Source organism: Acomys russatus, chromosome 19 (assembly GCF_903995435.1).
Source record: "Acomys russatus chromosome 19, mAcoRus1.1, whole genome shotgun sequence".
NCBI classification, from domain to species: Eukaryota; Metazoa; Chordata; class Mammalia; order Rodentia; family Muridae; genus Acomys; species Acomys russatus.
Genome location: NC_067155.1, coordinates 28,818,810 through 28,933,807, shown reverse-complemented (window position 1 = coordinate 28,933,807; position 114,998 = coordinate 28,818,810). Strand labels below are relative to the sequence as shown.

Genomic DNA, 114,998 nt, shown 5'->3' with positions numbered 1-114,998 from the left:
TCCCAACACCAAATTAACAAACAAATATGGAGTAGCCTAGTGTTGAGCTATCTCTTCATCCACTGCACAGGCAATTTTATGTTTGTCTTTTTGAAGCAGGGTCTCATGAATCCCAGGCTGGCCTGGAACTCACTATGTAAGCAAGGATGACTTTGAACAACCGATCCTCTGGCTTACACGTCCAGAGTGCTAGGATTACAAGTGTGTTTGACTATACCTGGCTTACGTGGTGCTGAGGATGGAATCCAGGGCCCTGTGCCTGCCAGCTGACCAGCTGACACTCTTCCACCTGGGCCTCCACCACAGGCCCTGCGCAGTGGTTTACTCTCCACTGGGGCCCAGTTAGCAGAGGTCTCAGAGGATGTCAAGATAGTTGCAAAGAAAGTGGCCCTTTTGAAGACTCCAAGAGAGAGCTGAAGTAGCAGCCCGAGTGCTGGCCTGGAGACCCCGCTGTGCTCAGCCCTTGACGTTTGGAGCTTCTCTGTAAACACATGGACTTGAATTTGCAAAGGTAGGTACTGACTGTATGCAAGATCTCAGTAGAGCTGGCTACAGTTCTGCTATACTTGAGGGCTGACACAGCTCAGAGGGGAGTGAATAAGCGGAACCCCAGCAGTAACCACTGGGCATGCTCCCCGCTGGGCAAGGCTTGGGACCTTCCTGCCTCAGCTCCTGAGTGCTGGGGTTACCGGTGCTCATCATACCGGGATCCAGACTTTCGTAAGGAACACTCTCAATTGCCAATGCAATGTTCTGTCTTGAGACGGTGGATGTGCCTGCCACTGAGTGCCCTTGGGAACTGGGTTGAGATGCCATGGGCTGAGGCTGCTGGCGGACATCCCCCACCCCACCCCCACCTCCCGGCTTTGACCACTTTACACAGCAAGGCGGGAAGTTTCCCTTCTGTCCTTCTAACAAGCTGTTAGGCTGTGGTCGCTTGGTGTCAGGTCCTTCTGGCCCTTGCGACAAAAGGGAGCTGCTAGAGAAGCTCTCCCACTCCCTCCAGTCCAGTCAGCCATGCCCAGGACACAGCAAACCTGATGCAGGGTGAGGAGGGACCTGAGAACCAGCAGGTGCTAATGGAAGATGCTCTCCTGGCCCCACCCAATTCTATCTTCCTAAGTGGTCTATATGAGGCAGCATTTCTTGGAAACCAGAGATGCAGCAAAGCCCAAGGCACTGTGTGCACATTCCTGGAAGAGACAGCTGTCCAAATGGAGTTCCCTGGGCTCCTCTAAAGCCTTGCTTCACCTGAGGTCAAAGCTCCCCCTCTGCACCCAAGTCAGTGCGACCCAAGCAACCAGGGAGCCTGAGGCAGGAGGATTTTGAGTTCTGGGACAGCCTGGGCTGTGTAGACTGTGAGGTGGAGGATGGACTGAGGGTGGAGTGGGTCTCCTACTATTTTAGAGTCTAAGGTTTCCTTTCCGAGTCATTTTATATTGTGTTTTTATTTATTTCTTTTGTATTTGGGGGGTGCATGCACATAGAGGCCACAGGACAGCTGGCAGAAGGCACTGCCGTCTGAACCATCTGTTTTTAATGGCTATGACAAATAACTACAAGAAAAGGGGCTGAAGAGACAGCTCAGCAGTTAAGAGCACTGACTGCTCTTCCAGAGGATCGCAACTACATGTGGCTCACAACTGTCTGTAGCTCCAAGATCCAACACCCTCCCACAGACATATATGCAGGCAAAACACCAATGCACATAAAATAAAAGTAAGTTTAAAAAAAGAAAAAGGAGTTGCCAGCCTCATCTGCATAATGAGTTCCCGGAACACACCCCCCACCTCCCACTTGCATGCACACAGTTGCTTACAACAGTGACTTCAGTTCCAGGGGATCTGATGCCCTCTTCCAACCCTTGTGGTTACTGCATACACTTGCTGCACATACATGCAAGCAAAAGTAAATATACCTTAGAAAGGAAGGAAGGAAGGAAGGAAGGAAGAAAGAAAGAAAAAGAAAAAAGAAAAGAAAAAGCCATTTGGTCATGGTGGCAAACACTTTTAATCCTAGCACTTAGGAGGCAGGGGCAGGCAAATCACTGTGAGTCCAGGCTAGCCAGGGTTGCATTATGAAAACCTGTCTCAAAAATGAACAAACAAGGGGCTGGAGAGATGGCTTAGAGGTTAAGAGCACTGGCTGTTCTTCCAGAGGTCCTGAGTTCAATTCCCAGCAACCACATGGTGGCTCACAACCATCTATAAGGAGATCTGGTGCCCTCTTCTGGCCTGCAGGTGTATATGCAGGCAAAGCACTATATACATAATTTTTAAAAAGTTTTTAATGAACAAAAGCAGGCATAGTGACATGTACTTGTGATCCCAGTACTGGGAGGTAAAAACAGGAGTATCCCTGAGGTGCAGAGACCTGCCAACCTACCATTTTCAGTGAATTCCAGGCCAGTGAGGAACTTTGAAAATACAAGCTGCCTGAAGAAGGCTGACCTCTGGTGAACACACGTGCATGTGTGCACATGCGCGCGCATGCACACACACACACACACACACACACACACACAATCTGCTTTGCCCCCACATTGAGAGTTTTCAGGCAATGGTCACTTGGCTCCAGGCAGAGTGTGGCAGCCCAGAAGAGTGTGATAAAGCCCAGCTGCTCACCTCACAGCAGCCAGGACGCAGAGTGAGCCAGCAGAGTAAGACCCCACCCTTCAAGGCACTGCCCCCAGGGGCTTTCTTCTCAAGAGGTTCAAGCTCCTAGCATGGCATTGGGCTAAGAACTCAGTGGACTCACCATTGGGGCCAACACTGTCCTGATCCAATCATACCAGCAGGAGACCCTTTAATTGAAGGCTTCAGGAGATGTGTAGCCTACTGTTGCCCTCCATGAGGCAGGGGTGGGAAGCAGTGCTTGACAGTCTCACTTCACAGATGTGGTAACTGAGGCAGAGCAAGGGTAATTTGCCTGATGTTATGCCACAGGTTAAGTGGCAGGACCAGAATTCTATTCTGTTTTTCTAGCACTGTTTGGTTTGGGTGTTTTGGTTTTTTGAGACAGAGTTTCTCTGTGTAGCACTGGCTGTCCTGGACTCCCTTTGTAGACCAGGCTGGCCTCGAACTCACAGCAATCCGCCTGCCTGAGCCTCCCAAGTGCTGGGATTACAGGCGGCACCACCACACCCGGAGCTGCTCCATGAATCTTAACCCTGTTGAAGTCAGCTTGCGCGCGAGCTGCTCTGGTGTTGTCTGGGTGGCTGTCTTGTTCTGTGCTCTGCTTTGAGGGCTGCTGCGCTTCCCTCATCCAGCTCGCCCAGAAGGGCTTCTCGTCAGTGGCTCACTACCTAGAGACCTGGGCTTGGTTCTGCTCTGTCCATTCTCTGAAGACACTGGGTCATTTTAGGTCACTAGTCCAGGACAGAGGACGCCACAAGCTTATGGAGTCCGATCACTCCAGGCCTCCTGGGGCCTTTCCCTGGGCTTTTAGAGAGCTGAGCAGGCACAGAACACAAGCCAGGGGAGCACGTGACCCACAGGAAGGAGGCTGCTGGTGCAGGGTTTTCCTAGCTAAACCAAAGAGATCTGGCTTTGTCAAGGCTACAGAAACAACCTACAGGAACAGCAGGGTGGGGACCCAGGACCAGAGCGCCTCTGTCTTGGTGGCAAGAGGACTAACCCATAAAAATCTGAGCTAAATCTTACTGAGCTGTGTCTGGGGGCACAGGATGAACAGAAGCAAAGGAATCACAGGTTCGAGGCTTGCCTGAGTCCAAGTCCAGCCCCAGAGATTTAAAGAGACAGCGTAACCGGTGAAGGCTGGGGATGTTGTAGCTCAGTGCTAGAGTGCTTGCCAAATATATAGAGCCCTGACTTTGAATCCCAACAGCACAAGAAGAAAAAATTCGCTGGTCAATGTGGGGACCACTCCAAACTTACAAGTTGCACTGGGAGTGGTGGAACCCTTCCTCCTCATCTTCCTCCTCCGCCTCTTCTTCTTTCTTCCTTTCTTTTTGGTTTTTTGAGACAGGATTTCTCTGTGTGATAGCCCTGGCTGTCCTGGGCTCACTTTGTAGACCAGGCTGGCTTTAAACTCACAGAGCTCAGCCTGCCTCTGCCTCCCAAGTGTTGGGGTTAAAGGCGTGCGCCACCACACCAGGCAGGTGGCACCCTTCTTTAATCCAAGAACTCAGAACTTGGAAGTAGAAACAGGTGGATCTCTCAGATAGGGGCCGGTCTGGTCTACAGGGCGAATTCCGAGGCTCCCAGGGCTGCACTGAGAAACCCTGCCTCAAAAAACAAAAACAAAAAAAGTATTACATGTATTTATTTACCGTGTATGTGTGTGTGTGTGTGTGTGTGTGTGTGTGTGTGTGTGTGTGTTTACACACTCTATCGCACCATGGTATTTGTGTGGAAGTCACAAGATAACCTGAAAGTGTCTATTCTCTCCTACTATGTGGGTTTTGGGGATTCAATTCAGGTCTTTAGGCTTGGTAGAAGCACCTTTGCTGGTCCATCTGCTTTTTGTTTGCTTTTGTTTTCTTGAGGCAGGGTCACATGTAATCCAGGCTAGCCTCAACTGACTATAAAGCTAAGGTTGAACTTGAACCTGATCTTCCTGCCTCCACCTCCCCAGGGCTGGGATGACTGGTGTGGGTTATCACAGGCACCTCTAAGCATGTTAGCCACCCCTAGAGGAAGTGCTCAGGGTCTCCATGTAAATGAAGCCAGCGGTATAGGGAAGATCTCCCTTTGAGCGAAGCATCAGAAGCAACCAGCCTAGATGAACCTGGAGCACCACCTGGCTCAGGTGGCTGCAAGGCGGCTCCGGCTGCTTGAAGGAGGGAAATGCGCAGAATACAGAAGCAAGAAGACACCTGGTGTGGCAGAGCTCTTCTGCCTGGACACCAGCTACTCTGCCACCATTGGGACACTGAGGGAAGGGGACACCTAAATCGCCAGGGACTGCAATTGGGCGCCTGGGATGAATGAGTGCTAGGGGCAGCGGCCCGCAGGGGCCACTAATTTGCGGGGTGCCTGCTTGTAGCGCTAGCGCGAGGTCGGACTCCCGCCCTCTAGCTGCTCCCTCTCTTCCAGCCTCAGTTTCCCTACTCAGAAGGTAGGTATAGACAACGGCGTACGATCTCGGGACTTAATCTCGGGAATCTTAAACTGAGCTGGACTTTACGGAGGTCACGTCCGCTCGGTACCCCGGGGGATGGGCGGGCCTTGGGATCCGGCTACAGCCGCCCGGGTCCCGCCCCCGGTCCCTGCGGGGCTGTGCCCGAAGGCCCCGCCCCCCGCCCACGAGGAAGTGGCTGCGGAGCTGCGCGGGTCTCAGAGCTGGTTCGGCCCGTCGACTGTCCAGAGTCCGCGGCCGGGGCGCCCAGAGGTGAGAGGTGTGGGGTGGTCGCGCGGTGTGTGTGTGGGGTCTGAGGCTACCGAGAAGGCAGGGGACTTGAGGCAAAGTTCGACGGGGATGGTGATGAGAGAGGAGTGGAGAGCCGTGTGCATGGGAGCCTTATGGGGCTCCGGGACAGGGTGGGGCTGGCGAGAACTTAGCGGGGCTGGAGGGGGTGGGGAGATGGAGGGGACCGGGAGTGGAGTAGGGAAGTGGAGGGGATGGGGAGGGGGGAGGATAAGTGGAGGGGATGGGTGGTGGGAGCGGCGTTCTGGGGATGCGGGGCGCGGAGGGAGGAATCTCAGAGATCTCCGCGCACTGGACGCCACCGAGGCAGCACAGGCCCCTGCCCTGGTGCTTCCTCTCCGCTTTCAGATCCCCGCGCACCGTGTCGCCCCGTTACTTCGGGCGCAGGGCCCCACGCCCAGTCACTTCCCCCTCGGTCCGCAGCCTTCCGGGTTGTTAGGACCGGGAAATGAGCTGGCGCCCACGCCCCGTCTTATCCCCCAATAGCCGCGCCCACCCGGTGGGGGTCTAGGTTCTCGGGTCTCACCCGGTGCCGAGCGAGAGGAGTCCAGCCAGGCCCCCCGGAACTGGGCTGGTCTGTCCGAGCCCGCAAGCGGGCAGGAATCCTGACCTGGGAGCCAGACCAGGTGTTGACTATTAGAGCTTGTTGCCCAAGGCAGCTCCAGCCTGGGGCGGTGTGGCCAGTGACGCAGGCGAGCCACCTAGGCGGTGTGGAGCTCAACTTGCCTTGCCTGGAAAATGGGATCTTCCGGGTCCGGAGACTTAGCAACCATATGTGGCCGACACACTGTGCAGTGTGCATGCTGCTCCCGCGTGAACCTGGCCTTGTCCACACAAGGGGTGGGTCCCGAGTTGCAGCCCTGCCGGGGGACTTTGAGGGAAGTTCAATTTCTTCCGTGCAAAATGAAAAATAAGACTTACCAGGTTGGCTTCGGTTGTAGGAAAATGTATGGGGGCTGGGAGAGGGCACAGTGTATAAAAGCACTGGCCGTGGGAACATAAGGACCTGAATTCGAATCCCCAGCATCTGCATGGATCCGGGAGTAATAGCTGAGGTTGTCCCCCGACATCCATAGGCACTCACAAATACACCACACCCCAAAGAGTGTAAAGCAAAGTTCTGTGTGAACAGAGATTTCTGGTGATCCTTTTTAGCTTTGCCTTGGTTTGTTTTTTTGTTGTTGTTGTTTTTGTTTTGTTTTGTTTTTTTAGACGTAGACCAGGCTGGCCTCAAACTCATAGAATTCTGCTTCCCCAGTGCAGAGATTAAAGGTGAACACACATTGGGATTTCTTTAAATAACAAATATCTCAATGCAGGTCTGCTCATCAGTGAGCACCTTCCAGTGCTATGTGGGTTTTTCCACTCTGTCACTGGTATAAAAGGGGGTTTTCTGCAGTGTAGGTAGTCCCAGGAAAGGGAGCTTTAAGGAAAGTTTGCTTTTTTCAAGATACTAAATTCATCGGTGTTACTCTACTCTCTTTTTAGATTTTTTTAATGGGTATGGTGTGTGTGTGTGCATGCACATGTGCACTCGAGCCCTGGGGGCACAGAAAATGATGGCTTCCCCTGGAGCTGACCCAGGTCTTCCTCAGGAGCAGCCAGTGCTCAAACCACTGGGCCATCTCTCCAGCCCCATGTTCTGTCTGTTCTCAGACAAGTTGTTGGGATTGGGAGTTAGTGAGCGCAGTGCCCTTCAGAGACACTAACAAATGAACAACTGAGGGTCTCTGCACAGCCCTGCCAGAAATGAGTTTTATGTGTTTTGGAGTTTTGTTTTGATTATTTGAACTGGTGTTTTACAGTATTTTAGAATTATTTTATACTTTGCCGAATTCGTTAAGATTTCAAGTGGAGCCTAGAGGAGGAAGCGGGAGTTTCGGGGCAGCTCACACCACTTAGGCTTCTACCCACAACAGGAAGTTGAGTAAGGCTTAGCACCATGAAAAACCGCTGCTGGCTGCTCTGAGCCCAGTGCCTGAGCAGGGCGGGAACTTCCTGGATTGCCTGTGGAGCCAATATCCTTGCTGCAGGCAACTTCTGCTTGGTTTAAGTCTCAAATCCAGCCAAACTGTGGATTCAAGAAAACAGAGCCAAGAAAAGCCAACTGAGCAAGGAAGGCCCGTTTGGGCTGGAGTGGAGGGTACCCAGCCATGATGGAGAGAGAGAGAGAGAGAGAGAGAGAGAGAGAGAGAGAGAGAGAGAGAGAGAGAGAGAGAGAGAGAGAGAGAATTAATTAATTACTTTATTTATAAATAATTATATGTGGTGTGTGTGTGTGTAGGTCAGAGGACAGGTTACAAGAGTTGGTTCCCTTGTTCCACCAGCAACTCAGGTCATCAGGCTGGGCAGCAAGCAGTTTACCTGGTGAGCCATCTAGCCAGCCCCTGGCATCTCTGATGTGGAGAGTGTAACCCAGCACTCTTGGGAGAAGAGTGTCCTTGGCAGCAGAGGGGCCTAAGGCTCTGCCTGGATGGCTTAGGAGGGAGCAGCATAGGTTCTCCCCAGCCAGGGGTCTCCTAAGGTGGAAGCTCCTGGCTTTTCTGACCACTTGTTTCATTAGGAACACAGAGGGCCTCTCCCAGATGTTGATGCATTGCTGTGACTCAACTAGGCATGTTCCTTGACACACCATCCTTCAATACTGACAGCAAAAGGAGAGTGGAAGGAATTCAGCAATTGTCACAAAGTATTCCTGGAGGGCTGGGGTGTGGCTCAGTGGTAGAGCACCTGCCTAGGATATCCCAGTGAGGGGCTGGAGTGTGGCTCAGAGATAGAGCACCTGCCTAAAATGCACCTGGTTTTGGGTTCTATCCTCCAATACTGTGAAAGGGGGAAAGAAAAACCCCGTTTCTCTTTGACCTGAAGCTGGTCTCACATTCACAATCCTGCTGCCTCAGTCTCTGGAGTGCATGAGGTTACTGGTGTGTGCCGCCAGGTACAGCTTTAAAATTCATGTCTAAAAAGAATTTCGGATCAAGCCAAAGAGCCTAGTTCATGTTCTTGGGCATTCTTAGGATAGAAACTTCATCTCAACACCCAGTGCCCCTGCTAGGAATTCAGAGGGAAACAGCCGGCATGGTGGCACACGCCTTTAATCCCAGCACTCAGGAGGCAGAGGCAAGCAATCTCTGTGAGTTTGAGGCCAGCCTGGTCTACAGAGTGAGTTCATGACAGTCAGGGCTACACAGAGAAACCCTGTCTCAAAAAACAAACAAAAGAAAAAAGAAAGAAAGAAAAGAAAAAGAAGACAGAGGGAAACAGACCCTTCCTTGGAGTGACACCCCCATACCACAGCCCTTCCCTTGCACGACCCAGCCCTGGGTCTGCTGGCAGGGAGTAACCCTGTGTGGGCAGTGCTCCTGGGAGAACAGAGACCCAGCTCTGCTGGCAGGAGATGGCTTGGAGCCAGACAGGAAGTTTGGTCACACTCCCCCCAGGCTCCCCTGTTTCCAGGACAGCACTAGAGCCGGAGCAGCCTCATGGTCCTGCCCTCCCCCTCTCTGACAGGTGGATGAGAGAGTTCAGTGTCGAGCTCAGCAAAGGTGCACAAGGCCCTGGGACTGACCCCAGCAGCATCAGAAAGTCCTCAGCCTCCCGATTGCTGGGATTACAGGTCTGTGCTACCGCACCCCAATCCTGGTTGCATTTCTCTGTGCACTTTTTTTTTTTTTTTTTTTTTTTTGAGGCAGGGGCTCACTGTGTGTCCCTGGCTGTCCTGCAATTCTCTGTGTAGGTCAGGCTGGCCTTGCATCCATAGAGACGCCTCTCTGCCCCTGCCCCTGAGTGCTTAGCTTTAAAGGTGTGCGTCACCATGTGGAGCAGCTGTGTACTTTACATCCAGGTGGATGACAGGCAGTGAGTCACATCCCTACCCCTCCCCTTTGGTAGCTCTGGGGTCCTCCTACTTTGCCTTGCAGAAGCTATGAGAGGAAGGAAATGAGTCTTCCCCTCCTGTCTGTTTCTGACACTCCTGTGCTGCCAGAGCTCATGGTAAAGTTCGACTGGGTGGTCCATGTGTCTGACTCGCACTTACTCGGCCACCCTAAGGCTCTGGTTAGGGTTGCCAGCTTTTACTGCTCCCACACACACCTTTAGATTCCAGGAGACTAGGGCCAAGGCTCCCCCAGTTGTCTTAAGTTACCCACTAAGACACATGGAGCCTGGTGCGGAGGGCAGCAAAGTAGGTTCTGCCTCGAGGCTACAGCCCTGGACTTCTGACTGCCACGGGAAAGATGGACATGAGCTGTGTACAGGGACCAAGCACATCTCAGCTGGGCTTTGGCATGGCTTCTGGCCTAGCCTGCCATGCGGACCTGCTCTATGGATTAGGCTAACTTCCAGCTTCCTCTGCTGACCTTTTTGTTTGGTTTTTCTAGACAGAGTCTCTGTAGCCCTAGCTCTCCTGGAACTCACTCTGTAGACCAGGCTGGCCTCAAACTCACAGAGAGCCACCTGCCTCTGTCTCCCGAGTGCTGGGATTAAAGGCGTGCGCCACCACCAGCCGGCTGGTGCGTGTCCTTAGTGAAGCCCTATGAGGCTGACAAAGTCATCAGTGATAGTGCTATGGTCTAAACTGGAGTCTCTTCTACTTCTGTGTCTGTGGGTGGATATGTTCATGTGACTGCAGTGCCTGCAGAGGCCAGGAGGGGGCACTGCGTCCTTGTAGTGGGTGTTTGCTACTTTAAGTACCTTTCTCTCTTCCATCCTTCTCTACCTGGCTACTTCTTCCCTTTCACCCCCCAACACCATACAGGAGAGAAGAAAGGACAGAGGAAAAAGCTGATTAGGGGATCAAGTTCCTTGGGGCAAGTTTGACCTTTGCCATCATTTGTTTGTTTGTTTGCTTGTTTTTCAAGACAGGGTCTCTCTGTGTAGCCTTGGCTGTCCTGGACTTTCTTTGTAGACCAGGCTGGCCCTGAACTCACAGCGATCCACCTGCCTCAGCCTCCCGAGTGCTGGGATTAAAGGTGTGCGTGACCACGCCTGGCCACGATATCTACCTTTTTGTCTTTTCTTTGGCACAACTACTTGACAAACCGCATCCAACAGCATCTAATCACAAACCAGCCAACAACTGTAACCACGCCAGTCTAGACCCTAGCATTTGTATGGCCTCTGAAAGTTCCCAGAATTCCAAAGGTCACACACTTGCAGAAACCATCTGTAGCTGGCAAAACCACGCCCCTGCTAGAGCATGGGACAAATCATATTCAGCTGCTGTGAAGTAGTCTCTTATCTTCACACCTGGGATTAAAATGATAACATATTCCCATAATATTTCTGGTTTGGTTTTTTTTTTTTTTTTTTTTTTTTTTGGTTTTTGTTTTTCGAGACAGGGTTTCTCTGTGTAGCCTTGGCTGTCCTGGACTTGTTTTGTAGACCAGACTGGCCTTGAACTCACAGTGATCCACCTGAGTGCTGGGATTAAAAGCGTGTGCCACCACACCCGGCTTCTTCTTCTTTTTTTTTTAAAGACGTATTTATTATTGTGTATAGTGTTCTGCCTGCATGTATACCTACACATCAGAAGAGGGCACCATATTTCATTACGGATGATCGTGAGCCACTGTGTGGTGAGCCACTGTGTGGTTGCTGGGAATTGAACTCAGGACCTTTGGAAGAGCAGGCAGTGCTCTTAACCTCTGAGCCATCTCTCTAGCCCAGCCCATATTCCTGGCTTGCTTGGTTGGTTGGTTGGTTTTTCGAGACAGGGTTTCTCTGTGTAGCCTTGTCTGTCCTGGACCAGCCTGGCCTCAAACTCCCAGAGATCCAATTGCCTCTGCCTCCTGAGTGCTGGGATTAAAGGTGTGTGCCACCATGCCCAGCTATATTTCTGGTTTTTTGTTTTTTTTTTTTAAGATTTATTTATTTACTATGTATAGAGTGCTCTGCTTGCACACACACCTGCACACCAGAAGAGGGCACCAGATCTCACTGTAGATGGCTGTGAGCCACCATGTGGTTGCTGGGAATTGAACTCAGGACCTTTGGAAGAGCAGCCAGTGCTCTTAACCTCTGAGCCATCTCTCCAGCCCTATATTTCTGTTTTTTAAAGGAACCCAAAATCACACAATTCTCTCTATAGGTCCCTCACAGCAGGATTTACAGCTGGTTGTGATACCTGATGTGCGCCCTGCGAGCCAAATTCTGGTCCTGTACTAGAGTAGTAGATGAACTGCTGAGCCATCTTTCATCCCTTTTGTACTTTTTTGATAGTTGACAGAGGTGGGAAAAGATAGGCTCTTTTTAAAATCTGTTTATGCCTCTTTAAATGTGATGAGAATCTAGATCTCCCCTGTGGTAGCTCTACCCTCTATTATGCTGGCCATGGTGGTGCTTACCTTTGAGCACAGCGCTGAAGGGTAGGAGTGTAGGCGGGTGGATTGCCAGGAGATCTCTGCATTTAAAACCAGCCTGGTCTATATAGCAAGTTCTAAGCCAGCTTGAGCTACATAGTAAGACCTTGTCTTTTAAAAACCAAATTCAATCCCTGTAGATGTATTTCTGATTCTACACCCTATACCCCTCTGTGCTGCTGAGTCTTGTCATGTGTTTGATGTGGTGGCCCTGGCTGTGAGCTCCACCCAGAACTGCTCAGGGCAATCCCCAACCAGCGGGAGGGCTAAGCTGAGGGATCCAAGGTCACTCACCTTATCTGAGTGCCTCAGAGAAGGGGAGGTTGGGGAAGAGTGCTGTGGCAGGGCCCATCTGTAAAAGGAAGGACGCGTAGGCTAAGTGTGCCTGTGGACCTAGGATATACGCATACAGGGCTGGGACTGCCTTGCAAGCCTGAGGGCCTGAGTTTGATCCGCAGAATCCTTGGGAGAAAGCCAGGTGTGGTTTGGGAGAAATGGCGCGGCAGTGATAAGGCAGGTAGGGCCGCTCACAGCTGCCTGCAACTCCAGTTCCAATTTGTCAGATGTCTTCTTCTGGTCATTTTGGGGCCCCCCACTTGTGTGCTTCCCCACCTCCACATAATTAAAAACAAAATCTGAAGAAAAAAAAATAGCAGTCCAGTGTGGTGGTGGCCTTTAATCCCAGCACTCAGGAAACAGAGGCAGGAAGTTCTTGTCTCAAAAAAGAGCAAGGTGGATGGCATCTGTGGAATGGCACCTGAGATTGTCCTCTAGCCCCTGCACACACACACACACACATACATACACACACATACACCATGCCTGTGTGCAAGGCTTGAATATATTCATCTAGCCTGAGCCATGTTCGCGCATAACCACTCGATGAACAAAGGTGAACTGAGAGCCTACTGGGTCCCCATTCTTGGCGTGGGGAGACTGATACAGTCCTGGTCTCTACTGGCATATGTGTCTGTCCTATGCCACTCCAGGAACTTTCTAGTATGTCCCTGTTATACTTGAAGCAAGAAGTTTGCACCAGGTCATCAGGGTGTGGGCAGGCCAGGGGCAGGGCTCATGGAGGAACGCACTGTGGATGGTTCTTGATGCAACTGAGTGCGGACTGAAATAGCCAAAGGAGTGGGCCAGAGCCGTGTGTGTCTGTGTGTGTGTGTGTGTGTGTAGCATTGGAGTGAGAAGTGTGACAGGCTGAAGGAACAGGCTGTGTGGAGGCCTGAGGCAGGAGTATGCCCATATGACTTGGAGTTAGCTGGTGGGACCAGGGAGGGCATGTCTCCATGAATAAATTGAGGCTGGGCGTCATGCATATCATGGGCCAGAAGCATGGTGCTAACTGGCTTCTTATGTGTTAGTCTATTTACTTGCATGTGTGTTCGTGCTTGTTGTGAGCATGCCTGCGGAGGTTACAGAACCACCTGAGGAGGTCAGTTCTCTCCTCCCACCATGTGGGTCCCAGGGATTGAACTCAGGTCATCAGGAGTGGTGACAAGTGCCTTTACCCACTGAATACATCTAGCCTGCTGGGCTACTTGCTGGGTTTTGTTTTTGTTTTTGTTTTTTTTAATAAGACAGCATTTCCTGTAGCCCAGACTGGCCTGGAATCGACTGTGTGCTGAGGAAGACTTCGCGCTTGATCACTCTCCGGCTCCTGCCTCTTAGGCTTGTGTCCCCACACCTTGTTTATGTGGAGCTAAGGAGGGAGCCCTTCTCCAGAAGGCTGGGAAAGCACTCTGCCAACCAGGCTGCATCCCCAGCCCTGTTTGATTTTTTTTTTTTTTTTTTTTTTTTTTTTTGAGACAAGCTCTGAGCGTGCCATCCAGCCCCCAGTGCAGGTATAGCGTCCCACTCCACGCCGCGCACACCTGGAGGCAGGGGTGTGATGCGCTTGGTTACACAGCTGGCATACAGTGCCATGATGCCTCTCCACTCTCAAAACTTCATGACTGTGGAGCCAAGGGAAAGGCAGAACAGGGGTTTGGGGGAAGTGGCTTTTGGGTATTTTTGGATAGGTATCTTAGGCATGAAAATGTGGAGAGGAGTGGCCATGAAGGCGCATCGGGGGACGTATGGTGAATGCCCTGGGGGAAGGGCCAAGGGCTGCAGAGGCAGCTCCTCAGCCAGATAGGGCTGATGGGGAGTCTGAAGGCCGCAGAGACTTCTGAACCTATGTGTGTGGGGGAAGGAAGCCGTGGGAGCCCAGCCATGGCTCTAATGAGCCTAGCCCCATAATGTGAACTTAAGCCACAGGGCCTGGGAGGGGAGGAGGACCAGCATACTGACTAGCCTAACTGTGCCCTGAGCTGGGCTCTGCTTTAAATGTGTTAGGGGACTGTTCAAGTTTCAAAGTTTCAAGTTGATTTGATGTGCTGGGGGGGGGGGGGGGAGGAGGGTGTCTACACCATGAAGAAACTGAGGCTCAGATGATGAATGGCAGGCCTGTGTGTCTCAGGGTCCCAGCCTCCCTCACATAGTGTCACTGCCTTCGCTCTTTTGCACCTTTTGTTGGGTGGAGCCCAGGACATCTTGTGACACCTCCTTTCTTGGGATGAAGGACATTGGAGCTCAAGGAGAGGTTATTGTATTGAGAATTCTGGAATTTTGGGTTCTTAGAAAAACATAAACATAAGACTTGCTTTCATTTTAATCCCAAGTATAGGGATGTGATTTTGCCAGATGCAGATTGTGTGACGTCTGGAATTCTGGGAACTTTTCAGAGGGTATATAATGCTAGAGCCCCAGGAGGGTTGTTAATGGGGGAGGGGGGCGCGCGTTGGTTTTGTGTTTTGTTTTGTATTGTTTTGAGACAAGGTTTCTCTCTAACAGCCCTGGCTTTCCTGAACTTGCTTTGTAGCCCAGGCTAGCCTCGAATTCACAGAGCTCTGCCTGCCTCTGCCTCCCCAAGTGCTGAGATCACAGGCCTGTCTCACCATGCCCGACAGTTGCAATTTGTTAATAATCATGTTTAAAGAAAAATATTATATTCAGGGATCTCTGTCCCTCTCTCCTCCTTTCTCTCCTATCTAGTGGTAGGGGGTGTAATTGGAGGGTGGGTATAAAAGGTGAGGAAAAGAACCTGCAGAGTAACAAAGGCAAGGTTCTGACGTGCCTGGCCATCAGGAGGTGAGGGAGACCCAGGCTGTTCGTCCCTGCCAGGACCAGTGCACAGCTGACCTGCATCCTCCCAAGGTCCAGAAGACTCGTGACTATGGCCTACCACAGCTTCCTGGTGGAGCCCATCAGCTGCCATGCCTGGAACAAGGACCGTACACGTGAGTGTGCTCACTTCTGCAAGGTGGCCGGTCAATTGGGATTGGTTGGGACCGGCTGGGCACAGTGGGGTGACAGGGCCGTGAGACAGCTTTGAGGGGTCTCTGCTTAAAGCAAGTGGTTGCTCCTGAGAGAGGAGCAAAGAGCAAGCAGGGGTGGCCAGGCAGACAGACAGGAAGATGCTGGCATGCTGCGTGGATGGCGGTTTAACAGCCTGGGTCTCCTGGGTCAGCTCTGGTGGGTGGTGGAGAGAATTATGATGAAAAACACAGGGACTTGGGAGGCTGAGGCAGGGGGATTATAAGTTTGAGGCCAGCCTGAGCTACATAGTGAGACCCTATCTCCAAAAACAATAAAATGAGCCAGTGAGATGGCTCACCACCTGGTGAGTTTGATTTCCAGGACCCACATGGTGGAAGGCAAGAACTGCAAGTCACCCTCCGAGTTCTACTCATATGCTGTGGCACACACACACACACACACACACACAGGGACCAAATAGACATGAAAACGGGGAAGAGGAAGGTCACGGAGACAGGGCAGTCACAGGGCTTCTGCTAGATAGAGCTGTGGGATGAGAGCTCTAGGACCCTAAGACTGCTGTGGGGGACCGAGGGTGATCGGTACAGGCATGGAGTGGGCATCGGGGCTTGAGACCAGGTGGGAAGGGTAGGCACCCACGCTGCTGCCTCCTGAAACTCATGCCTGTCTGTGTCCCTGTAGAGATCGCCATCTGCCCCAACAACCATGAGGTGCACATCTATGAGAAGAGTGGTGCCAAGTGGAGCAAGGTGCACGAGCTTAAAGAGCACAACGGGCAGGTGACAGGTGGGTCAGGGCCACTCTCTTGAGAGGAGCCAAGGGGACAGTGCAGGGCCAGGTGGGGCTGTTTACCCACTCACTGTATCAGTTGGAATAAAATGAAAACAACCCTGACTCAAACTGGCTTAGGGACCATGAAGATGGCTCAGCTGATATAGGGGCTTACTGCCACACTTGACACCCCGAGTCTCATCCCCATGAACCACACGGTAGAGTGCCAGTTTCTGCAAGTTGTTCTCTGACCTCCACAAACCAGCGGCACACATAGATACTAAATAAATAAGTTGGCTTCGGTGGTAAAGACATTATGTTGGTGGCATTACTGAGCAGTTAGATACTCAGGAGAGGCCAGAGCCAACAGGTCAGTACTAGGCAAAATTCTTACCTATGTATTGGCATTACCTCCAAAATCTTTGGTGTTAGCTTGTGGAGATTGCTAGGCTCCCTAATAAGCTTGAGTAGTCACCCCTAGAATGTTAGGGGCAGATGCCAATGAGTGGCTGGAGATGTGGCTCGGCAGTACAGCACCTCTGTAGAGTTCCTCAGTGAGGTGGCTGGACATGGGTCTCAGCAGTAAAGTATTTGTATAGAATCCCCCAGTCAGTAGAGCATCTGCCTAAAATTACCTCCTGAGGGGCTGGAGGCATGGTCGGTGGTAGAGTGTTTGATTAGCATGAGCAAGGCCCTGGGCACCAAGGTAAAACATCTAGGCATGGCCACTGTAGCTTGGTTGGCGGTAGCTTCATGTCCTTTGACCTGACCCTGCAGGTATCGACTGGGCCCCTGAGAGTAACCGCATTGTGACCTGTGGCACAGACCGCAATGCCTATGTGTGGACGCTGAAGGGCCGCACGTGGAAGCCCACGCTGGTCATCCTTCGGATCAACCGAGCTGCCCGCTGCGTGCGCTGGGCCCCCAATGAGAACAAGTTCGCCGTGGGCAGTGGCTCCCGTGTCATCTCCATCTGTTACTTTGAGCAGGAGAATGACTGGTGGGTGCTTACTGGGGATGGAGAAGACTTGGGGTGGAGGAGTGTAGGGTGGGAGTAGGGGTGCTGGTGGAGTCCAGGACAACAGGTGAGGCCCTTTTTACTGTGATCCCACAGCTCTGACCTGAAGGAGAGAACACACTACTGCTACCTCTAGGGACAGTATGCCCAGCCCCATGCACATACTGCCAGCACCTTGCTGGCAGCACTGGCCTGTCACCCAGTTGTCTCAGATGTGTCACATCTCAGAGACCACTCACAAACACCCAGCCACATTAAACAAACATAAAACCAGGATCTGAACACAGCCCCCGAGGGCCTCAAGCTCAGTGTATAGCCAAGGATGACCTTGAACTTATGATCCCCCTGCATCTGCCCTGGTGCTGGGATGATAGGTGTGCACTATTCCTGTGCTACGCAGGGCCAGGGATGGAATCTAAGGCTTCACGCATGCTAGGCAAGCACTTAACAATTGAGCCACAGATCTAGCCCTCGGGAATCGAACCCAAGGTCTTGGGTATGCTAGGTAAGAGCTCTGCCACTGAATCCTACTCCCGAACTTAGTTTTGTTTTGTTTTTAAAGATTTATTATTATGTATACAGCGCTCTGCCTGCATGTACACCTGCAGGCCAGAAGAGGACACCAGATCTCAGTATAGATGGTTGTGAACCACCATGTGGTTGCTGGGAACCGAACCCAGGACCCCTGCAAGAGCAGTCAATGCTCTTAACCTCTGAGCCATCTCTCCAGTCCCTGGTTTTGTTTTGAGACAGGATCTTGCTACGAAGCTCCGGCTACCTGGAGTTAAGTTCTCTGTTGTTCATGTGTAGCAGATGGCGATTCCTCCCATGCCTTACTCTCTCCTGGGTTGGAGGGCAGGGACAGCTTTGAGACTGGGAGACCAGAATTCACATTCTACCCTAGCCATTTGTAGCTGCATGGTCGTCTGTGGTCTGTGTTGACAAGGCACAGAGGTCTCCCCTCAGAAGGAACCCAGTATGTACTGCCTGGAGTGGGTGCTCTGTCTCATCTCAGGTGCTTGTTGACACTACTGTCCCAGGGATACTGCAGTCCATGTTACCCACCTGCCAGCCTTTCTCACCCCTGTGTCTAGGTGGGTGTGCAAGCACATCAAAAAGCCCATCCGCTCCACTGTCCTCAGCCTAGACTGGCATCCCAACAATGTTCTCCTGGCTGCAGGCTCCTGTGATTTCAAGTGTAGGTAAGTTGGCCATCCACCCAGGAGGGGGAACCCTAGCCAACAAACAGCAGGGACTGGAGGGTGGAGAAACCCCAGCTCCTCCTTCCAGACCAGCTCCTGATATGCTACCAGCAAGGTGACCTGGGGTCCCTGTGGCATCAGACAAGGTTTGCTGTTTTTCACTTTTAGACCTAGAACCTGATCTCTTGGCCAGTGAGCCAGAATTCCTCCCAGCTCCAGGCAGACTATGCTCAAGGCTTTGAGTTCTTACTTGGGAGGCACCAGAGACCCCTTTCCTGATCCTGAGCCGAGGATGTGGCATCCTTGCTTTCACTTTGAGACAGTGTCTTGCTGTGTAGTCCAGGCTATCCTACCCTCTGTGATCCTCCATTTATAGATATGCAACAGGTGGGCCAAGGAGTTTAGTGTGTGGGAATGGCACTGTTGTGGGGCCAAGAGGAGAGGCAGGGCTGGAGCACAAGAGCTGTCTGCAGGGACTGGGACACTCCCTGGGGCCATACCAGCTGTGGATGGTCAGCTTTCAGGCTAGGGTCCCAAGGAAGCTGAGCTAGGAGGCTTCCCATCCCAGCCCTATCTTAGTAGGGAGGCTCAGACTCTGGCAAGCCCAAATCCGCCAGTTCCATGGTCAGGACTGGGACCCACAGGCTCAGGGCATTTGGCTGACTTGGAGGAGGACCCCTCACTCAGGCCCCTCCCAGCTGCCTTCCCCTTTCCTTTCCCCTGCAGGATCTTCTCTGCCTACATTAAGGAGGTGGAGGAACGGCCAGCCCCTACACCGTGGGGCTCCAAGATGCCCTTTGGGGAGCTGATGTTTGAGTCCAGCAGCAGCTGTGGCTGGGTGCATGGTGTCTGCTTCTCTGCCAGTGGGAGCAGGGTTGCTTGGGTCAGCCACGACAGCACTGTGTGCCTGGTAGATGCTGACAAGAAGATGGCGTGAGTATGAGGCGGAGGTGTGGGGAGGGCAACTGCAACCCAAGCACAGAGCAGGAGGGGAGGGGACAGTGTGGCTGACCCAGTTTCTCTTTCAGCGTGGCAACTCTGGCCTCTGAAACCTTGCCACTCCTGGCCATCACCTTCATCACAGACAATAGTCTAGTGGCAGCGGTAAGTGGCACTTGGGGAGGCCACAGTAAGTTAGTCATCTCCCTCATCCCTTCCTTGCTCTCCTGCTTTATGCATATATTATATAGACTAATTTGGGTTATGCTGTAGTAACAAAATTCCTCAGCTGTGCACGACAGAGGGTGATTTGGCGGTCTGTGTGTAGCCTAGGCTTATCTTCTCTCTTCCCTTTAAGTTCTCCAGGCTGGCCTTCAGTGTCTCCTGCAGCCCTCAGAGTTTGCCAGATGCCCTCACTGCCATGTCTCACCTCTAGCCTCAGTTTCTTTTTTAGAGTCTCCTCCTCAAATAATGCTTCAATGGCACTCTTGTTCCTCCTCTCAGGGCCACGACTGCTTCCCGGTGCTGTTTACCTATGACAATGCTGCAGGGACGTTGAGCTTTGGTGGCCGACTGGATGTGCCCAAGCAGAGCTCCCAGCGTGGCCTGACAGCCCGCGAGCGCTTCCAGAACCTTGACAAGAAGGCCAGTTCTGAGGGCGGTGCGGCCACGGGTGCTGGCCTGGACTCACTGCACAAGAACAGCGTCAGGTGCTTCTAGAGACCCAAGGACCACTTCACAGGGCTGGGGCGGGGACTTCCTTGTGGCACTCAATAGGCACTTAGCAGTCAGCCTGGATCTACATATCTCGCTGTCTGGGGCTACCTAGGCATGGTGGGGCCTCTAGGATGCAGGACTGACTGGCGGTGAGCTTCTTGGGGGTAGGTATCTTGCTAGATTCCAAGTATGGGGGGCCCTCCAAAAACCCAAAAGCTACCAGCCACAGGCTGGGGTCCACCCTGTAGCTTATTAGGAAGCAGGGACACTGCTGGTCCTTGGCTAGTATGCCTTATGAGCCAGGGTCTAAACAGCCTAGCTCCTGAGATTGTTCAGTGCCAGGCACTGTCGTCCTATACCCATTTCTAACCCCCACCCCACACTAGAGCACTCACATTCCCAACACATTTAGGACTGTCCTTGCCTAGGCCTCAAGTGTCCTGTCTGTGAGCAGGACAGCTTCCCTCACCGGACACACTGTTGCTCCAAGCCTTGTTCCCTCGGGAATCACCTTGTCTTGAGTGTGGGTCTGGGAGCTTGTGGCCGAGAAGCTTGACTCTAAACCCAACCTTCTTACAGCCAAATATCGGTGCTCAGCGGGGGCAAGGCCAAGTGCTTGCAGTTCTGCACTACCGGCATGGATGGTGGCATGAGCATCTGGGATGTGAAGGTGAAGCCAACTCCTGCCCCTACCCCACGCTCTGCTTGGCAGCTGCCCTGGGGCTGAGGTGGGTATGATCCATCTGCAGGGCAGGTGAGAACCAGCCTCTCCATTCTCTCCTTACAGAGCTTGGAGTCAGCCTTGAAGGACCTGAAGATCAAATGAGCTGCCCTCATCCCAGCTGCTGAGACAGAGGGCACAGGGGACTGGGGAGGCTAAGGGTTGCTTTGCCAAATGCTTCTAGGGTACAGTAAGGTCCGCACAGAGGTGCTCCCCAAGTGGGGGAGGAAACAGGTGGGGAATTTTCCTACCTATTTAAGGAAAACATGCCTTTTAAAGCAATGCTTTTTTTTAATTGCAAAACGAAACAAAAGCACAATGCTGGTCATGAACTGCTTCAAAATATTGGGTAATAAACATGCCATCTGTAAAGAGACCTGTGTCTGGAAGCAGCTAGTTGATGCCTGGACCCATGCCTGACAAGTGCAGGGCACCTTCTCTCCGTGAACTCAGAGATCCATTTGTTTCAGGTGTGGTTCAGACACAAACGAGGCATACATAACTCTGATTTCTCCATTTTGATATAGACACCTGATTTTTGGCAAATGTTCATTGGTTTTTATACAACCCCCTATTTCTACTTGAGTCTAAGGCCTTTTGTCACACACTTTGTTTGCTACACAGACCCTGTCTTAAAAAAACAAAACCATCTGGGTACCACTTTAATCCCAGCATTTGGGAGGCAGAGGCAGGCCTGGTTGACAAATTGAGTCTAGGACAGCCAAGGCTACACAGAGAAACTGTCTTGAAAAACAAAAACCAAAACCAACACCAAAAAATCACAAACAACTCCCAAAACAGCTAGAAGATGAATGGCCAAACAAGGAATACGATAATGTTGTTTAATCTGCCAAATATACAAGTTGGATTTGAGGAGCATATCTTGTCTGGGTAATGCAGAGTAACCAGAGGTTTCTTGAAATGACCAATGGGTAGGGTTAAAAATGGGCACTAGCCCTGACCAGGTGGGTGGGAAAAGGGCAGAGAAGGTCAGAGAGGAAAGCCCTCATCAGACGGAACTGGCCAGGCACAAACCCTGGACCCTTAGTGGCACAGACTCCCGGATGGCCTCTCTGAGTGAGCCCCAGACAACAATCTGGGCTGGTTGTCATCCACCCCCACAGCAGCTGCCTGCTCACACTACCTGGCTCCCCACTAACGTGCAATCTACTGGATAATGGAATCTCCCACTTCCCAGGCTCCCCCCCACCCCAACCAGGGTTCCAAATTCTAAAAACAGCAAAAACATTCAAATGGTTACGTATGAAATGCTGTCCTGCATCTTTCTGTCTCAAAGATAGCAGCTGTCCCTCCCCCCAGCCCCCCCACATCCCCTGAACGATTTCTGTGCCAAGATGAAGAGGAGGCCCCAGGCAATAGGGGCTCCCGGCCATAAGGGGCTGCTGCAGCGGCGCCAGGGCACAGGGTGGGTGAGACACGGCAGAGGTCCTGGCGGCACGGTTCAGTTCCCCAGCATCTCCTCCCACAGGCCAGCTTACTTATTCAGGGAGAGCGACTGCAATCGTTTTCCTGACAAAGTTGCGTCATCTTTTGCTGAGGGGTGGGAAGGGAAGGGTGGGGGTTAGAATACAGCAAAAACACCTCCCACACCCCTCTCAATCACAGGGCTTCAGCACCAAGGCCTCAGAGAGAAAACATTTTGTGTGAACAGACTTGGCTAATAGGAAGTGAGCCAAGAATGACCTAGGCTGCCACCTAAGGGAAAGGGTTTCTGCTGAAAGCGCGTGGCCCAGGCATCCAGATGTTCCTGCTGTGCTGTAGTGGCTATCCACTCAGGCCCAGCAGCAGCGGTGTGGTGGCATTCCTGGCAGAACCCTGTGATCCCGACCCCTCTCCATGCACTTTCAAGTCAGCAACAGCACCAAGCATGCCTGGGGTTTGGGAAGCCAAATGAGTTCGGATAACTAAGCTCAGGGTGAGGGGTGCAGCAGTGAGTCCTCAGTGAGTGGAGGGAAGCAGGCTAAGGGCTCTCTCAGCCACCCCTGCCTGCCTCTTTCCCATGGAGGACTTCAAGTAAAATGCTTCCCTACACCTGACACGCCCAGGCCTGTGGCACCCTGGACAACCTTTCTGTGCCCAGGAGGGAGGGCGAGGAGGTGCCATGTGCTGCTAGGGTTCTTTTACACATAGCTCCACCTCAAGCGCATGGGTGGACTCTAGGCACATCTGAGCCTCACAAGCCCACTGTGCTGAGGCCTCCTGCTGTGGAGTCAGTGACTGCTAGGCAGTGCTCTGCTGCTCCCAATGCTCATGACTCTACGGTGGGCAGGAGAATCTCTCTAGAGCCTGCACGGCTTTACTGGCTGACATGAGTGAACAGGCACCTGTCATTCCTCAGCCTCTCCCACCTCACAGACAGGGTTGAGGGTCCTGCCAAGAACCAGTCAGGTAACTGTCCCCGAGGACAACACACTGGGACCTACCTTTCCTCTCTTCTTCTTTCTTTCTTGCTGCCTCCTCCCGCTGTTTCCGGATGATTGCCAGCCGGGCAAGATCAGCCTTGGCCTGCTCTGTCTTCCCAGCCAAATGCATTTTCATGTAGCGCTCTTTTGCTTTCTGTTTCTCTATTTCTTCTCTGTTTGGATAAAATGGTGTCACAGGGGTAAGTTACCTTCCTAGCCAGTGTTAGCTGGGCCAGACATGGGAAATGAGGTGCAAAGAGGGCACTCCAGTGGAGGGTGAGGCTCTGGCTCCATACGTTTCTCTTAATGGACACCCTTCAAACAAGAGGGAACTGGCCCCAGTGGCAAACTCCCATGAGAACCTTGGCACAAGAGGGGACAGTGCCTTGTTGTAGGGACAAGTTTGTGCCTGAAAACTTCCAAGTTTAGTGGCCACAATGAGAACATGGAACCAAGTGTAGCGTTCCAGAGATGTCCATAAGGAAGCCACTGATGATAGAACAGCCACTCCCTGACTTCAGGGTGCCAGGACACAGCACATTCTCAGAGTAGCTAAAGTGACCTCCCAGGCAGGGGAGGTACTCATGTGGGGCAAGAATAAAAGCAGGGTTCCATGGAGTAGCAGGGCCCTGAGAATCTGTGCTATTCTCACAAGGAGGGCTGTTTAGGATGTGAGATCAGAAAGCTCCATTTGCACTGAGATCTTGGAGGAGCCAACTGGCCAGGAGGAAAGAGACTTGCCTGGCAGGAGCAGCAGAGGGGCTTTCTGGAGGCCTTCCTAATCTACAAAGCGGGGCAATGGTAGGAAGTAAAGCATGGGCCTGCTTCAAGAGGGCGGATAAGAGGCTGAGTGGAGAAATACTACAAGCAGGAGACTAGACAAGACACCTACTGTGGCCAGTAGATCTACCCTGACAAGGATGTGGCAGGCTGAGGTGTCTTTTGGTTATTCAGGTTAACCAAGGCTGCTTCAAGGTTCTGCAGGGCCCCCTCTGTGAAGACCAAGCACTGGCAGGGTGCTGGCTTTCATGGTCGTCATTTCTGCTAGGCACAGTAATAAGGCCTTTTGGTATTGGTGAGAATAGGCCCAAAGAGGACAGCAACTTATCCATGACTGCCCAGTAAAGTGGCAGAACCATGGAGGACATCAAAACCCTTTTTGCTCTGGGAAAGACAGCCCAGCCTGCTGGGTCTCTGGGGAATCAATCATAAAAAGGAAACTAATGGAGGGGTATAGAAACAAGAGTGTCCTCCACAGACAGCCCCAGTGACACCCAAACCCTTCTCTGTAGGATGGAATCCTAGCAGTTTTTTGTCTTTTAAGAGGCCAAAAGGTGTGGGTCCCCTAGTAAGGGGAGCGGGGCCTGTCTCTGACATGGACTCTTGTTGCCTGTGTTTTCATCACTTCCCCAACAAAACTTGATGAGCTCGGGTGGGTTGGGGGAATGCCCCCTTTCTGAGGAATAGCGGGGGACTGGGGGGGAGGGGAAGAAGGGCAAGACCAGGAAAAGAGGGAGGGGGCTATGATCGGGATGTAAAGTGAATAAATAAATTAGTTTTAAAAAAGAAGGGAAAAAAAAGAGGCCAAGAGGTTGTCTTGTCCCAAAAGTCAGTGAGGCTACAGGCGTAGCTCGCAGGTTAGAACGCCTGTTTTGGGCCCTCGCCTTGTGCTGAGGTGCAGGAGGGTGCAGGCCCGCCAAGAAGACTTTACCGTTCTCTCCTTGAGAGTTCCTTTGGCCCATCCAGATCCAGTTGTGTGACCTTCTTGGTTGTCTGTGCCACCCGGTTGGGGTTCTCAATGTCAATGAGCCCTTCTACCCCTTTCCGCTTTTGCTAGGATAGAGCAGGACTGTTAGAGAGGGCAGCGCACCACCCCCACAGCCCGTCAGGATGGCGTCAGCACCTGGAGCATCTCCCCAGTGGGAGAGGGGTAAGGAAAATGAGTGTGCACAGTAAGATCCCAGCAGGACTGGCAGCTCAGGCTCTGGTAACTTGGCCAAGGTCAACAGAGAGCAGCACTGCCCCTTTCAGTCTCTAGAAGCAGCGTCCCATGGACTCCTAAGCCTCATTTTCCTTATAATAACCACATGCTGGCCCCCAGGGCAACATGATCCATGGTGCTGCAATTCCCTCCCACCTCAGCCTTGAGTAGGAAATAGAGGTTTAAGGAGCTAAACTGTCCTATCTGGGGAGGCCCATGAGAAGTGAAAACAGTTCTAAAGTAGGTTTCCTTAAAGTGACCAGATAGGAGCTTCCAGATGCTGACTCATCTGCCCACTCCAGAGTTCCACGTGCCTATGTAAACTTGACCACTTGTTTCTACAACACGCAAACAACCATCCGCGACAGCTTGACTTGAGACCAACTTGACTCAGAACTTGACCTCTCCTTCCCCGAGCAGGGCCAAAACATGGCTGAAGTCTACCCACTCCTGCTACTGCCAATCACTTAAGAGCAAGCCATGAGATGCCTCCTCCTCAATTCTACCACAATACCTTAGCATCTGTTCCCCAGAAAGGCAAAACCCTTGGGCTGAGGGGCTGAATGGGGTAAAGGCACTACCTGTGTTTGACCCTGCAACTTGGCAGACCACACATGCACCATGGTATGCTGTACACCCTCCCGCCCCCCATAAATAAGTTTGTTTGTTTGGTTGGTTGGTTGGTTTTTCGAGACAGGGTCTCTCAGTGTAGCCTTGGCTGTCCTGGACTAGCTTTGTAGACCAGGCTGCAAACTCACACAGATCTGCCTGCCTCATCAAGTGCTGGGATTAAAAGTACGTGTCACCACACCTGGCCCATAAATAAACTTTAAAACAAAAGAAAAAGCAAACCCGGTTGTCTTTCTCCTACCTTCAAGGTATCCATAGTTGGCCCTGCTGTAGTGAAGCCAACACCCTTCTGTGACTGTCGGTGTGCCGCTGCCTCTCTTCCTTCACCCAGAACCACTCGCCCACTAAGTCACAGCCCCAGCAGCCCCACTTTCTGGGCTTCAAACACACAGAGCCTGTTTCCACCCCAGGGCCTTTGCTGGTCTGGCTGCCTCAACTGCTCTCTGCCTAACATTTGTTGCTTGTTTTTGCTTTTTTTTAAGCATGGCTGTCTCCCTCTGGCTTAAGGCACTCATCAGTGCAGTGTAGTCGGGAGTTTTCCTACGTCTGGCTCACGGGGCTTCTCAGTTTGAATCTGCACTGCTCATTTGCGTCATTTTCACTGCACCTCCCCATCGGATCATGAGCCCTTAAGAGCTTTCGATGATCAATGAGTCCTCAAACACTGCAGTCATGTGACGTCACCTCAGCCCAGGCGGAGGCAGGGAGACCAGTTCAAGATTAGGGTGCACTATATAGCAAATTTGAGGCCAAGTTAGGATACATGAGACCCTGTCTCAAAAAACAAAACAAACAAACAAACAAACAAACATATAAAACCAGGGCTATTGATAGCTAGGTGGATAAAGCCTGACAACCTGAGTCTGACCCTTGGAATCACATATAAGTGTAGAGACGTCCTCCACAAAGCTGGTCTCCGACTTCGTATGCCACCATGGTATGCAAAAAACAAAACAAGCCGGGCAAGGTGGTACATGCTCAACCCAGCACTTAGGGGTGTGGAGTCAAGAGCTGTCAGGAGTTCATAGCCAGACTCTTAAAAACCAATCCTGAGCCAGGCGTCGTGGTACTCGGGAGGCAGAGGCAGGTGGAACACTTTGAGTTCGAGGCCAGCCTGGTCTACAAGAGTCCAGAGAAACCCTGTCTCTGGAGAAGGAAAAAACAAAAACAAACAAACCTGAAAGCACCTGCTCAGCAAGTGGGTGTGGCCTGCAGTCTCCAGACTCACCTGGTAGTCTTCATCTTCATCATCACTCTCATCTGAATCTAGAGACTTCTTCTCCTTTTTGGGGTCACCTGAAGCCCCATCTCCACCTTCTTCTTGTTCATCTTCTTCCTGTTTCAGAAATGGACAACCTGCAGAATCAAAAATGCAAAACAGACCCCCAAGAGTGCATTACCCATGGCCACCCTCCAACTGTGGACCCCCACGTGACGCCCCTGGGAGGCTCTAGCCAAGCAGCTAACTCTATGACCCTAGCCACTCAGCATCATGGACCAGAGCCCAGTGCTGATACAGCCTCAAAACGCCCTCAAGTCACCTTAGTCACCTCAGGGAGGAGCTCATCTCACAAGGTCACAAAGACCCCACGTGCAGAGCTGAAAACTAACTGCTCAGGTGGTACCTGCTATATGTGCAGCTGCCAAGTGACTTTCTGGGTCTTGCCTTCTTGGTTTTATGCTCCCGTGGTCAGGCCTGCCTACATACTGCCTTTTAGTACCAGATGCCCAAGACCATACCTTGACACGCTACCAGCCTTTACTTTTTTTTTTAATGTCTCACAAAACAAAAACAAAAACAAACAAACAAAAAAACACCTGGAAGAGCTGACACCGTGTCTTATACCTGTAATCTCGGCATGAAGGAGGCTGAGGTAGGAGGACTGCCAAGAGTGCAAAGTCATCCTACGCTTCATAGTGAGATTATGTTCCAAAACCCAAAATTTTAAAAGCCGCCCCCTCCCAAAAACCAAAAAACCTTATGTCCAGCTGGGCAAGGTTTCTCTGGTAGCTTTGGCTGCCCTAGACTCGCTTTGTAGACCAGGCTGGCCTCGAACTCACAGCGATCCGCCTGCCTCTGCCTCCCGAGTGCGGGGATTAAAGGCGTGTGCCACCACGCCCGGGTGATGTCCATCTCTCTTAACACCTACTCAAACATTCTCCAAGGTTCCATGCAAATGCCAGGAACTCCACAAAGCAGTCCCAGAACCCAAACTAGAGAAGGCTCCTCCCCTTCTCAGGGATCCTGGGATGAGGCTCCTGCTCCCTTAGGCCTTACTTAGCCCAGGATGTGGGCATTTTAGTGTTGTAAGAGTGGACTGGACAGGTTATCCCAGGCCCAGAGGAAACTACTAGGTCAGCTGGAACTGGAGGAGGACAGGCAGCACCAGTGAGAGCGAAAGAAAAGGCAATGCTGAACCAGCCCACAGCGATAAACAGACGCTGGAGGTGAGAGAAGGCAGGTGGTGTGCTGTACAGAGCCTGGCAGGCAGCCCTATCCGGCTCCGGGAGCCAAGTGGGGAGCTGCAGGGAACTGGATGAGTAGATGGACAGCAGCTGGTACAGAGCCTCTGGAAGGCAGGCAAGCAGGACACCACCAAGGCAGGTGCTGCCCAGTGGGCAAATTCCCCTCTTGTAGGTCCACTCATAGGACAACCCCTCTGTGACTGTGACTCCAGGCTCACACCTGCCACCTGCTTCCTTACCACCCCACGTGGTGACTTCTCTTGGACAACAGTAAGTAGTCCTTTCCTGTTCCTCTGAGGAGCCAGAAGCAAGGCAGCATGCTGGACAGACATGTACTCACGTTGGCCTTCTGCTTCTCGGCCTGCAGCTGAGCATCGATCTCCTCGGGGCTTGTGTACTGCCTCACCCGGCCTTTGTGGCCTCCCTTCCTACCTGCACAAAGACCAGTATTTAGAAAGGTCAGAGAAAACGCAGCCTCCATTGCACTGACTCCCAGAAGGCTGTTGTGCTTAGGGCCAAGGGGACTTTACCTAGTTCCACCCACACCTACAGTGTTCCTAAAGGACAAAACGCTTATGACACCTGATGCACGAACTGTCAGGTTCCTAAGAATAAGCCTGGAGGTGAAGAGAATATAACAATCTGACTGAATCTTTTTTTTTTTTTTTTTAATTTGGTTTTTTGAGACAGTGTTTCTCTGTGTAGCCTTGGCTATTCTGGACTCGATTTGTAGATCAGGCTGGTCCTGAACACCCGGAGATCCATGTGCTTCCTGAAGTGCTGGTGCTATAGGAGCACGCTATCACACCCAGCTGAATCTAGTTTTCTCAAAAGTCAAATACAGCTGGGTGTCGTGGTCCCAGCACTCCAGACTGCAGAGCTCCAGGCCAGCCTGGTCTGTGGATAGAGCTGCACTCCAGCAAGGGCACATAGTGAGACCTTGTCCCAAACAACCCAACTCCAAATGGTGCTCTCAGGTGCAAGCAGGGAGCAGGAAGCCCGTGTGCATCTTCCGGCACTACAAAGCTGTTCACCATTCTGGCACAGCCTCATTTGACCCCTAGAACAAAGGCACAGCACAAGAGCCACCGTTGGTCTTGTACCACAGACAAGGAAACGTGGTGTCAAGCAGAGTGCAAAAGAGGAGGAATTCTGAAGTCTAAAGCTCTGGGTTCCAATCTCAGCTTTACCACTTCCTACATCTGTGGCTCTGGGCAGGTGTGCACCTTCCCAGAGGCCCAGTTTCCCTTTTCCCCACAAGGCTGTCATGGAAGTAAGCTGGTTATCATTTGAAAAGCAGCTGGAATTGGGCATGGCACTGAATAAGCAACATGTCATGTCTGTTAAATCTTCTAATACACTGGGTGGTAGGAAAACATAACCAACCACTGGCCCCATAAGAAAACTACCATCAATGCCAACAGAAAGAATAAAATACGCCATGTTTATCTTGCTGATATGGAATAGAATACTTAAGAAGCTAAAAGCCCAAAATCTACCAACAAACATTTGTATTCAGAATTAAACTAGCAAATGGGGCTGAGAGATAGCTCAGCAGTTAGGGGCACCTGCTGCTGCTCTTTCAGATAGCCCTAGTTGGTTCACTACAGCAGCTCAAAAACCATCTGTAACTCCATACCAGGGTGATCTAATGCCCTTTCCTGCCCTCTGCAGGCACTGCATGCACATGGTGTACCTTTATACATGCAGAAAAACAAAAACAAAATACCACCTTGCATATGAAAAATTAAGCTAGGCCTTTAATCTCTGGGAGGCAGAGGCAGGTGGATCTCTGTGAGTCAAGGCCAGCCTGGTCTACAGATCAAGTTCCAGGACAGGCAAGGCTACACAAAGAAACCCTGTCTCAAATGAATAAATGAACAAACTAACTAGCAAAATTAAAGTTGAATACAGAGCCAACAGCAGTGTAACATGGGTCAGGATTATCACTGACAATTCACCAAGAGGATCAGTTCCACACCCTGATGCTCTAGCCAGAACACTAGACCAATTCCAGCTAAGGTCAGTCTTATAGCTAGCTGGGTGGCAATCCTCTGCATCCTGATGCAGCTGTGGCTGTGGCCTCTACTGCCAAACAGGGCCTTTCTTGAGATCTGCAGGTCCCTTGCTGTGAGTAGAGATTCTGTAATTAGACAAGCAGAACTGCTCCAAGCTCTGGAGACCACTACAGAGACACTGATTTCCTAGACAGCAGCTGTAGAGCTGTAATTGGGCTGCCACAGCCCACACCACCCACTTTTAATGACTACCTGAGTTCCCAGGGGTATCTAGGTATGCTCATGAAAAGTCTATTGTGAGATACCAAACTTTGCCATTAAAAAAACAAAAACAAAGCCGGGCGTGGTGGTGCACGCCTTTAATCCCAGCACTCGGGAGGCAGAGGCAGGCGGATCGCTGTGAGTTCGAGGCCAGCCTGGTCTACAAAGTGAGTCCAGGATGACCAAGGCTACACAGAGAAACCCTGTCTCGAAAAACCAAAAAAAAAAAAAAAAAAAAAAAAAACAAAAACAAACAAAACTAAACACACCCTTTCCAGGCAGTGGTAACTAGTCAAAACTGGTATTCACATTCCCTAAATTTAGGCGGGGCATGGTGCCACATGCCTTTAATCCCAGCACTCAGGGGGCAGAGGCAGACGGATCACTGTGAGTTCTAAGCTAGCCTGGTCTACAAAGAGAGTCTAGGACAGTCAAGGCTACACAGAGACCCTGTCTCGAAAAACAAGCAAACAAAACAAAAACATTCCCTAAACTTGTCTATGGGATACTGACCTTAGTTTGGTTTACAGAGGTTCCTTTAAGATTCTTAAAAACATAGCGGGTGCTGTGGCGCAAGCCTCCTTTAATCCCAGCACTCGGGAGGCAGAGGCAGGTGGATCGCTGTGAGTTCGAGGCCAGCCTGGTCTACAAAGCCTGGACAGTCAAGGCTACACAGAGAAACCCTGTCCCCCCTAAAGACTCTTAAAAACAATTTACAGTATAATGAAATTAGAATTGGTCCCTTATTCCTGGGGAATTTTTAAAAAGTTTTTTCTATAATTTTTAATCACAGTTTTCTCATTTAACTCAAGCAAGGAAATATGCCTTTTCTGCCTGCAAAACTTTTCACAAATCAATAGATTAAGTCAATTAGCCATGACTTCATATTTAAGACTGATGAAAAAGTTTCTTTGCGTTTTACAGAAGAGACTGAGGCACAATAGACAGTGCTTTCCCACACACAGGACTAATTAGCAGAAAACTGGGTTTAGACACCCTTGGCCCTGTACAGCTCAACCTCTGCATAGTGACAGGAAGCAATTCAGGCTTGAAAAAGCTCCCAGCAGATGTTCCTATAGGCTGGCTGAATTAACTGGCTTAACACATGAGTTACCGATATTTACTGAGCATCTGTTCTGTGCCAGGAGCTAGCCAGGCCCTTAGTGTGATCTATCCTGTCATCGTATAACTCCTGTAGTTCAGATGAAGAAAACGACCTAGAAGAAGAGGTTCAAGTCTTGTTTGGGGCCACAGAATTAAGGTGGTATGTCTGGTATTCAAAGGGAAAGATAGGAAACGCTGTCTCCTCGGTTCCTTCATACAGTAATAACTAGTACTTGACAGGGCATCTAGGGGCTGGGACAGCGGACTGAGGACGTGGATTATCTAGCTTACGTCTGGCCTCAGAAGAAATAACCAAGCCACCCCCAATCTGGAAACGACAAAACCGAGACACAAAGACGCTAGGCGACTGGCTCAGAGGCGCATCTTAATGGCTACAGTGCAAGAAGAGAGCCAGCCAGGTGGGCCAGGTGGTCCCAGATCTCATTATGAGGCAGGCGTGACCGAGTCTGGAGCCCGACAGAACCCCACATTTTATGCTGGAGGCAGCCAGGCCCCGCACTAGCGCGGGGACGCGGTGACTCAGTCTCCATCCAGCCAAGTCGGGGGGGGGGGACCACTTCAGATGCTCCCCGACATGGAGCAGCGACTCCTGCGTCCCGTTTTCCTCGGGGACAAGGACTCAGCGCCCATGAGTCTCCCCAAAATCCCCGATGGAGGGACTCTCGGCCGCTGTGGTGCTCTGCTTCCCAGTCGGGACAATTGAGCGTCGAGGCCCACGCATGGCTGTGAGGCGGCGCGGATGGCCTCCTTCGGCGCGAATCTCCCAGAGGCGCGGAATGAGGGGAACGGCGGTAGCCGGCCTACGGCCGCCCTCAGCGAAGCCACGCGGACCTCGCTCGCCCACCTCCTCACCTCCTTTAGGCATCTCGGATCCGGCAGCTGCAGCGGCGGTGGCGCCTCGAGCTGACACCGGAACCGGAACTGCCTTGGGATCGACTTCTTCCGCCCGGTCTAGTCCCTCTCCGTGCGGGGCCGCCGCCGCCGCCGCTACTACTGAGAGGAACAGGGACCTCACCGAGAACGGGCTGTCTTATGAGTTGCCTGAAATCCTGGCCCTAACGCATGCTGCCAGGCAACAGCCCTCCCCGGTGTCCCCGTCCGGGGAGACGCGTAGCCGTGCTGGCCACCCTCACAGGAAGTGCAAGGAAAGGGGCCGTAGGGTTTCCGGAATTCTACAAAGGCAGCGCCAGGGACACCTAAGATGACGCAATCCCCGCGTAGGTGGGCGGGTCCCCGCCAGGGCCTTATTTTGAAGAGTTTCTCACGAGAGCGGAAGCCGTCATTAAAGAAGCGGCGGCCCTAGGAGTGTAAGTTTCCGGTGAGTGTTTTCTCCCCTCATTTCTCGAGCACTGTATCTTTGGCGACGGTTACGGCCAGGAAGGCGATCTGAGCTGCTTAAGCGGCAGCGGCTGGAGTCCCCGATGACTCGGCGCCTTTATCGTTCTGCGCACGGGATGGTAGAATTGGGTCTCCCCCTCCACCCCCGTCCCCACGTCTTTTTCTCTTCCGGGACCGTTTTCTGTTTAAATAGGGTTTGTTTTCTCGGATGCTGGCCTGAGTTTCCCCCCGCTGTCCCGTCTGTAACTTCCCGCGCGTTCACTCCTTTCCCGAACTCCTCTGTGTCTGTAAACCGTCCAGCATCTCTTTGCTCCTGATATGGTCACCTCCTCTTTCACCTCTCCCCAGACCCGAGAGTCTCCCAGGGGAGAATGCGCACCCTGATTCTATCTTACTCTTCACTTCAGCGCTGGGAAACCCGGTGCAAAGAGTACTTACTGATGGGGAAGTCAGGAGCCTCGAATCAGTCACACTTGCCATTTCTGATCTGTGTGAGCCTGAGTACACCTCAGAGTTTATCCGTCATTTGTAAAATTGTTAAGGAAAGATGTTGGGGAGGTGGTGGGAGGGGAAGTTGAATACATTCGGAAGAGACGAGTCTTTTTTTCTTTTCTTTCCTTCCCTCCCGGAGACAGGGTTTCTCTGTGTAGACTTAACTGTCGTGGACTCCCTTTGTAGACCAGGCTGGCCTCGAACTCACAGCGACCCCTTGCCTCTGCCCAAGTGCTGAAATTAAAGGCTTGCTCCACCACACCCTACTGAGTTAGGTACTCTGTTTTTCTTTCTTTCTTTCTTTCTTTTTTTTTTTTTTTTTTTTTTTTTTTTTTTTTTTTGGTTTTTTGTTTTTGGAGACAGGGTTTCTCTGTGTATCCTTGGCTGTCCTGGACTTGCTTTATAGACCAGGCTGGCCTCGAACTCACAGCGATCCACCTGCCTGTGCCTCCCGAGTGCTGGGATTAAAGGCATGCACCAACACGCCTGGCTTGAATTGATAAATAAAATAAATTGGTAAATAAATTAAAGATAATAAATGGGCATGTTCTCTTTGCCAGCTAGACAGCTATATGCAATTGGGGGTTGGGGGATGCTTTTCTATTTAGATTTTTGACTGGCCTGTTTTGTAGGTCCAAAAGACATTTTTGGCAGTTGTTGTAATGTAATCTACTGTTCTCGTTTTGCAGATGAGACAGGACCAAAGAGGGAAAGTGATCTCCCCAAAGTCACAGAACAGTTGATAAATCTGGACAGGACCACAGGCTTGTAACTGCAAGGACCAGGGATTTTTATATTAATCTCGTAGGAAAGAGATCCAAAGGTATTGTGGTTTTGTGGTGGTTTTATTATTGTATGTTAGCTTTGTTTGTTTTAATGGATATGAGTGCTCTATCTTAATATACACCTGCATGCCAGATCCCAGTATAGATAGTTGTGAGTCACTGTGTGGTTGCTGGGAATTGAACTCAGAACAACGGACTCTGAACCGGCGACCCATGTCTCCGGCCATGTTGTTGTTGTAAAGGCAGCATCCCATGCAATCTGGATTAGCCCTACACTCAGCGTGTGTCGGAAGCTGGCTTTAACCACGGGCCCTCATGCTTCCCTCACACGTGCTCGGTGTAAGTGTGTTTCACCATTCCCATCTCGGGGGCGGGGGGCTGTGGGGCTCTTGCCGCGGGTGTGCTTCTGGTTTTGAACAAGTGATAACAAGCCAAAGTAACAGACTAGGTAGCAGGAGAGGAGGAGGAGGCAGGAGAGGTAGCAGAGCATCCAGCTGGAGTGCCCAATACACGTCTGGCTACTGTGTCCATTCAGACGAGACTGCCAAACAGAAGAACAAGTGTCAGCAAGTAGAGGTGACGTCATCAGATTTTCTGCTCACAGCATCCAGCAGAAACTGCCTGAGAAACTGAAGCAGTCGGGTGGAGTTACTGATGGACGCTGCTCTCCCTTCCCGAAGTTCTGCTTCTCTTTTCTACTGTAGACATTGTTTAGCAGATAGCAAGCCAGGCCACGGGATTTTTACTCTTGAGCAGTTTTGCTGTTTCCATTGGGGAGGGCAAGTCCATGCGCTGATAAGAGACTGGGGAGGACAGTGAGACACGTGTGTTTGGATCTGAAATAGGGGCGCAGACAACAGGTGGTGGCTTAGCAACATAACATACATTACACTTTCTAAGCTTGACTGTGAGGTGATGAGGAATGGCTACCAAAGGCCTTTGACAATCCGTGACTCAGAAAGCAGTTGACTTTCTCCTAGATCTTTGTAAGCTATCTTGCTGGGAAATGCCCAAAGTCAAAAGAAGCCGGAAAGCACCTCCAGATGGCTGGGAGTTGATCGAACCAACGCTGGATGAATTAGATCAAAAGATGAGAGAAGGTGAGTGGGGATGCTCCTGCCTGGGTAGGCTGGACCACGTGTCAAGGATAGACCAAAAAAAAAAAAAAAACCTCACACATACACACCAAAAAACACTATGAGAAGAGGGTTTATTGTTTTTTGTTTTTCAAGATAGGGTTTCTCAACAGGGTTTAGCCTTGGCTTTTCTAGACTCACTTTGTAGACCAGGCTACCTCAAACTCACAGTGATCCTCCTGCCTTTGCCTCCTGAGTGCTGGGGCTAATGCCTGTGCACCACCACACCTGGCAAGAAGTGTTTTTCTTGTTGCAATCTGGTCGTATTTTGTTTGCTTATCAACTCAGAATGCTTGAAAGTTCTGAAAAGTAAGATAATATTACTGTGTTTGTGAGAGAAAGATCAGGTGTCTCCTTTTCACTTTTAGTGTTTTGTTGGAGACAGGAACTCACTGTAAATTTTGTTGTTATTTTTCAGACATGGTCTCTCTATAGCTCTAGCTGTCCTGGAACTAATTGTATAGACCAGGCTGGCCTCGAACTCACGGAGAGCTGCTTGCTTGTCTCCCTAGCAGTGGGATTAAAGGTGTGCAACACAACACCCAGCTCACTATGTGATTGTTTTCCATGATGGTGGGCTGTAGCTCTATGCTTGTGAGTACAGGTTCCTGGGAAAGACAGAAGAGGGGTTACATCTCCTAGAACTGGAGCTGCGGGCAGCTGCAGGCCACCCTGACATAGGTGCTGAGAAGAGCCCCATCATGAAGCATTTGTATTCATGCCCTTTTTTGTTTTTGAAACTTTCTGTAGCTTTGGCTGGCCTGGAACTCCACTATTCATTCACATTCTTTTTGTGGGTCTTTGAAAGCCTTCCTTATCCCTTGGCCTGGGCAGCATAACACCATGACAGCCTTGTACTGTGGGAACCTTTGCAGTCTGCTTATCTAGGATGTGCTGGCCTTTGAAGAGTACAGTGTGAGCTCGTTTGCTGTTACTTTGATAAAACACCCAGACCAAGAGCAACACCAGGAAGGAAAGGCTTACAATTGCAGGTTACAGCCGATGACTGAGAGGATGTCAAGGCATGAACTAAGCACATGACCTCCAGGCAAGAGCAGAGAATGGGCCTGGAGAGACTGCCTCAGTGCTTAGAACACTGGCTGCTCTTGCTAAGGACTCCCACATGGCTGCTCACAACTGCTACAACTGCAGTTTCAGGAGTCCCAGTATCCCTTTTCACAGCCACGAGCACCTGGTTCACGTGTAATCCACATACATATATGCAAGCAAAACACTCATAAACAAAATCCAGGAAACTGAATCAAAAATAAGAGTGGAGGGATACACTTGCTGCTTGCTCAGTACACAGCTTTCTTCACTCCTAATGTCTCCATGCGGAGAATGACGACCATATTTAGAGTAGGTCTTTCTACCTCAATTAGGCCAACTTGATTTGCTCATTCCTCAAATCAGGCTCCATAGAGATTCTGGGTCCTGTAAGATTATATGTAAAAGCCGTCTTACTGTACGACTGCTTAAATTGACATTTTTGCGTGTGGAACTAGCAGCACAGGTGGAGGTTTGAGGACAACGTAGAGGAGTCAGCTCTCTCCACCATGTGGTTCTGGGGATCAGGCTATCTGTCCCCTTACCCACTGAGCTATCCCATTGGCCCCCTGGGTTCTTTTGTTGTTGTTTTTCGTTATGTACACCTTGTTTGTGCCTGGTATTTGCAAAGGCCAAAAGAGGGACACTGGACCCTGGAACTGGAGTTAGTTATGAGTCGCCACCTAAGTGCTGGGAATAGAACCTGGGTTCTCTGTAACAGCAGTCAGTGTTCTAACCACTGAGCCTTCTCTCCAACTCCCCTTGAATTGCTATTCAAAACAACCTTTGAAGTACCCTATTTACAGCTAATCTGATAATCGCTGTTATGAGGTAATACCTACAGCAGTAATACGAAGCCGCTGTCACCTTTGCTTTCTCTCTTCACACTGATTGTGCCAGACAGTTTCTGTTAAATATCCAGTTCCTGAGGACCAGGAGATTTGACACAATGCTGAAAACAAGGGAAATTAGAGTGTAAAGAGTCTATTTTCAGCTCTCTTGGATGTATTCTATTGGCAACTGTTTAACACCTTGGGGAATTGCCAGGCATTTTCTGCACCGTTGTGCATTCTTAGAAGGGCTGGATGGTTCCATTGTCTTGACCCTGGTGATTGTGCACATTTTCATTACTGTTCCCATGAGTGTGAAATAGTGAGGTAGTTAAGGGAGCAAGCATGCTGCACATCTGAAGGACTATCCCACAAACACATACGTGCTTTTCCTCCCCAGCTGAAACTGAACCCCATGAGGGAAAGAGGAAAGTAGAATCTCTGTGGCCCATCTTCAGGATCCATCACCAGAAAACTCGCTATATCTTCGACCTCTTTTACAAAAGGAAAGCCATAAGCAGAGGTAAATATGACTGCCTGAATTTTTTGGCCTTTACCAAGCTGTCATTACTATGTGCGCACACCATGCAAGCACATGCTGCGGCTCCCATGTGCAGGCTGCAGGGCCACCTGCAAGTTTTGGTTCCCTCCTGCTGCCATGTGAGTCTGGGGTTTCACATTCAGGTCCTTAGGCCTGCAGGGAAGTCATTCTTGGGCCCTGAGCTGTCTTCTGGACCTTTTTGACCTTGAGTAGTTTCAACATTTAAACAGTGATTCATAAAAAGCTGGGCCTGGTGACAGATAACTTTAATTCAGCACTCAAGATGGTTCTGAGTTCAAGGCTAGCTAAATCTACAGCGTAAGTTTCAGATGTGTGTGTGCGCGCACACAGACACAGACACAAAACTTTAAAATCTGGTATCGTTGTTTAGATAGTGTCAGCACTTGGGAAGCAGAGGCAGGAAGTTTCAGGCAAGCCTTGACTGTAGTATGTGATCCTAAATCCGAAAAAGAAAATTAAATGTTATTTTTGAAACAAGGCATTTATTATATAGACTATTCTGGCCTTGAACTCACAATGCTCTACCTGCCTCTGCCAAAAACGGGCATTGTTGTTTTTTGTTATTGTTTCTTTCTTTTTAGTTTCTTGTTTTTTGAGACAGGATCTATGTAGTCTTAGCTCTCCTGGAACTCAATTTGTAGACCAGGCTGGCCTGAAACTCACAGTGATCCTCCTGTCTGTCTCCCAAGTGCTGGAATCAAAGGCTTGTGCCACCCTGCTTAATTTTTCTTTTTTCTTTTCCTTTTTTTGTTTTTGTTTTTGTGAGAGAGGGTTTCCTGGCTGTCCTGGAATCACTCTGTTGTAGACCAGGCTGGCCTCGAACTTGCAGAGGTCCGCCTGCCTCTGCCTTGTAAGTGCTGGGATTAAAGGCGTGCGCCACCATCGCCCAGCTCCTTAATTTTTCTTCTTACTCCAAAGTGAAAGCAGGTTTGTTGTGCCCTGTTCTGATGCCTTGTCCTCAACTTCTGACAGAACTCTATGAATACTGCATTAAAGAAGGCTATGCAGACAAAAACCTGATTGCAAAGTGGAAAAAGCAGGGCTACGAGAATCTCTGCTGCCTACGCTGCATTCAGACTCGGGACACCAACTTTGGGACGAACTGCATTTGCCGGGTTCCCAAAAGCAAGCTGGAAGTGGTAATGCCGGATGGATGGATGGATGGATGGATGGATGGATGGGGAGTTTTCTGTTTAAAACTCTGCTGAAGTTGGGAAGTAGTTTGGTCACTGGCAGCCTGCTAGCCACCCCTGCCTAGAGTGAGTCCTCATCAGGGACCCTTGTTAGGTGGGATGTGGCTGGTCTGTAACTGAACCAAGCCTCATTCCTTAGGGAGAAGTGAGGGCAGCAGCTCTGAGGTGATGGGAGGGCTACTCTGTAGTGCCTGACTCTTACGCAGCCTATCCCTCTAGTCTCAAGCTGACATTAATCTCAGCATGTCTTCTGCCAAAACCAGGACTGATGGCTCGTGCCTTTAATCCCAACACTTAGAAGGTGAGATCCTGTTTCAAAAAAAAAAAAAAATGCTATCAAGGGTAGGCCAGGCGCCGGGCAGTAGTGCTGGGGTACAGTAGCTGAGCTCCAGTCTCTAGCCCCTTAAAGTAGTAGTCAGAGAAGCCACTGCTCATGCAAGAGTTCTGTTTCGTTCAGTATGCTTTGTCCTTTATGCCAAGAGTGGGGCTCTGGTGAGCGATGGCTGCTCCCCAAGAGGCTCTTGGTGTCCCAGCCTGTGACTAAGCGTTAACTGAGCTTCAGGGCCACTTGGTTGCCTGTTTGGTAGAGAGCTGCCAAGTAGGCATGCAGGCCTAGAAACCTCCAGTTCCACCTCCAGTGCCCCAAAGAGCCAGATTTGCTAGTGCACATCTATAATCCCAACACTCAGCAGCTGTTGGCAGGACCATCCTTCATGACACCCTGCCTCAATTAAAAAGGATGTAGCAGAGCTTCTCCAGAGAACTTTATTTGCTTAGAATGGACTCATGGTCTCTAGAAAAGGAGGTGAGGACAGCACTGCTGCGGTCCCACAGCCAACCACTATGCCCTTAGGACAAGACTGGTCTGGCCATAGAAACTTAAGTCACATCTTTTGCCCCAGTAGCTTCAAGAATTCTGGCTCTTAGCCCCCTAGGCAGTGGCAGGCCCACCATTCTTTGTGGTGTCTTGTTATAGTAAGTGAGCCACAGAGAAATGTAACTCCCGGACTGGTAGTAGCTGTTTCCATTTCACAATGGAGCTGAAACACCCTAATGGAACTGTCCAGTAAAGATGCTCTGGAAGGGAATGTTCCACCAGCACCCTGTTCAGCAGGTTCTGTAGGTATGCACACGCTGTAGCAGTGTATGCACATGTCCTCTTGTTAACAGGGTCGCATCATCGAGTGCACGCACTGTGGCTGCCGGGGCTGCTCTGGCTGACACCCTTGACTCCTCTGCATTCTGGACTTTGGACCTTGTGGGTGGGCCACTACCTCCTGGAGCAACCCTTCTCACAGCAGTGCCCAGAGAAGAGACCTACCCAGAGGGAGTGTGAACTTTCCAGGTGAAGGCTTCAGTGTTCACCAGCTGAGATCTGTACAAATAAAACCTTTAGACCTCTTGGCTGCATTCATTCTTCCAGAGCAGCTGGCTGTGGATGCAGGATGGGCTCAGTCCTGGTTCAGTCCTGGATGCTGGTGACCAGGAGCACACACCTTTCTCACCAGTTAGCGGGGTTGTTTGTCGAGATGTCTTGGCCTGCTTTGGGACCTGCTCTGAACTTGGGCACCCTGGGCCCAGCGTTTGTCCTCCAACCTATATTTATAAAATGCTATTAGTGCCTTTGCAAGGGGGATGCCAGCATACTCTATGCTTTTAAAGTTGAAGTGACGCTGCACACTGTGAAGGCTGGGTGCTTGTCATAGCAGTGTGCTCCATCACATGTCCCTAAGGTCTCCACAGACACGAGCATCCCCAGTGGTGTCTTGGTCCCTCTTAGACTTGGTCTGGAACTCCTGCCAGGGGTGATGGGCTTCCTCTGCTGGCATCACTTTTAGCCAGTGTTTATAATAAGCTCGAAAACCATCGATCTTCTCCAAGTAGGTGTTTTTCCCTTTGTACTGTAATAGAAATACATAGGACTGTCAAAGTGAGTGATACACAGGGATAAAAGCTAAAACCCATCACTTTGTACAATGAACACAGAATACACTAAGAAATATTCTCAGCCAGTGCAAATCACTGTGCAACACCAAGTTAGAGCAGCTGACCTCTCTTCAAGACTACAGTGGTCAGGGTAGATAAACAGACTTTAGTCGCTGCTGTGAAGAACCAAGTTCCAGGTTATTTCTGGGCAGACCAAACCACCCGCTGTCTAACAGCTGTCTAGCCTAAAGAGCACTAGAGTGCTCCTAAGCTCCTAAACCCATGCAAGTCACTTCAGCCCCACAGCTAGAATTGAGGTGTTTCCCTCAACTCTCCCTCTGACCTATCACCTTGGACCATTGCATCACCTCCTTGCAGGGAGAAGAGGTATGAAGAATGAAACAGCTGGCAGGGGCTGCATAGGAAAAACAGGTGAAACAAACTTAAAAACACAAGAGTAAAAGTTCTGTGAAGATTTAAGTGTGAGCCGGGCATGGTGGTACATGCCTTTGATCCCAGGCAGGCAGATCTCAAGTTTGAGGTGCATGATGCCGGTTTGGGGACAGCTAAGGCTACACAGAAACCTTTCTAGAAAATAAATAATAGAAGGGTTAAGTACACTGAGGGAATGGCTCAGTGGTAATGGGCTTACTATGTAAGCATGGTAAGACTCCAGCACCCAGACCTTGTGCTCTAATCCCTGCGCTAGGGAGAGGAGACAGGAGACAGGCCTAGCTCCAGGTCCAGTGAGAGGCCCTGTCTCAGAATGTAAGGTGGAGAGTAATGGAACACATTAAGTAGTCTGAGGTTGCACCCTCTAGGTACTAAAGTGATGACAGCGCCTACTAAGGTTTGTTTGTTTTTTCCCAAGACAGGGTTTCTCTGGGTAGCCTTGGCTGTCCTGGACTCACTTTGTCGACCACGCTGGCCTCGAACTCACAGCAGTCTGCCTGCCTCTGCCCCTGGGATTAAAGGCGTGCGCCACCACACCTGGCATCTACTAAGATATTTACAACATGAAAGGTGGCTTGGCAGTTAAGAGCACTGGCTACTCTTTCAAGGACCTGGATTCCATTCCATATACCCATAAGATGGCAGAAAAATATCCATGACTCCAGTTCCAAGGGATCAGGCCTCCGTGGGCAGTGCACACACGTGGTGCACAGACACGTAAGCAAAACACCCATACCCACTGAGGGGATGGTGTACACCCTTTAATCCTAGCACTTGGGAAGGAGAGGCAGGCAGATCTCTGAATTTGTGGCCAGTGTGGTCTACAAAGCGAGTTCCAGGACAACCAAGGCTACACAGTGAAACCCTGTCTTAACAAACCAACCAAATCCACCCATACACATTAAAAAAAAAAAAAAAAAAATGAGGTGGCCCACAGATGCTCAGTGCCTGCTGGTTGGCATCTGAGCTCCATGTTGACCACACGGGAGCCATCCCTGAGCTGTCACCCGTTCACCGTCTTCCCTCCCCGCCTGGCTTGTGTTCTAGGCCATGGTTGCCATTAATGCTCTAGAGCCCCAAACCAAAGGCCAGAGCCTGATGTCCTCGAAGGGGCAACATATCAGACTGTCGCTTTCAGCTGCCTACCCACTGAATAGGTGAAGACTGGGCACCAATCAATATGCAAGCATTGGGGAACTGGGTGAGCAAGGACAGTCTCCACCGCTCTTAAGCCTAGGTGGTTCTGTGAAGACAACCACATGTGAACACAGTGAACCATGGCATCACAAGGCTATGTGGGGGGAAGGGAAGGCAGGGCTGAGGAGGGCTACTTAAAGAGGGCATGATGGTGCATACCTGTAATCCCAGCACTTGAGAGATGGAGACAGGAGAACCATCGCTCATGGCCAGCCTGACTTCCTAAGACTACCGCAAAAACAAAAGGTGGGCTGACGAGATGGCTTACTGATAAAAGACTATACTGCTCTTCCAGAGGCCCTGAATTCAGTTCCCAGCACCCACACAAGGCAGCTTACAGCCACCTGTAACAAAGGGACTCAATGTGGCTCAGGGCCTGTTACCTGTTAAGTTGCTGGACAACATTCAGCAAGGAAGTGAATGTCAAGCCCCAAAGGCCAAACCCAGAGACAGCAGCAGCTAAGGCGACAGCACTGTAGAGCTTGGTACACATACCCGGTCAAAGGTGGGAGGGTACTCAGCAGCAAACTCCAGCTGGCGGATGACCACCTCGTTTACTGGGACTCTGCTCTGCCGCATGTCCTTGAGGATATCGATGAGATAGGTGTAGTCCAGCTTCTTGAGGGCCGCGTTGATGAGGGTGCTGTAAATGTGGATATTGGGGGCCATCTGGGATTTCTAGAACACAGACATCACATGGTCAGCGGGGTCATGGTAGCTGGTGGACAAAGAAGCCTGCTGTGTGAGATCCACAGTCATGTCTTCTCCCCAACCTAGGTACCAGGAACAAGAAGAGTGGGACCATACAGCAACAAGTGGTTTCCATACCCCACAAAAGCAAAGCAAGTATGCCCTATTCCCTCAGCCCTGAAGAATTTGTGGAGAAAAGTCTGCTGCTCAGGGCTCAGTAGACCGCAGGGAATAAGGTTACTAGCCATAGTTTACTGGTTGACCATGTCATCACCAGGTGGTGGTCAGCCTATAACAGCCAGCATGGGTTGGGTTACAGAATGTGTGGACCTGACTTGGTCCTTAGGAAGTGGCCATTGCTGGGGCTGGATGAAACCCACTTAGCAAGCACTCATGAGAGGGCCAGAAAGAGCCAGGGCTGTGAAAACCACCGCTTGCCCCAAGGGCTTCTGCTCCATCCCTCCTCTGAACATAACTCCCATCTCTTCGGGGTGTTCTGGTTCAGCCCTATTCACACTACTTTCCACTCTGTTGAAAACACTGTTCTCTGGGCCAGTTTCTACAGTAGCTCAGAGGCTGGTGGTTCCCAGAGAGGACAATGGCTATGCTACACTAAAGGGATGCTGTCCCACTCTCCTGCTGGGCCCCATTTTTTCCCCAACTTTCTTCCTGACAATTCCCAGGGTTCTCCCAAAATGGTGGGTTGCCTATGTAGGCTTGGGCCTGGGCCCCTCACCTTCATGTCTGAAAGTAGCTGCATACCATCCTTGGGCTTGTGGCACCCAATGGCCAGGTTGCAGAAAGTCCGCAGATTGGGGACAATACCCCTCTTTGCCAGGATCGGCAACAGCGCCTGTAGGACAGACGTGCAACTGTTACCTGTGACTCACAAGCCCCGGCCAATGTCCTGGTGAATCCCTTTGCTGGATGCTAGGGACCTAGGGACACAACTCTGCTCAGCAGCCTCTTCCTCTGCTGAGGGTGGGGCACTCCTAGTCTCAGCTCAGCACTCAAGATCTCATGCCCTCTGCCATAAGTGCCCTTCCTTCCTTCTGTCTTCTGCTCCTTGGCTGCCTGTCCCCGCACTGGGCCAAGGAAGCTGAAGCTCCTGATGCAAGGCAGGAAGCGGCACTGATCAGCATGTGGAACCCCTGGCCTGGTATGAGAAAGAGAGTATCTTTCAGCCTGGGGAGGGCCCTGGGGAAGGACTCGGTCAGCTTAGCTTGTCCAGAGGAATGTGTGCTCTGCACTGTGGCCATTTCTCTGTCACCTTTGACCCTCACAGATGCAGAGGGCAATGCTTCTGTGAAAGCAAGCACCACATTAAAAGTAATTGTGAAGGCAGGGCGTGATGGCACACACCTTTAATCTCAGCTCTCAGAGGCAGAAGCAGGCAGATCTCTGTTAGTTCAAGGCCAGCCTGGTCTATAGGCCCAGTTCCAGGACAGGCAAGGCTATATAGTGAGATCCTGGCTGAAAAATACCAAATAACAGAACGAAACAAAACCCACCTCATTGTGTAGGTGGACAAAACTGTGTCTGGAGCCTGGCTCTTGTCTCTGCGAGATGGGTAAAGCCACATAACCAGGCAGGACCTCCTGGTCTGACCAGGAAGGCAGCAAAGAGACCTGAAGCTGATGATGGCACTGAGTGAAGTGCAGGACCAGGAACACAGATGGCAAGACCAAAACGTTCCGGAGACATATTTGGGTACCTCGAGGGAAGTCTTTCTTTTGTGGGGGTTGAGTGTCGGGGTGCAGAGCTAGGGTCTTACTACACAGCCTTGGCTGGTGTGGCGTTCACTATGTAAACAGGCTGGCCTAAAACTTGGAGATCTGCCTACTTCTACCTCTCTCAAGTACACTATGTTATCCAGCACCCCCCTTTTTTCCCCCATCATCTCCCCCCCCCCTTTTTTAAAGGTCTCAGGCTGGCACTGAATTCTCAATTTGGCTATGCTGGATGTTTGATGTCAACTGGACACAAGGTAAAGTTATTTGAAAGGGGGGAATCTCAGTTGAGAAAATTCCTCCTAAGATGGGGTTGTGGGACATTCTCCTAATTAGTGACTCATGGGGGAGGGCCCAGTCCATTGTGGGCGGGGCCATCCCTGGGCTGGTGCTCCTGGGTTCTATAACAAAGTGGGCTGAGCAAGTCATGAGTACGCAGCACCCTCCATGGCCTCTGCATCAGCTCCTGCCTCGAGGTTCCTGCCCTGCTTGAGTTCCTGTCCTGACTTCCATACTATGAATGTGGAAGTGTAAGCCAAATAAAACCTCCTCAGGTTGCTTTTGGTCATGGTGTTTCATCACAGCAACAGTCACCCAAACTAAGGCAGTGTGCCCCAGGATGACCTTAAATTCTCCAGCCTCCATCCAGCCTCTGATCCTCAACTCCTGGGACTATAGGTGGGCATCACCATGCCCAGTATATGCAGTGCTAGGAGAGGATCTCAGAACCACACAGGAAGTAGACAAGCACGCCGCCCACCAAGCTACCCTCAGCCCCACATATGACTTTTTTTGTTTAATGTGTACAGATGTTCTGCCTGCATGTATGTCTACATAGCACTTGAATACTTAGCACCCATGGAGGCGAGAAGAGGGTATGAGACCCACTGAACTTGGAGTTGAAGATGGCTGTGAGCTGCCATGTAGGTGCTAAGACAGCCAGTGTTCTTAACCACGGAGGCAGCTCTCCAGCCCCCATTCCTGGTGGCTCTAAGATACTGAATAACTCTACAGCCCTATTTCTCAGACACCTGCCCCTCTTATATATCCCTCCTCGGCATAGAGACAGGGTCGGCGTCTTGGAACCCAATATCCTTGCTTGTGAGCACAGTCATCCTCCATGAACGCCCTACGTGCCCTTTCTATGGGTGGCAGTGCTGGCTGGTATGTGGCTCAGTTCCTAGCTTCATGCACAGCCAGGCCTAGAGCAGGACTGCAGATGTGTCTGCTGACTAGTAAACTACATTCCAGAATCTGAGGGTCACAGATGGAAGAGACAGGGAGGCCCCAGTCAACAGCCCCTTACCTTCGCTCCCTCCAGGTCTCCCAGTTTGCTCTTCTTCCTTATCAGCGTGTTGAAGAAGGTCACGTCGGCCTCCACCTCATGCCTGTCCAGGATGGACAGCAGCGAGGACTCTGTGGGGCTCCCAGGCTCCACCAGCTCAGCCAGCAGAGTCAGGGTTTTGATGTCTGGCTGGAGCCCATGCTCTGTCAGCTTGCCCAAGAAGCCCTCCAGGCCCCCCATCAAGGCCAGCCTGTCAGCAGGGGTGGCCACTGTCCCAAAGCAGACTACAGTGGGGGGCAGAGTCCCAAGACTTAGGAGATTGACTTCCAGTTCCAAGTGGGGAGGCCTCAGGGCCAGTGGGGTGAGGACAGCTATGCGGCCAGGTTCTGCCTTGGTTTCTACCTCAGATTGGGTCCTGCTTGTTACTGCAGCCTCAGGGAAGGCTGGAGGTCCCGCAGGTTTCTGAGAAGGTTCTAGAAGCAGCTGCCTCTCCAGTGCCTCCACATGCCCAAGTGACACACTCAGGCCTGCCTTGGCCTGGACTTTCCTTCCTGTCTGATACCTGCCTGCTGGGGGCTGGAGGAGGACGGTTTCTTCCTGGGGCCTCAGGAGCAGCCTGGAGGCAACCTCTGGGTCCCCCAGACCACAGTCTCGAGCTGCCCCCAACAGGAGGTTGTAGCCATGAATACTTGGTTTGATGCCCAGGCTCAGCATCTGCCGCCACACCTGCAGGAAAAACAAATGTTTAGTTACATGTTCCTAGTCACATTCTGTCACATGTATGTCTCTTCAACCGCTGTGAAGCTGGCCTACAGTCCCAGGCGGGAGGATCAAGATTAGCCTGAGCAGCCGGGCGTGGTGGTGCACGCCTTTAATCCCAGCACTCGGGAGGCAGAGGCAAGCAGATCGCTGTGAGTTCGAGGCCAGCCTGGTCTACAAAGTGAGTCCAGGATGGCCAAGGCTACACAGAGAAACCCTGTCTCGAAAAACCAAAAAAAAAAAAACAAAAACCAAAACCAAAACAAAAAAAAGATTAGCCTGAGCAACACAATGAGACATCTAACAGGGGTTGGGGGCTGGGCACTGGCAAGGTCCCAGTCACCAAACCTGATGACTGAGTTCAACCCCTAGAATCTACATGGTGAAAGGGGAGAAGCACCTGGCAAGTTGTCTTCTGCCCTCTACGTGTGTACTTTGGAATGTAGGCGCCACCGCCTGCGCCCCCCCCAAAAAAATATATCTATAAAACTAGAAAGTGTCCAGCCTAAGGCCAGGCCTGGCAGCACACCCCTTTAAATGGTTGTGAGACAGCACGGGGGGTGCACTGGGGACTGGACCCAGGTCTTCTACAAGAGCAGCCAGGGCTCTTAACTGCTGAGCAATCTCTCCAGGCCCCTTCGGTTTGGTTTGGTTTTCTGAGACAGGTTCCCAGCAGCTCCACCAAGTGCCTCACAACAGGCTCTAACTCCAGCTCTGGGAGACCTTCTCTGCACACATACGAATAATTTAGCAAAACAAAAACCAAACAGAACTAACCCCGGCACCAGGCAGGGCACAAAGGCAAGACTGACCTGCATGGCTTGCCGGAACCCTGCCTTCTTGTCCTGGATACAGCCCATGAGCAGGAAGCAGAAGGTCTCCTCTGTGACTGCATGCCCCTTGTGGATGATTTCCTGCGTGAGAGAAGAAAGCAGACCCTATGTAATGCCCAGTCTAACCTGGTTCAGTACCAGGTCCAAGCATCTCCAGGGAATAGGTGCCTGGGTGCAGTCTACGACCAGTTAGAACCACTTCCCAAGTGAAGCACCTGACTGCACTTACTTACCCCACACGCTACCTCCTGGCCTGTCTTCTCAGCTCTGCAAAGCTAAGCCTAGCACCCACTCTACTTGACGCTCTGGAATCATGGGACTGGCTTCGTGACCCACAAGCAGCAGCAGCAGCCAGCTGTGGGCATGGGTGAGGACAAGGCCCTGAGCTTTTCAGCCTCAGTTTTTGTTGTTTTAATTTAATACTTTACAGGCAGATACCAGCCCCCTCCCTCCCATACCCTTCTCAGAGAAGCGGAGGCCCCCAAGAGATAACCCACCCTGGCACCTCAAGTCACTGCAGGATTAAGCGCATCCTCTCCCACTGGGGCCTAACAAGGCAGCCTGGCTAGGGAAAGGGATCAGTGGCAGACCCTACTCAGCCTCAGTTTCTTCATCTGTGCAAGAATGACTGAACAATCTTTAAATCACGTAGAGGGCAAGCACAGTCCTACCAGCCTCTTCAGTGTCAAGCTGGGAAAGACACTCCTACCTCTCAGACCCTCCCGCCCTTCTCCTCAGCCCAAGGTCTCCCTCAGCACCACCACCCTCCACCCTCTTGCTCTCCTGCCTACAGCCTCGCACTGTCTGACTGAGGCCACAGGAAGGCCCTATCGGATTTGTGTGCAAACCCCAGCAAAAAAGCATGGGTTGTCTCATCTTTCCTGAACACCGCAGGTAAGCAGAGACAGGCATTTTCCCTCACACGCATTTGTCCCACGGGACTGGAGCTGCCTTGGAAGAGCAGGAAAAAAAGGGAGTCCCCACCTTGAAGACATCAAGGCACATCCTGAGGTCCGCACACTTGGCAGCCACCTTCAGCAGGGCGTGGTATGTTTTCAGGTTGAGCTGGAAGTTTTTGGCCTGGAGCTGCTGTCGGAGCTTCAGCGCACTCTGCAGGGCTGAGTCCTTCCAGGGAGACTCTGCACAGACGTTGAACAGAGCTGTGTATGTGGCATCCGAGGGATCCAGGTCTCTCTTCTTCATCTGTTGAGATGGAAGAAAACCAAAGGTAGTTCTAGGAAGATCTAGATAAAGACCAGCAGCCTCTTTGAAGGACACAAGAGAGGTCTGCTACCACATTAAATTAGTGAGGAGCGAAGCTTTACCCAAGGGGCACCTCATAAACAGTATCCAAACTCTTGGCTCCACCAGAGGGCTATGAAAAATAGAGCCACACTCCCAGAAATGCCAATGGAAAACCATTCTCCTGGGGGCACTCGAAAGAATATTCTAGAGCTGGCATACATGTATCAGGTGCTGCCAATGGCCCTATCCTGCAGCCTGACTAGCTCACCCTGACTGTCCAAGGGGTGCAAAGAATGGGTCTGTTCTGGGAAAAGGGACCAGTGCTTACAAAACAGAAGCGCAGGTTCGCCCTTTGCTCTGGCAATAGACTGTGAGAAATGCGGTAGTGTACCGAGTATGAAGTCCACAGTTAGCAAGAGGCTGTGCTGCGGTAAGGGCTCTTTAAGTTCCTGTCCCAGGAAAAAATGGGTCATCTCTTATTTAGGTTCACAGGTGTCCCAGGTAAGGCTCTTTATTGACTCGTGAAGGGAAAAGAAGCAGGATGTGTGTGTGAGCAACTGTGGGGGGTTTGTGGTGAGGAACACAGACGAACTGAGCATGGCAGCAGAGACAGAAGGAGACAGGCCAAGCACATGAAGCAAGCATGTCTCCCGTCACCTCTCTTAATGCAGCACTTGGACTCAGTGTCATCGGCCCGTTATGTGACGGTATGCTCAGGACCTGCACTCAGCGTGAGCTTCAGAGCCTTGGCCACACTCACATCATTGAAGAGCCGGAAGGCCTTCTTCAGGTAGCCCGCGCGCCCGCAGCCCCCGATCAGCACCGTGTAGTTGCACTCCAGAGGCTGCAAGCGCTCTTCCTTCAGCATCTGCCTCTCAAACAGATCCAGGGCCTCAGCCAGCTAGGGAGACAGGAAACAGGAGACGGGGCTCAGCATGGCTCCTGAGACTTTCAGCAAGCCAGGAGAGTGGGGCGCACCTCGGCTACACAGCATGTTTCAGAACAGCCCGGGACTCATAAAACACTGTCCTCAAAACCAACAACCATCCCCCCCCCCCAAAAAAAAGGTGCACAGACGAGGGACCCTTCTGTGACATGCTACAAGGCAACAGATTCCTCCCTCCCTCCTCAATTATGCCCAAGGCAGGCTTTGGCCACCTCTGTAGCATCCCTGTCCCCTCTGGACCTGCTCTCACTCCTTCTGCTTCGGCTTTGGTCGTGTTGTCCTGCACCTGACCGCACCCAACGCCTGCACATGCTTAGTTAGGAAACAGCTCACCACCAAGCTGAATTCCTAGCCCCAATTTCCTTTAATTTATACAGTGCTCTGCCTGCATGCACACCTGCAGGCCAGAAGAGGGCACCAGATCTCATCATAGATGGTTGTGAGCCACCATGTGGTTGCTGGGAATCAAACTCAGGACCTTTGGAAGGGCAGACTGTTCCGTGAGCCATCTCTCCAGCCCCAATTTTCATTCATTCTTTTTTTTTTTTTTTTTCTCTTCTTTTTTTGAGACAGGGTATCACTGTGTAGACCACGCTGGCCTGAGATTCAGAGATCTGCCTGCCTCGATGCTGGATTAAAGGTGCATGCCACCATGCCCAGCTCTCACTCCTTTTTTTTTTTTAATTTGGCTTTTCAAGACAAGATTTCTCTGTGTAGCCCTGGCTGTCCTGGACTTGCTTTGTAGACCAGGCTGGCCTCGAACTCACAGTGAATCACCTGCCTCTGTCTTCCAAGTGCTGAGGTTAAAGGCGAGTGCCACCACACCTGGCTCACTCCTTTTTCTTATCTGTTCATTCAAACAATAGCTACTAAGTCCTCCCATGAGCGCCAGGCAAGGTCTGTTCACTTGGGGAGCGAGACTACAGAAGGAACCTTGCTCACGAAGGCACTATTCTGACTGGAAAAGACACAGAAAAAGCGCCAGGCGTGGTAGTGCACACCTTTAATCCTAGCGCTCGGGAGGCAGAGGCAGGTGGATCTCTGTGATTTCGAGGCCAGCCTGGTCTACAAAGTGAGTCTAGAACAGCCAGGGTTATACAAAGAAGCTCTGTCTCAAAAAACAAAAACGAGGGGCGGGGGGAGGGAAACTAGACATGACAATTTGTGCCTGCAATCCCAGCACATGGAAAGATGAGGCAGGAGGACCTGAAATTTGGGTCCAACCTGGGCTACATAGCAAGCTTGAGACTAACCTAGGCTACGGAATAAACCAGTCTCAGAAGAGCCAAAATAAAATGGTGGTGGTGGGACAAGATGGCTCAGTGAATAACGGTCCTTGCCAACAAGCCTAACAACTGGAAGGGGTCTCTGGAGTTCCCACGGCAGGAGAGAAAGGATCCCCCAAGACTGTCCTTTGTCTTTCTTGTGCGCACACAAACACTGACAGTCACACGCGAAAATAAATGCAATTAAAAGGGGCAGGGCTTGGACGTAGCATACTTGATAAAGGATTCATCTAGCATGCATGAAACTCAACCCCCAGTACCACATAAGCCAGGTGTGGCAGCAAACACCTGCACTCCCAGCACTTGAGAGATGACAGTAGGAGGGGTCAAAAGTTCAGGGGTATCCTTCACAGGCAGCCTAGGGTACGTGAGACTCTATCCAAAAAACAAAATAAGGGTTGAAGGGATGGCACCAATTAAGAGCACAGAAACTCGCAGGGGTCTCCAGTTCTATTCCCGGCACCCTGGTCAGGCTGCTCAGAACCACCGGTAACTCAGCTTTAGGGACTCCACTGCTGTGACAGTGATGGGTGCACATAGATACATATGCATGCATTCACACACACAAGGCAAATTAAAGTTTATAGCACACACCTTTAATCCCAGCACTCAGGAGGCAAAGACAGGAGGATCTCAGATTTTGAGGCTAATGTAGTCTACAGAGTGAGTTTCAGGACAGCCAGGGATATATACAGAGAAACCTTGTCTCAAAAAAGAAAAAAAAAGAAAGAAAGAAAAAAAGATTTTAAAAAAATGGTTAAGAGCACTGTCTGCTCTTCCAAAGGATCCAGATTCAATTCCCAGCACCGCATAATAGCTCACAACTGTCTGTAACTCCAGTTCCAGGCGATCTGACACACTCACACCAATGCACATAAACTAAAAATAAATAAATAAATAAATACAAAAAAATTAAGAAAAAGAAAAAAAACACAAACAAAAAAGTTTATAAAGTACTTTAAAAATAACAAATAAATCCGGTATGGTGGCTCAGGGTATGCCTTTAACCCAGCAGAGGCAGGTGGATCTCTCAGTTGAAGGCCAGCCTGGCCTGTAGAGCGAGTTCTAGGACAGCCACAAATACAAAGAAACAAAGAGAGACATTGGGCCAGGTGTGGTGGCACATGCCTTTAATCCATGCACTCCGGAGGCAGAGGCAGGCAGATTGACATGAGTTCAAGGCCAGCCTGGTCTACAAAGTGAGTCCAGGACAGCCAAGGCTACACAGAGAAACCCTGTCTCAAAACAAAAACAAAAAACAGATACAAAACAGAGACTCTATATCAAAATAAACCAAACAAATAAAATAAGCCAGATATGCTACCAGATGTCTATAAATCCCAGTACTTGTGAGGCAGAGTCCTCTCTGAGCTCCAGGCCAGCCTTGTCTACATACTGAGTACCAGTCAAGCAGGCCTATACAGCAAAACTGCCTTGAAAGGATGGTGGGACCTTGAAAATTAGTTAGTGCTGGCTAGAGCCTCCAGGTCAAGTTGTTAAGAGAATAAATCATGACCCAAGGAAACATGATATGGACGAAACGACTAATGGGACTGCCGTATATTGAGTAAAAGATAGCTAAGCGGATGCCGGGCATGGTGGTGCACGCACTTGGAAGGCAGAGGCAGGTGGATCACTGTGAGTTCGAGGCCAGTCTGGTCTACAAAGTGAGTCCAGGACAGCCAAGAATACATAGAGAAACCTCGTCTCAAAAAACAAAACAAAGCTGGGCGTGGTGGTGCATGCCCTTAATCCCAGCACTCGGGAGGCAGAGGCAGGCAGATCGCTGTGAGTTCGAGGCCAGCCTGGTCTACAAAGTGAGTGCAGGACAGCCAAGGCTACACAGAGAAACCCTGTCTCAAAAAACCAAACCAAACCAAACCAAACAAAAAAACCAAACCAACCAACCAACCAAACAAACAAAAAGGAATAGCTAGGGGGCTAGCAATATGGTTGGGCAGATAAAGGTTCTTGCAGGGCAAGCAAGCTTAGTCACCAGAGTTTGATCCCTGGGCCACACACAAACATGCAAAGGAAGAGGAAGCTCTGTAAGTTGTCCTCTGGCTTCTACAGGTAGGTCCACAGCACACACAGTCACACGTGCACGGAAACAGCAATAACAGAGCCAAGGACTGAGCAGCAAAGGCCCGCGGCTTCAAAAACTGGAAAGGCTGCACTGCCCCGCATAGGGTGCCAACCCGGCAGAAAGGGAGCCCCTAAGGTTCTCAGACCTTCCTTTCCTTGATCAGTCGTTTGCACTGAAAGAAGTACCAGTATGGCGTGTTCCTCCTGCCCTGCCACACTTTGGGCTCCAACTCTTCCTCCTCATCAGCTTGCTCCTTGACCTTCAAGTTGTACAGCTGGGGTGTTGACTTGTGGAAGAGTCTCCGGGAAGAGTACTTGTCAGAGAGGGTCCCAAAGCTCTCTTCTTCCTCATCTTCCTGAGGGGTCACAGTGCCGGGCTGACTGGAATCGGAGCAGACGGTGCTCATTTTCTTCTGGCCCACGGGCAGGTAGGAGAAAGAACTGCCCAAGGCCACTGACGCCTGCCAACTTGGCCACGCCTCCCTCAGCCACGCCAATCCCTCCCTGCGTCCTATCCATCTGGTGGATCCATGAAGGACAGACAGTCCTATGGGGTGGAGGCCAGCAAAGAGCCGGGAAAGTCTTATGAGATCCATCACGGGCCTTCCTGTGCCACCACCACCTGAAATAGAGAAAAATAAGGAAATCGCCATCACCCTCCTGTGTGAAAGTCAGAAGAGAGAAGCGTGGTTACGAGGGCGGGGCTGTGGGGGAGGGGCCATACTTAAAATCTCAGCATCATGGTTAGAATAGAAAAGCCAAGGTCCTCCTCAGCTGCCGACCAACTCCAAGATCAGCCTGGATTCATGAGATGGTCTCAAAAAGAAAGAAAATAAAGAAAAAAGCAACACTGGTGGAGCACGCCTTTAATCCCAGCACTAGGGAGACAGAGGCTGGGGGCCTTCTATGAGTTCAAGGTCAGCATGGTCTATGAAGTGAATGCCAAGCTAGTCAGGGCTCCCGATAGAGATCGCCTGATCTCAACAACAACTGCATTCATAAAAGGGGCTGAGAGTGTCTCAGGAGACAAAGCTGCCAAGCTTGAGGACCTGAGTTTGAGCCCTAAATCTACTCGATAGAACTTGCGGTGCGGGGCTGGAGAGATAGCACAGTAGTTGAAGAGCACTGACTGTTCTTCCAGAGGTCATGAGTTCAATTCCCAGCAACCACATGGTGGCTCACAGCCATTTATAATGTGATCTGTTGTGCACTATATACATAATAAATAAATAAAATAAATCTTTAAAAAAAAAAAAAAAAAAAAGAACTTGTGGTGCATGCAAGCTGTTCCCGGGCCTGCACGTCCTGGGTGCTGGGGAACACGCACACGCACACATAAATCAACGTGTTCCCATGGAAGTCAACTGGGAGCCTGTGCTACAAATAAGACCCAAGCTATATGAGACGATGTCTCATACCAGAACAAAACCAAAGCAGAAAGCCTTAGTCAGGCCTAAAATTCCTGATACTCAGCAGCCTGTAAGTACACCGAGAGGGAGGTGGGTAGGGATCAGGGCATGTTGGCTTTGTGACAGAACACTTATCTAGCAAGGCAGAAGTTCCCAGGTTGGATTCTCACTCCTTTAGTCCCAGGCAGATCTAAGTTGGAAACCAGCCTGGTCCACACAGTGTGAGTTCCAGACCAGCCAGGGCTACACAACAGAGACACTGTCTCAAACAAACCGAAACCCAGAAAACTGTACACATGCTTACCTGTATTGTTTCTTTTTTAGTACTGGAGGTTGAATTTAGAATTCCACCACAGAGCTGTATCTCCAGCTCCTTACCCTTTTTGAAACAGGCAGCCATTAGGTAGCCTTGGTTAGCCTCAAACTCACTCTCCTGCCTCAGCCTCTCCTGTGCTAGGATTACAAGCAAGCTCCATTATGTCTGTTTGTTTGTTTGTTTGTTTGTTTGTTTAAGCAGATGGTAGTGGTGTTCAAATCCAGGGACTTTGTAAATTCTCTGTCACTGAGCTACATCCTCCCGTCCTAGCATTCCATTTTTATTAGGCTCTGCTGAGCTAGAGAGTTCACTCTTATTTTGAACCCTTTAATTAAAAAAAATAAAAAATACCAGGTCAAATGGGTAGGAAGACACTTTAAAGCCTAGCTCTATTATTAGTTTGACTCAGTCGGGCCATGGTGGCGCACACCTTTAATCCCAGCACTTGGGAGGCAGAGGCAGGTGGATTGCTGTGAGTTCGAGGCCAGCCTGGTCTACAAAGTGAACACAAGACAACAACCAAGGCTACACAGAGAAACATCGTCTCGCAAAAACAAAAAAGAAGAAGAGGTTTAACTCGCTCTCCAGGGTCTCATGCAAATGCAGGTTGGCCTTGAATTTCTGACCCTCCTGCCTCCACTTGCCACTTAGTGGGATTACAACCATGCACCAACACTCTCGGTTTATGCGGTGCTGGGGTTCGAACCCAGGGCTTGGTTCATGCTAGGTAAGCCCTTCACCAACTCCGCCACACTTCCACTCCCCTTAGGCGAGTTTTAAACCTCTGAATTTGAGATACTTACAGGCTGTCCGCCCTGAGACTCTCGGGCCGCCTCTTCCCTGCTCTCACCAGGACTTCAGTTTTCTCACGTGGTGCCTCGGGAATGGACAAGGTCCTTCAGGTCCAATTTCAGCCCGGCTCCCGGGATTCCAACGAGGGTTGAGCCTTAAACTCACTCCGAGTGTCCCACGCAGCGAGACCCTAGTGAGGCGCGCTCAGAGTCAACAGACTACAGCTCCCAGTGGCCCATCTTGCCTTCACTACGCGAGGCAAGGGTCTCGCGCAGGCGCACTTGCGTCGCCTTGCCGAGTACCGACCCAAAAAGACACGCGTTCGGCCAGCGGCTAGCCAGGCCTGAAGGAGTCCGCACTCGATTGGCTGAGTCTGGATAGGGGGAGGGAAAAAAGGACCGGCGCGGGCTCCAGTGCTCCCGGCATCCCTCGCGGGGCAGTGGCGGCGGCGGCGGCGGCGGCAGGCGAGCTAGAAAGAGGGGACAGCGAGAGAGTGAGGCGGGGAGGGCGGCTGAGAGACTTGAGAGGAGCTGGGCCGGAGGCCGTCGCTGCCACCATGCAGGAAATCATCGCCAGCGTGGACCACATCAAGTTCGACTTGGAGATCGCCGTGGAGCAGCAGCTCGGGGCGCAGCCGCTGCCCTTCCCCGGCATGGACAGTGAGCGCGGGGCCCAGGGGCGGGACGACGCTGGTTCCGACCGGGGGCTCCCCCAGCCTGCTCCCCGGGACCCCCTACACACACACTCTCGCCTACTTCCTCCTCTTCCGTCCTGGGACGTCCTCGTTGTCCCTTGAAGTCGGGAGCCTTTTCCTTGGCTCCTTGATCCCCCACGGACTGTTCCGTGGCTATCCTCGGGATCGCAGGACCGTGTCGGTTGTTCGCGTGATTCTCCCGTGAACGCGTGTTACCTTGAAGTGGAACTCCCCTTTCCCGACCTGCTGCAACTACGGCAAAGTCTTAGAATGTCGTCCTCCCCGCCCCCCATTGAACTGGGCGGTTAGGAGAGTAGGAGGGGGGGTGTCTCTCACTGCCGAGGACTTCACCAAGCTAACCCTCATGCTCCAGGCTTGCTTGAGTCTAACTCCTGGGGAGTCCTATTTTTCCCCGCCAAGTCACCCCCGAGTTGTTAGGAAACACCCCCCCCAACAGTGGGCGTTCCGGATTAGGCACAAAGCACACCCAAACACCTGTTTTCACAGAGTGATCCTTTACTAAAGTGGGAAGAAAAGTTAAAGTGGCTGAGGCAGAAAAACCGTGCAGCTTTTTACGAAGAGAAAAAGGGGAGGGTTTTGTTAGAATGGGCCATGATGCCGCGGTATATTTTGAATGGGCGTGTTAATTCGGTGAGCCAAAGGGGGCTTTTGATTGCTGGATTTCAGTACCTTGGTAGTCAGCCTCAGGAAGAAGAAGTGGCCCAATAAGGGAATAGACCTTGGTGGCTTGCTTTGGGAATGTTTTTGTTTTGTTGTTGTTGCTTTAATTTAATGGGTTTGTGGGTTTTGTTTGTTTGTTTAGCAAGGCTGAGGGAATGGGGATTGCGGCAAGTTTTGCCAGAACCTTGCTGGCCACGTTGAAGCTGGCCAGAGTCCCTTCACAGGCCCATGGGGAACCTTTACCCAAGCTCCCTTTGCGGTCTTCTTCCCGTTATGGTTTTCCTATTATGGTGGAATATCTTACGTTTTGCCTTCAATTCAGACATACTTGTCTTCTTTGGCCAGGTCATTCATTCTTGCATGCACACGTCCACTCTTTGGTTTTTTGAGACCGAGTTTCTGTGTGTAGCCTTCGCTGTCCTAGACTCATTTTGTTGACCAGGCAGGCCTCTAACTCACAGTGATCCCCCTGCCTCTGCCCCCGGAGTGCTGGGATTAAAGGCGTGCGCCACTATGCTTGGCTTGTTATGTTCTTTGAGATATATAAATTCTGCCCTGAAGATGTGGTCTTATCCATGCTCCCAACCCCATGACTGGATTTTTGACTTAAAGAAGCAAGTGTATCTTCTAAATAGATCACACATATTCTTAGATTGTATTTTTTTTTTTTGCTTTTGAGACTTTCCTTTTGGTTTTTTTGTTTGTTTGTTTGTTTGGTTGGTTGGGTTTGGTTTTTGGTTTTTGAAGACAGGATTTCTCTGTGTTTTTGGCTCTCCTGGACTCGCTTTGTAGACTAGGCTGGCCTCGAACTCACAGTGATCCACCTGCCTCTTTTGAGACAGTTTCATATGGTCCACTGTGGCCTGGAATTCCTTATGTAGCCAAGGATGACCTTGAATTTGCCCTGCACTAAGGTCACCTACAGCTCCACTCTGGTTTGTGTGGTGCTGGGGATGAGCCCAGAGCTTTGAGCATGCTTATCAAGCGCTCTACCAGCTGAGCTGTGTCTCCAGCCTTTGCGTTTTCTTACTTTACTTGTGCTTGGTATTGTGTTTTGAGACAGTCTGGCTGAATAGCCAAGGCTGGCCTAGAGTGTACTTTGTAGCCTATGCTTTTCTTGAATTAAAAGTATTCCTGCCTCAGTCTCCTCCCAGGTACTGGGGATCCCCAGTTTTGCGCCATCATGCCCAGCAACATCTCTTCCACCCTAACTCTGGCCTAGCGAACCTGCCTGCTTCAGTGACGCTGCTGAGTCTCCAGGAAGTTAGCAGGAGGGAGTAATTGAGTGGGCTTAACAAAGGCCAGTCCGGGGCAGCCAAGGCTATGCAGCAAAGCACTGTCTTGAAAACTAAAAGAAAGGAATGCATCTGTGCTTTTTGTTTTTTCAGTTTGTGATTTTCGAAAAAGTGTGCTGATGAACCAGTGAGAACTAGTTATGTTTGTTCGGCAGTCGTGGCTGGTGACCACCGGCTGCCACCACATTCTGGCTGTAGACTGCCTGCTCCTTTGTAGTTCCACCTGGACATTGCACATTGAGGCCTGCTTGGTCTTGGCTTGCATTCTTCCACTAGGCTAGTGTCTAGAGGCGCCTGCCTGCTCTAGACTCTCCCTCCTCTTTCCCTCCGTCTCATACTAATGCACCTGTAAATTACCCCCCTGGGAGGTCTGAGCTAGGGGTAATTAACTTCTATGATCTTGTGTTCCTTCTTGCCTGCTCCACCCATTCTTAAATGTCTCGGGAGCTACTGGCTTCCAAGAGGTTCTCTTCTAGAATGTTCGACCATTTAGGTCACATTTCACAGGTTTGACTGAAATAAATGACTTTTGCTTTGAGAGAGGGTCTCACTGTGTAGCCCTAGCTGGCCCAGAGCTCAATATATAGACCAGGGTACCCTAAAACTCAGAGATGCACCTGCTTCTGCCTCTTCAATGCTGGGCTATGCCACCATGCCAGGCATGGGCTTTGTAGTTTTGTTTTGTTTTGTTTTGCCATCTTTCTGCTCCCCAAGTTAATGGTCATAAGTGCCTCCATTGGTACCTAGCTTTGGTTGGTAAACGGTTCTTTCCTTTTACAGAGTCGGGGGCTGCTGTCTGTGAATTCTTTCTGAAAGCTGCGTGTGGCAAAGGTAAGAAACCCTTGACTTCCTTATGTCCTTCCTGCAGTACCCTGTCCCTACTTTGCCCCTAGCAGATTTACAGGAATCAGCTTGTATTGCTGTCTGTAGAATAGGTGTCCATAAATGAAGCTGGGGCCTGCACAGTCTAGGAGGGCTGTAGACACAGCCTGAGGCTGCCTTCTTGTGTCACTTTTCCTCCTCAGATATGGACAAATGGGGCATAGAGGCTTCTGGGAACTTCTCGTGGTCCCAGGATTACATGTGGTCATACTCAGTATCTAAATAGAGACCTTTTTAAAATTTCTGTGTATGCGAGCTCACTGTGCCTCGGTGGCTTCTTTATCAAAGACTGCATCGGTGCTTTCTTCTGGGTCCTTGCTGACACTAAGCAGGCCTCAACTGAGGCAATGTGTGCCTAGCTATCTAGCCATGGGTTCATAGGTGTTAGTGGGCAGGCCCTTGCTTGTCCTGCATACATCTAGGGAGCACAAACCCAGAGCAAAGGGATGGTTTGGATGGATGGGCTGGTCCGGTGACTCTGGCTCCACAGTGCTGAAGACCTTGGAGGTGGATCAGCTTGACTTGATGGTTTCTGGTCAGAACATCACTGGGTCCTGGGCTCACTCCCACGCTTGCTCAGCTATTCTGCCCTCTGACTGTTAGGTGGCCTGGGCTTCCTTTTGAGTCCATTTTAAAAATGTTTTATTAGCAAGACTAAGAATTCCAAAAGGAACCCCAGTCTCCCAGATAACATGTGTCATGCACTCCCAAAATTCCCCCAGGAACATGACCACCCACCTCTTGCCACAAAGCCACCCCTTAATTCACGGCACTGTAGCTGTCCCTTAGCTGCTAGCCACACACATGTGCCGACCAATTAAGAGCTTTTAAAGTACAGTTCCTCAGTCATACGGCTGCTAATTCAAGTGCTTCCAAGCCACATGAGGCTGGTGGCTGTTACACTGCATAGCAAAGATACAGAGTGCCTCTTTGCACTGTGCCCAAAAGTTCTTCTGGGCAGGGTGTCTCATCTGGCTTATTCCAGCCTTATTCCCAGCAGACCTTCCAGCAGTCCTGGCAAAGCTATCGGTTAGATGTGAGCCATCCCCCGAGGGTGGCCCTGTCTGCTGCAGAAGGACACTGCTCCTGTTTGTGTTTGTCTCATCTGTCCCGTCATAAAGCTGATTGTAATCTTGAGGCTGTGGGGCACTTTTAATAGGACGCGGCCTGCTTGGAGTCTAGGGCTCAGCTAATGGCCTTTATTAGCCTATGCGGCTTACTCTTTTACTACCCTCCAATTTTTTATTTCTAGTACCTGTGCTTGTTTGTTTAAGAAAACAATTCACGGGGGGGGGGGGGGCTGGAGAGATGGCTTAGTGGTTAAGAGCACTGACTGCTCTTCCAGAGGTCCTGAGTTCAATTCCCAGCAACCACATGGTGGCTCACAACCATCTGTAATGTGATCTGATCATACTGTATATGTAATAAAGAAATCTTTAAAAAAAAAGAAAGAAAGAAAGAAAACAATTCACAAACATGGACATACCCCAACTCAAGGCTTATATGTATCTATTTTATACAAGAGTTTGTGCTTTGTTTTGAGACAGGTCCTCGATGTGTACTCTTGGCTGTCCTGTAACTCACTGTACAGACTAGGGTGGCCTTAAACTCACAGAGATCCGCTGCCTTTGTCTCTGGGCCTTGCTGTGTACTGCCCTGGCTGTGCTGTAACTCACCGTGTAGACCAGGTGGCCTTAAACTCAGAGATCTGCTGCCTTCGTCCCTTGAGTACTGGGATTAAAAGTGTATGCCACCATACCCAGCAATATTCCAGTTGTGTTTTTCCAAAATACTTTAAACTCAATTATGTCGCTGTCAAGTTTTAAAGTGGGTCTGGAGAGATGGAGCAGTTGTGCTCTTCGAGACGACCGGGGTTCAGTTCCCAACACCCACGTGGCAATTTACGATGCTCTGTAACTTCAGCTTGAGGGGATCTGAACCACCCCACCCCCTTCTGGCCTTTGTAGACACCATGGACACACATGGCACACAGGCAAAGCGTCTGCTTGCTGCTGTTCTGCTTAAATCCACACTGCCTTAGCCACAGGCACCTCTTCTGGTTTCGCGTAGTTCAGGGTGACAGCTCCAGCTCCGCCTAGGTCCATATCACCTGAGCCCGCGTCTTTCTTCCCTCTCCTGGCAGGGGGCATGTGCCCGTTCCGTCACATCAGCGGCGAGAAGACAGTGGTGTGCAAGCACTGGCTGAGAGGGCTGTGCAAGAAAGGGGACCAGTGCGAGTTCTTGCACGAGTACGACATGACCAAGATGCCTGAGTGCTACTTTTACTCCAAGTTCGGTACGGCGCATGCAGCCTTGGGAGGCATTGCGGAGAGCCAGCCCCAGGGCCCCCGCATCTCTGTTTCTCTCATCGCTCCAGCACTTGGGCAGAGCCTGGCAGTCTGAGCTGCTCTGCAGTCCAGGGTGTTACCACTCTCTGTAATAACATCGTGTCCTTGTGGTGTTTCAAGGTTTAGAGCACGGCAGGGTGTTGAGACTAGTAAGGGTCCTAGTGAGCAATGTCTCTGCTGGAGGCAGCCTTGCCCTTGAAATACACCTCTGGCATGATTACTGATCACTGAGTTTCTTCTCTCTGGGAGTGTGATCTTGGATAGTAGCATGGCTGTCCCAGCAGGCCTCAGAACAGTAAGTCTGGGGCTGTCTCCTGGTGAAAGTGAGCCTACACTTCCCACTGAACTAAGACAGTTTTGGGCTCTGGCTAGAGATCATGAGGGCTGCGGGGGTGGGAAGGCTGGTGCAGAATGTAGTCCCCGGGGGAAGTTCTGATAGTCGGCCCACTGTGAAACAGAAGGTTAGACTGCTTTCAGAGGCTGTGTGGTGAGCTTTCAGAAAGCACTGTTACTAGAGATGTTGGCTTTGTCAGCATCCTGACAGGCTCGGCTTGGTTTTGAGACTGGATCTTGCTCTATGGCCTATATTGGCCTCTCAGTTACTATGTAGCTCTGGCTTGTCTTGCTGCTCCACTCAGATTCCCAAGAGCTGGGCTAACAGGTGGGAGCCACAGTGCTTCTTAGTTTCTCTTTATGACATTTATTATTATTGGTGAGAACTGTTGCTTGTCTTTTATTTTGTTTGTTTGATAGTTTTTGAAATAGTATAAGCTGAGAGGTCAAAACAGGGGACAGAAATAGGATGTAGAGCCGGGCTTGGTGGCGCAAACCTTTAAGCCCAGCACTCAGAGGCAGGCGGATCGCTGTGAGTTAGAGGCTACCCTGGTCTACAAAGTGAGTCCAGGATAGTCAGGGCTACACAGAGAAACGCTGCCTCGAAAAAAAAAAAAAGAAAGAAAGAAAAAGAAAAAAATGGTATGCAGGCTTCCTAGCTCCTGGCTTTCTCAAGCTTGTCCTATCTGCCACATCCACACACTACCATCTCTCACCCTGTCAACATGGCAGCATGGGATGGGCTGTCTTGAAGTGACCCTCTTTTCTGCGGACATCCATAGAGCAAGCGTGCTCCCATGTCTCTGTGGCCCCTTTGCTTGCCTGCCCCTGGTAGAGCAATCTGCTTCTTGTGGATGCTAACAGGGAGGCCACGCGCTTGTGTTGAGGAGCCTCTTGCTCTAGGTATTAAAGGGACAGACCTTTCCTTGCCTGCTAGAGTTTTCCGGTCATGTAGTTGACACAACTAGGGAGATAATAGAGGGGTGGTTATGAAAACACTGTGAGAGAAATGCATGGAAGTTAAGATGCACCCCAGAATATGCTTGAGCAGTAATCTGGGAAGGTCCCAGAGGGAAGCTCTGGGCTGGAGGCTAAGAAGGGGCCAGTAGTGGTTGAGGATTCACCTTGGGCCACAGGGAAGCCATTGTGGCTAGGTGAGAGGCACTGGGTCTATAAGCAAACAAGATGGCTGGGCATTGCTCTGCCCTGTAGGTCGCACGTGTTAGCACTGGTTGCAGAGGTGCAGCCTTATGCTGGGGGTCCTGCCAACCTGCTGTCCTGAGCTACTGGTCCACACATGTTATCATCAGGAGGGCTTACCTGTGTCACCACAGACACCCAGCTTGAACTCCCAAATGTTTCTCCTAAAAGGTAGTCTTCAGACATTGTGTATCCCAGCTCGTAGATGTGAAGAATCGGCAGAATAGTGATGTCCTGGTCTCAGTGGATGTACTCTTAGACATCTGGTCCTCCATCACCTTGGGATGCCCCAGGCCAAGGTGCACTGGTACCCTCCCAGCAGCAGTGATGTGTGTGCAGGCAGGCCTTGTCACAGCCCCAAGACTGCCCTTGCCTAATGCATGTACCAGCTGGTCCTGGACATGGGAGAGAGTCCCAGCACGATTCCATGAAGCCATCTGTACACGTTCCCTGCAGGGGAGTGCAGCAACAAGGAGTGCCCGTTCCTGCACATCGACCCCGAGTCCAAGATCAAGGACTGCCCTTGGTATGACCGCGGCTTCTGTAAGCACGGTAGGTGACAGGAGGCCTCAGCAGGCCCACCTGATGCCCCAACACTAGATCCTCTTGGGACACCACTTCTACCCTGCTGTGGCCAGTGAGGCTTTTGGTTTATTTGTTTGTTTTCCTTATGAGAAGGTCTCATTTTCTAGCCCAAGCTTGCTCTAAACTGAGTCCTCTTCTGTCAGACTCCCAAGTACAGGGATTTCCGGAGGGTGGCAGCATACCTAGCTGTGGGACATTTTCTACCCCTTCAATTCCCTCAAGCCTCCCAAAGAGGCCGTGAACATGCTATTCTTACTTGCACTTTTGATGAGTTCAGCATGGAGAGGCTGGGGTGCTGCATACTGTCCCTGTCCCTGTGAATAAGACAGGAAGCCAATATTTGAAGCCATAGTCCGGCTCTCCGTACTTCAGGCAGTCCAAGCAGGGCTCTGACTGGTAGTGGGACACTTAAGCATTGCCTTGCTGAAAGGATGTCTGAACAACCTGAATGCTGGACTTTGCAGGTCCCCTGTGCAGGCATCGGCACACTCGGAGAGTCATTTGTGTGAATTACCTTGTTGGATTCTGCCCTGAGGGACCCTCATGTAAATTCATGCAGTGAGTATCCTGGCACCAGTCCTCCTGCTGCCATCTGGGTGCTTCCTAGGTGCGGCTGGGCTTGAGTCTCTGGGTGGTTTCAACCCTAGGGTCTGGGTACTGCTGGGAGGTTTAGAGGAGCCACTGCTATGGCGGCGGCGGCTGCTGCTTCTAGAGCCCAAAGGCAGCTCTACCTAGCTCAGCATTTAGCCTCCTGTGAGCTATGGGCCATTGGGGAATCTAGTGAAAGCTATGGGCACTGTTTTCCAGAAAAGCTCTCATACAGTACCCTTGCGTGCCCTTTTAGGGAATTAGGGGTCGTCTGTGTTGCCCTGAACTTGGTGTTCCATATGCAATAGTTCGTGGCCCACGGTCAGGTAGAGAATGATCTTTTCCCACATACCAGCCCTATGGTTCAGGGCGTAATCATTGGTATTGGTAGCTGATGGTGCCTGGTCAAGTGCAGAGCCATTTGGACCTCTGGAGCTGGGCTCTTATGCCACAGGAGTAGCTCTAGGTCCATAGCCTTGACCTTGCTTGGTAGTTGTGAAGTAGGTTTCTATCTGGAGTGACATGGACTGCAGAGCCTTCTTGTCCACTGCTGCTTTGGGCCACAGTACCCAACCTGCAGTAGTTGTGTGGTTCCTGCCTTACTGGAAGGCAGGTGGCCAGTGCTGCTCCTGGGTCCTGCTCCTAGATGAAAACCTGCAGGCTTGCATCTCTCCGGTCAAGGGATGTCTGCTTGCAGGTGGGCGTGTTACTGGGTGCTTCTGTGACACTCCCCAAGTGGGCTGCATGGGGGTTCTTTGCATTCCTCGTCTCCTACACAGCACAGGTACCAGGATGGCCATGCTTTGTTTTAGAGCAGCAATGCCCAAAGGCTCCACCATTGGCTCTTTTGTGCCAGTTCCACCTTCTGCCTCAAAGTTTGGTCTGCGTTTGGTTTGCTTAGAGTGTAAGTGTGGTTTTTCCAAACAGCATCTGGCCTATCTCCTCTCATGCCCTGTCTTCCTTTCTGGCCAGCCCTCGATTTGAACTGCCCATGGGAACCACTGAGCAACCCCCATTGCCGCAGCAGACGCAGCCTCCAACAAAGGTATCGTACCCTGGTTCCTCCCTGGCCACGTTGGCCTGCAGAGATGATCTCATCACCCAGTCAGTGTGAGGTCTACTGTAGACCCCACTGAGGACATTGTGAGGCCGGTAGAGGGGGAGGCAGGAGGAAGGGCTGTGCCCTTTCACTCTGACATAACAATCAGAGCAAAGCAGCTTGCGTGTTTTAGAGATGGAGGGCAGTAAGCCCCAGAGCTTGGGGGATGGGTCCATGTGGCAGAGTCACTGTGAATGTGGGGCTGTGCGGGCGTGGCTCTGTGGCGTCGGCCATGGGAGCTGGGAGCAAGGGCAGGGAGACTGGACCAATGTTGGCTGCTCTTGCTTCTGAGCCAGAACCTTCCCTTAAGATGAAGGAAACCCAGACTACCAGAGGGAGGCATTTACCTGAGGGGATTCTGCCAAGCAGTTGCAGAAGTAGGAGCAAGACCAAGCTTACCAGCGTGGCTCCCGTGGGGATTACCTCCACAAACAGGAATAAGGACTAGCCAGCCCACGATCCAGCCAGTGTGTCCCCCTAAGAACAAGGAAAGGGGGATGCCATGGACAAATGGGGAAGTACTGCAGTGCTCAAACCAGGGGCACCCTGGCATTGCTGATGGGAGTCGGGCATTGGGCCCAGAGAAGAGCTGGCCTCTGCATAAGCTCTCTGCCCTCCTGAAACCTCGCTTTGCTTGACTGGCTTTAAAATTAGGTACCACATTCCCTTTCAGTCCTTCTCAGTGCCAGAGTCTTAGGGGCCTGCACAGACACCCCCCCACACACACACCCTCAGGAGATGGTGGCACCAAGCAAGTCAGATTTCCTGGGGGAAAAAAAAGACAGTCAGTCCCTGGCCCAGGTGCAGCTGATAGCCTAGGGGTTCCTAGCTCTAGCCTGATTATTTCCTGGATCAGACCAAGATTCCCATCTGGCTGGAGGTGGCTGGCTCTGGAATCCAAGAGCCCCACTCCTCTTTCCATGTGACTCCCTAGAGGAGGGCCCTCTCAGACCCTAGACTGCAGGCCAGCATGTCAGGCTCCAACTGTTTTTCTGTGACTGTTGCTCGCCGTGTAGGCTGCTAAACATCTGGCTGAACCAAGCGTTCATCCTGACCTGAAGCTAGAACCTCAGAAACAAAAGTAAGGCCTGATGATGCCCTCACCCCACTGCCCAGAGACTTCCTCTTGTCTCGTCCATGTTTTCTTTTCCTCTTAGTTCTCGTTTTTGTGTGTCTGCATGGTGTTTTTCGGACAGCAGCCCCTGCCATCATCACCAGAACTTTCTTTTCGGCCCACTCTCCTGGGCAGGTCACTGCGGAAGCCGTCTCCCTGCTGTCATGCAGGAGAGGCCCCGTCCTCTTTTTTTTCCTGTCCCCATTGGTAGTCCTCGTGCACGTGTTTTCCGCAGTAAAACCGTGTTGTGTAACTCTTTCCAGCAAAGTAACAATCCGCCATTACAAAGGTCGTCCTCCTTGATCCAGTTAACGAGTCAGAACTCTTCTCCCAATCAGCAGAGAGCCCCGCAGGTCATTGGGGTCATGCAGAGTCAAAACAGCAGTGCAGGCAACCGTGGACCCCGGCCGCTGGAGCAAGTCACTTGCTACAAGGTGAGTCCTGGGGATAGGGGAGGGGGAGCTTGGGGACAGGGCAGAGTCTTGAGTCAGTGGTCATTCCCTCATTCCACAGATCTGTGGGTATTTTTGAACAACATAAACAGTTTTGTTATTGCTGAAAGTAAAGGTAGGCCACTGTGGTGGGCTAGTCACCACACTACTTCCTGTACAATGGTGCCACATTCTGTTGAATGAGAATTTCAAGAAGGGTAGAAGAACAAAATGGAAATTCTCTAGGATAGAGTGATGCTCAGAGCAGCACATGTGTCTGCACCAAAAGAACATGACAAAGCAGCAGGGCATGGTGGCGCACGCCTTTAATCCCAGCACTCGGGAGGCAGAGGCAGGGAGATCCCTGTGAGTTTGAGGCCAGCCCGGTCTACAAAGTGAGTCCAGGACAGCCAAGCCTACACAGAGACTCTGTCTTGAAAAAGAAAAAAAAGAACATGACAAAGCTTTGGTCCCAACTGGCTGGAACAGTATTAGGAACACACCCTAGCCTATACTAGGAAACCCTTTAGTGACAGGCAGAATCTCGGGAGAACTTGTGCTTATATCTGTAGTGAGATCTGAAACGTTCAGAGCTTGACGGTGTGCCACTGCCATTTCACAGTATCCACTCAGTGGATAAGACATTTGATGTCATCGTGAGCGTCTATAGAAATACCAGGCAAGCATGGCAGCCTGCCTGTAATTCCAACTACTAGTAGAGACAAGCTCCCTGGAGCTCAGTAAGCCAATCAGTAAGCTCAGGGTTCTGTTGAGACCCTACCTCAGTAAAGTAGAGAGAATGAACGCCATGTCACATTGGGGCCTCCATGCATGGGCAAGCAAGCATGCCCACACTCCAGAGCAAGCCTAGTTCACGGCATGAAGTCTGATCTTTTTCACTGGCTACATAACCACAGCTTATTTCACCGGAGCTATTAAAGACAAATTATATCTGGCTTTTGTCCTTAACAGTAGCGCTGATTTGGGCATGTGGATGTTAGTCTTGTCTGATGTCCACTGGCATCTGCTTTTTGTTAGCAGTTCTAAACTCTAAGATGCTTGTATACCTTAGGTAAGGTATGGCCTAGGGCAGTGCCGTATAACCAGACATTCTCTGAAACCTGCTCTGTCCCAAAGTTTGTATCCCCCAGGGAAGGGAAGGCACGTGCTTAAGGAAAACTCAAAGGAAAGTGTGCAAGGGAGCATGTGGAGCTGGGGAGTCGGCTTTCCTGGTAATTTTTCAAAGATGGCATCCTAAAACAGCTTAGCTGGCATCTTGCTCCAGTGCTAGGCAGCAGTGCCTTATCCTGAGACCTTAAAAAGGTGGGGCTGGGGATACTGACTACTGCCACCATGGGTGTGTTGCACTGTCCATACTAGACAGGGCTGGGGTCAGCTCTGGAGACAAGGAGGCTCTGGTCCTGGAAGTCGGGCTTCCTGGTTCCTTCTGGTGGTCACATAGCCCAAGGCTTTATTGGCTGCTATCTGAACCATTCACCTGAGTTGGTGGTTATTGTAGCACATGCCTTAAAACTCAGTACATGGGAGCCAGAGGCAGATAGATCTATAAGTTCAAGGCCAGCCAGGTCTACTGTGAGAAAAAAGTGCTTGTTACTGACAGGTCACTAAGGAAAGCGGAACTGAGTTGACATGGGCATTGGGGGCCTGATGGAGAATTAGCACTGAGTTGTGGCCCCTTGCAATGTCCTAGCCATTTGTTCAGTGCTAGGCCAAGGCTGCTGTCCACTTCTGGAGAACTCCCTTTTGTGGTGGTACAAGAACAGGCATTACGGAAGGGCCAAGTTGGGATCAGTGATAGCTCTGTCAGGTGATACTATCAGCTCTACTTCTCCAGGTCAAAGGATTGTCAGATTGCTCTGTCCTCAGATAGCATAGAAATGTATGCAAGATCCAAGAGGGAAAGCTTCAGGCATACCCCACCTGCAGTGCTCTCAGCAATGGCTCCCTGAATTGGGGCAGGAGCCTGGTGGTCCAGTTGGTTCCTCCTGTCTTCTCTAGGAACCCCAGACATTGGCTCAGAGGTAAGGGGATTGGCCAGCCCTGTGGAGGGGCAGGTGGGGAGCTCTTCCATGCTGTGGAAGCCCCTGCTGGGCAGGCCTGGGCCCAGCGCAGGAGTGGTGGGTGCGGAGCTGCTCCGTGTCAACCTCTTTGCCTTTTCGGAGCCTCCTCACAAGCTATTCTATGGTGGCACTGCCTTGGTTAGCATCTGAACTCTCATGTGCTGTTTCTGTTTTTTCTTTTCCTTTCCTCCCCTTCCTGTTTCCAGTGTGGTGAAAAAGGACACTACGCTAACAGATGTACCAAAGGGCATTTGGCCTTTCTCAGTGGACAGTGACAGCAGCTGGAAACAGTGTGGAGCACCAAGGGCCCTGCTGTTGGGAGCATGCACTTAGCTGCTGAATGTAGTGCTGGCAAGATGCTGGCTGCAGGCACACCTGCCAGGGTTCATTTTCAGGGGCCATGTCTATCCTTTCATTTTGCTGTTTTGTTTTGTTTTTTTATTTTGTTTTTTACAAGAAGGAATATGTGCTTCAGTTAGGCCCCCTGAGCCCGAGTTTGCCTGGACATCAGTGCCTCATTTTTTGGACTTCCTGCACACTGTTCTCCTGGGGAGAGAGAAGCTGGTAAGGGCAGTGCCTGGTCCTGGTTAGAAGATGGCCAGCAGGCCCCCTCAGGGCTTCATTAAACACCAGCACCTAGAGAGGATGGGTGGTTCATACAGGGCTGTGGCCAGGTCAGCCTGCTTTCTCCGTGTCCTGCTGAAGCCTGAAGCTGTGCCTATGAATGTGATTTGAACAAGGGAGCCCTTCCGGACAGACCTGGAGCACCCACTGCTTTCCTGGTCTGGCCCCCGTTGTGGGAGAGGTGCCAGCTCCCCAGGGCTGAGCCGCTTTTCTAGGCTGCTTTCTTGTGGAGCACCAACCTGACAGCGCTTCAAGCACTCCTTCAGCCAGTGCTGCACACCACCTTTAAATAGCTGACCCAGTGCCTACCTCCTGCCAAGCAAGCTCTTTGCTGTCACTCAAACTCCTGTGGCATGCAGAGGCCACCCATCCTTGAGCCTAGAAAATGTGAATCCATCACCTGCAAACCTACTGGGCGAGTGGGCCTATCCAAGCTCAGTTACAAGGATACTTTTTCTGAAGTTGATTAAAAAGCTTGGTTTTGGCCTGTGCTTCATTACTTAAGGGACTCCTGAGGAACTCTTACAAAGAGAAGTGACCGCTGCTGGGGCGGGACTTGGCATCCATCTCATGTTACAGGCCTAGCTCTAACACTAGGCTCCATGCAGTCTTCCCAGGGAACCTTCAATCCTGAAGAGGAGGGAATGGGAGTGCTGCAGGGACAATGGTGAGCTTGCTTCAGGCAGGCCAGTACCATCCCCAAGGTCAGCTCTAGCCATTGTACCAGTCTGCTGGTAGACAGTTAAGCAGAAAGGGATCAGGAAAGCATTCAGGCCTTCCCCAGATCCTCTGCCTTGTCAAGAGGTCAAGAGTGGGCTGAGTGCCTGGGTTCTGTTCCTAGCACCTGCATGGCAGCTCATAATGGTGACTCCAGTCTCGAGAGATCTGATGACCTCCCATCTTTGTGGGTATCAGGCACACACATTCAGACAAAGCACCTATGCACACCTTTAAGGAAGCAGGGTCAGGCTGATCTCTTCAGTTTGAGACCAGCCAGGTAGGTCTGTCTAGTAGGCTCTGTCCCAAAGAAGAAAACCGTCCTATGAGCCTATGGTTCATGTTGTGTCAGCCAGCCACATCAACAGTGCTGATGGCAGAGGATGGGAGAGGCCTCTGGGCAGTTGGAAGTCCCCAAATCCCGACAAGGACAACACCGGCAAAGCAATGCATGAACGAACCAGTCAGTCACCTTTTATTGGACACAAGTTGTCAGGATATGAAACGTCCGCCACAGTGGAATTCTTCATGGGCGGGGCTGTCAGGCGTGCAGTGCCCTCCGTGGTGACCCCTCAGTGGTACTTCCGTCGCCGCTCGTGTTCTAAAGGCAAGAAAAGCAGCCTCCTACCAGGTGTCCACAGGAACGCACAAACCACAATCACTTGAATCCTTCCTACACGTTTCTTTCAAGTGACTTAGGCCCTGCCACCCAGCTAATTTCTACCCACATCAGATGGCTATGCAGGTGTTGCCCAGGCCTGAGTCTGAGAACAGTGTTAGAGCACTGTCAATACTGGATGATGCCAGTCTTCACATTGGCTGATTGGCGAATGAGGCCACTTTTAGCATTTGTGATCCTATGGTTCCCATGCACTAAACTTCTAGACTAATCCTACCTTACTTCCCCTGAGTTCTCTTTCATGAACTCCCCGCTTAAGGCAATGCCATGCATTCCACAGTACTGTAAGAAGGAGCCTTCCAAAGCTCCGCTGCTGACAAGGTGGCTAGCCCTGCCAGCCAGCACCAGCCTCCCTGGCAGCAGGAAGCTGGGTCGTGCCAGAGTACTTACTAAGTTCCTTGTAAGAAATGCAGTAGCTGAAAACAACATAGGCTGCCAGCACCATGGTGATCCCCGAGATGCTGCCTTTCCGAACGTTAATGTACTTGTTGTAGTACCGGTCATAGCCTGCGACAGAAGGTGCTCATTGTCAAGAATGTTAACAGCACACAGTGAGATCCCTAGGCCTCTCCCGGCGATCTACTCTGCACTTACTGATGACGGTGGACACTGTAGTTGCCCTGTAGGTCTTTTGGCTTTTACCTTGTAATTTTGGCTCAGCTTGTTAGTCTCTGCTCCACTTCATCCCCACCTCCAGCCTGAGCTCCAGATTCTCACCCTAGTAAGGGCTGCTTCACTGTAGCCAGCTAGGTTGGTTGTGCCCTTCGTGACAGCACTGAGTGCCTTAAATACACGCAGCCAGATGCACTCACCGGAGGCTACAAACATACTCTAGTTAGTGAAAATAAAGGAAATGAGCCAGGTGAGATGGAGGCAGAAGGATCTCAAACTCAAGTATCCTCAGTCACATGCTGAATTTGAGGCCTGACTCTCATAGCCAAAAAGAGCCAACCCGGTATACAAGTTTTATGCCCGCCATGGCTATATATTAAGACCAACAACAAAACAAAAACAGAATGATCTGACTGGGTTGTTTGGTTTGGTTCTTTGGAAATAGCCCACAGTCAGCCCTTCATAGGCTCATGCAAATACAGGAAAATCCAGCGGATCTCTAAACAGCAAGGCCCTGATCGCCCAGGTTAACTCACAGCAAAAAGAGCCCTGAAGCCTCGAGCACCGCCTTTGCCTTCAAGCCCATAAGACACTGACCTCGCTGGAAGGCTCCTGCAATCCCACTGGGGGTAAAATTCCGCATCAGGATCCAGCTTGGCAGCTCTCCAAGTTTAACCTCCATGAGCTTCTTGTCCTTCAGTGGCACTGAAAGAAAAACAAACGCACTGAAAGACCCTTCAGCAGCACAGCACTCTTCCACAAATGCTGCGTATGAATCACATTGTGAATAAATGAATCACATTAAAGCCACTATTGTAGGCCCAAGCCTATGTAATAATAGAGCTGCTTAGCAAAAGCTTTAAACAGCAAGGACTGGAGATATGGCTCGGAGGACCTGGGTTCAATTCCCAGCAACACACAACAGCCTGTAAACCAGTCACCTTCTGATCTTCTCTGGCACTAGCCATATATGCAGGCAAAAGCACCCATACATATAAGAAGTAAAAGAAAAAGAAAGCTTTATACATGAACAATCTGTCTAACAGCTTGTGGAGAGTGGCTGTAAAGAAAGAGCTGCGGACCGCAAGAGAGTAACAAATGGAGAGCAGCATAGAGCACTATAAAGCCAACACTTACGCCAAGCATGGTGGCACACACCTATAATCCTGGCTCTTGGGAGGTGTGGACACAGCAAGATGCTGAAGAGTGAACTACAAAACTATGTCTCAAAAAATAAAAACCCACAACATTTGTCTTAGTGATTTACTTTAAAGATTTATTTTTGGGGGCTGGAGAGATGGCTCATTGGGTAAGAGCACTGACTATTCTTTCAGAGGATGACTGGGGATTCAACTCCCAGTACCCACATGGCCGCTGACAACTATAACTCCTGATCCAGGGCATTCACACAGACACACATGCAAGCAAAACACCAATGTATATAAAATACAAATTTTTTAGAATTTTATTTATTTTTATTATATGTACCCGAGTATTTTGCCTGCATGTACGTATGTGCACCATCCTCGTGCCTGACCTACAAAGGTCAGAGGAAGGCACCAGATGCCATGGATTACAGATGAATATAAGCCACCACGTGGGAGCTGTGAGCCAAACTCGGGGTCTCTGCAGGAGCAGAAACTGCTCTTCACCATTGAGCCATCTCTCTGGCCCCAGATGACACCCCCACTCCCAAATCTTCCAAATCTTCAATGCTACTAGTAACTGTTATTTCCCTCACTTAAATAAAATCAACATGGGGAGGAAGGATTGAGGGAGGCAGAAGAGTCAAGGGACACCACAAGAAAATCTCCAGAATCAACTAACCTGGGCCCATCGGGGTCAGAGAGATGGAACTGCCAACCAGAGAGCATGCATGACACAGACTTAGGACAGGTGTGTAGCTGGGTCTTCACGGGCGACTCCTAAAGCAGGAGCGGAGGCCGTCTCTGACGACACTGCCTGACTATGGTCCCTCCTCCCTAACCAGGCTGCCTTGTCTACCCTCAATAGAACAAAATGCGCCAAACCTTACTGCAACTAGATATGCCAAAGCTGGCTGAGATCCATGGGAGGCCTCCCCTTTTCTAAGAAGAAGGGGAGGGATGGATGGGAATGGTGAGAGGAAGGGATTGGAAAGAGGAAGGTGGGAAGGGAAGCTGCAATGAGAATGCAAATTAAAGAAATAACTTAATCAATTGAAAATTGCAATTAGGTCGGGCGGTGGCAGCACACACCTTTAATCCCAGCACTTGGGAGGCGGAGGCAGGTGGATCTCTATGAGTTCGGAGCCAGCCTGGTCTACAGAGCGAGTTGCAGGACAGCCAAGGCTACACAGAGAAACCCTATCTTAGGTGTTGGGCTGGGTGGCGCACACCTTTAATCCCAGCACTCCGGAGGCCGAGGCAGGCGATCTCTGGGAGTTCCGGTCCAGCCTGCTCTACAGAGGGAGTTCCAAGACAGCCAGAGCAGTTACACAGAGAAACACTGTCTCAAAAAAACAAAAACAAAACCCATCTTCTTCACAGTCCATTTTTAGCTTCCCCGGATGAGATAAAGAACACAGAAAAAGGCTGTGTATGGTGGCCCAAGACTGGAATCCTAAACGCTCTGAGAAAAGTACAGGAGGGCTGTGGCTGCACCTTCAAGCCAACCTGGGGGGGCTACATGGAGAAATCCTGCCTCAAAAGGAGGAGATGGGCAACGTGAACCGGCTAGGCTGACTATTGGAAGGAGACGCCCATTCCTCAAAGCGGTCCTCTAATCAACACACAAGCCCCAGACCTCCCATGACGACACCTAGACACATATGTACATATTATACACACAATATGTAATCCCAACAGCGCACAGTGAATGAGTGTAAAGATTTACACGCACGTGTTACGGGAACACCTGCGTGTCTGTCACAAGGTCATCTTTGCGAAATAATCTCATTTACCATGCGGCCCGCCAACCTAGGTCTGAACACCCAACTAGGCTCTCTCAGGATTTGTGACCTTGAACAGGTCACGTCATCTCAGCAGGCTTATTCAATCCACGCGTATGTAACACACTGTGTCTGGAACCATCCTCAGCACCTGCTGCTACGCCGTGACCTTAATTTGAACCTCAGCTCCGGGAAGCACGGGGGCTACGGTAGGTCAATGTTCAAGTGCCCCCGCCCGTGTTGCAGAAGAAAAAAGCAGTAGCTTAGTCCTCCGCGGAGAGCCGGGGACGAATGGTTCCCGGCCACGCATGTGCAGACCTGGAAGCCGCGGTGAAGTCCCGGGTCGAATGGCAGTTCTTTCCCACCTCCCTGTGGCCCTGGATCCTGTGCCCGACTCGGGCTTCCAAACCCGCGGCCTGGGAATAGCCAAGAACTCACCGAGCGACGCCATCTTGCAGTCCTGGTGTTGGCAAAACCCAGCCGCGCGCGCGAGGGCTGCTGGGAAGGGAGCACGCACCCGGCGGACTCTGCGCGCAAAGACTCACGGGAAGCAGGTCACCTCTTAGGTAGCGGGAGGGACTCAAGATGTTCCTGGAAGGAGAGGTCAGCGCCTTAAAAGTAAAGTCCCCCGCGGACCCTGTATTTTGGGGCGTATCCCAGACAGAAGAAAAGGACAAAAGGGACATTCTGACTTTCGCTTTGTACATTTGGAACTGGTTTTTTTTGTTTGTTTTTTGTTTTTGGTTTTGGTTTTTCGAGACAGGGTCTCTCTGTGTAGCCTTGGCTGTCCTGGACCCGGTTTGTAGACCAGGCTGGCCTCGAACTCACAGCGATCCACCTGCCTCTGCCTCCCGAGTGCTGGGATTATAGGCATGAGCCACCACGCCCGGCTTTGTACATTTGGAACTGTTAAGAGAAACAAGAGGGGTTAGGGTTAGGTGTGTGGCTCAGTCCCTGAGTGCTTAATGCTCTGGATCCATTCCCAAGGCTAAAAAGAAAGAAAAGCAGGGAAGACTCGATTAAGGGAACATTTTTTAAAAAGATTTATTTATTTATTATTTATACAGTATTTGACCAGGATGTGAGCCAGCAGACCAGAACAGGGCACTGGATCACATTCTAGATGGCTGTGAGCCACCTTGTGGTTGCTGGGAATTGAACTCAGGACCTTTGGAAGAGCCCTCAGTGCTGAGCCATCCCTCCAGAGCGCCGCTGCCCCTCCCCTCTTTTTCCCCCCAGAGCTGAAGACCGAACCCAGGGCCTTGCGCTTTACCACTGAGCTAACTTCCCAAACCACTGCCCCCCTTTTTAAATAACCCTGCGCAATTCCTTTTACTTTGTATTCACTGGGCTTGGACCCCAAACCCTTCTGAAATTCCACTCAAGTGTTTTCCATGATAGTTGCAAAGATGCCTCCACAGTTAACAACTGCTTAAGTTCATCTAAAGTTTGTAGTTTATCTGACCCAAATACAGAAGGCTTCGGTTCAAGGCGTGTCGCAGCAGCCTAAACCGGGCTCCCATATATAGCCACAGACCATTCTCTTTGCCAGCCTGGGATACAGCAAGACTGTATGAAATCACAGACGCTTGGCTGGAAATCGGTGTGTGTTCTAGGTTGCTGTCAAACTTAAGCCCTAGCAACTCGTGTCGCAATTACATGTGTAATTGTGTACTGTAATTCTGCCCTACCTGTATAGACTGACATGACCACTCCATGATATAAAGTTGAACGGTTTTTTGTAGGGGAGATAAACCTGTTTTGTTTTGATTCCAAGTGTGGGATGGGGAAGAGAGCAGGATGTTTTTCCACTTAGAACTACTTCATGGGGGAGCTTGGTGACAAATATCCTTGAACAGACTGAAAGTGACCTTTATTTTTCGTTTTTTATTTTTTGGTTTTCCAAGACAGGGTCTCTGTGTAGCCCTGGCTGTCATGGACTCACTTTGTAGACCAGGCTGGCCTTGAACTTACGTCAATCCACCTGCCTCTGTCTCCCGAGTGCTAGGAGTACAGATGTTTACTACCAAACCCTGCGTCTTCTCAAAATGGTTCAGTCTGCCTGTATTTAGAGGACAGTGTAGATCCAGTAGCAGAGGTTCAGCTCTGAATGTTTTCGCCTTTTCAGGATCTTAGCGAGCAAGAGAGAGTGGGACAGTGGTAGTGCATTCCTTTGATCCCAGGGAGTCAGAGGCAAGTGGATCTCTTGAGTTCAAGGCCAGCCAGGGCTACACATAGAAACCCTGGCTGGGGGGTAGACGACAGGAAGAGTCTGCTTCAAGGGTCCTATTTACTTCATTATGTGACTTCTGCTTAGACTTGTTGTCACACAATTAAAGGCCACCTTCCAGCCATTTACAGGTTTAGTCTTATGGGAAAGCTGGATAGAGTGGTACACTGCAGTAATCCCAGGATTTGAGAGCCTTAGGCAGATGATCACTGTGAATTTGAAACCAGCCTGGGCTGGATTAAAGAGATGTACCACCACGCCCAGCTTTTGAGGCCACTGCTTTAATCTTGGTACACAGTATGATCTTCCAGCCCTAGGGATTACTCCCGTAATAAGGCTTCAAAGCAAAATAGAACCACGTCCAGGCTTTGGGGCATTTAAAAAAATATATATTTATTTAGAGCCAGGCATGATGGCATACTTGGGAGGCAGAGGCAGGAAGATCTCTGTGAATTTGAGGCCAGCCTGGTCTACAAAGTAAGTTCAGGACAGAGAAACCCTGTCTTAAAATATAAAAACATACAAAGAAAGAGCAGTATTTGTCACCTTAAATACAGAGCCACCATCATTCCTGCTCTTTAACCCTTACTCTTTTTTTTTTTTTTTGAGGGGGGAGGTTTCGAGATAGGGTTTCTCTGTGTAGCCTTGACTTTCGTGGACTTGCTTTGTAGACCATACTGGCCTTGAACTCACAGCAATCCGCTGCCTCTGCCTCCCAAGCACTGGGACTAAGGCGTGCACCACCACGCCTGGCTCTTCACCCTCTCAAACAGGTACCACTTCATCTTTTCGAAAGCTATTTACTCATTCCTCCGCTGCCTTTGTGAGTGTGTATGTGGGTATAATTTGAAACAATTATTGGGCCAACAAGATGTCTCAGTGGGTAAAGACACTTGCTGCCAAGCCTAATGACCTGGAGTCTACAGGTTGGTAGAAGCGAGCCAGCTTTCATCTGACTTCTACATGCACAGTATGTATGTACCCCAGTAAATGTGTATTAGTGTGTGAATGTGTGCTTGATATGTTTTGTTTTGTTTTTTGACAAAAAAAAAATTTTTTTTATTTTGCTGAAGTAAATGCTTGCTTGATGTGTTTTTATGTATAGAGGTCTGTGGAGTCAGTTTCTGTCCACCTGGAAGCTCCAGGGATCAAACTCAGGTAGCTAGGCTTACACGGCAAGCTCCTTTACCTGCTGAGCCCATCGATTCCTTTTTCAAAACAGAGCTTCTCTGTGTAGCTCTGTCTGCCTTAGAACTCCCTTTGTAGCCCAAGTTGGCCTTGAACTCTGAGTTCATCTGCCTGCTGCTCCCCCAAGTGCTGGCACTAAAGGAGTGTGCTACAATACCTGGCTCCACGGAATTCTTAGTAAAACCATGTATTAAGTTTCAAATCAAGCCAGGCCATGGTGGCGCAAGCCTTTAATCCCAGCAGAGGGAGATGGATCTGTGAGTTCCAGGCTAGCTTGGTCTGCATACATAGTGTGTTCCAAGACAGCCAGAGCGGCACAGGGAGGCCCTGTCTCAACAAACAAACAGGGTCTGGAGAGATGGCTCAGCGGTTAAGAGCACTGACTGCTCTTCTAGAGATTCTAAATTCAATTCCCAGTGAACACATAGTGACTTACAACCATCTATAATATGATCTGATGCCCTCTTCTGGCCTGCAGGTATATATGCAGGCAGAGCACTATACACATAATAATAATAATAAATAAAATAAATCTTTAAAACCAAACAAACAAAAAGGCTCAAATCAAATCTAACCTGTCTTGTGTGAGAGGCCCAAGGGAATCTATTTATGAGTGACTGAAATATTCCCAATGACAAAGAATGTAGTTTCTGGACAAAGAAACAACTGAGTAATCAAAATGCAAGTCACGATGGCTGTGGTGGCGCACACTTTTGATCTCAGGGCTCAGGAGGTGAGGGCAGAGGCAGGCTGGTCTGTACAACCACTACCAGTTCTACAGTGAGACCTTTTCACAAAAATAGCAACAGTACAGACCACCACATAGAGCATGCAGAGCCATAGGAAAGCTAGGAGACTGTATTTCGGTGGATTCTTTGGTGTCGGAAAAGGTGTGTACTCTGTCTAAATCTTTCACCACACTGAAGACATTTATAAGGTTTTTCTCCCGTGTGAGTTCTATGGTGTTTAATGAGGGTTGCGCTCTGACTGAAGCTCTTCCCACAGACAAAACACACATAGGGCTTCTCTCCTGTGTGGACTCTCTGATGTTTGAAGAGGTCTGAGCGCTGTTTGAAGCTCTTCTCACAGTCCTCACATTTATACGGCCTCTCCCCTTTGTGGAGTCTCTGATGTCTGGGAAGACTGGAAGGATGCAAGGTCTCCCCGCACTCCTCACACTGACAGCACCTCTCCCTGGCGTGGGTTCTCTGGTGCCGACTGAGATGTGAGCTCTGCCTGAAGCACTCCCCGCATTCCGGGCACGCGTATGGCTTCTCGCCTGTGTGCGTCCGCTGGTGTTTCACAAGGGCAGCACTCTGACTGAAGCCTTTCCCACACTCTTGGCACCGATAGGGCTTCTCACCGGTGTGGGTCCTCTGGTGTTTAAAGAGGTCTGAGCGCTGTCTGAATCTCTTCTCGCAGCTCTCACATTTGTAACGCTTATCTTCATGGGCGTGTCTCTGGGTCTCAGGAAGGCCCAGACTACTGTCAACAGACTTGTGAGGCTTCCCTGTATACCATTCCCCACTTCCCAAGGCTTGTTTGTGGGCCCCAAATTCACCATTGGTACCGAGCCTCTCTGCTGTCTGGATGTGCTGAACAAGGGCAGAGCTGGCACTGTTTCCAAATTCATTATTTTTAGAAGCCCCTTCCTCCTTGGACACACCCATGAGATGGAAGATGGAGGTGGGCCCGTGCTCTCCGGGAGAACTCTGGAGTTGCAGCACTACAGCATCTTTTGGCAGCTTTTCTTCCCAGTCCTCAAAGCTGTCACCACACTTGGTAACTAGTGGGCCCTTTCCCGGGGACGCTTCTTGTAACAATGCCTGTGGCTCCTCCTCCTTGAAAATTTCTTGCTTTGGAATCAAGTCAGTGTTCACAGCTCTAGTTTCCACACCTGAAACATGGAAATAAAAGCTACTGTTACCTCACTGCTACGTAACAGGAATAGTCGTGCTGGTAGAGAAAGTGCCTCTAACTGGCTCCTGAGTGTTACCAGACTCCTTACGTGAAACACAATGAGCCCATCGGGTGTGCACTATGCCTGTACGAGCAAGCAGTGTTCCTTTGTACGTGGACCTACAGCTACCAAAGCAGTCTTCCCTGGTTCCATTGCACTGCTACACATCACTATACTGAGAGGCAGAAATAGAAAGGATGTGTAGCCTTTATCTCATGAATGTGGAACAGAGTAATAGAAGACAGTCTCCCCATGATGAGATATAATAGACCCAGCTGGTGACTCCCATGTCTGAATGTGAGGTCTCAGTGGGCGGTCAATCTAAGATTGATTGAAGCTTTATGAAAATTGTCATCTGAAGCCGGGTATGGTGGTGCATGTCTTTAATTCCAGCACTTGAGAGGCAGAGGCCAGCCTGGTCTACAAAGTGAGTCCAGGATAGCCAAGGGTACATAGAGAAACCCTGTCTCAAAAAACAAACAAAAAAAAAGTCCTCTGAGCTGGGCAGCGCAGTGGTGCACGCCTTTAATCCCAGCACTTAGGAAGCAGAGGCAGATGGATCTCTGAGTTTGAGGCCAGCCTGGTCTACAAATCGAGTCCAGGACAGCCAGGGCTACACAGAGAAACTCTGTGTCTAAAATCCAAAAAAATAGATAGATAGATAGATAGATAGATAGATAGACAGACAGACAGACAGACAGACAGACCTCCTGTCTGGCCTCTACACACACACCCACGCTGCATGCACACTCACCATCACTAACACCTGCGGGCAAGAGGGCACATGAGATCCCATCTCTAGCTGAGGAGCTACTGGTAATGAATCAGTGCTGGGGGAGCCAGAGCGATTCGTCTTCACGGATGTAGCCATTGTTAAGGTGTCCATGCTGTCTACACTCACACACATGCAAACCCAAATAAAACAAAACACCATAAACCTGAACGTAGGAGGAGGCATGTTAGGAAGAAAAGCTCCAGAGGGAGTGAGAGGGGATGAAAGAGGCACACTGGGAAGAAGGGTTCCAGAGGGCGTGGGAAAGGGTAAGGGAGAAATGGGGTTGATTCTAATCAAAGCCCATTGTGTGTGTGTGTGTGTGTGTGTGTGTGTGTGTGTGTGTGTGTGTGCGCGCGTGTGTGTCAAAGAACAAGTAAAAGAGCCTGTAATTCCATTACTTGGGAGGCAGAGGCAGGCGGATCTCTGTGAGTTCGAGGCTGGCCTGGTCTACAAAACAAGTCCAGGACAGCCAGAGTTACACAGAGAAACTCTGCCTCAAAAAACAAAAAACAAAAACAAACAAACAAAAAGAACAAGTGAAAAAAAAAATTAAAGACCAGGTGTAATAGAACACATCCATGATCCCAGCATTCAGAAGGCCAAGGTAGATCTCTGTGAGTTCAACTGGCCTGGTCTACACAGTAAGTTCCAGGCCAGCCAGAGTTACACTTAATTGGGCCTGGCTTACAGTTCAGAGGTTTGGTTCATTATCACCATGGTGGGAAGCATGGCAGCGTGCAGGCAGACATGGTGCTGGAGAAGGAGCGCAGAGTTCTACATCCAGGTCAGCGGGCAGCAGATGGGGATTGGCACACTGGCACACCTTGAGCATATATAGCCTCAAAGCCCGCCTCTACAGTGACACACCTCCTCCAACAAGGCCACGCCTCCTAACAGTGCCACTCCCTATGGCCAAGCATTCAAACACATGAGTCTATGGAGGCCATACCTATCAAACCACCACAGCCTGTGGTCACAACTGATGCACTACCTAGATCAAATCGGCCTGAGGGCCCTCTGTGGGGAATTACCTTGATTCTTAATTGATAGAGGAGGGCAAAGCCATTGTGGAGATACTATCCCTAAGCAAGTTAGTCCTGAACTGTAAAGAAAGCTCGCTGATGGGGCTGGCAGGATGACTCAGTGGGGAAAAGTACCTACAGCAAGCCTGACAGCTTAAGTCTCATGATCCTCAGGCTACACGCAGTGGAAGAAGAAAATCTTCCCCTCACAGGGTGTCTTCTGATCTACACACACACAGTGGCACAGGCACGCACACAACACAAATTAGATTAAAGATGAAATGATTTAAAAAAAAAAACTACCTGTTGTTTAAAAAGGAATGCTAATGGGGCTGGAGAGATGGCTCAGAGGTTAAGAGCACAGGCTGGTCTCCCAAAGGTCCTGAGTTCAATTCCCAGCACCCACATGGTGGCTCACAACCATCTATAATGAGATCTGGTGCCCTCTTCTGGCCTGCAGGCATTACATGTAGGTCAAATACTGTATAAGTAATAAATAAATAAATCATAAAAAAATAAAAATAAAAGGAATGCTAGCTGAGGCTAAGGCAGCCTGCAACCAGCATCCTTCATGGTTGCTGCTGTTTCTCCTTGGCTGTGAAGTGAGCAGGCCTGCTCTTAGCATCCTGCCTTGACTTGTTGCAGTGGCCTGGTCTTGAGAACTTTGTCACAGTTCTTTGAATCAAGAGCAGCTACCCGACATGAGCCACATGGACTTCAACTCACCAGAGAACAACACTTACCGGGCACAACTGGGCTCCCAGAGTCCTCTATGCTCTCTCTGCAGAAACCTTTCCGAGCGGCAGCCAGCTGCTCCCACTCTTCCCAGGTCAGGGATGCAGCCACATCCTTGAAGGTCAGGATGCCCTAGAGCAGCGCAACATCAGGCTGGAGAGATGGCTCAGCGGTTAAGCACACTCACTCACTGTCTGCCCCTCCAGAGCTCCTGAGTTCAATTCCCAGCAACCACGTGGTGGCTCACACCACCTCACACCATCTATAATGTAATCTGATGCCCTCTTCTGGCCTGCGGGTGTACATGCAGGCAGAGGACTGTGTACATAATAAGTAATTAAAAAAAAAAAAAAAAAAAGAACAGCACAAGATCTCCATTTGGCACACATGAGCACTAGTCTAAGGGGGAGTGAGGAGCTAGTGTGTGTCAGGTAACAGCCACAGATGCTGAGTGACTGGGCCCAAATCTTCACTCCCAAGGTGACTGGATTTAGACTAAGCCTTGTGAGCATTTCCAGATAGCTTTGACGGTGGAGGGAAGGTCAACCCAGACAGGCTGACGCACTGCACTGAATGAACAGGCAAGGAGAGCACTCGCATTCACCTCCTTCTCACTACTAACTGTGCAACAGGTGACCGGCCACACCCCTGTCATGTCGTCCTGACCTCAGACTGTAGCTCTTCCTAAACCTTCACCCAAAATTAAGCCCTTCCCGCATGCTGCTCTTGGCACACACCATGCTCTCTAGAAGGCCATATCCTCCTCTAACCTTGGAAAGGCTTTCTGTGGATCAGCTATGACAGTTTAAGGTGTGAGCAAAATATCTGAGTTCTATCACTGTGACTTATCAAGATGGAAACTGGAGCTGGGATGTGGCTCAGTTCAAGAGCACTGCCTGGCATGCAGGAAGCAGAGCTCTATTCCCAGCAGCATATAAGCTAGATATGACAGCAAACACTTGTAATCCCAGAGCTCAATAGGTGGAGGCAGAAAGATCAGAAATTCTAGGGTCATCCTCTTCTCCCTGCATAGTGAGTTGTTCTAGGGCAGCCTAGGTAGAGGATGCAGATGCAGGGGAGTGTCCCTGGGAGCTTTAGCTCGCCTAGACCTCTTTCTGCATCCCAGCTCTGCTTTCTCAGTACTAGGAAGTGAATATATCTGCTGCCTATTGTGATGGTGCTCTGCCTTACCTCAAACCCAGAAACAATGAATCCAGCCAACTGTGGACTCGTTAACTTCTTCTTCTTTTTTTAAATTTTATTTATTTATTGTATATGAGTGCTTTATCTGCAGAGGAGGGCATCAGATCACATTATAGGTGGTTTTTCTGAGCCACCATGTGGTTGCTGGGAATTGAACTCAGGACCTCTGGAAGAGCAGGCGGCGCTCTTAACCACTGAGCTATCGCTCCAGCACGACTCGTTAACTTCTAAACCCCTGGATCACAGCGAATCTTGTGTTCCTTACGTTGTCTTGGGTACCTGTCACAGTGGCAAACTGACTAAACACGGTATGTCCATGTACATGGCTAACACGTGCATGCTGACGATGGCTAAGTTCCCTGTATCTAAAATGCTTGTGAACAAACCTGCTCACAATTTCAGACTTCTCACAGTTCAGTCAGGGATAAAATGGGTGCTCCAGCATTTTCCTAATCTGAGATCCCAAAATCTGACATGTTTGACTGTATGCCCCCCAGACTAAGTATTAGCACAACCGTCCATGGTGCTCAGGTGGAAAAACTGCCTGTGCCATGGCTAAAATACGAAATGGGATTTTGAGGGAGGATATGGAAAATATTTCAAGATTAACTTCAGGAGCTGGAGAGATGAATGAGAAGTTAAGAGTGCTTCCTGCGCTTCCAGGAAGACTGAGTTCAGCCTGCAGCACCCACATCAGGCAGCTTACAACAGCCTGTGACTCCAGTTTCAGGGATCCTACGTCCTGTTCTGTGCTGTTTGAACACTCCCACGCATGTGGCATATAGTCACACAAACACAGTCATGCACGTGAAAATGTTAAAAAAAAAAAAAAAAAAAAAAAAAAGGTTGTAGATTGTGCCGGGCTTGGTGGTGGCGCCTGCCTTTAATCTCAGCACTCAGGAGGCAGAGGCAGGTGGATCATCGCTGTTAGTTCGAGGCCAGCCTGGTCTACAAAGTGAGTCCAGGGCAGCCAAGGCTACACAGAGAAACCCTGTCTCGAAAAACCAAAAAAAAAAAATTGTAGATTGTATTTCAAAAGGCACATTTGGGCCCTCCCACCCACCCACCCCCGTGTGTATGTGTGTGTCTGTGTGCGCGCGCGCGTGACTCAGATGCCCCTGAGAGTAGAGTTACAGGTGGGTGGGTGCCACCGTCCACGGGTGTGGGGGAAACTGAACTCAACCTCTGCCACGAGCAGCCCAGGGACTGGAACGGTAAACCATGTCTCCGGCACCACCTAGAGCCCGCGCGCATCTCACCGGTTGGGAGGCCCGGTCCAGGGCTCTCTGCAGAGTCCGCGCCAAGGCCGCAGCCTCCTCCCCGCTTTCGGGGCAGTGGTCCCGCACGCAGGCCTGGAGCTCCTGCGGCAGGATGGTGAGGAACTGCTCCAGCACCAGCAGCTCCAGGATCTGCTCCTTGGAGCGCAGCTCGGGCCTCAGCCAGCGCCGGCACAGCTCCCAAAGGCGGCTCAGCGCCTCCTCAGGCCCGGCCACTTCCTGGTAGCGCAACTGCCTGAACTGTTGGCGAGAAGCTTCGGGGTTCTGCCAATCCCCGGATCCGGAGCACTCCTGACTCCCGGGGGCGTCCTCCTCCACTTTCACCGTACACGGCCGGGGCCCGAGAGATGGCGCGGCGGCCACAGAGCCCGCAGCCATTGGAGCCTACGGACCGTCCAACACGAAGAGCAAAACCTAACGGCCTCGCGGTCCTTTCCTGAAGCCGGGGCGTACTGCTACCCTCTCCCGAAAACGAGGCCCCGAGCAGGTCACTGTCGACGCGGCACACCCGGCCCCATCGCCTTTACTTCTCACTTTAGCCGGTGACAGAAGAAAAAAAAAACAAAAAACAAAAAGCACACAAATCAGGCCGGAAGTGCGTCACTGCCCCGCCCCCGGCACCGCCCGCTGCTGTCTTTTCAAGGTCTCTCTACTCCCTGGAGGACTAAGATGCGTCTCAATGGTTCGCCTTCCTCATTGACCTGGAAAGAACGTCTCCCGGCCACGTCCTTTAAAAAAAATTTATATTGAGTATTTTTGCATCAATGATAGACTGTGACCATATGGTGGGGGAGGAGGTCCCCTTCTGTCACAGACCTAGGGGAGGGGAATAGGGTGAAAGAGGGAGGAACAGGATGATACAAGTGGAGATAACAATTGAGAATAAATTAAATAAAATTTAAATTTTATATATAATTATTTATACTATATATAAAACGGGTGGGGGTGGGGGCTACACAAAGAAACCCTGCCTTGGAAAAAAATCAAAAGTAAATAAATAAATAGGAGGTGTGCTGGAGAGATGGCTCAGCTGCTCTTACAGTAGATTTGGATTTGGGGATCTGGGTTCGATTCCCTGATCCCACAATATGGTGGAGATATCTACATGCCGGCCAAACAAATACACACACACACACACACACACACACACACACACACACACACACATTTAATTAATTTGTAAAGTTGTTTATAGAGACAGGATTTTTTTGTGTAGCCTTGGCTATTCTTAGCTAGCTCTGTAGACCAGGCTGGCTTTGAACTCACAGAAATCTGCCTGCCTCTGCGTTCCAAGTGCTGGGATTAAAGGCATCACCATCACCTGCCTAAGTAAATAAATATATATATTCAAAGGTTTATTGTTATTCTAGAGTACTGACATTTAATTCTGACACTTAACTCCAATCCCAAGAGATCTGACGCCCTCTTGTGATGCATAGAAACAACGCAGGCAAAACTCTCACATATGTTTAAAAACAACTTTAAAGGAAAAAAAAAAAAGGTGACACGTGGCTAGTGGTACTAACTTTTAATTTCAGAACTCAGGAGCTAGAGGCAGGTGGAGCACTGTGAATTTGAGGCCAACCTGGTCTAACATGATGAGTTTTAGGCTAGCCAGAGCTACATAGTGAGACCCTATCTCGAAGAAGAAGAAGAAAAAAAAAAGTCTGAGCAAGATTATTTCTAATTCACATGTTACAGTTTATACAGAGGCCAAAAGAGGGCACCAGACACCCTAGAACTACAGTTACTGACCTGTAAGCACCGAGATCATCTGGTGTGAAAACAAAACAGGAACAATATACCTTGTAGGCTAAGGATTCCGTTTGCAGCTAAGACATTTAAAAATAAATTCCCAGGGCTGGAGAGATGGCTCAGAGGTTAAGAGCACTGTCTGTTCTTCCAAAGGTCCTGAGTTCAATTCCCAGCAACCACATGGCAGCTCACAACCATCTACAATAAGATCTGGTGCCCTCTTCTGGTGGGCAGGCTTACATGCGAGCAGAATATGTACAAATAATAAATATTTTTTAAAATAAATAAATAAATAAATAAATCCTTGTTTGTCCTGTGCAGGTTAAAGTTGCTGTTTGTAGTTAAAGAATATGTTCCTGTTTGTCCTGTGCTAAGTCCTTGTAAGTTTAAGATTTCTATTTGTAATTAAGAATAAGTTCCTGAGGCTCTGTGAGTTTGAGGCCAGCCTGGTCTACAAAGCGAGTCCAGGAAAGCCAGAGCTACACAGAGAAACCTTGTCTCAAAAACAAACAAACAAAAAACAAAAACACAAAAACACAACAGATTACTAAAAATGGAGTTTTACGGTTTAGGGTAACAGGATTTAAACAAAAAAACCCTTCTTCTAAGTGTGGTTTCAACTCAGCCGGCAAGCTGTCAGGCTCCTGGTGTATCCTTCAGCCTTCCAATCAGGAAAAGAGGATAGATAGGCATACCCCCCACCCCTTGCATCTATTTCTAATTTATGTTCTATATTCTTATTATTCTTATTCTTATTATTATTTTCCTAATGCCTAGGAGGATGGGATTACACACAGCGACTTGTGAAAGTTAAAGGACAACTTTTGGGTGTCTCGAACCCAGAGATCGAATTCGTCAGGCTTAGTAGGACGAGCCTTTATCAAGCTGTCCCTGCATCATTTAATAAACCCAGGAGACCAAGGAGAGCTGCAGCCATATTGGGTGGACTGTGCTGCTCGCGCGAGGCTTCTTGGGAGATGTAGTCTCTGGCCACTCGGGCAGTAAAGGATGTCTTTGGGTGTATTTGGAAAAGTGACCTGGCTGTGATGGAATTCCGGCCCAAAAGTTACCCGCTAATAGCAAGGTGCAGTCCTACTTCAAGTCCAGAGTGTTGGGGGGGTAGGGGGTGGGGTTGAGCTGGACCAATCAGATGCGAGAGTGTGGACCCTGCCCCACCCAGGGGCGGGGCAAAGTGCAAGCTATGGTTTTGGGGGTGGGAAATAGAGCGGCTCTGTTTTCCCCTGGCTCGAGTAGCCGCTTGCTTGCGGCTCGCTGATTGGCCAGCCCCGCAAGGGGGCGGGCCCAGGAGTAGCTCCACCCTCCCGCTGCCGCTGCGAGGACCTCCGGGATTCCTAGAGAGGCTGCGGAAGCGCTCTTGGGGGTGGGATTTATGGCTAAAGCTCCGTTGGTTACTTCCGGTGAGGAACTGTTGGAAAGTGTCGGACGCGGTTCTCTCTTGGCTTGTGAGAACTCCATCTTCCAAGCCGGGTCTGCGGGGAGTTTGATCTTTGGGTTCCCGGGACTTAGGGACTGGAGAGGAGCGGGTCGGGCATTGTGTCCACACTTGGGGTCCTGTCCCTAACCTTGACCCGGCAGATCTCTGTCTCCGGGTCAGGAGCTATTCCCGAGGAATACAGGTCCAAATTTCTGAGTGTAACAGTGCTTCTCCTGGAACTAATGAAGTCTTCCATTTATCTGTCAGGGCCTTTTGGCTTGAAAGCCAGGACCAGATATGACCATTTTAATGGTTTTCACTCCTATTCTGACTTAAGTTTGGCTTACGATAGAAGAAACGACTCTGTCTGGAATAATCTTGCCCCGTTATTTATATGAGATGTGGACTTTTTCGTTTCTAGAGCGGTGTTTTACGTTGGGCCTGGTGTCACTTTTTTAATGTCCATTCTTTGCGTTCTTAAAAACTGGACGTAGTTGCTGCTCGTTTTATGGGTGGCGTGATGACTGACTTGTACCTTTAAGTGAATGACTTGGTGAGCGGTTTTCTTTAGTATAGATGACGTCTTTGCCGCCTCTCTTAGTTAATAATAATTCCCGACATAACAGCTACAGCTGTTCGCTGCAAAAAAGTGCCCTTCACAAGAGCAGAGAACGGATTGAGTCAGTGTAACGGGCAGCCTCTAAGAGACCGATAATGACAGAAGCCAGGGCAGTTAAACACTTAGAGCCCCCACCTGACACGTCTTCACAAGAGCAAGCTGACCTTCTCATAGTGAAAGTGGAAGAAGAGGACTGTTCCTGGACGCAGGGGTACAACCGGCCAGTGTTTGAGACTTTCTATCAGCGTTTCAAGCACTTCCAGTACCACGAGGCAGCAGGACCTCGGGATGCTCTCAGCCAGCTCCGGATACTCTGCTGTGAGTGGCTGAGGCCGGAGCTGCACACCAAAGAGCAGATCTTAGAGCTGTTGGTGCTGGAGCAGTTCCTCGCCATCCTGCCTGAGGAATTTCAAGCCTGGGTGAGAGAACATCACCCCGAGAGCGGAGAAGAAGCCGTGGCTGTGATAGAAAGTATCCCGAGAGAGCTGGAGGAACGCAGGCAACAGGTGAGCACACCGGAAGACAGGCGCAGTGTGCTGCGCAGTGGTGAGGGTCTTAGCCCTCTGCTGCTTCAGCCATTCGTATTGTAGGGTGTGTGTGTGTGTGTGTGTGTGTGTGTGTGTGTGTGTGTGTGTGTGTGTGTGTGTGTGTGTGTTTAAGATTTATTTATACAGTGCTCTGCCTGCATGTACACCTGCAGGCCAGAAGAGGGCACCAGATCACATTAAATGTGCTGTGAGCCACCATGTGGTCGCTGGGAATTGAACTCAGGACCTCTGGAAGAGCAGTCAGTGCTCTTAACCTCTGAGCCATCTCTCCAGCCCCTAACTTGTAATGTTTCAAAGAATGTTGTGTTTCTATCTCCTTATTCCCATTCTTCTTTTTGCAAACTACACTCCTATCTCCTACTTGGACATTTTTAAAAATTAATTAATTTATTTATTTATTTTGGTTTTTCGAGACAGGGTCTCTCTGTGTGACCTTGGCTGTCCTGAACTCACTCTGTAGACCAGGCTGGCCTCGAACTCACAGCGATCTGCCTGCCTCTGCCTCCCGAGTGCTGGGATTAAAGGCTTGTGCCACCATGCCCGGCTTTACTTGGACTTCTTATGTATTAGAAACAATAGGCATTGAGCCTATCACATGATTGTCATGTTACTTTTCCAGTTTGCTGTCATGGAATTTATTGTACTAACAGTCAAACCTGTTTAACTCTTTGTTTCCTGATTTGGGGCTTCATGCTATAGAAGGCTTTCTCTCTTTTCTTTTAATTTTGCCTGTTTCAATTTTTTTTTCTTTGTTTTTTTGTTTTTTTTTTCGAGACAGGGTCTCTCTGTGTAGCCTTGGCTGTCCTGGACTCACTTTGTAGACCAAGCTGGCCTCGAACTCACAGTGATCCGCCTTGTTTCAATGTTTTTAAAAGATCTATTTATTATTATGTATACAGTGCTCTGCCTGCATTTACACCTGGATGCCAGAAGAGGGCATCAGATCACATTATGGATGCCTGTGAGCCACCATGTGGTTGCTGGGAATTGAACTCAGGAGCTCTGGAAGAGCAGTCAGTGAGTGGTCTTAACAGCTCAACTCTCTCTCTAGCCCCAGCAATTTTTTTAATAAAATAATTTTATATTTTTAGAATCATTTGTTTTATATGTATAAGTGTTCTGCCTTCAGGTATGTGTGTGGCCATGGAACCTAGAAGAGGGTGTTACATCCGTTGGAGCTAGAGTTACAGCTGGTTGTGAGTCACAATAGGGGTGCTATCGAGCCCAGGTCCTCTGCGAAAGCAACAAGTGCTCCAAACCACTGAGCTATCTGATCCTCCTACCTCTGCATTTGGAGTACTGAGGCGACAATTATGCCACCATGCCTCCGTCCCCCATTTCTCCCCCCTTCTGAGGGGGTGGAGATTGAACCCAGAGCCTCATACATGTCAGGCAAGTGCTCTGCCATTAAGCCAAAGCCCAGTCCCCTGACCAGGAGATTCTAAGCCTATGCAAAGTGCTTAGCCAGGGAGCTGTATCCCAGCCACTCTTTTACCTTTTGATTTTGTTTTTTGTTTGTTTGTTTGGTTTGGTTTTTTGTTTTTCGAGACAAGGTCTCTCTGTGTTAGCCTTGTAGATCAGGCTGGCCTCGAACTCACTACCTTTTTTTTTTTTTTTTTTTTTTGGTTTTTCGAGACAGGGTTTCTCTGTGTAGCCTTGGCTGTCCTGGACTCACTTTGTAGACCAGGCTGGCCTCGAACTCACAGTGATCCACCTGCCTCTGCCTCCCGAGTGCTGGGATTAAAGGCGTGCGCCACCACGTCCGGCTGAACTCACTACCTTTTGATTTTGAAAAAAGGTTTCCTTTGGTTGCTCAGGCTGTCCTTGAACTTTTTGTCCCTCTGTTTCAACCTCAAGGAACAAGCAAGCCCAGTTAGAGTGTTATATATATATTTGTTTATATATGTGCCGTATCTGTGTAGGTACTGGTGACGGTCAGGAAGGGATCAGAAGCCCTAGAGCTGTAGTTCCAGGCCAAGGTTAAGCCACCTGATGTGAGTGCTGAGGACTGAACTCGGATCCCTCCAGAGCAGCCATATATACTCAGAACCAGTGGCCCCACTCTCCAACCCTCAGAAGTGTTGAAACATGAACTGTTTTGAAACCTAAGGAAGTGGAGGAGGGGCAAGAAGAGGAGCAGCTTTGTCAGACTGCAGGTCCTAATGCCTTCCAGAATTTCCAAGAGAGGGCTGCGCCTTGGAGCAGAGTAACTACATGTACCCAAGGTGGACTTGAGGGCGGAGAGCGGCATGGTAAAGATGGGTTTCACACTGCACGTGAGCTCTCTGAGGCGGAGAATATCCCAGTTTAGCCTAGACCTTGCTGCAGGCCTCCTGTTTGTGCCCCGAGGGCTGCAATTACAGGCATGTGGGACATAAGCCATCTTATATCTTAGTCTGGCCAGCAGTGACTTCCTGGGTCCAATAATTACCTTTCCATCTTTTCCTTTCTTCTCTCGCCCTTACTCACCTTTACTCACCGTCAACTTCTTAGGGGGCCCGGCAGCCTTACTTAACCAACGAGTCTGGGAACCCTCTTTGTGCCTGGGTTTCTGCGTTTCTTCTCCTTTGCCGTTGCCTACCTTCTTTTTAAAAATAATTGTCTTTTTTTTTTTAATGTGGTATTTCTTTTTTTTAAATTTATTTATTTATTAATTCATTCATATTACATCTCAATTGTTATCCCCTCCCTTCTATCCTCCTATTCCTCCCTCCCTTCTACTTTCACCCTACTCCCCTCACCTATGACTGTGACTGAGGGGGACCTCCTCCCCCTGTATATGCTCATAGGGTATCAAGTCTCTGCTTGGTAGGCTGCTTTCCTTCCTCTGAGTGCCACCAGGCCTCCCCATCAAGGCGACGTGGTCAGATATGGGGCATCAGAGTTCATGTGAAAGTCAATCCCCACTCTTCACTCATCTGTAGAGAATAACCTATCCCTTGGTCTTCACCAACCCTACATCTGACAAAGGTCTAATATCCAAAATATATAAAGAACTCAAGAAATTAAACTCCACCAAACCAAGTAACCCAATTGAGAAATGGGGCTCAGAACTAAACAGACAATTCTCAACAGAGGAATATCAAATGGCTGAGAAACACTTAAAGAAATGCTCGACCTCCTTAGTCATCAGAGAAATGCAAATCAAAATGACTCTGAAGGGGCTGGAGAGATGGCTTAGCAGTTAAGAGCACTGGCTGTTCTTCCAGAGGTCCTGAGTTCAATCCCCAGCAACCATGTGGTAGCTTATAACCATCTGTAATGGGATCTAACGCCCTCTTCTGGCGGGCAGGTGTACGTGCAAATAGAGCATCATATAAAATAAATAAAATAATTAAAAACAAACAAACAAACAAACAAAATTGACTCTGAGATTCCATCTTACACCCATCAGAATGGCTAAGATAAAAAATTCAAGTGACAACACATGCTGGCGAGGATGTGGAGAAAGAGGAACATTCTTTCACTGCTGGTGGGAATGCAAACTAGTACAACCACTTTGGAAATCTATCTGGTACTATCTCAAAATAATTGCCTTTTCAGTGTGTGTGTGTGTGTGTGTGTGTGTGTGTGTGTGTGTGTGTATACAAGTGTGCTGGTACTCTCAGAAGTTAGAAGAGGGCATTGTATTCCCTGGAGTTGGAGTTACAAACAGTTGTGAACTGACTAACACGGGGGTTGGGAACCAAACTTGGGTCCTCTGCAAAAGTGCTCTTAACCACTGAGCTGTCTCTCTAGCACCTTCGTTTTTCTTAATTTGATTTAATTGATCTTATGTCTTTCACCTGCATGTATGTAACGTATGCCACATGTGTGTCTGTTGCCCACAGTGGTCAGGAGAGGGTGTCAGATCTCCCAGAGGGGAGTGAAGGATGGCTGTGAGCCACCACATGGGTGCTGGGACCCTAACTCAGGTCCTCTGGAAGAGTAGCCAGTGCTTTAACCACCGAGCCAATGCTCCAGCCCCTTCATAACATCTTTTAGGTGTTTGTGGAGTGACACCCATTCCAAGCCTCGCAAGCTAACGTGGGTCTAGTTGGTTCTGTCTTGTAGTTATTTCTTTCCCATCTAACATGGAGTTAATACTTATTTGCCTGTGGGTATGTCTCATGGACATCTTTTCCCAGTAGCAGTAAACCATGTTTGTTAAACTGCTATTTAATTGGCTCATTGAAGACACAAGTTCAGTACTGGGCCAGGGGATAGGTGACATCTAATGGACTCTAATGAGTTTTTTTCCCATCCCTGTCTATAATGTTGCTGATTGGTTGTAGTTGTGGTTACTAGATTGTCACATGCCCTGAAGTGCTTCCTCAGAAGACAGTACCATCCGGAGCCACGCAGGAGTCCTTTGGTCACCAGTTTCTGCCTGTGGAGGCCAAGTCTGATCAAGAGCCAGAGACTCTCCTGGAAGCCAATGGTGAGGCTGGTAGATCCAGCAGCCAGTGTGCCTGGAGCGTGGGTGGGTGGAGGTAGCAGATCAGCAGCCAGTGTGCCTGGAGCATGGGTGCATGGAGGCAGCAGATCCAGCAGCCAGTGTGCCTGGAGCGTGGGTGGGTGGAGACAGCAGATCAGCAGCCAGTGTGTCTGGAGCGTGGGTGCGTGGAGGCAGCAGATCCAGCAGCCAGTGTGTCTGGAGCGTGGGTGTGTGGAGGCAGCAGATCCAGCAGCCAATGTGCCTGGAGCGTGGGTGCGTGGAGGCAGCAGATCCAGCAGCCAGTGTGTCTGGAGCGTGGGTGTGTGGAGGCAGCAGATCCAGCAGCCAGTGTGCCTGGAGCGTGGGTGCGTGGAGGCAGCAGATCCAGCAGCCAGTGTGCCTGGAGCGTGGGTGGGTGGAGGCAGCAGATCCAGCAGCCAGTGTGCCTGGAGCGTGGGTGGGTGGAGGCAGCAGATCCAGCAGCCAGTGTGCCTGGAGCGTGGGTGGGTGGAGGCAGCAGATCCAGCAGCCAGTGTGCCTAGAGCGTGGGTGGGGGCAGCAGAGGGCCTGGAATATGGGTGGGTGGACTCCCTTGAGAGAGGGCCTTGGATGACTGAGACTATGTCACACTTTCATTCACAATCCATGAAAGGGCACTAGGGATGTGGTTCAGTTGATGGCATGCTTGCCTAGCATGCATGAAGCTACGGGTTCCATCCCCAGTACTACAGAAACCAGGTGTGGAGAACACCTGTGATCCCAGCATAGGAGGCGGAGGCAGAAGATCATCAAGGTCATCCTGGCTGCATAGCAAGCTTGAAGCTGACCCACTTGAGATCCTGTTTCCAAAACAACAAAACAAAACAAAGGCTATAAGGGGGATAGGGTAGCTCAGTGGTAGAGTGCATCGTTGGTAAGGGAAAGATTCTGGGTTCTATTTACAGCACCCTACTCCAAAAGCAGGACTACAGCAAAAATGATAATGAAGTGATGCCTTTAAGTATAGAAACTATATAGAGAGTTTTAAAAGTTTTTATTACGTATTATGTAATATATATAATTATATTTTACTTATCTTATACATAATATAGTTAAACATTTAAATAAAGTATTTGGCTGGGCATGGTACCGTACGCCTTTAATCCCAGCACTTGGGAGGCAGAGGCAGGTGGATCTCTGTGAGTTCAGGCCAGCCTGGTCTACAAAAGAGTCCAGGACAGCCAAGATAACACAGTGAAACCCTGTCTCGAAAAACAGAAAAAACAAAAAAGGTATTTTAAAATATACATGATAAGCTGGGCGTGATGGCACACACCTTTAATCCCAGCACTCGGAGGCAGAGGCAGGTGCATTGCTGTGAGTTTGGGGTCAGCCTGGTCTACAAAATGAGTCTAGGACAGCCAAGGCTACATGGAGAAACCCTGTCTCAAAAAACCAACATATATATATATATATATATATGAATGTTTTCCTTCCATCCATCTGTGCACCATGTGCATGCAGTACCTACAGAGGCCAGTAGAGGCATCAGATTCCCCTGGAGCTAGTATTATGGGTGACTATGAACTGCCTGATATGGGTGCTGGGAGCTGAACTCTGATCCTGTACAAGAACACTATGCGCTTTAACCACTGAGCCATCTCTACAGCCCCAAACCTTGTTTGTTTGTGTGTTTAGAGATAGGGTCTCGAGTAGCCCAGCCCACCTCAAATTCACTATTAACTGATGATGACTTAAATTCTTAATCATTATTATTATTTTTTAAAGATTTCTTTATTTATTATGCATATGGTGCTCTGTCTGCATATACTCCTGCCCGCCAGAAGAGGGCACCAGAGCTCATTATAGATGGTTGTGAGCCACCATGTGGTTGCTGGGAATTGAACTCAGGACCTTTAAGAAGAGCCAATGCACTTAACCTCTGAGCCATCTCTCCAGCCTCATGACTTGAATTCTTGATTCTCCTGTCATTACCTCTAGGAGTGCTGAGATCACAGGCATGCAGCAACCTCTCCGGTCTCTGTGGTGCTCGGGATGGAACCCAGGGGCCTAATTCATGTTAGGCAAATGTTCTACCAATTGAGCTGCATTCCCAGCCTCCCAGACCCCCACAAGACCCCCCAGTTTTTAAGATACTTCAATAAAAATCAAAGCTCTTTGTATGCAGTACATTTGACATGCAAGTATCCTAACAGATTATACAGTACTGTCCTTTGGAGTAACGGGATGGTCCAAGATCACTTGGCAAAGTCCTTTGTGCCGAATTATTCAATACTGACTGAGAATGCTATAGTTCCTTTAACATGGTCAGGTCTATAACATTAGTACCCCACTCTTGGTACAGATTTTTTGGTTTTGGAGTTTTCCTGTTTGGTTGGCTGGTTGGTTAGTTAGTTGTTGTTTTTTTTTTTTTCTTTTTCTTTTTCTTTTTTAAAATATTTTTCCAAGACAGGGTTTCTCTGTGTAGCCTTGGCTGTCCTAGACTTGCTTTGTAGACTAAGCTGGCCTCGAACTCACAGTAATCTACCTGCCTCTGCCTTCAGAGTCCTGGGACTAAAGGTACCATGCCCGGCTCAGTGGATTGGTTTTTCAAGACAGGGTCTCACTGTGTTGCTCTGGGTGTCCTGGAACTCACTCTGTAGACTAGGTTGGCCTTGAATTTACAGAGATCTGCCTGCCTCTGCTGTCCAAGTACTGGGATTAAAACTGTGCACCACCACCACCAAGCCCAATTTCTTGTTTTAGTTAGCTTTCTGATAAAACACCATAGGCAAAACCAACTTGAAGAGGGAAGGAGTTATTTCATCTTGTATCTTGTAGTCCATCATCCAGAGAAGTCTGGCCAGAAACTCAAGGGAGGAGCCTGGAAACAGCAACTGCTGCAGCGGCCATGCCAGAGGGCTGTGTACTGGTTTGCTTTTGTATAGCACCCAGGACTACTAGGCCAGGTGTGGCACTGCCCACAGTGACCTGGGCCCTCTCACTCCACTCATTAATCAAGAAATGCCCAATCCCAGCACTTGGGAGGCAGAGGCAGGCGGATCACTGTGAGTTCGAGGCCAGCCTGGTCTACAAAGTGAGTCCAGGATGGCCAAGGCTACACAGAGAAACCCTGTCTCGAAAAACCAAACAAAAAAAAAAAAAAAAGAAAAGAAAAAAAAAAAAAGAAATGCCCTACAGTCTTGCTTATGGAGGTATTTTATCAGAGTTCCTCTTCCTAGATGGCCCCCAGTTTGTGTCAAGTTAACAGACCACTATCCAGTGTTCTCCCACTCTTTTGTTTTGCTTTGTTTTGGTTTGGTTTGGTTTGGGCTGTTCGAGACAGGGTTTCTCTGTCCTGGACTCACTTTGTAGACCTGGCTGGCCTCGAACTCAGAGATCTGCCTGCCTCTGCCTCCCAAGTGCTGGGATTAAAGGTGTGTGCCACCACGCCCAGCACTGTATTTCCATTCTTACTGCTGTTGTCTTCTGTGCCCTTTTTGGCGACAGTGGATGAACAATGCTTAACAACAGTGATGAAGGATTGGATTTCTAGCAGTGTCCATGTGGACATTCATGGCAAATCATTTGTCAACCTCGTGGCTGAGATGGAGCATAGAAATCATTGCATACGGGGCTGAAGAGATGGCTCAGTGGTGAAGAGCACTAGTTGCTCTGTTTCCAGACGACCCAGGTTTGATTCCCAGCACCAGCATGGCACTTTACAAGTGTCTGTAACTCTAAGTGTAGGTGGATCTGATGTTCTCTTCTGACCTCTGTGGCACTGCATGCATGTGGTGAACAGATATGCAGCCACAATACCTATACATTTAAAGTTAAAATAAATAAATTGCAGGAGGGTGGTGGTGCACGCCTTTAATCCCAGCATTCCGGAGGCAGAGGCAGGTATATCGCTGTGAGTTCGAGGCCAGTCTGGTCTACAAAAGGAGTGCAAGACAGCCAAGGCTACAGGAGAAACCCTGTCTCAAAACAAACAAACAATAAACAAAACAAAAAACAAAAGAAATATTTTAAAGATTTGTGTGTGTGTGTGTGTGTGTGTGTGTGTGTGTGTGTGTGTGTAGTTGCTCTGTGGAGATAACAGCATAACTTTTTTTTTTAGCATAACTGTTTTGAAAAGATTTATTTATTATTATATATACAGGCTTTGCCTGCATGTACACCTGCAGGCCAGAAGAGGACACCAGATCACTGCATAGATGGTTGTGAGCCACCATGTGGTTGCTGGGAATTGAACTCAGGACCTTTGGAAGAGCAGCCAATGTTCTTATCTTTTGAGCCCTCTCTCCAGCCTCCCCCCTTCCCTTTTTTTTTTTTTTTTTTTTTTAAGATTTTCAAGACAGAGCTTTTCTGTGTGTAGCCCTGGCTGTTCTGGAACTCTGTAAACTATGATGGCCCCAAACTCACAGAGATCCGCCTGCCTCTGCCTCCCAAGTGCTGGGATTAAAGGTGTGTACCTCAACTCCTGGAAAAAAAAAAAATCTTAAAAAAATCTTAAAAAAATCTTAAAAAAATGCAATAAGTGTCATTTGATTGTAAAACAAAAATTTCTTTTTTGTTCTTTTGGAAGCTTCGATATAAATATTGTTCATATACACTCATTCTCATGTTGTTTTGAGACAGTTTCGTGAAGCTCTGGCTGTCACTGTGTAAACCAGGCTGGCCTTGACCTCACAGAAATCCTCCTGCCTACCTCTGTCTCCTAAGTGTTGGTATTAAAGGGCATGCACAACCATGCTTGGCTTTAATCTCACTCTTAAAATCATCTTAAATTGGGCTGGAGAGATGGCTTAGCAGGTAAGAGCACTACTGACTGTTGTTCCAGAGGTCCTGAGTTCAATTCCCAGCAACCACATGGTGACTCACAATTTGATTCCCTTTTCTGGTGTGCATGAAGACAGCATATTCATATACATAAAATAAATAAATTTAAAAAATCATCTTAAATTGACCAATAGGAAAAACTCAGCTAAATTGCATTAGACCTTGTTGATAGACCAGTCCATCCTACTGGGCACAGTGGCACATGCCTGTGGTACCAGCCACCCGAGAAGCTGACGCAGGGGGACCTGATTAGCCCAGGAGTTCGAATCTGCTCTGTGCTGAGATCTGAAGGTGACTGGTTAGCACATTAGAAGCCTGTGAAGTCCTGAGCCCTGGGAGCTGCAGATCTCCCCTAACATAGTCGAATATGTCTGTTACCGAGGCATTAGCTTGAGCAAAGCAGGGGACTGAAGATTTTGTTTTTAGATGGGGGTCTCACTAAGTGTCCCTGGTTGGCTTTGAACTCAGAGATCCATTGGCTTCTGCCTTTTGAACACTAGGATTAAAGATATACACCACCATGCCCAGCTAGTTTGGTCTTTTGGAAGAAGAGGGAATAAAAAGGTGATGGGAGGACAGGCCCAGAATGTATAGGATCCCGAGGGCCAAGGTGAGTGTGACTTCAGTGCCCCAGGCCCACGGGCGAAGGCAGGGTGTGGTGGCTGTGAACCTGACCAGACAGTCTCACTCTTACCTCTTCTCCACTCTCAGCCCTTCCTGTTCTCCAGGGTCCTCCCTCTCCTGGGAAGGACAGCCAGGAACTGACAGCCTCGCCGCTCTCGGTGGGGTCCCAGGTGAGCTAGCACCCCTCTGCCTTCCATGAGAACCCATACCCCTTCTCGGCCTCCGCCCCCATCTGTCCTAGCTTTGCTACCGCTAACTGTGACACAGTGCCCTGACAAACCCAGCTCACAGAAGGAAGGGCTTATTTTAGCTCCCTTTAGGTTACAGTGCATCAAGGTGAGAAAGTCACAGTGGCAGGAAGTTAGGACAGATGGTCACCTGATCACATCATATCCACAATCCAGATCAGAGAAAAAGAAATGCATGCCGGCTCAGCCAGCTCTCTTCTTACACAATGCAGGAGCCAAACTCAGGGAATGGTACCCCACACCTAGTCCCTTAAGGAAGAAAAGATTCCTCATAGAGTTAGGGTTAGGGTTAGGCCAGCTTGATCTAGACCTTCCCTCCCTGGGGCTCACTCGCCTGGTGATTCCAAGGTGGGACACCATCTTCACCAGGTATTTAACTAGCTCCCAGGCCCACCCTTGGTTGATGCCTACCCCCCCCCGCCCCCAATTCCCTTCTGCCTTCTTCATACTTCCCTTTTAGACGCACAGTCCCTGTCCTGGTTTCTCACTTCGTGCCCCAGGCTTTGCCCTCACTGCAGACACTGCACACTGCCCTTATTGTACACAGGGAGTGGGCATTTAGCAGAGATCTCCCATTGCAGAAGTTGATGAAAATCGAAGATGTGGCTGATGTGGCTGTGTCCTTCATCCTGGAGGAATGGGGACGTTTGGACCAGTCCCAGAAGCCTCTTAGTAGGGATGGCATAAAGGAGGATTGTGAGAGTGCCACTCCTTTGGGTAAGGACTGTCCGCCTGCGTGTGCAGCACTCACCGGGTTTGTTATCTCGTAAAGAGTTTGTGTAGCATGCCCTTCCCACAAGCATGTCTTCATAGCTATAGCTTTACTTTATAATCTATTGGAATTTTAAAAAATATTTTCTTTCTTTTTTTGTTTTTTGTTTTTTGTTTTTAATTCTGCCTGCATGTGTGTCTGCTTGTCAGAAGAGGAAACCAGATCTCATTAAAGGTGGTTATGAGCCACCATGTGGTTGCTGAGAATTGAACTCATGACCTTTGGAAGAGCAGCCAGTACTCTCAACGGCTGAGCCATCTCTCCAGCCCTTCTATTGAAATGTTTTATATTTTGTTTTCTATGTATGGATGCTTGCCTTCATGTGTGCACACCACATGCATGCCTGGTGTCCTCATGGCCAGAAGAGAGTGTTGAATCTTCTGGAACTGAAGATGGTTGAGAGGCACCATGGGGGTACTGGGACTCAAACCTGGGTCCTCTGCAAGAGCGGCCAGTGCTCTTAACTGCTGAGTCATCGCTCCAGTTCCCTTTGCTTTATAATCTGTGGAAGTAAATCAGGCCAGGTATGGGAGCATACACTTTTAATCCCAGCACTCAGGAGGCAGAGGCAGGTGGACAGATAGGAGTTTGAGGCCAGCCTGGTCTACAGGACAGCAAGGGCTGTTTACACAGAGAAACCCTGTCTTCAAAACAAAACAAAACAAACAAACAAAAAAGAAAGCCTTTTTTGCAGATTATTTCTAATTTAATAAAGATGTTATTGAAGGGAGATGGGCTTTAACGTTTTCACTTGTTTATTATACTGTGTACTTATGACTAAAGCGGTTGCTACCACGCCTAGCAAAGGAGCAGAGGAGAATTTCATGCAATCAGTTCTGTTTATCCACCTTTATGTTTGTAACAAGGATCAAACCTAGGCTGCCAGGCCTTCAGGGCAGGTGCTTTTATCTAACAATCAGGTTATTAGCTCTGTTTTTATTTTTTCATATTACCTTATAGGTGTGAATGTTTTGCTTGTGTGTATATACGTGTACCATGTGCATGCCTGATGAGGAGGGTGTTAGATGTCCTGGAACCGGAGTCACCATGTGCTCACAACCCAGGCCCCCTGAAAGAGCAACAAATACTCCTAATTACCGAGCTGTCTCTCCAGCCTGTGTTTGATTTCTGAGACTGTCTCGATATGTGTACCCAAGTGGGCTTGAATTCCTGATTGTCCTGCTTCAGCCTTTCAAATGCTGGAGTTAATAAACCCTGTGGTCCAGGGAGCATTTTACAATTTAGAAGATGCTAAGTTGTTGGTGAGTTTTGTTTTGTTTTTTGTTTTCCAAATAGGGTCTCCCTATGTAACTGTGGCTGGCCTGGAGCTCACCGTGTACACCATGCTGGCCTGGAGCTCACCGTGTACACCATGCTGGCCTGGAGCTCACCGTGTACACCATGCTGGCCTCAAACTGACAAAAATTGGCTTCTCTGCCTCCTGAGTGTTGTTTTTAAGGTGGTTACCACCACACCCAGCGATGCTAAATTTTGGCAGTAATTTTTAATCATATGTTTGTGTGAGTGTCTGCATGTATGTATGTGAACCATGTGCATGCCTGGTGCCAGAGAAGGCCAGAAGAAGGTGTCTGGTTCCTCCTGGAGCCTGAGGTACAGGTAGCTAGGAGCCACCCAACGTGGGGCTGAGGAACAGACTCTGGTCCTTTGCAAGAGCGCTACATGCTTTGATCCCAGCACTCGGGAGGCAGAGGCAGGGGGATCCCTGTAAGTTGCAGGCCAGCCTGGTCTACAAAGTGAGTAGTGAGTCCAGGACAGCCAAGGCTAACACAGAAAGATCCTGTCTCCAAAAACCAAAAAACCAAAACCAAAAAAAAAAAAAAAAAAATATATATATATATATATACATACACACACACACATACATACAATAAATAAAGTTGAATTCTTGGGATCCAGAAAACTTGAGCTCCTCAAGGCTCTGGCCCCAGGTCATTCCTGCCTTTGACAAGCAGGTTCCTGATGTTAGGCGAGGAATTAATCCTTCTCCCTACGTCAGAGCCTCAGGGAAGGCCTGGACTGGCTTACCCCCTAACAAGGTACAAAGGGGAGTGTGTGTGTGTCACAGTACACATATGAAGGTCAGAGGACAACCTGGAGGAGTCAGTTCTCCCAGGTTGTCAGGCATGGTCACAAATGCTTTTGCCTCCCTGAGCCTTCTGTATTGTGTTCCGTTCAATTTATTTGTGCGTGTCTTTTGTTCGCTAGTCTGTTGGGATCTTGGAGGCGGTCTTTATCTCAGTGAATTGTTTATATATTAAATACGTTGTATTTGGGGCTCAGAGTACTTGCAGTCTTGGAGTGGACTTGAATTGGGTTCCCAGTACTCATGTCAGACTGCTCACAACTGCCACTAACTCGAGTTTCAGGGGATCTGACATCGTCTTCTGGCCTCCAGGGCCACCTGCCCACACATGTCATACACAGATACACATGTGTTTTTAAAATATATAAGTTATATTTAATGCTAATTCCTCTCTCTCCCTCCCTCTCTCTCTCTCTCTCTCTCTCTCTCTCTCTCTCTCTCTCTCTCTCTCTCTCTCTCTCAAAACAGGGTTCCTCTGTGTAACCATGGCTGTCCTGGACTCACTTTGCAGACCAGGCTGGCCTCAAACTCACATCAATCCCCCTGCCTCTGCCTCCTGAGTTGTAGGATTACAGCATGAACCACTGCACCTGGCTTCTTTTGGTTTTTCTAGGCAGGGTTTCTTCATATAGCCCTGGTAGAGATCAGTCTGGCTCTGCCTCCGAGTGCTAGGATAAAAGGTGTGTCACCACCACCTAGCTATTCTCTCTTTTAAGATTTATTTGTTTATTATGTATACAGTGGTCTATATGTACATCTGCAGGCCAGAAGAGGGCATCAGGTTACATTATAGATGGCTGTGAGCCACCGTGTGGTTGCTGGGAGTTGAACTCAGGACCTCTGGAAGAGCAGTCAGTGCTCTTAACCTCTGAGCCATCTCTCTAGTCTCCTCCATTCTCTCTTTTAAATTAGTACAGCTCACTTATGTGGTTTAAGTCTAATTAGTGTTGCTTATATATTTCAGTTAATATAGAGGCACTTACCAGTTATCAGAGGTGTGTGTGTGTGTGTGTGTGTGTGTGTGTGTGTGTGTGTGTGTGCATATAGTATATATGTATTCATGGGGTACCCATTCAAGGTTCGGGGGGACTGCGAGTTCAGATCCACTTACGCTTTTTTTCTATGCCATTCTTTTTTGAGACAAGGTTTCTCTGTGTAGTCTTGGCTGTCCTGGACTCACTTTGTAGACCAGGCTGGCCTCGAACTCACACTGGTCCACCTGCCTCTGCCTCCCAAGTACTGGGACTAAAGGCGTGCACCAGGCTGACTTGGACTTAGGATCCCTCTGCTTTGGCCTCTCAAGTTGGGGTCCATCTCTAGCACTACATAAACAACACATGCTGTCTCACACCTGCCATCCTAGCACTCCTCTCCCTTCCCATCCCCCCTTTTTCTTTCTTTCATCAGGATCTCGTGTATCTCAGGCTAGCCTCAAACTCTTTGGAACCAAGGCTGACCTTCAACTTCTGCTCCTTCTGCCTCTACCACCAGGTGTAGGGATTGCAGGCATTCCCTGCCACACCTGGAGGGGGAGCCCCGGGCTCGCTGTAGCTTGGCATGCACTACACCAACTGAGCTGCATCACCGCGCTTCTGCATTGACGTGTATGTCATTTTCCAAAGCCATGCATCCCTACCACGAGTTGGTTTCACTCAGTGATCTCATGTCCCTCTGTTGTGGGGACTAGCCAATTGGCCTGTTTTCCTTCTGTCGTTTCAGATTATGAGCCCAAGGAGGGCAACGCAGAGCTCATAGTACAGCAGACTTCTGATGAAGCCGATCCACACTGGGTGGCAGCAGAAAGCACAGGAAAGAACGGTGCTCAGAGTCAAGAGCTTGCAGAAGTTAGTGACCTGAAGGACATGGTACAGAGGTGGCAGGTGAATCCCACGGCGGGGAAGTCAAAGCAGAAGAGATCTCTGAGCTCAGGCCCAGATGTCAACCGTAAGCAGAAATCCAATGGTGAGCGAGGTCACAGATGCAGTGACTGTGGGAAATTTTTCCTCCAAGCCTCAAACTTCATTCAGCATCGGCGAATCCACACAGGAGAGAAACCATTTCAGTGTGGGGAATGTGGGAAAAGCTACAATCAGCGGGTGCACCTCACCCAGCACCAGAGAGTCCACACTGGCGAGAAGCCTTACAAGTGCCAGGTGTGCGGGAAAGCGTTCCGAGTGAGCTCCCACCTGGTGCAGCATCACAGCGTCCACAGTGGGGAGAGGCCGTACGGCTGCAGTGAGTGCGGGAAGAGCTTCGGTCGGCACTCGCACCTGATTGAGCACCTGAAACGCCACTTCAGAGAGAAATCCCAAAGATGTACGTCCAGGGAGCATGTGTTCCAGGAGTAGCTACAGGCAAAAGTTGATTTATAGCTTCTTAGTAGCAAAGACCAGGTGGGCCGGGCATGGTGGTACACACCTTATATTCTAGCATTCAGGAGACGACGGCAGGAGGATGAATGTGAGTTTGAAATTAGTCTGATCTACTTAGTTCTGGGCCAACCAGAGCTACATAGTGAGACTTTGTCTCAACAACAAACAGAAGCAAACTAAAAAAACCAAAGCCAAAAAAATAAAAAAATAAAAAGACAGATGAGTTGTGGTACTAGCCAAAGATTATAGCTTATTTTGTCTATTTATTGTTTGTTTTTTGTTTCTGAGACAGGGTTTCTGTGTGTAGCCTTGGCTGTCCTGGACTCACTTTGTAGACCAAGCTGGCCTCGAACTCACAACGATCTGCCTGCCTGTGCCTCCCGAGTACTGGATTAAAGGTGTGCACCACCATGCCCAGCTTCTTATTTTATTCTTAATTTAAGCTTAAATTTAAAAAAAAAAAATTGTGGGGTGTGTTGGCGCACACCTTTAGTCCCAGCACTCAGGAGGTAGAGACAGGTGGATCTCTGTGAGTTCAAGCCCAGTCTGGTTGCCAAAGCAAGTCCATGACAGCTAAGGCTACATAGAAAAACCCTGTCTTGAAAAACCAAAAAGAACAACAACAACAACAACAAAAAACTTTTTCCATTCTTTTTTGAGATAGCATCTCATGTAACCAGAGTGGCCTTAGACTCTGTGTAGCCAGAGCAAACACTGAATTTCTTTTCTTTTCTTTTTTTTTTTTTGCTTTGTAGACTAGGCTGGCCTCGAACTCACAGCGATCTGCCTGCTTCTGCCTCTTGAGTGCTGGAATTAAAGGTGTGTGCCACCACCACCCAGCCACACACTGAATTTCTGATCCTTCTGCCTCTACCTTCTGAATGCTAGGATTGCTGTGTAGCTCAGGCTGGCCTTGAACTCCTGTAGTGTAGGATAGCCTCAAACCTTCCTGCTCCTACACCCCCAGCTGTTGGGATTACAGGCAGGTGCCACACCTCCTAGCCTAGTAAGCCCCTCCTTCTCTCTGTTTGTTGTTGGTTTTGTCTTAGTCTTTTCATTTGCTTAATACCAATGTGATCTCATTGTTGTTGGCATTAGGTAGACACATAGATCCGCTTTTGTTCTTCCAGTTATGACACATTTTTTCTGTCAGTTTATTCTTTTGTAAAAGAGCTGATGAACTTTGTGCTTGCTCCTTATTACATTTTTAGGCAGTGACAAAAGAAGTAAGAACACTAAACTGAACCTTAAGAAAATTCCAGAGTTTTCAGAAGCAGACATGGAACTATCAGAAGAAATCCAACGGACTGCTTCTGAGGTCCAAGGTCATGGTGAAGGCTATGAACACCATGACACAGAAGGTAGACAGCAGGGAACTGTCATGAAAGAATTGCCAGGACAGCCCTCTTCAAAGAGGACAACTTGCAATGAGTTCAGCTATGTCCACAAAAAGTCCTCCACAGGAGAGAGGCCACATAAATGCAACGACTGTGGGAAAAGCTTCATTCAGAGTGCACACCTCATTCAGCACCGCCGAATCCACACTGGGGAGAAGCCATTCAGGTGTGACGAGTGTGGGAAAAGCTACAACCAGCGTGTCCACCTCACTCAACATCACCGAGTCCACACAGGTGAAAAGCCCTACGCCTGTCCCTTATGTGGGAAAGCCTTCCGAGTGAGGTCCCATCTGGTCCAGCACCAGAGTGTGCACAGCAGGGAGAGGCCCTTCAAGTGTAGTGAGTGTGGGAAGGGATTTGGGAGGCGCTCGCATCTCGCAGGTCACCTCAGACTCCACTCAAGAGAGAAGTCCCACCAGTGCCACGAGTGTGGAGAGATCTTCTTCCAGTACGTCAGCCTCCTTGAGCACCAAGTGCTGCACGTGGGCCAGGAGAGCGAGAAGGGCGGTGTCTGCGAAGAAGCCTGCAGCTGGAACCTGACAGTCATCGGGGAGAAGCTGGAGCTGGAGGAGCAGCCGTACCAGTGTGATTCCTGCAGGAAAGCCTTCCGCTACAGCTCTGACCTGATTCAGCATTACAGAACTCACACTGCAGAGACGTCACAGAAGTGTGATGCATGCAGGGACAGTACCGCCGGCGGCCAGTGTCCCCACCTAAAACAACATCAGACAGTCTGCCCCAGCGGGAAATCCCATCAGTGCAGTGGGTGTGGGAGGGGCTTCAGTCTGAAGTCTCACCTCAGTCAACATCAGAGAATCCACGCTGGTGAGAAGCCCTTCCAGTGCAAAGAGTGTGGGATGAGTTTCGGTTGGAGCTGTAGCCTCTTTAAACACCTGCGAAGCCATGAGAGGACAGATCCTTAAACCCCGGGAGCAGACAGCGATCCGTGTGTGCTGGGAAGCAGCCTGGTTTTAGAGAAGCCTTCTGCAGCTATCATAAGTGTAATGACAGCATCAAGAGTTTTTCCACCGTAACCACCCACGCTACATGTGAGGGGAAGTCCTGTAGTAGAACTTAGCCTTCAGGAACACTAGCATCCAGTGAGTGTTCTGGTTAGCATCTCCATGCTTGGAAAGCTGGATGAAAAGAGAGTCTGGCTAGCTGTGGTGGTGCTGGCTGTAATCCTTGGGAGGCAGAGAGGCAAATACCTGGTTTACATAGCAAGATCTAGGCCAGCCAGAGCTCCATAGTGAGACCCCCTGACTGAGACAGACAGAGAGAAAAAGAAACAGACACACTTCTGGGTACTGGTGGATGAAGGGGTGTCTTTTTCTTTGTTTTGTGTGTTTGTTTCTTGAGACAGGGTCTCTCTGTGTAACAGCTCTGGCTGTCCTAGAACTCACTTTGTAGACCAGGCTGGCCTCAGACTCACGTCACTCCGACTGCTTCTGCCCCGCCCCCCCCAAGTGCTGGGATTAAAGGCACGCGCCACCTCTGCCTGGCTGGTTTTGTTTTTTTAAGGCTGTCCTGAACTCGATTTGTAGACCAGATTGGCCTTGAACTCAGAGATCTGCCTGCTTCTGCCTCCTGAGTGTTGGGGATTACAGGCGTGCACCACTGAGCATGGCTAAAGGGAAGTCTTGACATGACACTGTTTATTTGAAACTCAGAAAAACAGAGAAGCCTCATGCGTGCAGTAGACATAAGCTTATTTGTAATTTCCACCTCGACAGCATAGTTATTCAGAGATTTGCGCCGTAAACGGAGCTCTGCCAAGGGATACCCGTGCTGGCACCTCAGCAAGGAGCCTTCTGTAGAAATGACTATCCCAACCACTAGAGTGCTCAGCCCTTGCTCCCATCCTCATAGTAAACCTTTTGGAAAGAAGTTGACTTGAAGTTTCTCTTTTTGGCAAAATTGGGGTTCAGAGGATGGGTGGGGTGCGCTCTTGCTGCCGCCGCCGGTCTACAGCTTCTGCATGAAGCACAGCGTTGTTCTCATCTTCATTCTCCTGGCAGTAAAGCCAGCTAGCACCAAGGACTCGGGGTCAGTCAGCGAGAGGGCTCAGTGGGTAGAGTGCCGGCCAGCCAAGTCTTGACAGCTTGGGTGCAGTGTGTACGAGCTGCAAGTGGAAAGAGAGAACTGACTTCTGCAAGTTGTCCTCTGACCCCCACACGTGTGTCATGTCACATGCATACACAAACATATTTTTAAGAGTTTGACTTAGTCAGGTGTGGTGGTATATCTCTGGGGTTTGAGACAGCCTGGTCTATATAGCAAGTTTCAGGCCAGCCAGAGCTACACAGAGAAACCCTGTTTGGAAAAAAAATTTTTTAAAGCTTAATTAGCCAGGCATGGTGGCACACGCCTTTAATCCCAGCACTCAGGAGACATAGGTAGGCAGATCGCTGTGAGTTTGAGGCCAGCCTAGTCTATAAAGTGAGTCAAGGACAGCCAAGGCTAACACAGAGAAACGCTGTCTCGAAAAACTTAAAAAAAAAAAAGTACATTTATGAGAAATGAGTGATCAGTCACATAAATTACAGGAGAGAGGCTTTGGGAGAACAGAGAAGGACAGGCAGATTTGTGGGCTGACTTACAGTGCAAATAAGGTGACAGCAAAATCCATCTAAGGAATGGGACCAAGGTTAAAGAATTTGGCTCGTGTACCTAATCACAGTGTGATGGTGTAGAGACCTGGGCTGGCCTCAACTCATGCAGTATGAGATGACTTTGAATTGATTCTTTGCCTCCACCTCCCGGTGCTGGGATCACAGGTGTGTGCCAGCATGCGGGTTCTGTGGCTGTAGGATTTAAACCCAGGGTTTCATGCACTTTAGATTACCAACTGGGCTGAGGCCCTGGCCCCACCCCCTTTGCCAAACTCCACCTTGTTGTAACTACTAACTGCTCTGTTGATTCTCCAGTCTGCAGTTGCCTCACTCAGGACTTTTCCCCTCTGTGCCTCCAGCCAGTGGGCTGATGTGATGCTAGAGATTTGTTTGCCCCACTGGCAAACTGATGCTGTCTGAGCTCCAGAACCCGGCTGGGATCAAGCCAAAGGTAGATTCCCTTGATGCCCTCTGGCTTCAAGTGTGTTGCGTGTGAATCCTGAGCACACATGTACCAGGGTGTGTCATGGCGGTCAGAAGACGACCTCAGGCGTAGGTCCTCACCTCCCACCTTGGCACGGAGTCTCTCTTGTTAGTCACTGCTGTGCACACCAGGAGAGCTGCTCTGAAGACTCCTACCTTTCTCCCACTCTTGCCTCTCATCCCCCAGTAGGGGTGTGCTGGGGTTGCAGCTGCCTGTGCTACTGCGTCTGGCTCTTTAAGTGTGTTCTAAGAATCGGAACTCATCATGTCCAACTGTGCGCCAAGTTCTGTACTCACTAGGCATCTCTCCAGACTTGGCCACTTCCATTCTCTTTTGTTCCCTTTCTCCAAGACTTGAGGGGACCACGCCCTTAATCACATGGTTCTGCACAGACCTGGCCTGCCACTTACCTGGCTCTCATATGCTTGAGTAAGGGGCCAGGAAGCTGGGGCTTTGAGTGTTTTCCTCTATTACCAAGTACACCTACCTGGGTAGTTACTCATAGGCCACATTGTGATGTGTGAGTGTGGGGGTATGGGTGTTTCTGTGTGTATGCTATCCTGTGGCACTCTTCCTTGAAGGAACTAACCTCCATAATCTCTGGTGTTACTTGGTCTAAGACACTTGTTGCAGTGGTTGGGCCTGGGAAGTAGCTTGATCACTCACTATGAGGCAAGAACTCTTGGCTGGTGGTGGCTGAAGTATTGACAGATCTTGCTAATGTGATCCCTGTTCAGTTCCTGTCACTGACCTGTGAAATAGGGTGTGATATGGTGTGGGGTGATAAATCGTCCTTTGGAGCGTGTGTGTATGTGTGTGTGTGTGTGTGTGTGTGTGTGTGTGTGTGTGTGTGTGTGGTGTGTATCTGTAGTAGGGTATGTGCACATGAGTGCAGGTGCGTGCAGGCCAGAAGAGGGCGTCATATCCTTTTAGAGCTGAGTCACAGAGTTATGAGCCATCTGTCATAGGTGCTGGGAACCGAACTCAGGTCCTCTGCAAGAATATTAAGTTTTTTGGTTTTGTTTTTCAAAGGAGGATTTCTCTGTGTATCCTTGGCTGTCCTGGACTCGCTTTGTAGATCAGGCTGTCATAGAACTCACAGGGATCCACCTGCCTCTGTCTGCCTAGTGCTGTGATTAAAGGCATGCGCCACCATGCCCGGCTTTTTAATTGTTCTTAATTGCTGAGCTATCTCTCCACCTTATTCTTTGACTTGACTTAAACCAAAGAAGGGCTGGAGAGATGGCTCAGAGGTGAAGAACACTGGCTGTGTGATTCTATGCTGCTGATGTGCAACATAGACCTGCATGGACAGGTAGGTCTACGTCCTGGCTGGTGTCACCTGGCATGGGAGGGGAAGCGGGGTGTGGACAGACACTTGAAACCCGCAGGTAGTCAAGGTGAGATGCATGCTTGGTCATGCTTCTCCTGCGGCTTATCACTCAGGGACAGAGCCTGCCTCGCAGCCTCTCTGTGAGTGTTACAGCAGGCTTTGCCTAGAGTCAGTGCCAAACTTCCTGCAGTGGTTGGGCAAGCCTCACCAACAGCAAGGCAAGTCCTGCCACTGCAGCCTGATTACCTTATGCCTAGCCATGGAGTGAGAAGTCACCAAGCCTCACCAACAGCAAGGCAAGTCCTGCCACTGCAGCCTGATTACCTTATACCTAGCCATGGAGTGAGAAGTCACCAAGCCAACTTGACTTGTGAATTAAGAATTTATAAACCCTGGGAAGTGAGGGTGAATGGGTATGACTCCCTAGGGCTAAAGGAGCCAGGGCGCCTCATCCATACGCAGTAATACAGTGTCCCCATAACACGAGGGCCCCTACCACAGGAAGGAAGACAGTGTGCAATTATCCTCTGGGTGAGAGCATGGAGCCAGAGGTATAATTAAGGACCATTTGTTGGAGGCTAAAATCTCAGCACAGAGAACCAGGCATAGTGGCACCTACCTTTAATCCCAGCATTCAGGAGGCAGAGGCAGGCAGATCTCTGTGAGTTGGAGGCCAGCCTAGGTCTACAAAGCAAGTCTAGGACAGCTAGGACTACAAGAGAAAAACTGTCTCGAAAAAAAAAAATCTCAGCACGGGGTGAGCTATTTCCTGTGATTCCTTGAGTTTGTTATCAGGAAAGGTGGGTTCTGTATTTTCTTTTAGGACTATGTGATGCCCCTTACAAAAAAATCTGGAGTCAATCCCAGCACTGGGGAAGCAGAGGCAGGCAGATCTCTGTGAGTTTGAGGCCACCCTGGTCTACAAAGTGATTCAAGGACAGCCAAGACTACACAGAGAGACCCTGTCTCAAAAAACTCAAAGCAAAAAATATCTGGAGTCACCAGATCAGGTGGGGTGAGGGTCCCGATGAGAAAGGGAGTTCATTCTTCATAGTCCGAGCTGAGAACCAGCTATCCAGAGAAGACCAGACTTCTACCTTAATCAGCAGAGTCCTACAGGCTGTGTTTCCAAGGGCCCCGCTTTCAATTCCCAGAAACCACAATGTGGCTCATAACCATCTATAACGAGATCTGGTACCCTCTTCTGGCATGCGTGTGTACATGCAGGCAGAACATTGCATAATAAAGTATTTTTGCCGGGCGTGGTGGCTCATGCCTTTAATCCCAGCACTCAGGAGGCAGAGGCAGGTGGAGTGTTATAAGTTCGAGGGCAGCCTGGTCTACAAAGCAGGTCTAGGACAGCCAAGGCTACACAGAGAGACCCTGTCTCGAAAAAACAAAACAAAACAAAAAAGCATTTTTAAAAAATAAAATAAATTAAAGAAGTTATCTTTTTTTTTTTTCCAACCCTGGTCACAAACCATGATACAACTTCATTAGAGTAGCTCTGGACTATTAAGGAGAAAAGAGACCCAAGAGAAATCCTAGGGGAGTGAACAGCTACTCATGCACACACACAAAGTGAACTTGCCAAGTCCCCCCCCCCCTTTTTTTTTTTTTTTTTTTTTTTGGTTTTTCGAGACAGGGTCTCTCTGTGTAGCCTAGGCTGTCCTGGACTCACTTTGTAGACCAGGCTGGCCTCGAACTCACAGCGATCCGCCTGCCTCTGCCTCCCGAGTGCTGGGATTAAAGGCGTGCCAAGTCCCTTATGAGATACACCTTGAAATCAGGATGAGGTATGAGTGGAAAATAGGGAAACTATGCTTGCTTCGTGGGTAGTGTGAGCTCAAGAGATGGAAAATATGTCAGATAACAAACTAGGGGGTATCGGGAAGGAGCCTCAAACTGAAGAATGCATTTGTTCTGGCATAGACTTCAAAGACAATTTACTTATTTTTCCCCATTTGTTATTGTTTTGTTTCTCAAAACAGGGTTTCTCTTGTAGTCCTGGCTGTCCTGGACTCCCTTTGTAGACCTGTAGGCTCAGTTTTTTAACCAATATATTTTATTAACAACTTAGTGACCAAGCATACGTTACTTATAGCCCAACTAACCAAAACAATAGGAAATGAGGATTAGTGGACACAATAACAAAACTGTAAGGATATCAGTTCCGAGGAATGATTTTTTGGGCATGAGCCACAGAAATTTTTTTTTTGTTGGAACCTGGGGTAACCAGAACCCAGAACCTCAGCAGGAACTGGAGCCCTGATGCCTTTCCTCGAGCAGTTCTCTCTAGGAGCATCTTGAAGTGCAGCGATGAACAGCCAGAACTATCCCAAGTCTCCAAAAAACCCCGCCTCCAGTTCTGGGCTCATTTATATATCTCCTCCCAGAGTCCGTTCACGGGATCTTTTCAGCTGGCAACAATTAGGCTCCTGCAGGAGGTGGTTGCTCTTCTAGTGAATTAACCTCACCTGTTCTCTCACGAGACTGTTCCGATCCCGCACTTGGAATCCTAAAAAACAGGTTTATCTCTCCTTTATAGACCAGGCTGTCCTGGAACTCACAGAGATCGGCCTTCCTCTGCCTCTGCCCGGCTTAACACTGTAATTTTTATATAAAATTTATTTTTATTTTATGTGCATTGGTGCATTGTCTGCCTGTATGTCTGTGGGTGTCAAATTTTTGAGTTACAGACAGTTGTGAGCTGCCATGTGGGTACTGGGAACTGAACCTGGGTCCTCCGGAAGAACAGTCAGTGCTCTCAACCACTGAGCCGTATCTCCAGCCCCACTGTCATCTTTTTTTTATGAGAGAAGCTAAAGTTAAACATCTTGTGCTAAGAACCTGCCGGGCATGGTGGCGCACGCCTTTAATCCCAGCACTCGGGAGGCAGAGGCAGGTGGACCTCTATGAGTTCGAGACCAGCCTGGTCTACAAAGTGAGTCCAGGACAGCCAAGGCAACACTAAAAAAAAAAAAAAATACTTGCTTTAGTTACTTTGCTGTGATAAAATTACCTACCCTGTCAAGGGCTAGAAAGATGGCTCGATGGTTAAGAGTACAATACCGCTCTCACAAAGGATCTGAGTGCAGTTCCCAGCATGCACTGGAGGTGGCGCACAACTGCAGTAACTCCCGTGTGTGGTGGGCTGTGGCCCTGGGGAACTGGGAGGAGCTGGACTGGAGCAGAAGTGTCCAACCTGGGAAATCTCAGGAGCAGTAGGAGTGAAGGCCACTCCCTCCCCAGCCCTGGGCCTAAGCTTGCATGACCTGTGTCCACCAGATGAGGTTAAACCTCTCTTCTCCTTATAAGGACAAGTCCAGCAAGCACCTGGAATTCCTCCTCACACAAATAAGACATTCCCAGCACCTTAGCCCCAGGCAGTGATGTACAGTCATCCTGAAAACCTCCACCCTCTCCCTAGAGGGCTGGGAAGGGCTCGGGAAGTGGAGCCCAAAGGGCACAGGAGATCTTGTCACCATCTTCAGGCCTCCCTGGGTGTCTGTAGTCACATACACATACCCCACACACAGACACAAGCACATAAAGATAATTAAAATATTTCTGATTATTATTATTTGTTTTGTTTTGTTTTTTGAGACAGGGCATCTCTGTCGCCCTGGCTGTCCTGGACTCACTTTGTAGACCCCAGGCTGGGCTGGAACTCACAGAGATCCACTCGCCTCTGCCTCCCAAGTGCTAAAATTACAGGCATGTGCTACTACTGCTGGGCTATTATTATATTGACTCTCGAGTCATTTCTCAGCTGGAGTTTCAGGACAGCCAGGGTTATTCAGAGAAACTGTCTAGCAAAACAAAACACACACACAAAAAAAGGTCACTTCTCTCCTTATGGACTCCCTAGGTAGTCCATGGTCATAAACTCAGGTCTTGAGGCCTTCCTGTAAGTGTCTCTCCCATGCTGAGCCAACTTGCTATAACTCTCTGACCCCCTTTTCTCTTTGAGACAGTGTTACTGTAAACCAAGCTGGCCTAGAATTCACTATGTATTCCCAAATTGGCCTCAAGCTTATGGCCTGTGTCTCAGCTGCCCCAGTGCTGGGATTACAAGTGTCAGCAGCCACTGAAACTAACACTGTGTCAGGTCATTTTTGCTCCTGTCCCATGCGCTCTATCTTAGCCACTATGTCACTTCAAAGATATGCCACACCAATTCCTGTTTTCTGAGAGCAAGGGAAACCTCCATGAACATACTCCAATGGATGACCTCCATGTCTCAGGAGCTAGCATTGTCACATATGCCCATAATGAACAAAATCTGTCAACTAGGAAGATGGTAGCAAGGTCAGCATTAAGACTCACTTCCTTGGGGGCTAGAGAGATGGCTCAGGGGGTAAGAGCACTGACTGCTCTTCCAAAGGTCATGAGTTCAATTCCCAGCAACCACATGGTGGCTCACAGCCATCTAGAATGAGGTCTGGCCTGCAGGTGTACATAAGGGCAGAGTGCTGTATAAATAATAAA

General features: G+C 49.8%; 8 protein-coding genes across 10 annotated transcripts; 4 read left to right on the top strand and 4 right to left on the bottom strand.

The window, feature by feature from the left end:
- The first annotated feature begins 14,907 nt into the window (after positions 1-14,907).
- On the top strand, positions 14,908-20,814 carry Arpc1b (actin related protein 2/3 complex subunit 1B). The gene is made up of 9 exons (XM_051162896.1): positions 14,908-15,034; positions 15,756-15,860; positions 16,623-16,845; positions 17,958-18,065; positions 18,792-18,998; positions 19,094-19,169; positions 19,509-19,714; positions 20,301-20,391; positions 20,509-20,814. The coding sequence occupies exons 1-9, from the start codon at positions 14,971-14,973 to the stop codon at positions 20,545-20,547; spliced, it is 1,119 nt and encodes a 372-aa protein (XP_051018853.1). The 5' UTR covers positions 14,908-14,970; the 3' UTR covers positions 20,548-20,814.
- A 456-nt stretch (positions 20,815-21,270) lies between these two features.
- On the bottom strand, positions 21,271-32,349 carry Pdap1 (PDGFA associated protein 1). Its single transcript, XM_051162907.1, has 6 exons — positions 32,199-32,349; positions 28,283-28,374; positions 26,705-26,812; positions 24,577-24,698; positions 22,887-23,038; positions 21,271-21,996 (listed from the first exon to the last, which is right to left on the bottom strand). Exons 1-6 carry the CDS (start codon positions 32,209-32,211, stop codon positions 21,938-21,940), a joined length of 546 nt encoding a protein of 181 aa, XP_051018864.1. The 5' UTR covers positions 32,212-32,349; the 3' UTR covers positions 21,271-21,937.
- Positions 32,350-32,659: 310 nt separating this feature from the next.
- Positions 32,660-39,986, top strand: Bud31 (BUD31 homolog). Its single transcript, XM_051162918.1, has 6 exons — positions 32,660-32,803; positions 33,866-33,999; positions 34,942-35,061; positions 37,375-37,497; positions 38,509-38,675; positions 39,900-39,986. Exons 3-6 carry the CDS (start codon positions 34,968-34,970, stop codon positions 39,948-39,950), a joined length of 435 nt encoding a protein of 144 aa, XP_051018875.1. The 5' UTR covers positions 32,660-32,803; positions 33,866-33,999; positions 34,942-34,967; the 3' UTR covers positions 39,951-39,986.
- A 460-nt stretch (positions 39,987-40,446) lies between these two features.
- Ptcd1 (pentatricopeptide repeat domain 1) lies at positions 40,447-55,968 on the bottom strand. The gene is made up of 9 exons (XM_051162875.1): positions 55,693-55,968; positions 53,311-53,786; positions 49,608-49,748; positions 48,587-48,805; positions 47,582-47,683; positions 46,032-46,736; positions 43,732-43,848; positions 42,801-42,983; positions 40,447-40,630 (listed from the first exon to the last, which is right to left on the bottom strand). The coding sequence occupies exons 2-9, from the start codon at positions 53,758-53,760 to the stop codon at positions 40,448-40,450; spliced, it is 2,100 nt and encodes a 699-aa protein (XP_051018832.1). The 5' UTR covers positions 53,761-53,786; positions 55,693-55,968; the 3' UTR covers position 40,447.
- A 213-nt stretch (positions 55,969-56,181) lies between these two features.
- Positions 56,182-70,361, top strand: Cpsf4 (cleavage and polyadenylation specific factor 4). Of its 3 annotated transcripts, none has more exons than XM_051162903.1 (8): positions 56,182-56,340; positions 59,132-59,182; positions 61,377-61,529; positions 63,571-63,666; positions 64,164-64,257; positions 65,260-65,332; positions 66,764-66,934; positions 69,219-70,361. In XM_051162903.1, exons 1-8 carry the CDS (start codon positions 56,238-56,240, stop codon positions 69,285-69,287), a joined length of 810 nt encoding a protein of 269 aa, XP_051018860.1. In that variant the 5' UTR covers positions 56,182-56,237; the 3' UTR covers positions 69,288-70,361. The 3 variants fall into 3 exon arrangements, with proteins under 3 accessions (XP_051018860.1, XP_051018862.1, XP_051018861.1); XM_051162905.1 differs by having other exon boundaries at positions 66,842-66,934; positions 69,219-70,360; XM_051162904.1 differs by having other exon boundaries at positions 66,839-66,934; positions 69,219-70,360.
- A 442-nt stretch (positions 70,362-70,803) lies between these two features.
- Atp5mf (ATP synthase membrane subunit f) lies at positions 70,804-75,136 on the bottom strand. Its single transcript, XM_051162913.1, has 4 exons — positions 75,012-75,136; positions 72,242-72,349; positions 71,423-71,539; positions 70,804-70,954 (listed from the first exon to the last, which is right to left on the bottom strand). The coding sequence occupies exons 1-4, from the start codon at positions 75,022-75,024 to the stop codon at positions 70,926-70,928; spliced, it is 267 nt and encodes an 88-aa protein (XP_051018870.1). The 5' UTR covers positions 75,025-75,136; the 3' UTR covers positions 70,804-70,925.
- A 3,607-nt stretch (positions 75,137-78,743) lies between these two features.
- Positions 78,744-85,506, bottom strand: Znf394 (zinc finger protein 394). The gene is made up of 3 exons (XM_051162886.1): positions 84,946-85,506; positions 82,492-82,615; positions 78,744-79,888 (listed from the first exon to the last, which is right to left on the bottom strand). The coding sequence occupies exons 1-3, from the start codon at positions 85,339-85,341 to the stop codon at positions 78,840-78,842; spliced, it is 1,569 nt and encodes a 522-aa protein (XP_051018843.1). The 5' UTR covers positions 85,342-85,506; the 3' UTR covers positions 78,744-78,839.
- Positions 85,507-88,865: 3,359 nt separating this feature from the next.
- On the top strand, positions 88,866-107,421 carry Zkscan5 (zinc finger with KRAB and SCAN domains 5). Its single transcript, XM_051162873.1, has 6 exons — positions 88,866-89,278; positions 93,608-93,740; positions 99,273-99,355; positions 100,015-100,150; positions 104,029-104,625; positions 105,893-107,421. Exons 1-6 carry the CDS (start codon positions 88,868-88,870, stop codon positions 106,999-107,001), a joined length of 2,469 nt encoding a protein of 822 aa, XP_051018830.1. The 5' UTR covers positions 88,866-88,867; the 3' UTR covers positions 107,002-107,421.
- The last annotated feature ends 7,577 nt before the right edge of the window (positions 107,422-114,998 follow it).

What these genes read in the sequence shown, in the direction of transcription:
- Pdap1 (XM_051162907.1), bottom strand. An exon ending in ATGAAGATGAAGACTACCAG is followed by an intron (nt 24,699 to 26,704) that starts GTGAGTCTGGAG and finishes GCTCTATCCTAG; the next exon opens with CAAAAGCGGAAAGGGGTAGA. An exon ending in GAACTCTCAAGGAGAGAACG is followed by an intron (nt 23,039 to 24,576) that starts GTAAAGTCTTCT and finishes TTATCCAAACAG; the next exon opens with AGAAGAAATAGAGAAACAGA.
- Zkscan5 (XM_051162873.1), top strand. Translation starts at nt 88,868, where the DNA reads ATGACAGAAGCCAGGGCAGTTAAACACTTAGAGCCCCCACCTGACACG. An exon ending in TGGAGGAACGCAGGCAACAG is followed by an intron (nt 89,279 to 93,607) that starts GTGAGCACACCG and finishes TGTGGTTACTAG; the next exon opens with ATTGTCACATGCCCTGAAGT. An exon ending in TGAGAGTGCCACTCCTTTGG is followed by an intron (nt 100,151 to 104,028) that starts GTAAGGACTGTC and finishes CTGTCGTTTCAG; the next exon opens with ATTATGAGCCCAAGGAGGGC.
- Atp5mf (XM_051162913.1), bottom strand. An exon ending in TGCAGGAGCCTTCCAGCGAG is followed by an intron (nt 71,540 to 72,241) that starts GTCAGTGTCTTA and finishes CTTCTGTCGCAG; the next exon opens with GCTATGACCGGTACTACAAC. An exon ending in CATTTCTTACAAGGAACTTA is followed by an intron (nt 70,955 to 71,422) that starts GTAAGTACTCTG and finishes TCTTGCCTTTAG; the next exon opens with AACACGAGCGGCGACGGAAG.
- Cpsf4 (XM_051162903.1), top strand. Translation starts at nt 56,238, where the DNA reads ATGCAGGAAATCATCGCCAGCGTGGACCACATCAAGTTCGACTTGGAG. An exon ending in GCCCTTCCCCGGCATGGACA is followed by an intron (nt 56,341 to 59,131) that starts GTGAGCGCGGGG and finishes TTCCTTTTACAG; the next exon opens with AGTCGGGGGCTGCTGTCTGT. An exon ending in CCGCGGCTTCTGTAAGCACG is followed by an intron (nt 63,667 to 64,163) that starts GTAGGTGACAGG and finishes TGGACTTTGCAG; the next exon opens with GTCCCCTGTGCAGGCATCGG.
- Ptcd1 (XM_051162875.1), bottom strand. Translation starts at nt 53,760, where the DNA reads ATGGATCTCATAAGACTTTCCCGGCTCTTTGCTGGCCTCCACCCCATA. An exon ending in CCTTCCGGCTCTTCAATGAT is followed by an intron (nt 48,806 to 49,607) that starts GTGAGTGTGGCC and finishes CCATCTCAACAG; the next exon opens with ATGAAGAAGAGAGACCTGGA. An exon ending in ACCCTCCCACCTTTGACCGG is followed by an intron (nt 40,631 to 42,800) that starts GTATGTGTACCA and finishes TTTCTATTACAG; the next exon opens with TACAAAGGGAAAAACACCTA.
- Arpc1b (XM_051162896.1), top strand. Translation starts at nt 14,971, where the DNA reads ATGGCCTACCACAGCTTCCTGGTGGAGCCCATCAGCTGCCATGCCTGG. An exon ending in GCACAACGGGCAGGTGACAG is followed by an intron (nt 15,861 to 16,622) that starts GTGGGTCAGGGC and finishes CTGACCCTGCAG; the next exon opens with GTATCGACTGGGCCCCTGAG. An exon ending in CTGCACAAGAACAGCGTCAG is followed by an intron (nt 19,715 to 20,300) that starts GTGCTTCTAGAG and finishes ACCTTCTTACAG; the next exon opens with CCAAATATCGGTGCTCAGCG.
- Bud31 (XM_051162918.1), top strand. Translation starts at nt 34,968, where the DNA reads ATGCCCAAAGTCAAAAGAAGCCGGAAAGCACCTCCAGATGGCTGGGAG. An exon ending in AGATCAAAAGATGAGAGAAG is followed by an intron (nt 35,062 to 37,374) that starts GTGAGTGGGGAT and finishes TTTCCTCCCCAG; the next exon opens with CTGAAACTGAACCCCATGAG. An exon ending in AAGGAAAGCCATAAGCAGAG is followed by an intron (nt 37,498 to 38,508) that starts GTAAATATGACT and finishes AACTTCTGACAG; the next exon opens with AACTCTATGAATACTGCATT.
- Znf394 (XM_051162886.1), bottom strand. Translation starts at nt 85,341, where the DNA reads ATGGCTGCGGGCTCTGTGGCCGCCGCGCCATCTCTCGGGCCCCGGCCG. An exon ending in TGGACCGGGCCTCCCAACCG is followed by an intron (nt 82,616 to 84,945) that starts GTGAGATGCGCG and finishes GCGCTGCTCTAG; the next exon opens with GGCATCCTGACCTTCAAGGA. An exon ending in TGGGAGCCCAGTTGTGCCCG is followed by an intron (nt 79,889 to 82,491) that starts GTAAGTGTTGTT and finishes TCCATGTTTCAG; the next exon opens with GTGTGGAAACTAGAGCTGTG.